General features: G+C 39.2%; 1 protein-coding gene and 1 pseudogene across 1 annotated transcript; both read right to left on the bottom strand.

Moving 5' to 3' along the window:
• Nucleotides 1–16,473: 16,473 nt before the first annotated feature.
• On the bottom strand, nucleotides 16,474–105,141 carry ELOVL2 (ELOVL fatty acid elongase 2). The gene is made up of 8 exons (XM_066268396.1): nucleotides 104,868–105,141; nucleotides 58,141–58,204; nucleotides 52,283–52,470; nucleotides 48,661–48,738; nucleotides 22,717–22,888; nucleotides 20,079–20,203; nucleotides 18,577–18,711; nucleotides 16,474–16,721 (listed from the first exon to the last, which is right to left on the bottom strand). The coding sequence occupies exons 1-8, from the start codon at nucleotides 104,868–104,870 to the stop codon at nucleotides 16,596–16,598; spliced, it is 891 nt and encodes a 296-aa protein (XP_066124493.1). The 5' UTR covers nucleotides 104,871–105,141; the 3' UTR covers nucleotides 16,474–16,595.
• LOC136328686 (small ribosomal subunit protein eS6-like) lies at nucleotides 27,996–29,064 on the bottom strand (annotated as a pseudogene).
• Nucleotides 105,142–129,914: the final 24,773 nt, after the last annotated feature.

Below are 129,914 nucleotides of genomic sequence, written 5' to 3'. Positions count from 1 at the left end.
GCAGTCACAGGAAACTTCTGCGACCCAGCTGCACAAAGGGATTCCCGTGGGTTTGCATTTCCCCTCTGCCTTCCAGCTGTGTTCAGCTTAATGCATCCTGCTTTCAAGCAGGCTGTTGGGGGAGGGCTATTGAGGGTTGACCAGTTGCTTTTCTTCTTTCAAGGGGTAATGTTCAGTCTGTACAAGAATCTGGCTGCTTGCTTTGCAGCTAAGGATTCAGTTAATTACTATCTACATTTCAATACTAATTCATGGGCTTTCTCATTACCCACATTCCGCAGGGGATCTTCTCCCCAGCTGTTCAGCCTCGGGGAAAGCAACTTCCTGAGGGCCTAGGCCCCCTTGGACTGTCCCCACCAGCGCCCACAGCTGGCTCACCAGACTCAGCTTTCATTCAAGAGGCTTCACCGTTTCCAATCAGTGCATAGTGGGGTCTCCTCTAAAGCAGGAGTCAGATGTTTGGATATTTTTCTTCTAAAGCACATCAGAGCATTATCTGGCTTCCACTTTTCTCTGGGAAAATTGTGATCTTCTAGGCCGATTCTTCACATTCTTACATTTGAAAGAACCAGAAGCACAGATAAATGTTTCTTTCAGTGCAATAGTCTTGAATTGGAACAGCAAGATACACGTTTTGCCACACAATTAAGTAGCCAACTGAAAGAGTCTTTATTTTAAAGCCGGCGACCTAAGTCAGTCAAATCATGTGGCCCCAAACACAGTTTGGGGCTAGCTTTTTTTAAAAGACAAAATTATATACCATTTGAGGTATGGGAAGTAGGAGGAGCTCAGCGAAGCATGGTACAAAAGCAATAAAACATTCATTAATCTCGTTAATAAGCTCATTAAATCTTACTGTCTTGTTGCAATATTTATCCATAGGATCAATTTAAAGAGAAAATATTTCTATACACTAAAACTATAAACTTTGAAGATGATAACACAGTAGTGATAAATGTTTCACATGCCTAACAAAAACATCTCTAAACATTCTAGGATTCATGACCCACCCCCTGACACCTCTGCAGTTTGGCGAAGCTAACTTCAAGGCTGGGGGTAGGGAGCTTTAGACCTAAGTAAGTTCTGGGGTTACTTAGAGTTTAAGATAAAAGAGAAGCTAAATGAAGTTACTTATGCTAAGAGCTATTGCTAAAGCCTTTTTTTCTATATTTCCTAGTAAGTGACTACTTGCACTCAGCCTCACTGTGTTCAGGTAGACGTGGAGTGGCAGGTACTCAGGCGCAGAGTTCACACGCTGTGGGGACGCAGCAGTGACTGCAACACTGGTACTGTGGGTGTGGGTCCAGGGTGGCCAATTCTCCCAGTTTTTCAATAAAAGCTGGAAATCTGATTTTTTTTAAATGTGAAATATCCCAATTTAGTAGTGTTATATAAAAACAACAGTAACAAAAATTTAACCAAGTAAAAGAATCAGGAATTTTCAACCTTTAAAACTCATTTCAGAGAACCAATACCCGAGCAGTTCAGGTTCGTGTATGAAGCTGCAGTCTTGCCCATACATTTCTCCAGAGACTGCTTTAGAACAGCCTGTTTATGTCTTTATTTGCTCTGTGACTTATCCCTCATGTCATGGTACACAGGAGACCCCTTGGCAGTGGTGGCCCGGGCACTCCCCTTATCACTGCCAATTATGAGGGCTACTGTCCTGAAACTTAATTATTGCATTAGATTGGCTATTGCAGAGTAGTATACAATTAAAAAAAAAATTTTTTGGCAAATCAAATCATTTAAAGTCACCTGAGTTTACTATTTGAAAGGAAAGTCAACAAGTTCTACTTATCGTCAGAGGACTCCTGCCCTCTTTGTTTTGTAAATAAATGCTGGACTTCACGGATGAGACTTGCTTGACAGGAAAGACACGATGTGGCCGTGATCTAGGTCTGCCCTCTAGCGGTGCCTGCAGAAGTGACATGCTAGGCAGTAGTTGTCCTTGTGGGACAGCAGACAAGCACAAGCTACCTGGTAATTGAGCAGATGGGGCTTATTAATAAGAACACAGTTCTCATGGATATAATATTCGTTAATAGAAATATATGCGGGGGTGTTGGCAACCAAACTGCCCTGAGCAACATCAATCTTTGTCAATTTCTCTCCCTGGTGACAGACTTGGTTTTCATTTAGGAGGGCATTCTCTCAAATTACAAGTTTAATTTTTGCTTTTGGGTTTTTTTTGTTGTTGTTTTAAGAGAGAGAAAAAGGAAGGGAGAGAGATGAGAAGCATCAAGTTGTAGTTTCTTGTTTTGTTTTGTTTTTTAAAGTAGAAACTTTAGCCTGACCAAGTGGTGGCGTAGTGGATAGAATGTCAACCTGAGACACTGAGGACCCAGGTTTGAAACCCCAAGGTTGCTGGCTTGGGGCTCATCTGGCTTGAGCACGGGATCATAGACATGACCCCATGGTCGCTGGCTTAAGCCCAGAGATTTCTGGCTTGAAGCCCAAGTTCACTGGCTTGAGCCCAAGGTCACTGACTTGAGCAAGGTGTCACTGGCTTTGTTGGAGCCCCCGGTCAAGGCAAGTATGAAAAGCAATCAGTGAACAACTAAAGTGCCACAACTGTGAATTGATGCTTCTCTTCTCTCTCCCTTCCTATCTGTCTGTCTCTCTCTCACAGAAAAAAAAAAATGAGAAACTTTAGAGGCTTTATTTAGATGCAAAGTTTTATTGTAAAAGCCTAAAAGTGGTATAACAATGTCTGAGCTGCACTTCTCCTTTGAACTGTTACAGGCACAGGAGCAGCTAGAAACTGGGGTAATCAGATCAGTGCAGGGCAGGGGGGAAATGTTCCTTCTTGTCCCAGTTACTGCTCCTTCAGGCAGTGTTTCATCTAGATCAAGAGAATATCTCTTCCCTGAATGGGCCTGAACCAGAGGCCAAAGCAGCCAGTGGTTGGTCTGCCAGGAAAGAGGGGAAGGGGAGGAGGCCTGAGCATGATCACATCTCTCCTTCACCCAGGGGAAGGGCTGGCTGACCTTCATGAAGGCTACTCAATGCGAACAGTGGCCACACCCTCAGCTCCTGACCTTAGCTGTGAAGAACAGTTTTACTGGCACATGGCATTGTGTTGCTTTTTCTTTTCCCACACAGTTCATCACTTTAGTTGTTCACTGGTTGCTTCTCATATGTGCCTTGACTGGGAATGGGAGGGGGCTCCAGCAGAGCTGGTGACCTCTTGCTCGAGCCAGCAACCTTTGGGCTCAAGCAGTTGACCCTGTGCTTAAGCTAGTGAGCCTGTGCTCAAGCCAGTGACCTCCGGGTTTTATCCACTGTGCCACCACCGGTCAGGCACAAGTATACTGCTCACAAAAATTAGGGGATATTTCAAAAATGAATATTAAGTGATAAAATATTTCCTAAATTTTGTGAGCAGTATATTTTTATTGCAAGTGAAATTTCTGTCCCATCTTATCTGTGCTAATGTACCTCCTGCAGACCAGTATTCTATTCTAGGCACATACTATTTTAAAATGTAGATTTTACGATTATAAAGGTATGACAGGGCTAACAGATCAGAGGATTGCCATTGAAAAGCTAGTTGCTACTCACAGATTCCAAGAAAAGGAAGAGCAAGCCACACAGCGCAGGGCCATATAGGGAAGCACCAGGATTGGTTGGGAGGCAAAGGGGGATGAATAGGTTTTAGGCAACAGCCTTTGTTGTGGCTTCCACAGGGAGGAACAGGCAAGGCAGGGTGAGCAGTTTTAGGTCTGGTCTGAATAATTTCAGTGGGCTCTGGGGCACAGGGGGTGTCCCCAGTTGTTTGGTACCTGGCCTTGGAGTGATTAGAGTAGGTAGACAGTGGCCCATAGTGTGAGAGCCCCACAGAGGAAGTTAGGGGGTATGTGGGCTCTGGATCGGTTTGTTTGCATATAAAAGGCATGCTTGAAGGCAGTTGTTTACTTTACTATCTCTAGGAACTGATAACCTTAGGAGGAGTGATCCCTCCAAAGTCAGCAAGGTCCCAGCATCACTTACAGAAACTAGAAGATATAATTATGACACATACGATCCCTGTGAATCCTTGCTCTGATATTATCCTTTGCTGAAGACACAGAGAATACCAAATGCCTCATACAAAAAACCTTCCAACAGAAACAAGGCTCCATCCACATACATAGATATGTTACTTTTTCTTGACTTGAATGTGTAATAGGTTCCTATGGTCCAAAAATCAAAATGATTTAAAAGGTTTTGCATAGTATTGCTCCTGTTCCTGTCCGCATCCTATCTTTTCCAATGCTAATTAGTTTCTAGTGTATCCTTCTAGTATTTTTTTTATGTAATACCAAACATGCATACACTTTTTAGACAATAACTGAAAGAATTCCTTTATATAATTTAGCATTCAGGTCAATAATAATGTGTCTTGAAGCATTTCAGAAATAGGTGATGTACTCAAACTTGGTAAGTTTTGCTTCTAATGAAAAGTATCAATGACTAAAGGGCTTGGCTGATATGCAGTGTAGAAAATCTTAAGACACACTTAATTTTTTTAGGTTTCTGGGAAGTGTTAGAATTTCTATTATTTGCTCCAGTCTGCCTTGCGGTGGGGTGAGGACAAGGGTAGCGGGAGCTGTCAGAGTTGTGAATTTGCCACAAGCTGGGAATTTACTACCAGTTAGTAAATTCTGAGAGCACATCTTTCTTCTGCGGGCATATTTACATTAAACAACCTTGAGTAAAATGCCTAAACACGTTGTTGTAAATGATACTATGTCATCATTTCTTACGGCTGAGTAGTATTCCATAGTATATATGTACCACATCTTCTTTATCCAATCCTCTATTGAAGGGCATTTTGGCTGTTTCCATGTCTTGGCCACCGTGAACAATGCTGCGATGAACATGGGGGTGCATGTGTCTTTAAGTACCCATGTTTTCAAGTTTTGTGGTTATATACCCAGTAGAGGGATTGCTGGGTCTAATGGTAGTTCTATTCTTAATTTTTTGAGGAACCACCATACTTTCTTCCATAATGGTTGTACTACTTTACATTCCCACCAACAGTGAATGACTGTTTCTTTTTCTCCACAGCCTCTCCAACACTTGTTATTACCTGCCTTGTTGATAATTGCTAATCTAACCGGTGTGAGGTGGTATCTCATGGTAGTTTTGATTTGTATTTCTCGAATAGTTAGTGATGATGAGCATTTTTTCATGTATCTGTTGGTAATTTGTATTTCTTTTTGGGAGAAGTGTCTGTTCATGTCCTCTTCCCATTTTTTTATTGGATTGTTTGTTGTTGAGTTTTGTGAGTTCTTTATATATTTTGGATTATTAGTCCCTTATCTGAGCTCTTGTTTGAGAATATCATCTCCCATTTAGTTGGTTGCCTATTTGTTTTGTGGTCAGTTTCTTTTGCTGTGCAGAAGCTTCTTAGTCTGATGTAGTCCCATTCATTTATTTTGCCTTCACTTCTCTTGCCTTTGGAGTCAAATTCATAAAATGCTCTTTATGGTGAAGGTCCATGAGTTTAGTACCTATGTTTTCTTCTATGTAATTTACTGTTTCAGATTTTATGTTTAGTTCTTTGATCCATTTTGAATTAATTTTTGTACAAGGAGATAAACTATAGTCAAGTTTCATTCTTTTGCATGTGGCTTTTCAATTTTCCCAGCACCATTTATTAAAGAGGCTTTCCTTTCTCCATTGTGTGTTTTGGGCTCCTTTATCAAAGATGATTTGACCATATGTATGTGGTTTTATTTCTGGGTTCTCTATTCTGTTCCATTGGTCTGTGTGTCTATTTTTCTGCCAGTACCATGCTGTTTTGATTATTGTGGCTCTGTAGTATAGTTTGAAGTCAGGTATTGTAATGGATGGACCTTGATAACATTATACTGAGTAAAATAAGTAAATCAGAAAAAGCTAAGGACTCTATGATTCCATACACAGGTGGGGCACAAAGTTGAGACTCATGGACATAGGGGTGCAGTGGTTACCAGGGGGAAGGGAGGGTTGGAGAAGGAGGGTGATAGGGGAAGGGGAGGGGCTTAAAGAGAAACAAAATATAGGGTGACAGAAGGACACCTTATGATTTTTTTTTTCTGAAGCTGGATCCACCCGACATGCCCACCAGGGGCGAAGCTCTACCCACGGGGGGTGGGAGGGGGGGCGATGCTCTTCCCCTCCGGGGCGTCGCTCTGCCATGACCAGAGCCACTCTAGCGCCTGAGGCAGAGGCCAAGGAGCCATCCCCAGCGCCTGGGCCATCTTTGCTCCAATGGAGCCTTGGCTGCAGGAGGGGAAGAGAGAGAGACAGAGAGGAAGGAGGGGGGGTGGAGAAGCAAATGGGAGCTTCTCCTATGTGCCCTGGCCGGGAATTGAACCTGGGTCCCCCGGGAATCGAACCTGGGTCCCCCGCACGCCAGGCCAACGCTCTACCGCTGAGCCAACTGGCCAGGGCCAGGACACCCTATGATTTGACTATGGGTGATGGGTATACAACATAGTCGACTATCCAAACAATATGGAGATGTTTTTTCTAAATCTATGTACTCTGATTGACCAATTTCACCCTGTTAAAGTTAATTGTCTAAATAAAAAAAAAAAATTTTAAATGGGGTGAAGACCTGAACAGACACTTCTCCCAAGAAGATATACAAACCAACAGATACATGAAAAGATGCTCATCTTAGCTAGTTTTCTTTTTAGGCAAAATAGTATATACAGTGATGTGTAGAACACCACTCTGTGTATGAGAGACCATCTGTTTCTTTCTAATATTTCCGTACCTTTTTATGATGTTTCTGGGGGCTTCCTTATTTGGAAAATAAGAATGTCACTTTTTTTTGGTTTTCTTTTGAAAGTACTTATATCATAAGAATATAGTATCATGATTGGGGTGGCCAGGGAGACAGGAGAAGCATCAATGGGCTGATGGATTATAAAGTACCCCAGTGATTTGAAATTTTGACTCACTGAGAATAGTTTTCTTAAACCTTATCCCCTACCTAATTTATTTCATGAGTGGAGTTGAATTCATGGAGTCTGTCCAGGAGCCTGCTATATTATGCAGAGAAGCTTGCAGTGAAATCATGCCATTTTACTCTGAGTTTAGACAGAGAGCTGACGACTTCCCAGTGCCCAGGCCTGTGTGTTGCTATGCTATGACTGTCGTGACCCCCACTGAGGGCTGAGAAATGATGGAGGGCCCTTAGCAAGGAGTAGGAAGAGGAGGAAGAGGAGAAGTAATGTTTATGCAGCATCTACTATGTCCCAGGCATTGAGCAAGACACTGCATGTAGAGAGGTAGGTGTCTCTGTCCTGAGTGACATCAGCTAGTATGTGGAAAACCAAAACAAAACATGAAGAAGAAAAAAGGGATGAAGGAGGAGGCAGGTAAGAAGGAAATGCAGGAGAAGAAAGAGAAGTCTGTTTGAGGTTTTTCTTAACCGTTGTAGAAAGAACTGACAATTTCAGTCTCTGGTTAGCTTCTTCAAGATAGCGGTCAGCTCACAGAACAGTGTGAACTTTAAACCCAGTAGTGGGCAGGATCCACAGGACCTCACAGTCTTTATCCACTAGCCTGTCTGCTCTCCTGCTCAGTGGGAGAGGTAGAATTTGGGAGGCCAGGAGCTTCTTTCTTTAGAGCTAGTATGTGACTGGCATCCAGGCGAGAGCTGAGCAGCTTTGCAGTCCCAGGAGCTCCTCTGCGGCCCTTGGATTTGATTGAATGAGGTTGGAGACCTAGTGTGTCCTACTCACCAACATCATTCAGCCCTAGAAAGATGCCTTGCATGTGCAAGGTGCTAACGGGGGTGTGCCGAGAGAGCATGTTATTGTGGCCTGAACAGGTAAATACCTTTTCCCCAAACATGCCTAGTGCCCCCAGGGAGTATTTAATTTCTCTGAGAATCTGGCTCCACTTGACCTTCAGTAGTCCCAGATGGGTGGTGGTGTGGTGTGGTCTGTACCTGCCCTCACCAAAAAGACTTTCTTCTCTCTAACCAGAAAGAAAATAAGAAAAAAGAGTGAGAATGTGTAAATGATATTTTCTCTGTGACTGGCTTATCTGCTAGAGGAAAACAAGAAGGAAGTGAAATTGTGTAACTTAGCCAACTGGTAGGTAGCAGGTGGTTGTTGCCTCACCTGGCTCCCTGTGGGACTGGCCACCTGGATGGCATTGCCTACCCTGTCGCAGTAGCTTTGTCAAAGAATTCTTGGTTCCTCTGTCACACTGTATAAAGAAGCTAAATGACTGTGGGATTTCTCAGCAATAGTTCTCAACTGAGCCTTAATTATTCATATGTGCTGGATTAATTATTCAAGATGACGAATGGGTGATTAGCGTGGTTTACTAGTAGACAAGAGACTGTGAATAGCGTTTGGCAGGAGAGACAAGGCCTTGCTTCTATTTTTGAGGGGTAGCGGGGCTCATGCAGTGACGGTCATGCTGATTTCAGGACGCAGCACAGCTTGTGTATGGAGTGACTTTGCCAGTACTTTTTGGGGACAGGGAGAAGTGTAGCTAGAGCCTGTACCCAGACCATGGCTCCTGAACCCAGATCATGTTTGATACCAAACTGGTGGTAGTTCTGCCAAGATTCTTTCTGTGTTTGTATTCTTGTTTGCTGTGAAATGTGATCATTTAATAGTCACAGAAACAGATCTTTGGCACAGCTGTTCATCCCAGTGCAGAGTGTGTGGAACTGAAAATTTACAGCACCGTGGATTGGAGCTCCGTTCCAAGACAAGCGTGGAAACATCTGCTGACAAGGTGGGTGGGATTTCCTGGGCCTCTCCAGGCCCCTGAGCCTGTGCCCTACCAGACTTTACCCTCACCCTAACCAAACCCTGGTCCTGTCCCAGGACTCCACTCTCCTTGCACTCCTTTCCGTGGAGGCCATGTACTCCAAGTCTGCATGTTACCTTGGGCAGACCACCCCCTCTCCCCTGGCAAATGAGGCTGGCACTGTTCTACCTCATGGTCATCTTTGTCCTCTCCTCTCCTCAGTCACAGGGGTGTTAACAGTATAACCTTAGCCCCTTGATCTCGTGCCCTCCAATAACACTTTATTCTGCTTCCCCTCAGACATCCACTCCCATGGCCACACCCTGGACTCTAATTATCTGAAACTGTACCAGCTTCAAATGATAAAACCAAAGATGCCATCCTCTGGCTGCAACCTCCTGTTTATTCTAGCTTATTGATTCTAACTGTAAGTAAATAAGTAAATAAATAAAGTGGTGAAACATATACAATATAAAAGTTATCATTTTAATCATTTTTACATGTGCAGTTCAGTGGCATTAAGTACATCCACATTGTTGTGCAACCATCACCACCACCCCTTTCCAGAACTTTTTAACTTCCCAAACTGAAACTCTATCCATTAAATACTAAAGCCTTATTTCCCTCCCTCAACCCCTGGTAACCACTATTCTATTCTGTCTCGATGAGTTTGAATACTCTAGCAACCTCATGGAAGGAGAATCACACATTATTTGTCCTTTTGTGACTGGCTTAGTTCCCTTAGCATACTGCCCTCAAGGTTCATCCCTCTTGTAGCACAGGACAAGATTCCTTTCTTGTTAAAGGAATACTATCCCATTGTACGGTTACATTTTGCCTATCTACTTATCAGTTGATGGACACTTGGGTCGTTTCCACTCTTTAGCTATTGTGAATAATGCTGCTATGAACATGAGTGTACACATATCTTGCTTTCAATTCTTTTGGGTATATACTTAGGAGTAGAATTGCTGGGTCATATAATCATTCTATGTTTAACACTCTGAGGAAACACCAAAATGTTTTCCATAGCTGCTGCGCCATTTTACATTCCCACCAATAACACACAAGGTTTCCAATTTCTCCATATCTTCTCCAACACTTATTTTCTTCCTTTTTCCTTCATTTCCTTTTTTATATATTTATAATAACCATCCTAATGGGTTTGAAGTGGCCTCTCATTATGGTTTTGATATGCATTTCCCTAATGGCTAATGATATTGAGCATCTTTTCATGTGCTCACCAACCATTTATTTCTGTATCTTCTTGGGAGAAGTTTCTGTTCAAGTCCTTTGCCCATTTTTCATTGTATTTTGTTGTTGGGTTGTAGGGTATGTGTGTGTGTGTCTATATATAATTTATATGAGTATCTGTATGGTCTAGAACAGGGGTCTCAAACTCGCGGCTTTTGTGCAGCCCACAGACTAATCCACGAAGTTCAAAATATTTTGGATAAAATTAAGTAAGCCCGTGGATTAGTCTGCGGGCTGCACAAAATTGTTCGGCAGGCCGCGAGTTTGAGACCCCTGGTCTAGAACCTAATCTCTGATCAGATATATGACTTGCAAGTATTTTCTCACATTCTGTGAGTTGCCTTTTCACTCTGTTGATATGTACTTTGAGATACAAAAATTTTTAATTTTGATCAAGTTCAAGTTATTATTTTCTTTAGTTGTCTGTGCTTATATCCAAGTTGGTGTCAGAGCCAAATCACTGCTAAATCCAGTGTCATAAAGTTTTTCAACGTTTTCTTCTAAGAGTTTTATATCATAGTTTAGTTCCTATATGTAGGACACTGATCCATTTTGAGTTGATTTTTGTGTATAGTTGAAGGTATGGGCTCAGCTTCATACACAGCATTTTCTTACAGATATGATGACAATCTGTTTTCCTGCTAGGAGGTATAAATTAGACACAGGCTCCTTAAGAGCAGAGACCTTGTTTTCTTCAATACTTTACTCCAAACCCGGAGGCAATACTGGCACATGGGGAGGGATCACTCAAGAAATGCTTGTTGAAGGAATGGTCACTCCCATTAGAATCGTGTTTACTGCTGGAATTTCCTTGAACAAAGTTCTTGCCTTGTCTATTTGGAGACTTTCTCACTCATCAAAACTAAGCTCAGGCATTCCTTCTTTTAGGAGAGTTTTCTTGGTAAGCTGCTTTCAATATTTCTATTATTTTATAACTAAAGGTTTCTCCATCTACTTTACCAGACTATGAGCTCAAGGGCAGACAGCTCATCTGGATCACTTCTGTTCTCTGGTGTAATACACAGCACTGGAAAAGGTAAATTTGATGAATTTTTCAATTGAACATTACTATTCCCAGAGTTTATCAAAGCCCAGCAGACTAAACTAGTTTTAAAGAAATAAATGCTAGTTGTACACAAAATATGTTAGGTAGAGCGGGTAAGTCTTCCAGAGAGATTTGCAACTTCTAATATTTGTTACTAGGGTCACAGCCAACAGGAATGTTCACTTCCCTCTTAGTATATGACACTAACCTGGGTAAAACTATGCAGAATTTTTCCTTTTGTTGTTCAGTGACCAGGAGTCACAGTTTCAAATGCCTTTAGGGGTCAGCTAGGTTAATAGGCTGAAGGCAAAAAGCTTAGTGGTTAACTGTGGCAAACACAAGAGCAGAGGGACCATGTCAAAATTCCCGACTGTGGTGCTCGAAGGTGCAGGCGTGTGCCAAGGGCTGGGAAGGCACCCAGCATGACTTGGCCCCCAACGCTATCATACAGGCTCCCAGGGGGTTGCTCCTAAGAGCCGTAATGACTGCATTTACAAATTGCTCCACGAGGGCATGAATTTCAGATTGGCTTATCCTCCTAGTGTCACTTCAACATTTCCTCAGTGCTGTTTCTTATGACAGGAAAAAAAACCCTACAAATCTTTTCCTTCCATGACTGAAAGTCATGTTTACTGAAGGTCAAGAGGTATTTCAGGTGATTGTAGTTAGCCTTGTAAGCGTGCTGACTTGTGCCCTGGAGTGGAAATATTTCTTAAGTACATGCATGTAATTTAATTTGATTTTGAAGAAAGCCTGCTGTAATAGAAACACACACTGACTTTTTCTTTAAAAAATTCTTGAAAATATCCACTACCTTCCCCCAACTCTATCCCCCATTCACATGTTAACACGAAGTTCCTCTCTTCAGTATCACATCCATTACCTTTTCTTCTTTTCCCATTCCCTCCTCCCCTCCTGTCCTTCTTTGTTATACCCTGCCCCCTCCCCATTACTGTCCAGGAATTTCAGCAACTTCATAAGGAGACTTCGAGCACATCTTTTGTAGCTATATTTTTAGACTCGTGCGCCTTGTTTTTCTTAACATCACATTTGAAACTCTACTGTGCACACTGACACATGTCAACCTGTGATCCTGTCCTACAACCTTAACCAGGCTTCGTTATAGTCAAGGATCAGCTCAGATACCCACTCCTGAACCACCTAAGCACTCTGCACCTGCACCTCACAGCACCAGTGTTGCCATATAGGGTTGTTCATGCCTAATGTAGTCTCCTAAACCAACCCAGGCCTCCTCCCAGGGTATTCTGTACAGCAATGTTTGTTATGCATTTATATCCTCTATTTAGTTAGTCTTAAATTTTTCTTGTGAATGACCCTTTTCTGAAATTGTTTAATGTGGTAGATGAATACTAAGTAAAGGCAGTAACATCACATTTTTTTTTTAATAAATTTTAATGTTAATGGGATGACATTAATAATTCAGGGTACATATATTCAAAGAAAACATGTCTAGGTTATCTTGTCATTAAATTATGTTGCATACCCCTCGCCCAGAGTCAAATTGTCCTCCGTCACCCTCTGTCTAGTTTTCTCTGTGCCCCTCCCCCTCCCCCTAACTCTCTCCCTCCCTCCCTCCTGCGTCCTCCCTCCCCCCACCCCTGGTAACCACCACTCTTGTCCATGTCTCTTAGTCTCGTTTTTATGTTCCACCAATGTATGGAATCATGTAGTTCTTGTTTTTTTCTGATTTACTTATTTCACTCCGTATAATGTTATCAAGATCCCACCATTTTGCTGTAAATGATCTGATGTCATCATTTCTTATGGCTGAGTAGTATTCCATAGTGTATATGTGCCACCTCTTCTTTATCCAGTCTTCTATTGAAGGGCTTTTTGGTTGTTTCCATGTCTTGGCCACTGTGAACAGTGCTGCAATGAACATGGGGCTACATGTGTCTTTACGTATCAATGATTTTGAGGTTTTGGGGTATATACCCAGTAGAGGGATTGCTGGGTCATAAGGTAGTTCTATTTGCAGTTTTTTGAGGAACCACCATACTTTCCTCCATAATGGTTGTACTACTTTACATTCCCACCAACAGTGTATGAGGGTTCCTTTTTCTCCACAGCCTCTCCAACACTTGCTATTACCCGTCTTATTGATAATAGCTAATCTAACAGGGGTGAGGTGGTATCTCATTGTAGTTTTGATTTGCATTTCTCTAATAACTAATGAAGCTGAGCATCTTTTCATATATCTGTTGGCCATTTGTATTTCTTCCTGGGAGAAGTGTCTGTTCATGTCCTCTTCCCATTTTTTTATTGGATTGTTCGTTTGTTTGTTGTTGAGTTTTATGAGTTCTTTGTAAATTTTGGATATTAGGCCCTTATCTGAGCTATTAGTAACATCACATTTTAACAAAGCTCATTGCCGATTGAAATAAAAAAAAATTAAGCATCTAAAATTAATTGCTAAAATAGCACTTTATTGTAAAAAAAAAAAAAATCCTGAGTAAATAGGTCATTTGTTATCCCGTGTGGACATACATTTTCACTTCTTTAAACTAGATAAGAAAAATCACAATATGCTTTACTTTAGTGTAAAAATCAATTTATTATACAACAATCATACAGAATGCTTTTTTATCTACAAAGAAAAATGGCTTCTCCTGTCCCCCTGGCCACCCCAATCATGATACTATGTTCTTATGATATAGTACTTTAAAAGGAAAACCAAAAAAGTGACATTCTTATTTTCCAAATAAGGAAGCCCCCAGAAACATCATAAAAAGATATGGAAATATTAGAAAGAACCGGATGGTCTCTCACACACAGAGTGGTGTTCTACACATCACTGTATATGCTATTTTGCCTAAAAAGAAAAACTAAGAACTACCTTTCTCACAGGAGTGGGGAGGACTTTACCCCCCAATATGCCTAAGTAGTTCAACATAAAACTTGGAAGGGTTGAAAATTTGTTTAATTTCATTATGGGAACATTCTGTTAGTTTAAAAAGTTGGGGCAATTATTCATCAATATGTTTATGGTATTCATTTAAACACTTTTGTTCCTACAAGTAAGAGAAAATTTGGGAAAAAATAATTTTCCAGTATTTTTAACAGAGTTTTGAAAATAGTTTTGTTTCAGAAAAATCACATTAAAAGTAAACACTTTTTTTTTAAGTTGTAACATGAAATGGCAGGTTAAAATATTTACCTGATTCAATTTTTGTGGCTAAGATTTTGTAGCATGGTATAATTTAACTGGCCCTTGAATGGTTTAAGGCTACGAGTGTTCATTAAGCATTCCTAGCATTAAAGACCAATGGGAAATAAGCAGCCTGAAACCTCTAACTAAACTATCTTGACAGTGTAAACTACCCAAGTTTTCCCTTTGATCTAAGGTTCCCCGCTGCCCTGCCCTCTGAGCTCCTGGCTTCTCTTTCTGTTGCACAGTGGCTGCACCCCTTGCTCTGTAGGTAGGAAGCCCAGAGCGCCCAGAACTGCAAGTGTGACGCAGAGCGGAGAGGCTTCAGGCCTCACTGACAATTAGGAAAAAGCTGAATACAGTGAATGACCAGTCACATCTGTTTTCTCTCTGAATCTCCTTTTCACCTGGCATGTGCTTTGAGAAGAACAGATTTTAGCCATGTCTGAGACCTAAAACTAAACTGAGTGCAGCTGCTCCAGGGCCTCTCCTTAGTCCAAGTGTGTTTGTCATAGAGGAGCAGTCAGTCATACGCGAAGCTAGCCCTTGTTTCAGAATGAGTTTCTGGGAGAACAAATCTTGTAACGACACAGATATAATGTGATGGAAGCGGGGATTCAGCACCCTAGAGCAAGTCAGTTTCAGAAAACGATTTAGAGAAAGAATTCATAGGTTAAGTGGGCATCAGATAGACATCTGTTCAACAGAAATGGATCAACAAGCAGAGAGTGGAATGTGGTGGGCACAACACTGTCACCATGAAGACTAGTCTAAGATCAGGCACCTTTGAAAAAGCAGGCCAGAATCCTGAGTGGGGAGTTTACATGAAAGAGAAGACAGAAAAGGCGGCACAATGTCAACATACAATCTCAGCACAAAAGTCAGCACTTCTATTTTTTAAACAGAAAAAATAATTTAAAAATTATAGAGGTCAGGGAGAAGAAATCGGAAGAAGACAGAAAGGCACTCCCAAACGCACTGGAATGTGGTGGGGCAGTGGTGACAATGCCTTCCTGGTGCTTAAGCATTTGATGTCAACCTTATGACTTAAAATGTTATTTTTAAAAGAAGGTAGAGAGGATAAATAATACTTTTATAAGTATAAATCATCATCAAATCTTCAGAAAAGATTGTTTCCATTCTTGGTACAATGGAACAGTAGCAGTCCCACACTTAGAGGAGGAAGGAGACACCATCAATAACTTCCTGCGCTGCTGTGCTAGTTTCTCCGCACAGACTGCATTACCTGAGCTGGGGAAAGATGTGCTGAGTTTGCCAAATCGGCACTGCAGCGTGCTTCACTACCCGCCCATGGTTCAGCGTTAAAATCTCTCTCTAATCTTCTGATCTGTAGCTCCTATTTTCAAAAACTTAACCTGCAAAGAGTGGTATTTGGGAATACTAGTCATAAAAAATAGTTGACAAATTCAACATGCCTTTCCCCCATTGTTCTGTTCATTCTGATTTATACATGTCCCAGGGGCATAGCATCCTAAGGAAAGGGCAGACTGGACTTGGGTCCTTGTTCAGAAAGATATGGCCAGCCAGGTTTAGATCCTGCTTTTAAATACTGAACATGTGTCTGTCTAGATTAGAATATCCTAACCTAGGGCAATTTAACATAAGAGGTAGACATGAATAATTAAGAAAACCAAATTAAAACTGAGGAACAACTATTCAAAGCCCCTGAGCTGTGAGGTTTTGGCAGAAGACTTTTTTTTCTTCTTAGAAAAACTAATCTTCAAAATTAAAAAAAGATACAAGGTTCACTACCATATCACTATGCTGAAAATCAGGAGTGGTTGTGGAAACCTGACAGACAACACAGCTTGAGAGAGAGAAAGGTTTTGCCAGGCTTTCCATTTGTCATCCCATCTTACTATCTTCTGGGGTTGATTCCTGAAGGAACAGAGACTACCCACTGACAATTATTGCTTCATGTAGATTACAACATACCCTGTATTTAGGAGATAATTAACAGTTTCTTTTGAATATTTTCATGTGAACAAAACTCTTAACTTTTTATTTGAAGACTTGCTGTGTAAAACAATGCTCCATGTTTCCTGGCTTTGTCTGGGTATAAGGCATCATGAAGACAGTTTCCGGAGAGGGGTTAAGTCTGGGGGGAGGGGTGGGAGCAACGAGACAAGTTGCACCAGTTCTGAGGTTATGAATTCAGCCTCACCTCAATGCTGACAGGACTCAGTTAACAGATTAACCTACTAGCAAGACAGTAATACATTCTGGGTACAAATGATTTTTAAACTCAAAAGAAATTAGTTTATTCTAAAACGTACATAACTTTCAATTCAGTCCTTGCCTGGAAAACAAGCGGATCTCTTAGGCTATTACGTATGCTTTGTCTGTTGCTTGAGTTTACTGTGTTTTCTTGTTGCTTGCTCCATTAGCTGCAGTGAAGTAAGCTTTGGAAAAACCATTCTTAACTTCTTTCCCTGCCGGTGACTCTTCCATCTCTTTCTTCTTTGGCTTTTTTTGATATGTCTGTTGGATGTGTACATTTGGAAGAGAAAAAGAAAGAAAAAGAATGCTTTGATAAGATCTTGTCTCTAAAGTGGCAGATAGTCTAAAACAGTGCATTATTTTCTTGGTTCCTGCACTTTCTAATAAGAATTCTTGTTTTTAATATGACAATTTTTAAGCTTCTGGTTAAAAGTAAAAACAGGGTGAAAACAGGACACATGTATTAATTCTAATGAAAGGCTGTTTCTTCCACCTCATCAGCATCAAATTTATGCATTGAGGTTAGCATTCAATTTATGCTGCATTAATTGCTTACTTGGAAAAGTTTTTAGTTTCTTTTCAATTGACATATAGTTAACATACATTATAGCTGTTTCAGGTGTACAATAGAATGATTCAATATTTGTATATACTGTGAAACTATCACCACAAGTATAGTGACCATTCATCACCACACAAACTTTTTTCTTCTGATGAGAACTTTTAAGATCTCTCTTAGCAACTTGCAAATATGCAACACAGTATTATTAACTATAGTCATCATGCTGTACACTACATCCCAGGACTTATTTAAGGCCACAATTTAAAAAAATATAATTCAAGTGAAGAAGTGCTGTTATTTTAAAAGTACTAAGTGCTTGGGACTTTGACTTGATTTGGCTTTTGGCATATTTTCGCTATTCTGACAAAAACATGATCTCATCTCATTTTTATCTTTTTATTTTTTGAAGCAATGATATTAAGGGTTAAGACTAAATGAACATACTCAACTTTAAAAGACTAAGATTTAATTGAACCAACAGGCTGAGTTAAAGCTTTAAGTGCCACTGTCTACCCTTGCTGGGCTACCTGCTTCTCCTCTGGTTTCCACCCCAAAATGACTCCCTTAGCCTCCCTTTAACATTCTTTAGCTTTTTTCTTCTTTTTATGGCTTTATTTGGTCCTAACAATGGTTATTTCTTTAGAAATTCTCAAAGGAAACTTTGATCTCTTATAACAGACAAAGCCTAGCCAGTCCAATTGCAGAAACGCCACAGCTGAAAAACTGTCAAAAGTTCAGTTCCCACAATTGTACTTTGTATAAAACCACTATGGGCTGACTTCCCACAAATGCAAACTAAAATCAGAAAGCACTGTTTGTCTGGAGAAGAAGAAAATACAGTGACTACAATTTCAAAAGTACTGTATTGAATATAAATATATGTTCTCATTTTTTTCATGAAGTTTTCTGTTTCTCTAGCCTACAAAGGAGACCAATTTAAATCTACAACCACCTGAGGCTGTGCTGTTCCCACTTTCATCAGTTCTTGCTGAACAGAGTTGCTTTAAATTTGCATTTTGACGCTTTCCTCCCTTTAAATTGTTAACTAAAAAGAAAATGACACTCAAGGAAAAGTCACTGTGACCTTTGCACACTGGTTTGCTTTAAAATAATTTTTTCCCAAATAAACAGTGAATCTGTAACATTAAAGTAACTGATATGGAAACAATTTTTTAATATTAAATTCATGTAGCCCATGTTTTACTACATTTATATAAATTTCTTGGATCCGCCTTACTGTGCAGTGTTTAACTTTCAGATTCAGACTTCAGTAGTGCAGTGCAAATTATAATATAAATGCATATTTTTGATAAAACTTTATATGTATACATTGAAAAATGTCTAATAGAATGCCCACTATGGTTATCCTTCGAGGAGGACCTCCTTTGTTGGAAAAGGAGTTAGGAAAGCAGGTTTCATTGTTTACTTTGTGCATCTCTGTTATCTGAATTTATCTACAAGCATTTACTACTATAATATTTGATCAGTAAAATTAAATATATAATGCAAAAGTGCACAGTCTGTTTTACCACTGAACATTTACATTTAACTTACATGGAAATAAAAATTTAAGAACAGGATGACCAAGGTAAGCATGTAAGAAGACTGGAAGATGAGACACCCGAAGGGGAAGCCACATGGCTTCACGACAGCGCTCATGGTGTGGGTGATGGTGAGCACGAACTGCACCTGGGAGGAGGCAGGAAGGGCATCATGGTGAGGGAGCCAGGATGAGCCATGTAACTAACACTGTGAAGTTCTATGCACTTAGAAATCAACTGCTCTTACTCCCTCAGTTTTTCAGAAATAAAACAAGAAAATGCTAAAGCAGCCCATATATTATCCAGAAATTTTATTTAAAGTTATATTAATAAGTAATTATAATTGCTCATTAATTTTCTCATAAAAAATAGCAATTGAAATGATTTAGATAAAGATGATTTAACATCAACATTGATTTAAAAAGTATTCACCTACATTTCAAAGCAAGCAATAAGCAATTTGCATACACAAAGAACATTTTAACAAACTAGGCTACATTCTTAAAATGCCATTTGTAGAGAAAATAGGCAGCTTTTCACACATAGAGAAGCCTCTGACTTCTAAGACTGGGATTCCTATTATCGTATTTGCCCATGTATAAGACGCACCTTAATTTTGGGGTCCAAAATTTGAAGGAAAAAAAAGGATTACATAAAGTTACTGAACTTGTTTTACAAATACTGATCGACTTACGACCTATGCAACTTACGACCATTCGACTTTACGACCATAATCGCTAGCCATGACTGCTCTGCTTCTGGCAGCGCAAGCGTTGACCAGCTGGGCGTACGACAGTGCGGACCAGCTTCCGGCAGCACTACCATCTCTGCGTGCACCATTTCAACTGTTATCCCAGACTTGGTACAGCAATTTGTGTTTTGTGTCTTGGATATTTTTCATCAAACCCCTCTCAAGATGTCTACCAAGAGGAAATTGTCTTTGCAAATATTAAACCAGTTGTACTGGTAATGCAGTGTTTTACTTAAACCTGATGAATGTAAAAATAAGAAACAAAATGGTGTAGAGATGATATAAATGGCATAAAATGAACAAAGAAAATTATGATATATAACAATAATGAAAGAAAATTATGATAAAATATGACTTAAAGATTTTTATAACATCATTTCACAGTACTGTACATATAGCCTACTCAACTTATGACCAAATCATGTTACGACCAGTCTGTCGAACCAATCGTGGTCGTTAAGTCGAGCACTAGCTGTATTAATCATAAAATTCATACAACTCCTCATCACTATTAGCTTGTCCTCATCTCTGTCTGATGACGAATCATTGTCTTCAACAATGAGCACAAAAGCAAGTGCGAAAAAGTGGGAAATGCAATTTAAAAAAACCCTAAAACCACTGTATAAGACGCACCCAGTCTTAGACCCCAATCTTTTTTTGAAAAAGCGTGTGTCTTATACATGGGGAGATATGGCATCTTCCCCCACCCATGACAGTGTCTAGAAGCTGCCCATGGAGAAGAGCAGAAAGGAGAGCGGACATACCAGCTGAGCCTGTGTGAGGTATTTCTTCCACCACAGATACTTGTGCATCGATGGAAACACAGACAATCCATAGTAGGAATACATAAGAATGTGGATAAAACTGTTCAGAGTGGGTCCAAAGAAACCTACAAAAGTACCACATAGAAATGATTGCTCTTCTAGAAAGTAAGACTGTTTATTCTGTCCAGTGAGATCCTTCCTGCTCATCATAAAGATGAATAACACATATGGCATAATAATTCACATGGGTAAACTCAACCTGACTACTGTGCATTTCTCCAGGAATCAGCAAAAGTCACCCAGGTAGAAGGACTAAACTAAATAGTGCTTCAGAGTATAACCAAACAGGTAATCCCTGATTTGCAAAGGTTTTACTGTCCCTTTATTCATAACTCTTGGCTAATCAGGGAGAAAAAAAATATTAGCTTACAACTAACAGCAGAATTTCTTTGAGAGAGAAGTGTCTTAGCTTTAGCTAAACCTTTGATGAGTCATTTTGATTGTAGGAGAGCCTTCAATACACCGCTGAAGAAGGCACTCAAGAGTCAAGGAAAAAGTGATGCTCTTCCGAAGGAAGTGAATAGTCTACATGAAAGGACCTAGGAAGCAGGGGATGCTGGGGAAGGTGAGAGGACAGGGAGAGAGACAAGCCAGCAGGGTCAGAAAAGGCTGCAACTGAGGGGAGACTGGTCAGTGAGACCTTCCCAGTAGCTGGGCCACCTCATCAACTTTTAGGACAAGGAATATCTAAAATCCAATTTTAGGAAACTTGCTGTGCTACCATATGCTAAAGCATTCCTCCAACCCCTGTGATTGTCTTCACAAATTCTTCCTGAACTGCCATCAGTGTGGGTGAGTGGTGAGTCAGCACACCAAGGAGGAAGGACTGAGTTCTGTATTGGTCAAAAAGATAGAGCTGCTAGAGGGAAGATGGGGAGATGGGTTACTTGTTGAAAACAGGGAGCTCACTACTGTGAGGATTAAATCAATATGTGTAAAGTGATTCTCGGTGTTCACTTTGTGCTGGGTCCTGTTCTGTGTGTTAGCTTGGGATCCAGAGGGCTGATCTATGAGCCACGGATCCTGTGATAAAAGAGCGCATGGAGCTAAAGGACCACACTTGGATATGTTACTTTGACTTTGTAATAAATTTTTATTTTCTCACCTAAAAAATGGGTGTAATAATAATTACCTCTTATGGTTGTGGTAGGATTAATAGGTATATAACTCTATATAAACTAAAAGGCATTGCATGTGTTAATCAATTTAAATTCTCTAGCATGGTTTCCCAACTGGATTAGAGGTCCAGGTGGATAAATGCAAATGAATGAATAACAAACAAAAGGAGTAACACCACACATCTAGTGAGCTCTTAAGAAACACTGGCTAGAGTGACTTGCCACTTCAATTTATATGAAACCACAAATGAGTTTTCATTTCCATCAACTAATTAAAAATAAGTATCAATAGTTGCTGCTATAATTTGTATAGTATTCCAGATTGAATAGAATTTGTCACACACAAGGTATTTTATTCATAGGAATTCTATGCTTTTACACAGTGATTATTTGAGACAGACTTTTAGATGCTTAGTGATTTGTAATCAAATGTTGACAATCATAAAAACACTTAACCTTGATAATTGTCCTTAAGTGATGATTATAGTCTATATGTTGATTACAATTTAAGTCTATTATAGTCTTTGAAACTAAATTCAAGAAACTAGATTCTGCCAGGCTTGGAGAGGTGTGCAGTTTCTCTTTCTGCCCTCCGTAGCCCAGCAACTTCCTTCTTCACACTATGTTCAAGTTTGCAACTTCACAGTCACTGATACACTCCAAGTATCCTCGGTATTTTAAGAACTCTCATCTTTATAAGATCCTAAATCCTAGAACAAAATCATTTTGACTTAAGTTCTAGCTATTCTGACTTCAGAGAATATTTTTAATTCTTGAGTAGAACAGCATCGGATAGGAGCACCGTTTTCGCTAGCTCAGGTTTTCTCTCACTGAGGTCACATTGGCCCCACTAGGAAGTTGATGCAGTGAGAACCATCATCGCTGCAGCTTGCTGAAAAAGTAAAATAGACTTTGAAAAGAAATACAGAGCCAGGCTAAATATTGTCTCATGAAATTTGTCTTTCATTTAAAATATATACATATGAACAAATAGGTTATAATGTGAAACATATTATTATAATTCTTGGTTTTTAAAAAAGCCAATAGTCTGGTGGGTCAGCAATGAGGCTTTAATTTTTTAGAATAGAAGAACAAGCCTTAAAAGTTTAAATGACTCAACTGATACTACAGCCAACTGGTGACTGTGGGAGGTGCTACATTTATGTCTTCAGTCCCAGGTACTGGAGTAAAATGACTCCAATTAGGATATGTATTTCTGACCACTGGACATTTGGTGCATGGAAAAGAAAATATTATTAAATTTTAAGGTAATGCTCAGCCTTTGCCAGTATCAAAGACCAGAAACAAATGGCCACTGCAAACATGTGCTTCCATGCATGACAGAGCAGGCTGTGCCTACTCCCCTTCCCGTCTGATCTGCAAGCCATGCGCACTACAGCAAACGCACAAGTCTTGCAAGAGCCATTACATAGAACTGAAAAATTAATAAGATAACTTACTTTGCCCACAAGGTATCCAGTTCAAAACACACCACCAGATGTTAAACATAGAGGCATGATGATATACATGAAGAAAAGTTATCTGACTGGTTTTTTTCCTCAAAACGAAGAAAATTGTGTCCAGGAACTCTATTAATTTGGAGAAGTAATACCACCATAACACCTTGGCTACCTGTAAAAATTTTAAAAGGGGAAAAATAACGTGAGCAATGCAAACACCCCTCATGCTGTGCCCCGCCCCCAGCATTGTGCCCTGTCCTTCGCTAGTGTGCATCTCTCAGACTGTTGGAAAAGCATCTGCCTGGTGTCTTCACCTGTTTTTTTTTGTTGTTTTTTTTTGTTTGTTTTTTTCATTTTTCTGAAGCTGGAAACAGGGAGAGACAGTCAGACAGACTCCCGCATGCGCCCGACCGGGATCCACCCGGCATGCCCACCATGGGGCGATGCTCTGCCCACCAGGGGGCGATGCTCTGCCCATCCTGGGCGTCGCCATATTGCGACCAGAGCCACTCTAGCGCCTGAGGCAGAGGCCACAGAGCCATCCCCAGCGCCCGGGCCATCTTTGCTCCAATGGAGCCTTGGCTGCGGGAGGGGAAGAGAGAGACAGAGAGGAAAGCGTGGCGGAGGGGTGGAGAAGCAAATGGGCGCTTCTCCTGTGTGCCCTGGCCGGGAATCGAACCCGGGTCCTCCGCACACTAGGCCGACGCTCTACCGCTGAGCCAACCGGCCAAGGCCACCTGTTTTTCCTTATTCCCAGCAACTAACCTATTCTCGAGTTTTCTCTCCCAAAGTTACGCCCCTGCACCTACAGAAGCAACTCACATTCCTCTTAAAAAACACCTTTTCTCTGGAAATTCACCCTCTCTTTCCTCAGGCTGAATCAACTGCTTCTTCATTTATATTCCTAAATTACTTTATGCTTCTATTTTAATAACCATAATAAAGCAGTTAGTATTAGCAATTCTTCTTTTCTAACAGACTCACTCACTTGAAGGCAGAGTCTGTCTCACCTTTTCTCAGGGCCTAGCACTCAGCAGATCACTACTGTTTGTTACACTAGGTTCAACCTTATATCTAGTCTTACAATGTATATGTTTTGCTCTTAAAATTATACTACCCAAGAGCAGTCTACCACTACTTCTTTTATGTCTCTTTCTTAGAAGATTAAAAATCAAGATATTCTTCTTCCTCAGTGACAGTGGTAGGTCATGATTACCACTTCCTTTCCTTCCCGACTCCCTTGGTACTATATAATAGAAACTTTGAAATTAGGATACAAGCTCTAGTCTACTCCTCAAGATGACAAGGTGTGGTGGCTTTCCTCTTAATGTCTGAGGTAACAATAAATCTTCAGAAATATTAAGTCAAAAACATACTAGACCATAAGTACATGCAATCATGCAATGCATACCTGTGACAATGACCTCTGGAGATCTGTATGGTATCCCAAAATGTACTGGTCTATGATAATATACTAGAAATAAAATGGGTGTAGAGAAACTACTTATCTTACTTTTTTGTATTACAGCTTTGAAGGTGGTCTTTTTACTTTTTGAATTTTAATTAATCAATTAATTTAGTGAGAAGAGGGGAGGCAGAGACAGAATCCCGCATGTGCCCTGACCGGGATCTATCAGGCAAGCCCACTTGGGGATGATGCTCTGCCTATCTGGGGCCCTTACTTCGTTGCAACAGGAGCCATATTTTAGCACCTGAGGCGGAGGCCATGGAGCCATCCTCAGTGCCTGGGGCCAACTCACTCCAATTGAGCCATGGCTGTAAGAGGAAAGGAGAAGAGAGAGAAAGAGAAAGAGAGAAATGAGAGGGAGAGAGGTGGAGAAGCAGATGGGCACTTTTGCTGTGTGCCCTGACTGGGAATCAAACACAGGACATCCACATGCTGGGCCAAAGCTCTACCACTGAGCCATCCAGCCAGGGCTATTTTTTTTTTCTTAAGTGAGAAGTGGGGAGGCAGAGAGACAGACTCCCGCACATGCCCCAACCAGGATCCACATGGCAAATCCCCTACTGAACGATGCTCTGCCCATTTGGGGCCGTTGCTTAGCAATCAAGCTATTTTAGCACCTGAGGCAAGGCCATGGAGCCATCCTCAGCACCTGGGGCCAATCTGTTCCAGCTGAGCCATGGCTGCAGGAGGGGAATAGAGAGATAGAAAGAGAGAAGGGAAAGGGGGACAGCTGGAGCAGATGGTGTGTGCCCTTCTCCTGTGTGCCCTGACTGGGAATCAAACCTGGGACATCCACATGCCAGACCAACACTCTACAACTGAGCCAACTGGCCAGGGCTATAGGTAGTTTTAAAATGTACATCTTAACAATTTTAATTAAAACGTTTCCTACCATCTATCTCCCTTATTAATAAACCATGTTTTTTATTCTGAAAATTTTCAAACATTCACAAATGCAGGGAGAACAAGTATAATGAACCTTCAAGTACTGATCACTGAATTTAAAAATTTTCAATATGATTACAAATTTGTTGAATCAATTTTATTTCAAAACACTTTTTTTGGGGGGGGCAGCATAGCATATAAGCAAATCCAAAGTATTAAATTATTTTATCTATAAAAACTACTGATATGGAGATTTTTGTTTTGACATACCACTATGACATTATCTAATAAAACTAACAATTCATTAATATCTTCTAATAGCTTAGTCCATTGTCAAATCTCCCTAGCTTAGCCCATTGTCAAATCTCTCTAACTCAAAAATGTCTCTTTATAAATAATTTGTTTACATCAGGATCCAAACAAGGTCCAACTTGAATTTTTTTGACATGGTTCTTAGTTCCTTCCAATCAATAACTCTCCCTCTCCTTGCTTCTCCCCCTCTTTTTCATGTATTTCATTCTTTAAAAAGCTAGATCAGTTGTATAGAATTCTAATATTATTCATATTATGGATATGGATGACTGTTTTTCCTTCCTGTTATTTAACTTGTTTCTCTATCCCTCACATTTCCTGTAAGTAGCACTGAGTTTTAGAGGCTTGACTGGATTCAGGTTTAAGGTTTTGGGTAAGAATACTTCAGCCCTGGCCGGTTGGCTCAGCGGTAGAGCGTCGGCCTGGCGTGCGGGGGGGCCCGGGTTCTATTCCCGGCCAGGGCACATGGGAGAAGCGCCCATTTGCTTCTCTACCCCCACCCCCTCCTTCCTCTCTGTCTCTCTCTTCCCCTCCCGCAGCCAAGGCTCCACTGGAGCAAGGATGGCCCGGGCGCTGGGGATGGCTCCTTGGCCTCTGCCCCAGGCGCTAGAGTGGCTCTGGTCACGGCAGAGCGACGCCCCGGAGGGGCAGAGCATCGCCCCCTGGTGGGCAGAGCGTAGCCCCTGTTGGGCGTGCCAGGTGGATCCCGGTCGGGCGCATGCGGGAGTCTGTCTGACTGTCTCTCCCCGTTTCCAGCTTCAGAAAAATACAAAAAAAAAAAAAAAAAGAATACTTCATAGGTAGTTCTGTGTACTTCCTATCAAATCAAAAGGGACATAATTATTTTTCCATTTTAAAATAATTTTTATTTTTCAATTACAGTTGACATACATGATTATATGATATCAGTTTCTGATATACACCCTTGTGGTTTAGATAACTTACTAAGTGATCATCTCAATAAAGCTTACACCCTTCTGACATCATACATAGTTACTAGAATATTATTGATTATATTCCCATTACTATGATTATTGACTATATCCCCATGACTATTCTGTAACAATCAATTTATACTTCTTAATCCCTTCACCTTTTTCACCCATCCCCCCAAATTCCTTCCTATCTGGCACCTGTCAGAATGTTCTTTGTATCTAGGAATACGTTTCAGTTCTGAGTCTAATTTTTTACTCAATTGGTTTTGTTTTGTTTTTGCGAGAGAGAGAGAGAGACAGAGAGAGAGATAGAGAGAGAGAGACAGAGAGAGAGACAGACACAGATAGGAAGGGAGAGAGATGAGAAGCATCAACTCATAGTTGTAGCACTTTAGTTGTTCATTGATTGCTTCTTATATGTGCCTTGACTAGGGGGCCCCAGCCAAGCCAGTGAAACCTTGCTCAAGCCAGTGAACATGGGATCATGTCTATGATCCCTCACTCAAGCCAGGGACCCTGCATTCAGGCTGGTGAGCCTGCGCTCAAGCCAGATGAGCCCATGCTCAAGCCAGCGACCTCAGGGTTTTGAACCTGGAAAACCAGCAGGTCAATGCTCTATCCACTGCACCAGCATTGGTCAGGCTAGACTCAATTGTTGATAGATATATATTTATTGCCATTTTATTGTTCATATTTTTATTTTTTATTATTTTTTCTTAAAGAAGGCTGTTTAATATTTCATATAATACTGGTTTGAAGCTGATAAACTCCTTTTGCTTTTTTTTTTTTTTTTTTTTTTGTCTGGGAAGCTGCTTATCTGTCCCTCAATTCTAAATAATAGCTTTGCTGAATAATCTTGGTTGTAGGTCCTTGCTTTTCATCCGTTTGAATATTTTTTGCCACTCCCTTCTGGCCTGCAAAGTCTGTTGCGACATATAGTAGAAACTAACAGTCTTCTGGGAGCTCTCTCATGGGTAACTAACTGCTTTTCTCTGGCTGGTTTTAAGATTCTTTGCCTTTAACCTTTTGCGTTTTAATTATGATGTGTCTTGATGTGGGCCTCTTTGTGTTCATCTTGTCTGGGACTCTGTGCTTCCTGTACTTGTATGTCTACTTCCTTCACCAAGTTAGAGAAGATTTCTTTCATTATATTTTCAACTATGTTTTCAATTATTTGCTCTCTCTTCTCCTTACGGCACTCCCCATGATGTGATGTTGGTACACCTGAAGTTGTCCCAGAAGCTCCTTCTACTATCCTCATTATTTTGGATTCTTTTTTCTTATTGCTATTCTGATTTTTTTCTTCCTTACATTCCAGATCACTGATTTGATTCTTGGCTTCACCTACTCTTACTGTTGATTCCCTATAAATCATTCTTCATTTCAGTTAGTGTATCCTTCATTTCTGACTGGTCCTTTTTTATACTGCTGAGGTTCACTGAGCATCCTTATAACCAGTGTTTTGAACTCTGAATCTAGTAGATTGCTTGTCTCCATTTTGTTCAGTTCTTTTTTCTGGAGTTTTGTTCTGTTCTTTTAATTGAGACCTATTTCTTTGTCTCCTCATTTTGGCAGCCTACCTGTGTTTGTCTCTATGTATGAGGTAGAACTGCTGTCTCCTAGATTTGCCTAATGTAGCAGGGTTCTGTAGGGTCCAGTGGCACCGCCAGTCTCCCCAATCACCCAAGCTGGGTCCACAGGTGTGCACATCCCCCACCCCACATGGGCTGTATGTGTTGTTTCCTCAGAGCAATATGCTGACATTTGTGTTGCAGGACACATGGAGTAACAAGATGCTAAATCTTGGGTGCTTTGGTCGAGGTTTTTTACCTTCTTTGTTTAGGGGCTTTCTCACAACATTTTGGTGGATGTCATCTACTTTAGAGAGACTGAAAAGTCTGCAAATTCTGATAGCTCTTTTGGACCCCAGATGATAAGGCACAGCAGTATCAGTGAAACCAGGAATATGTTTCTCCAGGAATATCTTGCTTAGTCATTTTTTTACAATGACTACATTCAAAACACTAAGACTGGTATCTACAATGCAATTCGAAACAGATTGGCACTTTCTTTCTCTAGTCCTCCTTGGTCTACGACAGGAATGCCCCTTACTCAGTAGCCAGCAGATACAGCCAAGGGTCAAGACACCTGGCTTAGTGAGGAAATATTGTTTGTTGTTCCCACCACTAAACTGAAGCACATAACCCTTCTATTCTCCCAGACCAGAGGTCAACAAACTCATCAGTCAACAGAGCCAAATATCAACAGTACAACAAAGGAAATTTCTTTTGAGAGTCAAATTTTTTAAACTTAAACTATATAGGTAGGTACATTCCGTATTGAGGTAGCTCCCGCATGTGGTATTTTGTGGAAGAGCCACACTCAAGGGGCCAAAGAGCTGCATGTGGCTCAACAGCCGCGGTTTGCCGACCACTGTGCCAGACTGTCAGCAGCAACTTCTGTGGACATACAATTCTTTTGTATTTATTTTTGTTTTTTAGATGACGTGGGGGAGAGAGAGAGAGAGATAAACATTGATTTATTGTTTTACTTATTTATGCAATCAATGGTTGATTCTTGTATGTGGCCTGACTGGAGATCAAATTGAAGTATGGGGACAATGCTCTAACAACTGAGCTACTTGGCCAGGGCCCCATGAGCTTCTCATAAAAGGCGCAGAGAGTGCATTCACTGCCCACTTCAATGAGTTTCTGGCAGCAGTGGAGGGAAAGAGATGTTCAGCTTCATGCTAAAGCAGCAGACCACCTGAGGTGGCAGGAGAAAGAGGGGAATGACTTCTTATACTCGTACATAGTGAGTTTAGCCTGATCCAATCATTATGAAGTTTCCATTCAGCTCTCACCCAATAGTTTTATCATTTATAGATCAATGCTACCTAGATCCATGGCTTCACTAGGAGTTGAGAAATGGTCTTTTTACTTATGCCTTTTTTTTTTATTCTATAGAGAACTCTTCCTCTTTGTTTGGAGAGTCACATAGGAAAGGCAAGAAAATGTTCATTTCCCTTTAACTTTATTTTCTACAATGAATTGTTGTTTTAGCAACCTTCAGAACAATGAAGGTTCTTTAGTATCATTTTAAACTCATGCTTTTTAAAATAAATTTAGTATGTTCCAATCTACTCCAGTTAGCATTTTAAAAAAATTTTATCGTGGTGACATTGATCAACTAGAGTACATAAGATTCAGAGAAAACATCTCCAGATCATTTTGACATTTGATTATGTTGTATACCCATCACCAAATTATTCTCCATCACCTTCTATTTGGTTTTCTTTATGCCCCTCCGCTCTTCCCACCCCTTCCCTCTCCTTTCATCCCCTCCCCAGGGTAACCACCACATTCTTATCCATGTTCATGAGTCTCAATTTTGTGTCCCACCTATGTATGGAATCATACAGTTCTTAGTTTTTTCTGATTTACTTATTTCACTCAGTATAATGTTATCAAGTTCCATCCATGTTGTTGTAAATGATCCTATGTCATCATTTCTTATGGTAGATTAGTCCATAGTATATATGTACCACATCATCTTTATCCAGTCATCTATTGAAGGGCTTTTTGGTTTTACCCAGTAGAGGGATTGCTGGATCATATGGTAGTTCTATTCTTAATTTTTTGAGGAACCATCATACTTTCTTCCATAATGGCTGTACTACTTTACATTCCCAACAACAGTGGATGAGGGTTCCTTTTTCTCCACAGTCTCTCCAACACTAGTTATTGCCTGTCTTGTTGATAATAGCTAATCTAACAGGTGTGAGGTGGTATCTCATTGCGGTTTTGATGTGCGCTTCTCTAATAACTAATGAAGATGAACATCTTTTCATATATCTCTTGGCCATTTGTATTTCTTCTTGGGAGAAGTGTCTGTTCATGTCCTCTTCCCATTTTTTAATTGGATTGTTTGCTTGTTTGTTGTTGAGTTTTGTGAGTTCTTTGTATATTTTAGATATTAGGAACTTATCTGTGTTGTTGTTTTAAAATATCATCTCCCATTTAGTTGGCTGTTTGTTTTGTTGTCAGTTTCTTTTGCTGTGCAAAAGCTTCTTAGTCTAATATAGTCCCATTCATTTACCTTTGCCTTCACTTCCCTTGCCTTTGGAGTCAAATTCATAAAATGCTCTTTATGGCCAAGGTCTATGGGTTTAGTACCTATGTTTTCTTCTATGTAATTGTTTCAGGTCTTATATTTAGGTCTTTGATCCATTTTGAATTAATTTTGGTACAAGGGGACAAACTGTAGTCGAGTTTCATTCTTTTGCATGTGGCTCTCCAGTTTTCCCATCATCATTTATTGAAGAGGCTTTCTTTTCTCCATTGTGTGTTTTTGGCTCCTTTATCAAAGAAGATTTGACCACATATATGTGGTTTTATTTCTGGGCTCTCTATTCTGTTCCATTGGTCTGAGTGTCTGTTTTTCTGCCAATACCATGCTGTTTTGATTACCGTGGCTCTATAATATAATTTGAAGCCAGGTATTGTAATTGTAAAAAGCTTTGTTCTTTTTTCTTAGGATTATTTTGGCTATTTGGGGTTTTTTATAGTTCCATATAAACATGATGATTTTTTGTTCCATTTCTTTAAAAAACGACATTGGAATTTTGATGGGAATTGCATTAAATTTGTATATTGCTTTGGGTAATATGGTCATTTTGACTATATTTATTCTTCCTATCCAAGAACAAGAAATATTTTTTCCATTTCATTGAATCTTTTTCGATTTCTCTTAACAATGCTTTGTAGTTTTCATTATATAGCTCCTTTACATTCTTTGTTATGTTTATTCCTAGGCATATTATTTTTTTTGTTGCAAGCTTAAAAGGGACTATTTTTTTTAAATTTGTTTTCTGATGTTTCATTGTTTGCATATAGGAAGGCAACAGACTTTTGTAAATTAATTTTGTATCCTGCGACCTTACTGTATTGGATTATTGTTTCTAATAGTTTTTTTGTGAAGTCTTTGGGGTTTTCGATGTACAGGATTATATCATCTGCAACAAGTGAAACCTTTACTTCTCTTTCCCAATAAGAATGCCTTTTATTTCTTTCTCTTGTCTGATTGCTCTGGTTAGAATTTCTAGCACATGTTGAATAAGAGTGGAGAGAGAGTGGGCAATCTTGTCTTGTTCCTGATTTTAGAGAAAAAGTCCTCAGTTTTTTGCCATTTAATATGTTAGCTGATGGTTTGTCATAAATGGCCTTTATTATGTTGAGATATTTTCCTTCTATATCCATTTTGTTGAGTGTTTCAAACATAAAATGATGTATTTTATAGAACGCTTTTTCTGCATCTATTGATAGAATCATATGGTTTTTGTTCTTTGTTTTGTTGATATGGTGTATTACATTAACTGTTTTACGTAAGTTGAATCATTCTTGTGATTCCAGGATGAATCCCACTTGATCGTGATGAATTATATTTTTAATGTGTTGCTGTATTCCATTTGCTAGTACTTTGTTTAGGATTTTAGCACTTGTATTCATTAGAGATACTGGTCTGTAGTTTTTTGTTTTTTTTTTCATTAGAGATATTGGTCTGTAGTTTTGTCCTTGCCACATTTTGGTATAAGGGTTATGTTGGCCTCATAAAATGTGTTTGGAAGTATTGCTTCTTCTTCAATTTTTTGGAAGACTTTGAGTAGAATAGGAACCAAGTGTTCTTTGAATGTTTGATAGAATTCATGAGTATAGCCATCTGACCCTGGACTTTATTTTTTGGGGAGGTTTTTGATACTTGTTTCTATTTCCTTCCTGCTTATGGGTTTGTTTAGGCTTTCTACTTCTTCATGACTCAGTCTAGGAAGATTGTATTGTTCTAAAAATTTATCCATTTCTAGATTGATGAATTTGGTGGCATATAGTTTTTCATAGTATTCTATGATAATTCTTTGTATATCTATGATATCTGTGGTGGTTTCTCCTCTTTCATTTTGGATTTTGTTTATATGAGTCCTTTCTCTTTTTTCATTAGTAAGTCTTGGCAAGGGTTTGTCAATTTTGCTGATCTTTTCAAAGAACTGGCTCCTTTTTACTGATTTTTTTCTATTTCATTTATTTCTTCAAACTGCCTGGCAGTATCTCCCATCCAAGTACTAACCAGGCCCGACCCTGCTTAGCTTCCGAGATCAGACGAGATCGGGCGCGTTCAGGGTGGTATGGCCGTAGACTTATTTCATTTATTTCTGCTCTAATTTTTATTATTTCCTTTCTTCTGCTGGTTTTGGGTTGCCTTTGTTCTTCTTTTTCTAGTTCCTTAAGATGCGATGTTAAGTTGTTTCCTTGGGCTCTCTCTTGTTTGTTCATATAGGCCTATAGTGATATGAACTTCCCCTTATTACTGCTTTTGCTGCATTCCAGAGATTCTGATATGTCGTATTGTAATTTTTGTTTGTCTATATGTATCTTTTGATCTCTGCTTTTATTTCTTCTTTGATTCACTCATTATTTAGAAGCACCTGTATATTGTTTAATATCCATATTTTTGTGCATTTATTTACTTCTTTTTTGCAGTTTAATTCTAGTTTCAAAGCTTTACATTCAGAGAATATGCTTGGTATAATTTCAATCTTTCTGAATTTGCTGATGTTAGTTTTGTGGCCCAACATATGGTCAATTCTTAAGAATGTTCCATGTACACTGGAGAAAAATGTATACTCTGGCATTTTGCGATGAAATGTGCTGTAGATGTCTATCATATCCAATTGTTCTAGTGTTTCGTTCAAGGCCCATATTTCTTTATTGATTTTCTGTTTGGATGAACAATCTAGAGCAGTGGTTCTCAACCTTTCTAATGCTGTGACCCCGCAATACAGTTCCTCATGTTGCGGTGACCCCAAACCAAAAAATAATTTTGGTGGCTACTTCATAACTGTAATTTTGCTACAGTTATGATTCGGAATGTAAATACCTGATATGTATATGTATTTTCCAATGGCTTTAGGCGACCCCGCCGGGGTTGGGACCCACAGGTTGAGAACCACTGATCTAGAGCCATTAGCGGTGTATTGAAATCTCCAAGTATGATTGTATTTTTGTCGGTTTTTATTTTCAGATCAGTTAATAGATGTCTTATATACTTTGGTCTCATTGGTTTGTTGCATGTATATTTAGAAGTGTTATGTCTTCTCGATTCAATGTCCCCTTTATCATTATAAAATGACTGTTTTTGTCTCTGATTACCTTTGCTGTCTAGTAGTCAGCATTTTTAGATATGAGTATGGCTACATCTGCTTTTCTTTTGATGTTATTTGCTTGGAGAATCCTTGTAGCTTAGATGTGTTTCTTGAAGATAGCATACAGTTAGATTTTATTTTTTGATCCACTCTGCTACTTCGTGACTTTTTTATTTTCTACAGAGACAGAGAGAGAGTCAGAGAGAGGGATAGACAGGGACAGACAGACAGGAATGAAGAGAGATGAGAAGCATCAATCAGTAGTTTTTCGTTGCGCATTGCAACACCTTAATTGTTCATTGATTGCCTTCTCATAACGTGCCTTGACCGCAGGCCTTCAGCAGATCGAGTAACCCCTTGCTCGAGCCAGCGACCTTGGGCTCAAGCTGGTGAGCTTTTGCTCAAAACAGATGAGCCCTCACTCAAGCTGGCAACCTTGGGGTCTCGAACCTGAGTGTTCCGCATCCCAGTCTGATGCTCTATCCACTGCGCCACCGCCCAGTTAGGCACTTCGTGGCTTTTTATTGGTGAGTTCAATTCATTTACATTTAATGTAATTATTGACACTTGAGGGTTTCCTACTGCTATTTTATATATTGCTTTCTGATAACTCCGCATCTTGTTTGGTTATTCTCTTTTGTTTTTCTGTCATTTGTTTTTTGTTTGGTTATAATCGATACTTCTTTCCTCATTTCTCCTTTTTTTAAGCCATGTATTTCTGTAGTGGTTTTTTCAGTGGTTGAAACCATTAGGTAATTAAAGGATATATATCATATTCATTGTAGTACATTATCTCATGAGTGCTTTTGCACTCCATCCTCCTTTGCTACTGTTAATCTTTGACCTCTTCCCTTTTTTGTTTTTGTCACGGATTAATCTTGTTTTTATTGTGATTTTGTTGGAGCTTTTACTAGTAATTTCATTTTGTTTTGTTCTTTGTATCTGGTCAGAAACTCTCCTTTAGTATTTCCTGAAGTGGGGGTTTTCTGGTGACAAATTCCCTCATCTTTTCTATACCTGTGAATGTTTTCATTTCCCCTTTGTATCTGAAGGATCGCTTTGATGGATATAGTATTCTTGGATGAAAGTTCCTCTCAGTACTTTAAATATTGGGATCCACTCTCTTCTGGCTTATAGAGTTTCTGCTGAGAAATCTGAGGATAGCCTAATGGGCCTTCCTTTATGTTTTATTCTTCTTTTCCCTTGCTGCCTTGAGGATTTTTTTTATTAATTTTAATGGGGTGACATTAATCAACCAGGGTACATAAGTACAGAGAAAACATCTCCAGGTTATTTTGACATTTGATTATATTGCATACCCATCACCTGAAGTCATATAGTCTTCCGTCACCTTCTATATGGTTTCTTTGCACCTCTCTTCTCCCCTAGCCACCTCCTTCCCCCTCCCCACTCCCAGTAACCACCACACTCTTGACAATGTGCCTGACTCTCATTTTTACGTCTCACCTATGTATGGAATTATATAGTTCTTAGTTTTTTCTGATTTACTTATTTCACTCAGTATAATGTTATCAAGGTCCATCTATGTTGTTGTAAATGATCCGATGTCATCATTTCTTATGGCTGAGAGGTATTCCATAGTACATATGTACCACATCTCTTTTTTTTTTCATTTTTCTGAAGCTGGAAACAGGGAGAGACAGTCAGACAGACTCCCGCATGCGCCCGACCGGGATCCACCCGGCACGCCCACCAGGGGCGATGCTCTGCCCACCAGGGGGTGATGCTCTGCCCCTCCTGGGCATCGCCATGTTGCGACCAGAGCCACTCTAGCGCCTGAGGCAGAGGCCACAGAGCTATCCCCAGCGCCCGGGCCATCTTTGCTCCAATGGAGCCTCGGCTGCGGGAGGGGAAGAGAGAGACAGAGAGAAAAGCGCAGCGGAGGGGTGGAGAAGCAAATGGGCGCTTCTCCTGTGTGCCCTGGCCGGGAATCGAACCCGGGTCCTCCGCATGCTAGGCCGACGCTCTACCGCTGAGCCAACCGGCCAGGGCCCGTACCACATCTTCTTTATCCAATCTTCTATTGAAAGGCTTTCTGGTTGTTTCCATGTCTTGGCCACTGTGAACAATGCTGCAATGAACATGGGGCTGCATATGTCTTTACGTACTAGTGTTTTTGAGTTATGGGGGTATATACCCAGTAGAGGGATTGCTGGGTCATATGGTAGTTCTATTTTTAACTTTTTGAGGAACCACCATACTTTCTTCAATAATGGTTGTACTACTTTACATTCCCACCAACAGTGGGAGAGGGTTCGTTTTTCTCCACAGTCTCTCCAACACTTGTTATTGCCTGTCTTGTTGATAATAGCTCATCTAACAGGTGTGAGGTGGTATCTCACTGTTGTTTTGATTTGCATTTCTCTAATAGCTAATGAAGATGAGTATCTTTTCATATATCTGTTGGTCGTTTGTATTTCTTCCTGGGAGAAGTGTCTGTTCATGTCCTCTTCCCATTTTTTAATTGGATTGTTTGCTTGTTTGTTGTTGAATTTTATGAGTTCTTTGTATATTTTTGATATTAGGCCCTTACCTGTGCTGTTGTTTGAAAATATGTCCCATTTAGTTGGCTGTCTGTTTGTTTTGTTGTCAGTTTCTTTTTCTGTGCAAAAGCTTCTTAAGTCTGATGTAGTCCCATTCATTTACATTTGCCTTCACTTCCCTTGCCTCTGGAGTCAAATTCATAAAGTGCTTTTTGTAACCAAGGTCCATGAGTTTAGTACCTATGTTTTCTTCTATGTAATTTATTGTTTCAGGTCTTATATTTAGGTCTTTGATCCATTTTGAATTAATTTTAGTACAGGAGGACAAACTGTAGTCAAGTTTCATTCTTTTGCATGTGGTTTTCCAGTTTTCCCAGCACCATTTGTTGAAGAGACTTTCTTTTCTCCATTGTGTGTTGTTGGCCCCTTTATCAAAAATTATTTGACCATATACATGTGGTTTTATTTCTGGGCTTTCTATTCTGTTCCATTGATCTGAGTGTCTGTTTCTTTTTGCTAATACCATGCTGTTTTGATTATCGTGGCTCTATAATATATATAATTTGAAGTCAGATATTGTAATGCCTCCAGCTTCATTCTTTTTCCTTAGGATTGCTCTGGCTAGCTGGGGTTGTTTATAGTTCCATATAAACATGATGATTTTTTGTTCTACTTCTTTAAAAAGTGACATTGGAATTTTGATGGGAATTGCATTAAATTTGTATATTGCTTTGGGTAATATGGTCATTTTGACTATATTTACACTTCCTATGCAAGAATTAGGAATATTTTTCCATCTCATTGTATCTTTTTCAATTTCCCTTAACAATGCTTCATAGTTTTCATTATATAGGTCCTTTACATTCTTTGTTATGTTTATTCCTAGGTATTTTTTTTGATGTTGTTGCAACCATGAAAGCGATTGTTTTCTTAAGCTCGTTTTATGATGTTTCATTGTTGGCATATAGCAAGTGTCGGGAACCTATGGCTCGCGAGCCAGATGTGGATCTTTTGATGGCTGCATCAGGCTTGCAGACAAATCGTTAATAAAACAATGTTAAAAATATAAAACATTCTCATGTATTACAATCTATTTATTTCTTACAGCTCATGTGCATGGTTGTGGGTGGCTAGAGCCAATCACACCTGTCCTCCGGGACAACACCAAATTTTTATTGGATAATTAGTAACATACATGGGTCGTTGTGAGGTCAGGAAGTAGTAAACTTCTCTCCTTTTAATCAAGTAGTCAGCTAGCTAGTTGCAGAAATCCTTTTGATGAAGAAGAGGGCTAAAAGAAAAAAAGATGAGGAGTATCATACTTTTCAGCAGGAATGGACAGAGAAATTCGCCTTTGGGAGAGAGCAGGTCCTGCAGTGTGTCTAATATGCAATGATAAAATTGCATCAATGAAACGGTCAAATATAAAGCGGCACTTCGACCACACTATACTACATTTGCATTGAAATATCCAGCGGGGGACAGCAGGAAGAAAGCATGTGGAAAGCCTCTGTGCAGAGTGCAAGCTACTCAGCAGTAACTCCGTGTTTGGACCCAACAAGGTGACTGGAATTCGGCTAGCTTTGCTGGTGCTTTAGCAATTGTGAGAAACGGAAAGCCATTCACAGATGGGGAGTATGCCAAAACATTCATGCTTGATGTTGCCAATGAACTTTTTGATGACTTTTCGGATAAAGACAAGATAATCAAATGAATAAAAGACATGCCTCTGTCGGCAAGAACTGTTCACGATGGTACCATCATGATGGCAAATCAAATTGAGGCAACATAAGTGAAGGATATAAATGCAGCACCATTCTTTTCTCTCGCTTTGGATGAGTCAACAGATGTAAGCCATTTATCCCAGTTCAGCGTGACTGCAAGTTATGCTGTCGGTGACACACTACATGAGGAAAATCTTGCTGTTTTGCCTATGAAAGATACAATAAGAGGGGAGGATTTATTCAAGTCTTTCACTGAGTTTGATAAAGAAAAAAAGTCTACCGATGGATAAACTTATCTCGGTGTGTAATGATGGTGCTCTGTGCATGGTGGGATAAAACATAGGATTCGTAGCGCTTCTTCGTGAACATGAAAAGAGACTCATCCTAAGTTTTCACTGCATCCTACAATAGGAGGCGCTTTGTGCTCAGATGTGTGGCGAGCAGCTTGGTGAGGTGATGTCACTGGTCATTCGGGTGGTCAACTTCATTGTTGCCCGAGCTTTAAATGATAGCCAGTTTAAAACATTGCTGGATGAAGTTGGGAATAATTATCCTGGTTGGCTTATATACAGCAATGTGCGTTGGTTGTCAAGAGAGAAGGTGCTCAGCTGTTTCGCAGCTTGTATGAGCAAAATCCGGACTTTTCTTGAAATGAAAAACGTTGAGCATCCTGAGTTAGCTAACACTGACTGGCTCCTGAAATTCTCCTATCTCATGGACATGACTGAACATCTGAACCAGCTCAATATGAAAATGCAAGGCGTTGGAAATACAGTCTTATCCCTTCAACAAGCAGTGTTTGCATTTGAAAAGCTGGAACTCTTCATTGCTGACATTGAAACAGGTCATTTACTACACTTTGAAAAACTGGGAGAGTTTAAAGATGCATGTACAGCAAGTGACCCAACATCTTGATCTCCAGCAGCTAGCAGGCTTCACATGTAATCTCCTGCAGCCATTCAAAGCGCGCTTTGGAGAATTTCGTGAGCACACTCATCTTTTTAAGTTCATCACCCATCCACATGAATGTGCAGTGGACAGTGCCAACCGGAGTTACATCCCCAGTGTCTCCAACAGAAAATGTGAGCTATAAGCTGCTGACCTGAAGGCCTCAGGCATGTGGGTGAATAAGTTCAAGTCACTGAATGAAGATTTGGAAAGACTTGCACAACAGCAAGCAGAGTTGGCGAGCAAACAAAAATGGGGAGAAATGAAAAAACTTCAAGCCACAGACCAGCTGATTGTCAAAACTTGGAATGTGCTTCCCGTCACATACCACACACTGCAGCATGTGAGTATTGCTGCACTGACAATGTATGGCTCTATGTATGCATGTGAGCAGTCTTTCTCACATCTAAAGAACGTTAAGACCAACCTACGATCACATTTAACGGATGGAAGTCTCAACGCCTGCATGAAGCTTAACCTCACCACATATTAACCTGACTACAAAGCCATCAGCAAAACCATGCAGCACCAGAAGTCGCATTAATGGTAAGAAGTACTTTATTCATCATTGGTTAGCAACAGTGTAACAACATTATTAAAAAAATTCAGAGACTTATTGTACTTTAAAAGTGTTGGTCTTAAAATGCACACATTTACTTGTATTTAATGTTAAACATATTGTATGACTCTCACGGAATTACATTTTAAAATATATGGTGTTCTTGGCTCTATCAGCCAAAAAGGTTCCCGACCCCTGGCATATAGGAAGTCAATAAGACTTTTGTATATTAATTTTGTATCCTGCAAACTTACTGTATTGATTTATTGTTTCTAGTAGTCTTTTTGTGAAGTCTTTGGGGTTTTCGATGTACAAGATCATATCATCTGCAAAAAGTGAAACCTTTGTCACTTCTTTCCCAATATGAATGCCTTTTCTTTCTTTTTCTTGTCTGATTGCTATGGCTAGAACTTCCAGCACTACATTGAATAAGAGTGGAGAGAGTGGACAATCTTTTTTTTTTTTAATTTTTTTTTATTTTATTTATTCATTTTTAGAGAGGAGAGAGAGAGAGAGAGACAGAGAGGGAGAAGGGGGGAGGAGCTGGAAGCATCAACTCCCATATATGCCTTGACCAGGCAAGCCCAGGGTTTTGAACCGGCGACCACAGCATTTCCAGGTCAACGCTTTATCCACTGCACCACCACAGGTCAGGCTCGAGAGTGAACAATCTTATCTTGATCCTGATTTTAGGGAAAAAGTCCTCAGTTTTATGCCATTTAATATGATGTTAGCTGATGGTTTATCATAGATGGCCTTTATTATGTTGAGATATTTTCCTTCTATACCCATTTTGTTGAGTGTTTTAGACATAAAATGATGTTGTATTTTGTCGAATGCCTTTTCTGCATCTATTTATAAGATCATATGGTTTCTGTTCTTTGTTTTGTTGATATCGTGTATTACGTTAACCGATTTACATATGTTGAACCATCCTTGTGATTCTGGGATGAATCCCACTTGATCATGGTGAATTATTTTTTTAATGTGTTGTTGTATTCGATTTGCTAGTATTTTGTTTAGTATTTTAGCATCTGTATTCATTAGAGATATTGGTCTGTAGTTTTCTTTTTTTTGTGCCATCCTTGCCAGGTTTTGGTATGAGTGTTATGTTGGCCTCATAAAATGTGTTTGGAAGTATTGCTTCTTCAATTTTTTGGAAGACTTTGAATAGAATAGGAACCAAGTCTTCTTTGAATGTTTGATGGAATTCGCTAGTATAGCTGTCTGGCCCTGGATTTTTATTTTGGGGGAGGTTTTTGATACTTGTTTTTATTTTCTCCCTGCCTATGGGTCTGTTTAGGCTTTCTGCTTCTTCATGACTCAGTCTAGGAAGATTGTATTGTTCTAGGAATTTATCCATTTCTTCTATATTGTTAAATTTAGTGTCATATAGTTTTTCATAGTATTCTACAATAATTCTTTGTATCTCTATGGTATCTGTGGTGATTTCTCCTCTTTCATTTTGGATTTTGTTTCCATGAGTTGTTTCTCTTTTTTCCTTTGTGAGTCTTGCCAAGGGTTTGTCAATTTAACCAGCTCCATGTTTTAATAATTTTTCTATAGTTTACTGTTCTCTATTTTATTTATTTCTGCTCTGATTTTTATTATTTCCTTTCTTCTGCTGGTTTTGGGTTGCTTTGTTCTTCTTTTTCTACTTCCTTAAAATGTGACCTTAAGTGGTTTACTTGGGCTCTCTCTTGTTTGTTCATATAGGCCTATAGTGATATGAACTTCCCTCTTATTACTGCTTTTGATGCATTCCAGAGAGTCTGATATGTTGTATTGTTATTTTCGTTTGCCTGTATGTATCTTTTGATCTCTGCGCTTATTTCTTCTTTGACCCACTCATTTTTTAAAAGTATATTGTTTAGTTTCCACATTTTTGTGGGTTTGTTTACCTCATTTTTTTGCTGTTGAATTCTAGTTTCAAGGCTTTATGATCAGAAAATATGCTTGGTATAATTTCAATCTTTCTGAATTTGTTGATGATATTTTTGTGGCCCAACATTTGGTTGATTCTTGAGAATATTCCATGTACACTAGAGAAAAATGTATACTCTGGCACTTTGGGATGAAATGTCCTGTAGATGTCTATCATATCCAATTGTTCTAGTGTTTCATTTAAGGCCAATATTTCTTTATTGATTTTCTGTTTGGATGAACGATCTAGAGCCGTTAGCGATGTATTGAGGTTTGTAAGTAGGACTGTATTTTTGTCGGTTTTTGTTTTCAGGTCAATCAGTATCTGTCTTACATATTTTGGTGCTCCTTGATTTGGTGCATATATATTTAGAAGTGTTATGTCTTCTTGATTCAGTGTCTCCTTTATCATTATGAAATGACCATTTTTGTCTCTGATTACCTTTGCTGTCTTGTAGTCAGCATTGTTAGATATGAGTATTGCAACACCTGCTTTTTTTTGGATGTTATTTGCTTGGAGTATTCTTTTCCAACCTTTCACTTTGAATTTGTTTTTATCTTGTAGCTTACATCTGTTTCTTATAGGCAGCATACAGTTGGATTTTCTTTTTTAATCCATTCTGTTACTCTGCGTCTTTTTATTGGTGAGTTCAATCCACTTATATTTAGTTTAATTATTGACACTTGAGGGTTTCCTATTGCCATTTTATATATTGCTTTCTGATAGTTTTATATCTTGTTTGGTTCTTCTCTTTTATTTTTCTATCATTTGTTTTTGTTTGGTTGTAATCCATGCATTTTTTTGTTACTTCTTTTTTCAAGCCATGTACTTCTGAGTTAGTTTTTTTCAGGGTGGTTGCCATTAAGTAATGGAAAGCATACATATGTTCATTGTAGTACATTATCTCATGAGTGCTTCTGCACTCCATCCTCCTTTGCTACTGTTAATTTTTGTCCTCTCCCCTCCTTTGTTTCTTTGTCACAAATTAATCTTGTTTTTATTGCAATCTTGATGGAGTTTTTACTTGTAGTTTTGTTTTTTTATGTCTGGTCGGAAAACCCCCTTTATTATTTCCTGAATAAATGTATAAATCTTTTCTGTATCTGTGAATGTTTTTATTTCTCCTTTGTATTTGAAGGATAGCTTTGACGGGTATAGTATCCTTGGCTGGAAGTTCCTCTTTTTTAGAACTTTAAATATTGGGGTCCACTCTCTTCTAGCTTGTAGAGTTTCTGCTTAGAAATCTGTTGATAATGTAATGGGCCTTCATTTATATGTTTTATTCTTCTTTTCCCTAGCAGCCTTGAGAATTTTTTCTTTGTCATTGGTTTGTGCCAATTTCATTATGATATTCCTTGCAGTAGGTCAGGGTTAAGATAACTCAGTGTTCTGTTTGTTTCTTGAATTTGAAGCTTTAGTTCTTTCCACAGGCTTCAGAAGTTCTCATCTATTATTTGTTTGAAATTGGTCTCCATTCCATTTTCCTTTTGATATACCCATTATTCTTATGTTGCTCTTTCTGATGGAGTCAGACAACTCTTGTAGGGTTATCTCATTTTTAAAAAAATTTTGAGTCTCTCTCCTCTTCTCTCTGTAGTACCTCTGGTTGCCTGTCTTCTATGTCACTAATTCTCTCCTCTATCTGACCTGTTCTATTGGCTAAGCTTGTTACCTCGTTTTTCAGTTCATGAATCGAGTTTTTCATCCGTTTGATTTGTTTACATAGTTTCAATTTCCTTGGTGAAGTATTCTTTCTGTTCATTGAATTGTCTTTTTGAGCTCCCTAAATTGCCTTTCTGTGCTTTCTTGTATATCCCTGAGTATTTTTAGGACTTCAATTTTAAATTCTCTGTCATTTAACTCCAAGGTTTCTAAGCTATTGAAATTTTTTTCTATAGATTTTTCTTTATCTATCTGAACTACATCACTGTCTTTTGTATCCATGATATTTGATTTCTTTTTCTTTAATGGCATTTGATAGTGGTATTGTTAATAACACTAATTAGAGTTGATAAAATTTTTTTTTTTTGGATAAAATGCAATGAAGAACTAAAAATTCTATTGTGCTAAGTGGAACCAAAATACGTAGAATGGAGGGTCTGGTTTCAAGGGGAGTAACAAAGAGGCCAAAAATGAGGTAAGAATCCACAAAATGCCACAAGGAAAAAATTTAGGTCTAGAATAAGATAATTTGTTTGTAAATGATGGTCATATGAGAGAAATAGTGTAAGAGAAAAGAAAAAAGGATAAAAGAAAAAAAATACAGTGAAAAATGAAAATTCTATTGTATTAAGTGGCTCAAAAAGTATAGAATGGAGAGCCAGAGTTGGGGGAAATGCTAAAGAGATAAATAGTGAAATAAAAAGCACACAAAATGCCACAAAGAAAAAATTTGAATCCAGAATAAAATAATTTGTTTGTGGGTAAGATTCAAATGAGAGAAAAGTGAAAGAAAAAAGAAGAAACAAAAAGAGAGAGAGAGAAAAAATTGAGTTCAGGTTTTTGGAATGTAACACTAATAGAAAAAAAAATGGAAAATGTAATACCTATGGGTAATAACATTCAAAATGAAAAGAAAAGAATAAAATAGAAAGGAGACAAAATGACCAAGATGGAAGGGAAAAAAAAAGGATAAAAAATACAAGAAAAAAAATGTTATAAAGACTGTGGATTTTTCCTGGTTTTGAGAAGTTATCTTTTTCCTTTTTCTTCTCTCTCTTTTTGGCCAATGGTGCTGTACCCCAGGTTCTGCCCCTTGGCACTCTTAGGCAGAAATTTGCTGTTGTGGCACTATGGTGATGACATAAACCAGGCCTCAGTCCCGTTGGTAGGCGGGGCTTATTAGCTTTTGCAGGCTCTGACAATGGAAGAGTCTGTTTTCCTGGAGCCTCTCTCCAAATCTCTCCTTCCTGAACCAGAAGCCTGGGGACCCAGCTATGAAGTTTCCCCAGCCACTGCCTGGAGAGCAAGAGGCTCTAAGAGCTGTCAACTCCCCCCTCTAGCTGCACTCAACGCAGGGTTCTGGGTAAGGCTTTGCCAGCTAGAGTTGCCAGAGTTATCAGGCAGGGCTGGGAGCCAATTGCCTTTCAGGTGTCTTTCTGAGCCCCCGGGCATGTCTAGTATTCCTCAGCACTCCGCAGGTCTGCTCTCCAGAGACTGTCTGCAAGCTGCCTACGCGCCCTTCCTCCCACCACTTCCGCAGTTCTTTTCCCTAGGAGTGTGCTTTGTCAGCCTGTATGGCTGGTGGAGGTGCCGTGCTGAGACAGGTCCAGGTGTAGGGAAGCTGGCTTTTGTGCACTTCCTGCGCGCTGTTGTTTGGGAAGCCGGGGTTATTCAGAAACTCTGGTCACAGCCCACACAGAGGGTCACTACTGACAGTCTCCAACCCATCTGGGAACGTGGACACCCACGCCCGAAGCGCCAGGTGGATCCACTCAAATACTGCCTGCACTGGCCAACCGGGATACCAGGAGTAAACACGGTAACTGTTTGCCCTCCTCTGCCGAAGTCTGCCGCTGGCGTTAGCTCCATGTGGGCTGAGCCACGAGCACACTCTCTCCTCGGCTTGAACGTCTCTGCCCTAGCCCAGCTTTTTCAGTGCCCCCAGACCTCGCTTTCTCTCAGTTCTAAGTGAAAGGAGGCCTTGCTCAGGTCAGTGAGGAAAGCTGAATACTCCATTCTCCATCTTATTTCTTTTAGAGTGGAATATATATTCAGCCACCTTTTCACCCAATTGTATCTGATATATGTGTATTTCTGATGCTCCTGAGATTGTTTTTCTGTCTCTAGTTGTTGAACTTGTTGAAGTTTCAGGGAGAGGTATCGAGAGCTCTCCTCACAGCACCATTTCTCTGACATCACTGGGGATTTTTTGTCATTGGTTTGTAATAATTTCATTACAATGTGTCTTCGAGTAGATCTGTTTGGGTTATGGTAACTCAGTGTTCTGTTTGCTTCTTGAATTCGATGCTCTTAATTCTTTCCACAGGCTTGGGAAGTTCTCGTCTATTATTTTTTTGAATATGTTCTCCATTCCATTTTTTCTCTCTTCTCCTTCTGATATTCTTATGTTGCTCTTTCTGATGGAGTCAGACAATTCCTGTAGGGCTTTCTCATTTTCTCACATTATTCTTATGTTGCTCTTTCTGATGGAGTCAGACAATTCCTGTAGGGCTTTCTAATTTTTTTAAATTTGTGAGTCTCTCTCCTCTCTGTAGTGTTTCTAGTTGCCTGTCTTCTATTTCACTAATTCTCTCTTCTGTCTGGGCTGTTCTATTAGCTAAGTTTTCACCTCATTTTTCATTTCATGTATTGAGTTTTTCATCTTTGGTTCCTTTTTATAGTTTGTTTCCTTGATGAAGTATTCATTTTGTTCATTAAATTGTTTTTTTTGAGCTCACTAAATTGCCTTTCTGTGCTTTCTTGTATTTCCCTGAATATTTTTAGGATTTCAATTTTTAGTTCTGTCATTTAACTCCAAGGTTTCCAAACAAAGTTTTTTTCTAGAGATTTTTCATCATCTATCCAAGCTACATCTCTGTCTTTTCTATCCATGACATTTAATTTCTTTTTCCTTAATGGCATTTGAGAGTGGTATTGTTAATAACACTAATAAGAAATAATTAAAAAAATAAAATAAAAATTGAAATATACAGTGAAAAAATGAAAATTCTATTATTATAAGTGGCACAAAAACTACATAGAACAGGAACCAGAAACGAGGGAAGATGACAAAGAGGTAAAAAATGAAGTAAAAAATATGCAAAATGCCATAAAGAAAAATATGAATCCAGATTAAAATAATTTGTTGATAAATAATGATCAAATGAGGAAAAGAAAAAGAAAAAAAAGGTAAGGTTTTTGAAATGTAACCCTCATTAAAAAAAAAAAAAAGAATGAAAAATGTAAGACTTATGGATAATGAAGTTCAAAGGGAAAAGGAAAGAATAAAATGGAAAGAAGATAAAATGACCAAAGTGGAAAAAAAAAAGAATAAGAATTTACATAAAATGTAATTTTTTCCTGGTTTTGAGAGGTAGCTGCTTCTTTTGTTTTTCAGCAGGTGGCGCTATACTACAGGTTTTGCCCCTGTGGGGCTCTTGAGTAGAGATTTGCTGTTGTGTCGCTATGGCAATGATGTAGGCTGGGCCTCAGTCCCGTTGGTAGGCAGGGCTTGTTAGGGCTTGCAGGCTCCGACAATGGGAGAGTCAGTTTTCTAGGTGCCTCTTCCCATGTCTCCCAACTTAGCTGTGAGGTTGCCCTAGCCACTGCTTGCAGAGCAGGGGGCTCTAAGAGCAGCCAGGTTCTTCCTCCAGCACCGCTAAAAGCATAGATCTGGGTAAGGCTGTGCCAACCAGAGCCACCAGCGAAAACAGGCAGGGCTGGGAGTTGAATGCTTCTCAGGTGCCTTTCTAAGGGTGCCCAGGCATGTCTAGTATGCCTCAGCACTCCAAGGGTCTACTCTCCACAGGCTTCTCCCTTGTGCACTGTTTGCTAGCCCACAGCCCAGCCCCCACAACTCCCACAGTGCACTCGGAGATCTGATCCCGCCCACTTAGGCGCACAATTCCTGTGATCTCAGTCAGTGTTGGAAATACAGGAATGTGCTTTGTGATCTGTATCTGCTCGCAGAGGCACCCCGCCCCAACTCCAGGCCTAGGGATCCCAGCCCTTGTGCACTTTCCGTGCTGTTGGTTGGGGAGCTGAGACCACACAGAAATGCTGGCTAGAGCCCATGCAGAAGTCCACTGTTGATAATTTCGGGCCTAGCCCATCTGCCCACGAATGCGCATGTCCACGCCAGAGGTGCCAGGTGAAGCCACTTGCACACTGCCTGCGATCGCAGACCGGGAGCACACAAAGCCTAAAGCCCCTCCGGCGCTGGCCTCCATGGGCAACCCACTCTGGTAAGCTCCGTTGGAGCCTGCCACCCACACTAGCCCTGCATCCGCGACCTCAGGCCGAACTGGTGCGCTTTCTCCTCTGCTTGATCATCCACCCTAGCCCAGCTTCTTCCCTCTGCCCCAGACCCTCTGCTTCTCTTGGTTCCAGGAGAAAGTGGCCCTACCTCAGATCAGTGAGGAAAGCAGAATATTCTGTTCTCTGTCTTATTTCCTTCAGAGTAGATTATATATATATATTCAGCCACCTTTTCACCCAATCATATCTTTGTGTGGTGTGTATATATTTCAGATGCTCCTGAGATTTTTTTTCTGTCTTTAGTTGTTGAATTTGTTGAAATTTCAGGGGGAGATATCGGGAGCACCCCTCACGGCACAGTTTCTCTGATTCAGCATTCTTTTTGATACTAAAACTGTCCCATATTTAGCAGTGGGAGTCTTCTGAAGGTGGCTTCTATATCTTTTTGTCAAAACTGTGGCAGTCTTGGATATTTCCCTTGCTTTCTATCACAAGAGGTTCTCGATTTTTCCTAAGCACATCACCCACCCAAACCAAAAACTGGCCAATACTGTAAGTGCCCTATCCCTTCTGGTGGGAAATTATGCTATTTAGAGAGCACAATGTAGTGACTTATTGCACACTGTACTGGGTTGTCACAGACTAACTCAGCCATTTCTGTAGAGAGTGCTAAAAACACATTTGTTTTAGAAAGAATAAAGTTAGTTCTGATATTTCCAACTTGAATCTATGATTACTGGGTTTCATTTAACTTTTTTAGTGATATCTTCTTTCTTTTATGTTTAAATATTACTTGTAATGATAGTAATATTACTAGACACTTACTTTATCCTAAAATGCAACTATAAAAATCTCAGAAAAGCAATACCAATATTTTTATTAGTAGCAACCAAAAAAATTATTGAGTTCTGTTAAGCTATATCTTGGTAGGGATGTCCAGTCAAAAAGCTGTGTTTTACTATTATTCAAATAATTCTTCTTTGGTTGGTTATGTTACCAACATAATATTTGGATATATTCATTTATTTTTGTTTATTTCCAAGTTTTTTGGGGGAAGCTGCCTTCCATTTTAGAGTTAATTTTGTTTTATAATTATGTAAAATACTTCATTCCAAAATCACACATAATACAATGCACATACAGAAAAATCTAGCTCTGTTCTGTCCCCTACCCCAAAAGGAAACCACCGTGTTAGCTTTGGATTTATTCTGCCATTGTTTTTTCTTAAAAATATAAGTAATACATACATATATTCATATCACTTCTTTTACAAAAGGTACTAGACTACAAACATGGGTTACACGGGTGGCTTTTTTCACTTAGATATATTTTGGAGATGAGAACATCTCTTTCTACTTTGTAAAGGGTCCACAGCATGGATGTACCATGTTTCATGCAGCCACTCTCCCAGTGGGACATTTGGGAAACAATTGTGCTTTCAAACATTTCTATTAGAACCGGAGTTCCTGTCTTATCTAATCCCAGCCCGCATCCTCATATTTATGGGACGAAAGCCTTCTCTCCTTTTCAAGTTAGAAACGGTTACAGGTGGTTGGTTTGCTTCTCCTTACCCGGATGTCGGCTTCCCCGGCACTGGCGAGGTCCTGACACTGTAAGTTGTAGTCTCCTTCCCAACTGGAGAGGATAAGCTGCCAAAGAAACAAGAAAGGCAGAGGGATCAACGCAAGAATTTGGATAAAAACAATTTCCCATTTATGTTTTTGACTGGCATCTATTCAAGGTTGGAGAAGAAACTCCCCAGAATTTGACTTTGATTTGACCCTGTCCTCAAACACATATTATCAAAGGATTTAATTCTTGCTGTGAAGTGGTATCAATGTTATATTCCTTAGTTAATGTAATTTACTTCTTATATATATTTTTTACTTAAATCTAAAAAAGAAACAGAATTTATCGTTTGAGTAACAAATACTTTGTGTAAGGAATTACCTAGTCATATGGTTCCACAAGGAAATTGTAGAATAAAATGAAAACAAATGTGAGGAAACTCAGACTAAAATTTTAATAGTACTCTATATTGACTTATACATAAATATTTACCTTATTTTCTCATCTCAATTTTATATGTACATATTTATTATTATTTTACAGATATGAAAATCAGGGCTCAGAAAGGTTATGCCATTTATTCATTAACCTATACTGTTAGTCATTTGTGGGATTATAGTTGATTGATGTCTATATTCCCCTTGCTCAATAAACAAAAAGCTCCATAATATCTATGCCTTTTTTGATCATCTTTCTATCTACAGTTCCCTGCTCAATGTCTAGCACACAAGAGGTACTCAATAAACATTTAAGTAAATGATGTTCTTCAAGGTTACATGGCCAGAAAGTAGAACAATGGTTGGAATTCAGACTTTTTAATTCTTTATCTAATGTTCTTTTTACAAAATGAGCTTTTTTATTCTCAAAAGTTCAAAAATTCTACCAAAGAGGTTTCTTCTCTTCTTTCTTACTATTACTAAAGTAACTTTAAGTTCTAGAATATAAGGCATTTGGCTTTGATTTACATAAGGTATTATATGCAAAAGCCTACTATTTTCTGCGGCTTATCAGAACTATGTAAAGGTATAGAACTACTGAACCACACACATACAGAAGAGGGAGGAATGGGTGTTAATGAACTGAACATTAAAAAAAGAGGAACCACTAAAAACATGTAGAACATTTTAGAACCCTTGTTTTTACTCCATGACCCTGACTTACCCCTTTCCTTCTAAACAAAGCACCTTTTTAGCTAACATCATGATAATTATAGATTATTAGGATAAATGAATCCAGCGAAGTAAAAAAAGACTGAATTTTCCTGATGGGATCTATATATTACAGTCAAGTCACCCTCCAACACCCAGGGATTTATGGGGTTGGTTCTCAAGTTGGAACCAGTGACAGACTACAGGGGATCTAAGGACACCTAAAGGTGTATGTAAATTTTTATGTGTAGGTACATTTCTCAAAAAAGAAAACTGTTTAACACTGTGCAGAAAGATTATCTAAAAACTCTATGGTCTTAAAAATGAGACTCATGGACATAGATAAAAGTGAAGTGGTTACCAGGGGAAGGGGTGGAGGGAGAGGAGTAAAAGGGCAAATATATGGTGATAGAAAATGATTTGACTTTGGGTGATGGGCACCCAACACAATCAACAGTTCAAATGCTATAGAAATGTTTACCTGAGACCTATGTATTCTTACTGATCAATGTCACCCCATTAAATTTAATTTTCTAAAAAAGAAAAAAGAAAAGCTCCATGGTCAGGCTGTAGTTTTGTAGTACGGGGCTTTAGTCTCTTCATTTTATACTAATAATATAGAAGTGAGAGAGGACAGGACATGTTCTGTTATCCCATGCCATTTTCTACTTCAGGTTTATCCAGAATACATTCCTCACCCCCTGCTACCCATACAGAACTACCCGACAATCTCACAACTAAACAGAAGAAATAGCAGCCGAGCTATAGAGGCTCTCTATCTATCTGCCTCACTGGACCATTCCTAATTCCTTGGCTTGGCTGGTGTGCAGGAACCATCCACCTATGTGTAGAAGAAAATCAGGCTGTCAAGCAGGCTTAGCCATAAAGACGCGTGGGCTACTCCAAAGGACATCTAGACTCCACTGGCTTCTCCCCATCTCTACTACCTTAATCCAAGCTGCTAGCATCTGCTGACTGTTGTACTGCAATCATATTTTAACTAGACTCTGTTTCTATTTGTGCCCTGCGACTCATTCTCATAGTCCATTGTCCATGTAGCACCTAGAACTATTTTTAAAAGAGAGATTATATTGATTGCTCCCCTCCTTAAAACCCTCCAGTGTCTTTCCATTGTACTTAGAATGAAAGCCAAATGCCTTCCAAGGCCCTATATAATCTGACACATCCCCACCTCATCTTGAATCTCTTTCTCTCCTGTCTACTGTGTCCTTGCTACACTGTTTCCTTTTACAGTCCTTGAACACCCTAAACTGCCTAAAGAACTTTCCCGGGGATGCTCCTTGTGCATGAACACACTCTCCCCAGACCCTGACATGCCTGGCTATTTTCATCATTCAGGCTCAGCTCAAAGCCCACCTCCCTCAGGAGGCATTCCTGCCCCACCACCAGCCCATCACTCTTTGATGCATTAGGGAAGTGATTTCAACCTTTTCCATCTTGTGGCACACATAAACCAATCCTAAAATTATATGGCACATTAAAAATGTATTTTTTTGCCAACCTGACCAAAAAATAGATTTAATTTTGACTCATTCACACAGGATATCTACTGTGTTGGCTGTTGTCATTTTTTAATTTGACAATCTAAGGGAAAAGAGGTCAATGTCCCTGACTAAATAGGTGCTGCATGTTTTAGAAATTTTGGCGGCACACTGCTTGAAAATCACTGCACTAGGGCAAAGGCTGTCTTCTAGAATCTAGAATAGACTCTAACAAAGTAAAGGCACTCAATACGTATTTGTTGAAAGAATAATTTTAGCAATAATTTTCTGGCATGTTCCCTAAAAAAGATTTTTTTATTTATTTCCCTCCTTTCCACCCACTCCCTCTCCTCTTCCCTCTTTTTGTCAGGCCTTAGGGTTTATAGGCAAGACAATTATTTTTTTTCTTGTGTCACTTTACAAAGGAATGCAGAGGATCTGACATAATGAGGGCAGCTAGAGCTGTGCTGGAATGTCAGCTCAAGCCTCCAGAGGCAGTCCTGAGAAACAGCTACCCATTATCTCAGTGGCCCCCAAATGTGGGAAGTATTCTTTAGGGGACAGTATATTTGTCAAACTAACTGCATTTGGTGTTTAATTTAGAAAATACTGTTACTCAATAGCTGTCTATTCTCTGGCAAATCTTGCAGCTTTTCTAAGCCTCTATCATAATCTGTAAAAGAAAAACATTATAACATGTTATTTCAATGCCTATTCAGGTCTAAATTATGATTTTAAATAACAATGAAAGACAAGAACTAAAGAAATAGGCTTAAATTTCAATAAGAAAAATTCAAGTTAGAGACAAAGACTTCTAGGGCTTCAGAAGGAATAATATCAAATGCTGGAACAAGTTCTTGAGACCTTATAAAACAGCACTGATAGCTACCTTGGATAGTTCTGGTCTGCTATACTTAATTGCTTCTAAAAATCTCTCAATCATGGAACCCAGACTCAGCTACATCAACACTTACCTCTACCAGCATGTACATGGAGAGAAGCGTGATGCCGAGATTATACAAGGTGAGGATACTCCTGAGGGAAAGAGCAGGTCTGTTCTTCATATATTTGTTACCCAGCCATATTGAAAGCAGATATGCGACAGTAAGAAAAAAGGTAGGAAGGTAAGAGTCCAACATAAACCATCCTCTGACTCGAGAATCTGAAAAGAAATACACATAGTGAATCCTTAGAGTGAGACTTCTGTTTAGGTATAAAATGTTGGCACACACATTTTAGTTGTATACATCAAATACAACAGGGAGCAGCATGACAACTCATGAAGGAAGCTGGATTTGGATTATTCATTCAGAAGAATCTAGAGGGGCTGGAATGGTTTAGGTAGTTGTCACGGAGTAAACAAGGCTTAACCTGAACATTGAATGACAGGAAAAGTTAATGAGGTGGGAAGTATCAGTTCTTGAATGTCTACTTTGGAATAATTACTATGTTTATTTATTCTACCTCAGCAAATGTAAAGTATGTTATGCTATTTTACAGATTAAAAAACAGCTCAGAAAGTTTTGGTAACTTGCAAACAGCCATACAGTAGTCACCAGCAGAGTCAAGACTTCACATCTGACTCCCTGCCCAGCACACATGGTGATACTGTATCCTGTTTCCTAAAACCCACGCTGGTCAGAGCTTGCCTAGCATCACTGCAGTAAACCAAGGTAAAACAGAGCAGAGAATTTCAGAACAGCAGCATGAGAGCGGAAGTAGTGAAGGCAAAGCCTTGGGCTGGTGATTCAGAACTGAGAACAAGAAATAAAGTCAATGAACTGAATCTTGACTGGGGACTGGGTATGACAGCAAGGAGGCAGGGACCCAACACATCAGGTGTGTCCCTTCCTCTGGAGAGTGAAAGTATAAAAACCTCAATAAAACATACTTACAAATATTGATTGACTTACGACCTATGCAACTTATGACCATTCGACTTTACGACCACAATCGCTAGCCACGACTGCTCCGCTTCTGGCAGCGCAAGCGTTGCCCAGCTGGGCGTACGACAGTGCGGACCAGCTTCCAGCAGCACTACCATCTCCGCGTGCACCATTTCAACTGCTATCCCAGACTCGGTACAGCAATTTGTGTTTTGTGTCTTGGATATTTTTCATGAAATCCCTCCCAAGATGTCTACCAAGAGGAAATTGTCTTTGCAAATATTAAACCAGTTGTACTGGTAATGCAGTGTTTTACTTAAACCTGACAAATGTAAAAATAAGAAACAAAATGGTGTAGAGATGATACAAATGGCATAAAATGAACAAAGAAAATTATGATATATAACAATAATGAAAGAAAATTATGATAAAATATGACTTAAAGATTTTTATAACATCATTTCACATTACTGTACATATAGCCTACTCAACTTACGACCAAATCGTGTTACGACCAGTCTGTCAGAACCAATTGTGGTTGTAAGTCGAGCACTAGCTGTACTAGATTTAGAACATAATTAGTAACACCTGAAAATAATTATAAGCACAAAACGGTTGTTCTCTATTTTGTTCTTTTTTGGTTGTTGCTTAAAGAAACTGATTTGGCCCAGAATTATAAAGTGCCTGTGGTGAGGAGCTAGCTGTAAGGAGTGGTTTCTCCAGAAGATAATGCCCTTCTCCTTCTCCTGTGGCTCTCCCGGCCTCCGCTCCTCTCTGCTGCCCCCACCCCATCCCCTTGGCCTCTCTTTAAACCACCATGTTCCAGAGTGCCATTTCTAAGGAAAGTGCTTTCTCAAGCTCTGTCCCATCACTTACTCTGTAAACTTTTCCCATTTGTGATAAAGACAAAACAGGTAAGAAAGAAACATTTAGGTGACTAACAGATAATTACTATATCATGATTTTCTATTTTTTTTTCTTAAGTGAGAATTGGGGAGGCAGAGAGACAAACTCTCACATGCACCCCAACAGGGACCCACCAGCAAGCCCCCTCTGTGGCTGATGCTCTGCCCATTGGGACCATTGCTCCGTTGCTCAGCAACCAAGCTATTTTAGTGCCTCAGGTGAGGTCATGGAGCCATTTTCAGTGCCCAGGGCCAACTTGCTCCAACTGAGCCATGGCTGCAGGAGGAGAAGAGAGAGAGAGAGGAAGAGAAAGGAAAGGGGGAGGGGTGGAAAAGCAGATGGTTGCTTCTCCTGTGTACCCTGACCAGGAATCATACCTGGGACATCCACATGCTGGGCCAATGCTCTACCGCTGAGCCAACCAGCCAGGGCAGATCATGATTATCTGTCATAAAAGTCTGTGCTGTGTGCTACTCCCTAATACTCATCTCTGCATCTAAATCCCATTCATGCTTTAAAGCCCTGCCTTCTGAAGGGAGCATTTCCTACTACTTTTTCCTAGCAACAGCTTCTTATCAGCATAAAATAACTGTCATTATATAATGTATGTTATGGCTATAATACTGTTATTATAACTAACATTTACTGAGCACTGATTCTGTCTTTTACATGTATTCACTTATTTAACTCTCAAAGCAATCTTATACTAGAGGTGCTTTTTAAAGCATCTTTATTGAGATCTAATTGATACACAAAATCCTGTACATAGTTAATGTGTATAATATGATGAGTTTGAACATATGCACATGCTGTGAGACCATCATCACAGTCAGGGAAACAGACATATAGGTGATATCATTATTCCTAGTTTTATATTTCAGAAAAAATTGAGCTGCAGAGGGTAAAAAGTAACTTGCACTAGACTGCTATCCTACCTCCTGTTGTGATGTTATAGATTGAACTGTATCCCCCAAAATGATATGTTCGAGTACTAAATCCTGGTATCTGTGATTGTGACTTTATTAGGGTCTTTTCAGATGTAATCAAGTTAAGATGAGGTCATACCAGATCAGGGTGGGTCTTGACCAGGTGACTGATGTCTTCACAAGAGGAGATTTGAATTCAGGGACACAAAGAGAACACTATGTGAAGATGGGGGCAGAGGGTAGAGTGATGCATCTACAAGCCAGAGAATGCTAAGGACTGCTGCCCAGACCACACATTAGCAGAAGGGCACGGAGCAGATTCTTTCCTAGAGCTCAGAAGGAACATGGCTTTGCCAACACCTTGATTCCAAACTTGTAGCCTCCAGAGTTGTGAGAGAAGAAGCTGCTGTGCTTTAAGCCATGCAGTTTATGATGCTTTGTTACTGCAGCCTGAAAAAGCTAATATGGTTTACCTGGTAGCTTCCCAGTCATTTCAGACTCCTACTTTTACCTATAGCTACAGCATATGTCTCATGAGACAAAGACTAGGTCTTACACTTCTACTGTCTCACTTATAACTTACGTCCATGTACTGCTGAGTTGAGAGGAAACAGTCATTAAATATATATTAATTGGCATGTTGAGTCAAGCACATATTGCAAAACTAATACAGCACCTAAAATTTTTGCTTTCCTATGTCATGGTCCTTTAAATATTTGCCATGATTGTTATGGAGGATCGTAACTGATCCAACCAAAAGATGGGAACAAATACTTGTAAAACCTTGATTGTCTTTGGGACTTGAGATATGTTAGCTGTGGTAGGTATGTACTCAGAACAATATCCCTCGATGGTACTAATATGGTACAGGTAAAATCAGAGAAAACTAGAGGACATCTAGCTTAAACTTAAGCTTGTGCCACCTTTAGGAAGGGGAAAAGGATTCGTGATGACCTAGACACCATTGTGCAGGCCAACTGATCCAGCTGTCAAATGCCAATCTTACAGTCTCTTGCTACAAAGGAAACTCCACAAACATGACCAAAGCTGAGAAAACAACTGTGACCCTATCCTTAACTGATCCCATATCCACATAATTCCAAATCATGATGATCTTACTGATGGCAAAATTCAGTGTGAAGTTGGCTGAGAGAGACTGTTATTTAACTCTCTAGTGAAAAGTGTTAAATAGAAAGCCACAGTCACAAGAAGCCCTGCATGTCTAAGTCAGAGAGCCATGCCCCTACACTGCCCACTAGGATTGCAAGGCAGAGAACAGAGAACATAGTAACTAAAGTACGTTACAAGATACAGGAGCTGCACCCTGCCTATCCCACAGAGTCATCACAAGGATAACATGGAAGAAATAAAACAAAACCAAAGATTATGTGAAAGTATTTTTTCAAAGTTCTATACAATCACAGGGTGTCATTTTATTAAAACTATATAAATATTCAGGTAGAACAGAAACTGGAGAGTAGTCTAAATAATCTCTAAGTAATTCTATTTGAAGATTTTGAGAAACAGAAAAACCTTCTCATTCTTCCCCCACCCCTACCAATGGTGTCAAGAAAATCATTTGTAGATTTTTCAGTTCTGTAATCCAGCAATGCTCAAGTCAACAAAATTTTGCTCAGAATTTATTCATTTATTTGTAAAATACAGTGCCTAATATGTCCTGGAACTATAATAAGCACTTGAAAGAACAGTCATGGTTCCTGTCCTCACAGGAGAAAGAGCTATCAATGACAATAAAGAACAGGAAGGAAATGAACAGAGATTGAAAGAGTATAATAAGGGGTCTACTTTACAGGGTCAGATTCCCTGACATCTCTGTTAGGCTGATACCAGGGGTATGACAAGGGGCTCACTATATTGCAGGATGGAGTAGGAGATAGTGGGGAGGAAGTCTAGGCTCAAGGAACAGCATATAGAAGGATTTTATGTATTTGAGCAAATAAAAGATGTCAGATGTCAAAGTGAGTGGAAAAGGGGGCGCTGGCAGTTGGAGCAGTAGCTGGGGCTATATAATACAGGGTAGGTAATTCATGATAAGAACTTGGTTTTTATCCAAAGGGCACCGAATATTAAGCTAGAGTAATACATACTATGGTTTAGGCTTTTAAAGTATTATTCCAGCTGATACTTAATAAATGATTGGAAGAGGGGAGATTAGTTATGATACTTATAAGCACGTAGTGCTGAGCTGAGAAGAAAGAGTTGTTAAAAACACGAGACCTGGCACATGAGTCAGTGGCACCCTGCATCATTAAGTGACTGGTGACAGAGGAATGACTGGGACTCAGAATAACTGAGTTTAGAAGCATAACTTAACAGACTTGGACAAAGAAAGCTCACACTTTTTTTTTTTTTTTTTTTTTTTACAGAGACAGAGAGAGAGGTAGAGAGAGGGACAGATAGGGACAGACAGACAGGAATGGAGAGAGATGAGAAGCATCAATCATCAATTCTTCGTTGCAGTTCTTTAGTTGTTCATTGATTGATTTCTCATATGTGCCTTGACCGCGGGCCTTCAGCAGACTGAGTAACCCCTTGCTCAAGCCAGCGACCTTGGGTCCAAGCTGGTGAGCTTTGCTCAAAGCAGATGAGCCCGCGCTCAAGCTGGTGACCTTGGGGTCTTGAACCTGGGTCCTCTGCATCCCAGACTGACGCTCTATCCACTGTGCCACCACCTGGTCAGGCAAGCTCACATATCTTTAAAGAGAACTTATCAAGACATGCAAGGGCAGAAAGACTCTATATGATTGTGCACGGGTGGAAGGGAAGGTGAGTGGGTGGTGGGGAGAGGAGGAAAGGAATCCATGTTTAGAAGGAAAGCTGCAATGTACTTTGGTAGCCAGAGAGAAACCAAAGAAGCTAGCGCACTGCACTCTACTCTTGTTTCCTAATCCCAGAACTTGAATCCCAGGAGAGACTGAGCAGGAGAAACAAGGCCTCCTGGATGTGCTGGGAGAAGGATAGCAAAAGTGAAGGAAGTTGAATCTCTAAATGTAAAGTACCATAGTATTTTCAAGACACCAGAAATGACATAATCCTCTTCTATAACAAAATACTGTGTTCTTTCCAAATTAAGTTCTTGAGCAATTCACTCACCTCGAGGTCCAAACATATTGTCCAAAAAAGCATTGATTTCATCATCAAAGGCCTTTAGATGCTCCTGAAAAGATATGGGAAGAAAATGATTAAAGTAGGTTTTTCCAGACACTGTCAACACAAAGCACTCTCAGCAATGTGCAGTTGATAGACTCTCCAAGGGTCCTAGGCTTATGGACTTCTGACTACAAAAATGTAAGGAAAGTGACCCGATAAGTGTAGCCACATTTCTCACGAGCTTCTCAAGATTCAGAAGCAGACAATTCCCTCTTTCATTGGTTTAGGTAAGAGGAGTTCTGAAAAATAGGCTTTGTACATTTAAACACGGAAGGGTTACTAACCTTAATTCCATTTCCCTCTAAAATGCTTGGAGATATAAGCATTTCTTTCTTTTTTTAATTTTTTTTTTTTTTTTTTTTTTTTTTTTTTTTGCATTTTTCTGAAGCTGGAAACAGGGAGAGACAGTCAGACAGACTCCCGCATGCGCCCGACCAGGATCCACCCGGCACGCCCACCAGGGGCGATGCTCTGCCCACCAGGGGGCGATGCTCTGCCCATCCTGGGCGTCGCCATGTTGCGACCAGAGCCACTCTAGCGCCTGAGGCAGAGGCCACAGAGCCATCCCCAGCGCCCGGGCCATCTTTGCTCCAATGGAGCCTTGGCTGCGGGAGGGGAAGAGAGAGACAGAGAGGAAAGCATGGCGGAGGGGTGGAGAAGCAAATGGGCGCCTCTCCTGTGTGCCCTGGCTGGGAATCGAACCCGGGTCCTCCGCACGCTAGGCCGACGCTCCACCACTGAGCCAACCAGCCAGGGCCATTTTTTTTTTAATTTTTATTTATTTATTCAGTTTAGAGAGGGGACAGAGGAAGCAGCAGGAAGCATCAACTCCCATACGTGCCTTGGCCAGGCAAGCCCGGGGTTTCAAAGCAGCGATCTCAGCATTCCAGGTCCACACTTTATCCACTGTGCCACAAGAGATCAGGCATTTCTATAAGTAACTTCTATTGTTGCAGTTAACAGAAGTTGTGTGCAAGAAATAAGAAAGCCTATATGTACAGAATATAATGTAATTATTAAATGCAAATCCAGCTGAATTGTATTTCACATAGCTGAATCAAAAGCTATAAGGGGACTTGTTTCTCAAATTAGGAAACTAAGCAATACCGCTGGGGTTTTTTTTTGTTTGTTTGTTTGTTTGTTTTTTGTATTTTTCTGAAGCTGGAAATGGGGAGAGACAGTCAGACAGACTCCCGCATGCGCCTGACCGGTACACCCACCAGGGGGCGATGCTCTGCCCGTCCGGGGCGTCGCTCTGCCGCAACCAGAGCCACTCTAGCGCCTGGGGCAGAGGCCAAGGAGCCATCCCCAGCACCCGGGCCATCTTTGCTCCAATGGAGCCTTGGCTGCAGGAGGGGAAGAGAGAGACAGAGAGGAAGGAGGGGGGGGGTGAAGAAGCAAATGGGCGCTTCTCCTATGTGCCCTGGCCGGGAATCACCACTGTTTTTCCATTACTTTTACATGTCATTTTCAAAACTTTTTTATACGTTAGTTACTATCTATTTAATATTAGAGTAAATAGTGTCAGTAGGGTACATCAGATTAATTACTGCCACTTCAACTGGATGCAGATTGGGATTGGAGAATTGCCAGCGGTATTGTTTAGTTTCCTAATTTGAGAAACTAAGATTCTGTCTGCTAAATTAGATTTAGCAGAAATTAGATTCTGCTAAAAATCTTAAGGTTGATAAACTGGTTTCTGGCTCTTGATTTAGCTCCTATTCATGCTGGTCTATTATACTGTTCAAACACCTGCTAAGGTGTTCCCTACCTCTCCAAAAAGGTACCCTCTCTCAAACAAAGTGAAGATAAGACAAAGCACTCCCCTTGGCCCTGGCCAGTTGGCTCAGTGGTAGAGCATTGGCCCAGTGTGTGGAAGTCCCAGGTTTGAATCCTGGCCAGGGCACACAGGAGAAGCACCCATCTACTTCTCCACCCTTCCTCCTTCTCCTTTCTCTCTGTCTCTCTCTTCCCCTCTCACAGCCAAAGCTCCATTGGAGCAAAGTTGGCCCGGGCACTGAGGATGGCTCCATGGCCTCCGCCTCAGGCCCTAGAATGGCTCCGGTTGCAGTGGAGTGATGGCCCAGATGGGCAGACCACCATCCCCTAGTGGGCATGCCAGGTGGATCCAGGTTGGGCTCATGCAGGAGTCTGTCTCTCTGTCTCCCCACTTCTCACTTCAGAAAAATACAAAAATAATAATAATAATAAATAAAAAATAAAAGACAGAGCACTCCCTAATGTTCCTAGAAAAAAAGATCTTTGATGAGGATTTTGGGCCCACAGATTGGTCCCCAACTATATGTGAGTTGAATATGAAGGCCCTCAGAAGTTTATATAGAACATTCTCTATAATCAATAGCTGAAGTACAGTCAAAAGCACCTTATTCTCAAAGAAAATGTAAGTGCCAAAGAGGAGAATTAATTTAAGTCTACATGTTTGGTGACTAGCACACACCATCTGGACCTATTCCTTACTGACGACTTTGATTCTAAGAGAAATTTCAAGGAAACAGGTCTTTGGGAAGTTTAGAAAGAAGAATGAGGATTAAAAACTAGCATTTACTAGTACTTACTACTGCTGGCCAGTGTATTAGGAATTTTATTATTTCATAATATCACTATGAAAAGTATCTGGGATAAACAAAGGTTAGAAGTTTTTAAACAGTGTTTTTATTTTTGGTTCCTATGAAGGGCATCTCAAGGGACCTCCAGACTTGGGAAAGACCAGTTACCTAACATGTCAACATGACAGATGCGATTTTTGTTGCCATTAGAATAGTGGAGATCTGTCTCAATCTCCTATTCTTTTTTTTTTTTTACTCTTGCAAATTTAACAAAAATTCATGTAACTATAAAACTGGGTCAATCTCCTATTCTTGAGCAAAATACTCTCACTGCTGTACCCAACCTCATAACAAATGCCAATGAAATCTCTCTTTCATTGCCACACCCACCCACAAAGGTTTAAACTTTTTCAGTTTGTTTGCTAAGGTTCAAAATCCATTTTCCATCATTTGTACAGCAAAGAACACTCTAAAGGTCACAAAGATTGTATTCTTTCCATAATCTTGCAAAAAAGTAGTCACAGTGGAAGAAGGGCAGAAAAAAAAAGAAAAGTAGATTAGGGAAAGACATGAAGAGACAGCAAAGAATGAAAGAAGAAACATTCCATTCTTTCAGTCATTAATTTACTGACTCATTGACAAATTATTTAAACATCACTATGTGCCAGTGCTAATGTTTGATGCTGAAATACAAGGTCAAATGAGACAGGTTATAACCTTCACATAGGATAATAGAGAAATAAATCAATAATTACCTAGTGTCTTAAATGAGAGAGGTTTACAGGGCTATTGCTATAACAACACATGAAGGAAATATTCAGCCATAAAAAAGAAGGAAATCTTGCTATTTTTGATAACATAAGTAGTATTATGAAAAGTGAATAAATAAATCAGAGAAATACAAATACCACATGATCTTAATTACATATGAAAACCAAACCAAAACAAAACAAAACAAAACAAAACAAAACCCCAAAACCAGAATCAGCTGCTGAGAATAGGCTGGTGGTTGCCAGAGGTAGAAGGTGAGGATAGGTATAATGAGTGAAGAAGTTGGCCTAAAGGTACAAGCTTCCAGTTGTAAAATAAATAAGCCATGAAGATGTACAGTAGGTTGTCTATGAGTGATACAGTATGGTAGATTTTAAAAGTTGCTAGGAATAGATCTTAAAAGTTCTCATCACAAGAAAAAAGTATTTGTAATGATGTATATAGATTTATTGTGGTGGTGATTTTACAATATATTAAAATATCAAACCATTATGTTGCACACATGAAACAAACAAAAAGAACACAGAGGAAGAAAATTTGACTTAAATCTCTTAAACAGAGAGGCCTTCCCGGAAGAACTGCTGTTGCTGAGTTTTGAAAGACTCAAGGGCATCATCTAGGGAGAGAGGAAAAGAGCACTTGTGGGTGAAGGATCAGCATATACAAATATAGTGAGACATGACTTTAGAAATGTTTATGGTTAAGATCTCTAACGACCTATCCGACAGAAATAAAGCCAGTGACAGGAAAACCAGAAACCTGAAAAAAAAGACTTCTCTATTTCTGCGTTATTTAATACAGTCAGTAAGGATATAAAAAGACAATGAGATGAGTTCAAAATTTGCCCTGAATTAGTAACATGTTAATTATCATACAACATCGTGGTGGTTAACTCTTTCACAGACTGGCATGAAATTCCTGGTGGATTGGCACTTGTCTGGCAGTTTAAAAACACTGCTTTGGAGGACTCCACTTTGGTCAGACCTTGGCCATACCATTCCATACAGGGGAAAACGCTTTGGGCCAAGGGAAATGCATGCCTATGGCCAGTGTCTTTACTCCAAACTATGTTCCAAGTACCCCAGGACAAAGAATTCTCTGCCAAACAACAATTCTCCAAGTCCACATCTAGAACAACTTTAGTGATTCCTCCTTGCCCACTTAGTGAAGTCCTTGTTCCATGACTGATTTCAGTCTGTGACGGTGTATAGCAATAGCTGTAGGATGGAGAGACTGGAAGCAAGCTGAACCTTATTTAGTTGTGTAACCGATTGTCTACATCTGGTGATAAAGTAAAATGGTACCACCACACTGGAAAATAGTTGAGCAGTTTAGTAGAAACAAATATTCAACTATGATCTAGCATGTTGCTTCTGGGTATTTACTCAAAAGAAAATAAAGCATCTACCTCTGCAAAGATTGTATACAAATATTCATGGCATTATTTGTAATAGGGAAGCATGGAAACCTCCCAACTGGTGAATGGAAAAGCAAATTGTGGTACAGTCATACAATGAAGTACTACTCAGCAACAGAAAGGAATGGACTACTGATGCACATGAATGGTATGAATGGATCTCAACATTATTATGCTGCAGTAAAGAAGCTAGGCAAAAAAAAATGGGGTTTGTTTTCATTTACAAAAAATTCTAGAAAATATAAACTCACCTATGTGATGGAAAGAAAATCATGGTTGCTTGGGGTCTTCAACAAAGGAGAGCAGACTATTCTTCAAAAATGAGGGTGAAATAAGAATGTTCTTACATATATGTAAGTGAAAGGATGTGAAGCTAGCAGAACTGCACTACAAAGCATGCTAAAGATGTTCTTCACACCGAAGGGAAAGGATTCCACATGAAAAAGAGTGTTTATAGAAAAGAAATGGCTCTAATTAGTCATAACTCAGAGCAATATGGCCTAACCCACCTCATCACATCAGCTGTAACTATGACATCACCTTTTGCACCATGCTCACCCTCATCACATCAGCTGTAACTGTGACATCACCTCTCACACATGCTCTCCCTCACCCAGCAACAGTGTTTAAAAAAGAACACCCAGGGAATGTCCTGCACCTGCTCCTTCTTTTCTCTGGCCAAGTATATGCAACTCCCAACACTGGCAGAGTGGATCACCATGCACTTCTGCCACAGAGAATACTTGGAAAACAGGACAGCCATGAAGGGCACACCTAGGTTTTTGCCACCATGATGGTGACTGGGACTTCCACCCAGCTCTAACTGCATTAGTTGGAGCTCAACATAAAGCAGGGGCATCTAACGGAAGGTCATTTCTTGGTCTGTTTTGGAAGGTACAGGCTCTGTGATCACCATGGGGATGGCCTCATCCTGAACACCTTGACAACTCACGATTTTCTTTAGCAAAGGCAGTCTCACAATCATAATCCTTAGCACCATGATTAAATAAACCCTGCCACGAAAACTCTGCCTATGCTTTCCCTGGTGTTTAAATGACAAGACTCCAGATTCCGTTTCCCCCTTTCCTCCTTCCCTTCCTCTCCTTTCTCTGTTGTTACTGTCCTTGTTCCCTTTTTTACCTTTTTCCTTCCTCCCTTTTCTCCCTTCATTCTACTTTTCCCTTCCTCTTTTCACTTTCCTTGCTTTCTTCCTTTCCTCCCTCCTTCACTCATTCCTCCTATGTTTTAAGCATTTTGTTGTTTTAAGTATTTATTTACCATGGGCATTAAAAAAATCCAGTGACTCAGTATCTTGCTGTTTCTCCTATTTTGTTGATATAGTTTTATAGAACATTTTAAAAACACTTATTCAATTGGAATAGTTATTTCCCACCACTGACTCTCTTCACTGCTTTTTAAAATGAGCAAAATCCATGAAGATGACAAAACTGTAATGTTTAAAAGAAGACATAGTATCCCAAATCCTCAACTTTCTTTTTAAAAAATATATTTCAGAGAAAACTAAATCTGAAGTCCTCAATGATAGCAGGTCAGGAAATGGGATCTAACCAGCTCTGGAATATAACATATTACAGACTAACCAGACACAACTCTTCAAGGCTCAGTTATATAGACTAAAAGACAAGAACATGGACTCTCCCCACAGGGACATGTGACAGAGTGAATCTTCCATGCTCTTCCCAAGGCTCAGGATGGATGCCCACGGCTGACAACTCTTTGGCAGACTCCCAAGGGGCAATTCTCAGCCAGTCCCCCATGTATATATTTGAAGAGTCTAATGTGTTCACATTTGTGAATGCAACTAGACATAAAATGTTCTGTGGTTTTCTTGCAGCTGACTTCACACAATGTGTATTTACTCATATTTTACACTGACACTCCTGAACTGCCTTTGAAACACTCAACATCTTGACCTCCCACTACTGTACTCTGGAGGGAGCACTGGAGTAAGTTAGGCAGAAGGCGGGCAATAGGTAGGGAACCCTTACTCATTTATGGAAACTCTAAACTGTTATATGTCTTATGGAGTAATTTTAATAAGACTGAAACTAAAGGTATTGAAGAATCTGTGGGAACAGTTATACTTGGTTTTCACATTTAAGACAGATATAAATCTAAGAACAAAACGTGCTAAACTAAAAATGCCACTTTTTGAATTAAAGTTACTCCAGAAATAGCCGGTACACAAAGGACACTCTGACCCTCCTTTTTCCCTCTGAAAGCACAAATAAATCTCTCTTTGTACTAGGAGGGTAGAAGGCATCCTTATCACCAGAGATAAGGAATTTAGGGCCAAGAAGGCTATAGAAACAAACCTTTTTACTTCATCTATTTAATATAGCAAGTCCAAACCCCTTTGTCTTGGCAATTCTTCACAAATTAATTAATTAATTTAGGTGAGAGGAGGGGAGATAGACTCCCTCATGCACTCCAACTTGGATCCACCCAGCAACTTCTGTCTGGGGCTGATGCTTGAATAAACCAAACTTTTTTTAGTGCCTGAGGCTGACGTGCTCAGACCAACCAAGCTATCCTCAGTGCCTGGGGCTGACACTCAAACCAATCAAGCCACTGGCTGCGGGAGGGAAGATGGAGAGAAGGGGAGGGGGCGAGAAGCAGATGGTCACTTCTCTTGTATGCCCTGACCAGGAATTAAATCTGGGATGTCCATACATCAGGCCGACGCTCTATCTCCTGAGCCAATGGCCAGGGCCAGTTCTTCACAATTATCATTTCCTTGCCTAAAGGTATAAAGGCTGCCAACTTTGGACACTTCTTTAAATCTCACATTTTTTCGGCACTCCCATAAAAAATTAAATGTTTTTCTCCTGTTAATATGTCTTATGTCAACTTAATTATTAGGACAACCAAGGAACCTAGAAGGAAAGAAGGGAAAAGTTTTCTGCCCCTACAGAACGAACTAACCTTAATAGTGGGTAATAACTGTTCGGTTGCCAAAGGAGGGATGCACAAGGCCTGATGAGTTTTATAAGTTTATTTAACCATCTGCGGGGGGGAGGGGACTTCTGTTACCTGTGGCAATTGAACAATGGAAAGGTTTAAACAATGGAGAAGGCGCTGATTAATGGCTAAGCAATAGAACATTCAGTAAGTGAAGGGGGGTAACTCGGTGGGAGAAAGTCCCAGGGTCAGGCGGAAGTAAGACATCAATCAGGATTGTTCAGATGGAGAGCTATGGGAACTGTCCTGGCATCAGGTCACTTAAAGTTCAACCTGGCTAGTTCAGGCTTTTGGTAAGGGGGCTCTGGACCCAAACCTAACAATAATGTTTATCTAAGTAATACGCATCAGGCATTTGGTATATATTTGCTATGATTTTTACAGTAGCTTTGCCAGTTGGGTATTGTTCCCAGTTTACAGACATGAAAACTGAGACATAGCTCCAGTGGTACTGTTGTGTGAAATTCGAACTAAGTTTAGCAACAATTAGTGCTTTTTACACCTTCAGACTGAAAGGTTTCAGAGCTGAAATAGCAGAGAAAGGCTTTCACTGAGCTTAAGCTCGTTATCTCCTGTGCTGTGGTACATCTCAGGACACTAGATGAAGAAGGAAACACGGACTGATTTTGTTTGCATTCTGGGTATGCTGACACTGCAGGGCAGTTTCACCGGAGGAGATGAAAGGTCTGTTTTCAGAAAAGAAAATATTGCTACAGTTGTGTTTGTTACCTTGCACTTCTCCCACATGGCTCTCTATCTCATTTCATTTGATGTCTGGTCAAATGGCAACTGCTTACCTGGTTCCCTGACCCCTTTCACGGGCTCAAAGCAGAAACAAGCATCTGTTCTATGCCATCTTGGCCTGTAGTGCAGAATCACTCTCCATTTCCTCACCTACTCTGTTTTCCTTATAGCACATGCCACTATACAAACTTCAATGGTTTATTTCTTTATTATCTGGGTCCTCTACTAAAACAAAAGTCCTATTAGGACATTTTATCCTCAATTCTGGAAACAATGCCTGGCACCTAATGGGGCTGTTTATGGCATGGATTGATAAAAGTCATTCTTCTAAATCTTCACAGTACTCACCTGATATTTCATATTTATTGCATTCCAAACTATAGTTTAATATATGTGATTTGGCTTCCAATATATTTTGAAAGATCCTTAAACACTCAACACTCAGTAAGTATATCATCAGTGTCTACTGGACCCAATTTTATTTTTTGAGTTTCTTTTTTTAGAAGTTTCGTCCTTTCAAAGAACAAAGAAAGTATTTGTTTATATATTTTTAAAGTAGAATAAAACATTCTGTCTTCAAGTTAACACATGAGTCCAGCAGATCCTTCTATACATCTTAGATATATTATGGGATCTTAGTGATCTTATTCTTTTCTGTATCTTAAATATTCTGCTATTGAACCAACCCAGGAATTACATCATCAATACTCATCAATCATTTTGAGCTATGTTAATAAAAGAAAAATACAAGAATGATGGAATTGCCTAGAAGGACAATGCAATAGTGAAATAAGCCACCATAACTGCATCATCCTTCAGTTTTCCTACTTTACCCAAAGTATTGCATTGTGCTTGATATGAAAATTTGAAGACATCTTTATAACTTTTTAAAGCTTTCACTGAACAAACTTAAAGGTCAGAATATTTCATGTTCTTAAACTTTAATGATCATATCAATACCTAGGGATGCTGCTAAAGTACAGATTTTTATTCCACTGGTCTAGGGTGAGACCTGAAGTCTTTCAGTGATGTCGGTGCTACTGCTCTACAGACCACACTTTGAGTAGCAATGATTTAGACCAGGTTCTCTTGAAAGCTGTTTGGATTATCATCAAGCTATTTGTTTTTTGAGGTACTTTTATCATAAAATTACTACATCCTTGTTTACTTTTTACAAAGCTACCAAATATTTTATTGCCTATTCTTCTATATAAAATTCAAACTTGCCTTATGCTATAAATTACATGACTATTCATTTCCCAGGCATTTTAGTGATTAAATGTCAACAAACCCACTTACATACTATCTATATTGCTCTAAACAGAAATGGAATCAGTTTTTTGGTTGAAATTTTCCTTGCATTTTCTGTCTCTGAGTACAGTTTCCTGAAAGTGGCCTACTCAAGGTATTTGGTACTTTTCATGTTTGTTTTTTAAATTAATTTATAGTGTTTAAATAGATTCTAATGTCACCCAGGCTCCCCAGTACCTCCTCCCTGTCTCCCTCCCCGTAATGCTCTCCCCCCTTCCCTCCAGGATTTGCTTTTCTGCTCTCATCCTATCCTATCGCTCTATCATCCCCTTTCCCTCTGTCCGCTTTCCTTCTGGATCCTTTGATCCTGCCTCTGTCTCTATTCCGCTCCTCAGTTCATACTGTTTGTCAGATTCCTCATATGAGTGAGGTTATATGTTATTTTTCTTTCTCTGCCTGGCTTACTTCACTTAACATAATAGTTTCCAGTTCCATCCATGTTGTCACAAAAAATATTTCCTTCTTTTTCACGGCCCCATAGTATTCCATTGTGTATATGTACCACTGCTTTTTAATCCACTTGTCCACTGATATACACGTGGGCTGTTTCCAGATCTTGGCTATTGTAAACAATGCTGCCATTAACATGGGGGTACATTTCTTCTTTTGAATCAGTGAATGGTGTTCTTAGGATATATTCCTAAAAGTGGGTTGGCTGGGTCAAAAGGCAGTTACATTTTTAATTTTTTGTTTTCCACAGTGGTTATACCAGTCTGCATTCCCACCAGCAGTGCAGGAGGGTTCCCTTTTCTCCACATGATCCTCAGAACTTATTATGTGTTGTTTTGTTAATGAGGACCATTCTGACTGGTGCGAAGTGATATCTCATTGTGGTTTTAATTAGCATTTCTCTAACGATAAGTGATGTTGAACATTTTTTTCACCTGCCTATTGGCCATCTGTATGTCCTCTTTGGAGAAATGTCTACTCATTTCTTTTGCCCATTTTTTGATTGTATTGTTTACTTCCTGGTGATGAGTTTTAAAAGTTCTTTATAAATTTTCGTTCATAACCCCTTATCAGTCGTATTGTCGAATATGTTCTCCCATTGTATGGTTTGTCTTTTTATTCTGTTCATATTGTCTTTAGCTGTGCAAAAGATTCTTAGTTTGATATAGTCCCATTTGTTTATCCTGTCTTTTATTTCACTTCCTGTGGAGATAAATCAGCAAATATATTGCTGCGAGAGATGTTGGAGAGCTTACTGCCTATGTTTTCTTCTAAGATGCTTATGGTTTCACGGCTTACATTTAAGTCTTTTATCTATTTTGAGCTTATTTTTGTGAATGGTGTAAGTTGGTGGTCTAGTTTCATGTTTTTGCAGGTAGATGTCCAATTTTCCCAACACCTTTTGTTAAAGAGGCTGTCTTTAATCCACTGTATGCTCTTACCTCCTCTGTCAAATATCAGTTGTCCATAAAGGTGTGGGTTTATTTCTGGGTTCTCTGTTCTGTTCCATTGATCAATATGCCTGTTCTTATGCCAGTACCAGGCTGCTTTGAGTACAAAGGCCTTGTATTATAACTTGATATCAGGAAGTCTGATACCTGCCACTTTATTCTTCCTTTCAAGATTGCTATGGCTATTCGTGTTCTTTTTTTGGTTCCATATAAATTTTTGGAATATTTGTTCTATATCTTTGAAGTATATTCATTGGTATTTTAATAGGAATGGCATTGAATTTATAAATTGCTTTGAGTAATATAGACATTTTAAAGATGTTTATTCTTCCTAGCCATGAACACGGTATATGCTTCCACTTGTTTGTATCTTTCTTGATTTCTTTTATCAATGCTTTATAATTTTTCAAGTACAAGTCTTTAACCTCCTTGGTTAAATTTACTGCTAGTTTTTGTTTTGTTGTTGTTGCAATAGTGAAGTGGATTGTTTTCTTAATTTCTCTTTCAGACAGATCATTGTTGGTGTATAAAAATGCCTCTGATTTCTGAGTATTAATTTTATATCCTGCCACCTTGCTGAATTCATTTATCAGGTCCAGTAGTTTTTGACTGAGACTTTATTGTTTTCTATATAAAATAGCAGATCATCTGCAAATAACCATAGTTTTACTTCTTCTTTTACAATTTGGATGCCTTTTATTTCTTCTTCTTGTCTGATTGCTGTGGCTAGGACTTCCAGGACCATGTTAAATAAGAGTGGGGAAAGGGGGCACCCCTGCCTTGTTCCTGATCTTAAGGGGATTGCTTTTAATTTTTGCCCATTGAGTATGATGTTGGCTGTGGGTTTCTCATAGATGGGTTTTATCATGTTGAGGTATGTTCCCTGTATTCCCACTTTGCTGGGAGTTTTGATCATGAATGGGTGCTGGATTTTATCAAATGCTTTTTCTGCATTGAAATTATCATATGGTTTTTCTCCTTTTTGTTTATGTGATGAATCACATTAATTGATTTACGAATATTGTACCAGCCTTGCCTCTCCAAAATAAATCCCACTTGATCATGGCATATGATTTTTTTCATGGATCCAGTTTGCTACTATTTTGTTGAGAATTTTAGCATCTAAATTCATCAGGAATATTGGCCTGTAGTTACCTTTCTTTGTGTTGTCTTTGCCTGGTTTTGGAATCAAAATTATGCTTGCCTCATAAAAGGAGCTTGGAAGTTTTCCCTCCTCTTGAATTTTTTGAAATAGCTTGAGGATAAGAGTTAGTTCTTCTTTGAATGTTTGGTAGAATTCGCCTGTGAAGCCATCTGGCCCAGGGCTTTTATTTGTTGGGAGTTTATTGATAACTGTTTTGATCTCATTTGTTGTAATCAGTCTATTTAGGTTTTCTGATTCTTCCAGATTGATTTTTGAAAGATTCCTTTTTTCAAGGAATTTGTCCATTTCATCTAGGTTATCTAATTTTTTGGCATACAGTTCTTCATAGTATTTTCTTACAATCCTTTGTATTTCTGCTGTGTCCGTTGTTACTTCTCCACCCTCATTTCTAATTTTATATATTTGAGTCCTCTCTCTTATTTTCTTGGTGAGTCTGGCTAAGGGTTCATTGATCTTGTTCACTTTTCTTAAAGAACCAGCTCTTGGTTTCATTGATCTTCTGTATTGTTTTTTAGTCTCTATGTCATTTATTTCTGCTCTGATCTTTATTATTTTCTTTCTTCTACTTCCTTTAAGCTTTACTTACTGTTCTTTTTCTAGTTCTTTTAGTTGTAGGAGTAAGTTGTTTTTTTGAGGTTTTTCTAGCTTCTTAAGGTATGCCTGTAATGCTATGAACTTCCATCTCAGGACTACTTTTGCTGTGTTCTACAAATTATGAGTTGTGTATGCTAATTTTCATTTGTTAGCATACAAATGAAATTATTTGTATATTATTTTTTAAATTTAATTAATTATGTTTACATAGATTCTAGGGTCACCCTGAATGCATCTCCCCTCATCCCTATTCCCCTAAACATCTCCCTTGTCCACCTCTCTACAGCACCCTCCCCCCTTCCCTTCAGGTTTATCCCATCCTATCATCCCCTTTCCCTCTGTCCTCTTTTCCTCTGGTCTCTTTGATCCCTCCTCTGTCTCAATTCCATTCCTCAGTTCTCATTATTCCTTGGATTCCTCAAATGAGTGAGGTCATATGATATTTTTCTTTCTTAGCCAGACTTATTTCACTCAACATAATAGTTTCCAGGTCCCTCCATATTGTTGCAAAAGGTAGTATTTCCTTCTTTTTCATAGCCCCATAGTATTCCATTGTATATATGTACCACAGGTTTTCAATCTACTCGTCCACTGACAGACACTTGGGCTGTTTCCAGATCTTTCCTATTGTGAACAATGCTGCCATAAACATGGGGGTGCATTTCTTTTTCTTAGTCGGTGATATGATGTCCTTGGGATATATTCCTATAAGTGGGATAGATGGGTCAAAGGGCAGTTCCATTTCTAATTTTTGAGGAATCTCCATACTGTTTTCCACAGTGGTTACACCAGTCTGCATTCCCACCAGCAGTGCAGGAGAGGTCCCCTTTCTTATTTCTTCCTTGATCTCATTGTTGACCCAGTCGTTGTTTAATAACATGCTGTTTAGTTTCCAAGTGTTTGTTTTTCAGTTTTCCTATTGTAGTTGATTTCTAGTTTCATGCCATTGTGGCCAGAGAAGATGCCTGATATGATTTCAATCTTCTTAAATTTGTTGTCGTTTTATGCCCTGATATGTGGTCTATCCTAGAGAATGTACCATGAGCACTTGAAAAGAATGTATATTCTGTTGCTTTAAGGTAGAAGGTTCTAAAGATATCTATTAATTCTGTTGTTTGTTAATTTTCTTTCTTGAGGATCTATCCATTGATGTTAGTGGGGTATTGAAGTCCCCTACTATTATAGTATGTGGCTGATCTCTCCTTTTATGTCCATCAAAATCTGCTTTACATATTTAGGTGCTCCTATATTAGGTGCATAGATATTTATAATGGTTATCTCTTTCTGTTGGATTGTTCCCTTTATCATTATGTAGTGACCTCCCTTACTATAGTCTTTGTTTTAAAGTCTATTTTGTCAGATATAAGTATTGCTACCCCAGATTTTTTTTCATTTCCATTTGCATGAAATATTTTTTTCCATCCTTTTACTTTCAGTCTCTGTGTATCTTTTGTTTTGAGGTGCGTCTCCTGTAGACAGCATATGTATGGGTCCTATTTTCTTATCCATTCAGCTAACCTATGTCTTTTGATTGGAGCATTTAATCCAGTTACATTTAAGGTTATTATTGATATATAGTTGTCTATTGCCATTTTATTCTTTAAAGCTGTATTCCTCTTTTACTATATTCTTTTCCCCCTTTGTTCTGTTTACAACAGGCCCATTAACATTTCTTGCAGCATTGGTTTGTCTGTAATGAATTCTTTGAGTTATTTTTTTGTCTGGGAAGCTTTTTGTTTCTCCTTCAATTTTAAATGATAGCCTTGCTGGATAAAGAAGTCTTGCTTGTAGGTTCTTGTTCTGCATTAGTTTGAATATTTCTTGCCATTCCCTTCTGGCCTCAAGTGTTTCTGTTGAGAAGTCGGATGTCATCCTTATGTGGGTTCCTTTGTAGGTGATAGCTTTTTTTCTGTAGCAGCTTTTAATATTTTCTTTTTATCTCTTAGCTTTGGTATTTTAATTATGATGTGTCTTGGTGTAGATTTTTTTTGGTTTCTCTTTAATGGAATTCTCTGTGCTTCTTGAACTTGTGTGACTTTTTCCTGCATCAATTTAGGAAAGTTTTCAGCTATGATTTCATTGAAAAAGGTCTCTAACTGTTGATCTTTCTCTTCTTCTTCAGGAACCCCTATGATGTGGATGTTGTTTCTCTTTAGGTTCTTACAGAGCTCTCTTAGAGTTTCCTCAGATATTTTCAGTCTCTTTTCTTTTTTCTGCTCTGCTTCTGTGCTTTCACTTATTGTGTCTCCTATGTCGCTGATTCGATCCTCTGCTTTATCCAGCCTGCTTTTAATTCCTTCCAGTGTAGTCTTCATTTCTGATATTGTGTTTGTCATCTCTGTCTGGTTCTTTATGATTTCCATGTGTCCTTTTTGATGCTTTCAATTTCTTTATTGAAGTGTTCATTAAGTCCATCCATTGTAGCTTTGAGATCTTTAAACATCCTAAAAATCATTATTTTTTCTCTGTATCTGGTAATCTGATTACTTCTGATTTGTCCAAGACTTTCTCAGAGAATTTATTTTGCTGAAGCATATGACTTATGCTTCTCTGCATACCCATTATTCTCTATGACTTACAGGCTTCTTCCAGCTGTGATCTCCTTACTTAATAGAGCCTCTTTGAAGTCTTGATTTGTTTTCTCAGTTGTTTTAACTCAGCGGTAGTCTTGTTTACTGATCTCAGCAGGGGGCTTATTTGAAGCTGTATCCAGGAATGCAGTGGATGTAACCTAAGATTCTGAAGGCTGGATCTGCTATCTTCTCTCTGGCGGTGGGGTGCTTCCTCCGTTTCAGTAGGAGGAGGTGTATCTCAGATCTCCACGGAGACCTGAGTTACTGCTCCTCCTCTCCACTTCCTGTTTTCAGCTGTATCTTGTTGCTCTGATTGGAGCTGGAGAGCTTTCTGGAGGTGGGTCACCCAGAATCACTTTAGGCTTGTGTTTTGTTGAGGGTTCAACCCCTCCCCCAGCTATGGCTGCCTCCGCACTGAATGAGCCAGCTTCTCAGGTCATCCCATGCATTCCTTTGCCCGTCTCCATGTCCCTCTCTGTCTCTCTCTCTCCCCATTCCTTTTGGAAGACAAGCCAGCCCTCTCCGCACACCTCGTTCCCAGGTCCCCAGGCAAGTGGCTGTGAGTGACATTTTCTGCTCTTCTCCTTATAATGAGAGCCCTTCTGGGCTCTCAGTCTCACCCCACCTTCACTTCTGGAAGCAGGGGAGCACCTCCACCATGGCTCAGAGCTCCCTACCAGGTTTGGTGTGTCTTTTTTTTTGCTCCTTAGTTTTTAAGACCTGTTATTTTAATCAAAAGTTGGTTTTTCATGCTGATTGTTCCTAAATTAATTTGTAATCCAGTTTGGTGGTGTTACCTGGGAGTTTGTGCATCTGCCTACTCTGCTGCCATACTGGATACCCTAGGAATTGGTACTTGACACATTAATTGCTGTCAAATTCAAGCCCTACCCATCCTACACAACTGATTTTTTAAATGAAATTTTAAACATTTACCACTTTGAGTTTATCTTCTTCATTCAACTCCACCTTCACACTCTAATAAGATTATCCAAATTTCTAAACATATACTTGTTTTCCTTTAGGTTTAGTATATTTAAAACTTTTGTTTCTTACATTCAAATTACTAATTAAAAGAAGTAGCATAATCTGGATATTATGGACTGAATGCTTGTGTCCCTCAAAATTCATACAGTAAAGCCCTAACCCCCGATGTAATGGTATTTGGAGATGGAGCTATGGGAGATATTAAGGTTTACATGAGGTCACGAGGATGGGGCCTTTATGATGGGAACAGTGCCCTTATAAGAACAGACACTAGAGTGATCTCAACATCATGATGGAATGAGAAGATTCCTTTGTATCTACCCTTAAGTTTACATGTCAGACATCTATAACCTGACAAAGTTTCCTTTCCTCAACACACAAAGATGCCTGGGAGATCTACTCATTAGTACATCGGAAGGTGGACATATTGGAATGTGTAGGGGAGGTACAACTGGGGGAAGAACAGGGATGATATCTTCAGACGCAGCTGGGTTGCTGCCATAGTAGTGGTGAATGAATCAGGGTGTGGTCCCTACATTACAGCCCAGTGAAGGATAAGAGGGGTAGAAACAGTGATTGTGTCTGAGAAGCTGGCTCCCCTGACTAACCCCACTGTGGAAAAACCCAGTAGCATCAGCATAAATGACTCTAACAGCACAGCAGAGATGGTGGCCATTAGAAACGAGAGAGCAGTGCTGCAGAATTGTGAACCCAGCTCCCTCACTTGCTTCATCCCCCTCCATGGTAGTAGTGCCCCGAGGCTGAAATGACCTGGACACAGTGGGGATATCCAGCACCCCAATCACCCAGGAGTCAGTTTCCACAATAGCTATTTCCCCTTTCTCCCACTGTAACCCTGGAGGTACAAGTAGTGCAGGTAAGAGAAAACAAAATCTTGTGCAATAGCACCATCTACTGAAAATAAAAAAAACCCTAATTATCAACCTGCTAAATTGTTAAATCAAACAGTATCCAAACAAGAGTTCACTATCTCAAATGCACAGGCAGAAGAATAATTGACTAAATACCATGAATGAACAATCAAGATAACATGGTAATAAAGAAAGAAATGACAACTATCCACACACCAATCTCAAAGTCATGGAAGACTATAATTTAAATGATAGAGAATTCAAGCATGCAGTTATGAAGAAATTTGAGATACAAGAAAACTCAGAAAGGTTGTTCCATAAGCTTAGGAATAAAATTAATGAACAAAAGAAGCACTTTACAAAGAGACTGAAACGATAAAAAATAACCAAACAAATTATTTCTCAATAAATGAGATAAAGAATGAATTTGAAAGCACTGGAAAAAGAACAGACCAGGTAGAAGAGAGAATGAGCAAGCCTGATGATAAAAATATAGAAATTCAGGTGAAAGAAGAAAGAGAAGAGTTAAAAAAATAATGACAGAACTCTATGAGAACTATCTGACTCCATTAAAAAGACAACATAAAGATAATGGGTAGCCCAGAGGAGAAAAGAGGAAGAAGGGAACAGACGGCCTAGAAAAGAAATAATTGATGCAAACTTCCCAAATGTAGGGAAGGATTGAATATGCAAGTATAAAACGCTAACAAAATACCTAATAAGCTCACCACAAAAAAGACCTTCTCCAAAACACACTACGTTAAAACTGTCAAAAGTCAATGATGAAGAAAGAATTCTTATAGTAGGGAAAAGGGAAAAAAAGGAAAAACCATCAGATTTCTCAGTAGAAACCCTGTAAGAAAGGGGAGAGTAGAATGATATATTCAAATATCAAAAGAGAGAAATCACCACCAAAAATAACATATCCAACAGTTATTATTTTTTATTTTGTTTTATTTTATTATTATTATTATTATTATTATTATTTTACAGAGACAGAGATTCAGAGAGAGGGATAGATAGGGACAGACAGACAGGAACAGAAAGATGAGAAGCATCAATCATTAGTTTTTCATTGCGCGTTGCGACACCTTAGTTGTTCTCATTGATTGCTTTCTCATATGTGCCTTGACTGTAGGCCTTCAGCAGACCGAATAACCCCTTGCTCAAGCCAGCGACCTTGGGTACAAGCTGGTGAACTTTGCTCAAAGCAGATGAGCCCGCGCTCAGGCTGGTGACCTCGGGGTCTCAAACCTGGGTCCTCCATGTCCCAGTCCGATGCTCTATCCACTGCACCCCTGCCTGGTCAGGCCAGAGTTATTCTTTAGATATAGAGGAGAAATAAAGACTTTCCAAGAGATGAATGAATAAGACCTGTATTATAGGAAATGTTGAAAGGAGCTCTTCCACTTGAAGCAAAAAGACAAAAGTATACAAAACTTTGAGTAAGATGACAGACAAAAGGAAGAAACTGCAATTCTATTTCAGAATAGGGTATTAAACAATTACAACATACAGCTTAAAGGGAAAAATCATATTATAGCTACTGCAATTTGGTGATGAAAGAAAAGCATAAAAAGGAATTATTTGTTACAACAAAAACATAAAATAGGAGGACTTAAAGGCCTTAAATAGTATAGATGAATAAAGATAAGGAATATTTTACCTATGGGACATTTTATACAAACTGTATGATAACCACAAAACAAAAGTCCAGGCCTGAGACATGAAACATAAAAGAGAAAACAGAGAAAAACATCATAGAAAACCCCCAAAGGAAAACAGCAGTTAGAAACACAGGGGAAAAGAAACAATGAAGATACAGAGCAACCAGAAAACAAAAGATAAAATAGCCATAGTAATCATACATCAAGTCAATCACCCTAAATGCATATTGCCTGAACTAACCAATCAAAAGGCACATCCAGAATAGCTAGATAGATTAAAAAAACCAAAACAAAACAAAATTCAGCTATATGCTGCCTTCAGGAGACCCAGCTCTGCTCCAAAGACAAACAAGGCTCAAAGTGAAGGAATAGAAGATGATATTCCAAGCAAATGGTATTCTGAGAAAAGTGGGTATAGCAGTACTTAGACAAAATATGTAAATTTCAAGACAAACATGTTAAAAGACAAATATGGATATTTTATCATGATAATGGGGACAATCCATCAAGAAGATATAACATATATTAATATATAAGCACTCAACCTAAGAGCACCAAAATATATAAAGCAATTATTAACAGACCTAAAGGGGAAAACTGACTGTAATACAGTAATAGTAGAAAACTTTAATAACCCTCTTACACCAATAAGTAATTATCTAGACAGAAAGTCAACAAGAAAATAGCAGTTAAATCAGGTGACTCTAGATCAGATTAACTTACTAGGTATTTGTAGAACTTTCCAATCCAAAAATGACAAAATATACATTCTTATGAAGTATATATGAAATATTCTCAAGGATGGATCGTATAAAACACAAAAGAAGTATCAATTATTTTTTAAAAATTAAAATCATACAAAGCATCTTTTTCGACCATGAAGTTATGAAACTAAAAATAATGGCAAGAAGAAAGCTACAGTCTGACCAGGCAGTGGCGCAGAGGATAGAGCATAGGACTGGGACGCAGAAGACCCAGGTTTGAAACCCTGAGGTCTCCAGCTTGAGCACGGGCTCATCTGGTTTTATCACAGCTCACCAGCTTGAACCCAAAGTTGCTGGCTTGAGCAAGGGGTCACTCGGTCTGCTGTAGCCCCCGATCAAGGCACATATGAGAAAGCAATCAATGAACAACTAAGGTATTGCAACAAAGAACTGATGCTTCTCATCACTCTCTCTTCCTGTCTGTCTGTCCCTATCTGTCCCTCTCTCTGTCACAAAACACATACACACACACACACACATACACACACACAGAAATGAAAACATATTCCATGTTCACCAACTGAAAGAATTAACACAGTTAAAATGGCCATTTTACCCAAAGCAATATACAAGTTTAATGCAATCCCATTAATTTTTTTGAAGAAATGAACAAAATGTCATTTTTTAAAGAAATAGAACAAAAAGATCACCAGATTTGTATGAAACCATAAAAGACCCCAAATAGCCAAAGCAATTCTAAGAAAAAGAAATGGAGCTGGAGGTATCACATTACCTCACTTCAAATTATACTGCAGAGCCATGATAATCAAAACAGCATTGCATTGGCTGAAAAACAGACATACAGACCAATGAACAGAATTAAGAGCCCAGAAATAAAGCCACATATATATGGACAAATGATCTTTGACAAAGGAGCCAAAACACACAACAGAGAGAATAAAACCTCTTCAATAAATGGTTTAGGGAAAAATGGGAAGCCATATGCAAAAGAATGAAACTTGACTACAGTTTGTTCCTATGAACAAAAATTAATTCAAAGTGGATCAAAGACCTAAAAATAAGATCTGAAACAATAAATATAGGTACTAAACTTATAGACCTTGGCCATAGAGAACATTTTATGAATTTCACCCCAAAGGCAACAATATGACTGGGACTATATCAAACTAAAAAACTTCTGCACAGCAAAAAAAACCAACAACAAAACAAAAAGGCAGCCAATCAAATGAGAGTTGATATTCACAAACAACTGCCCCAATGAGGGGTTAATATCTAAAATACATAACTCACAAAGCTCAATAACAAACAAGCAAATAATGCAATCAAGAATGGGGAGTAGACCTGAATACACAAATTACCAACAGACATGAAAAGATGCTCTAGATGCTCTTCATTAGCTATTAGAGAAATTCAGACCAAAACTATAATTAGATACCACCTCATATCTGTTATACTAGCTATTATCAACAAGACAGGTAATAACAAGTGTTGGAGAGGCTGTGGAGAAAAAGGAACCCTCATTCACTGCTGGTGGGAATATAAACTAGTACAGCCATTACGGAAGAAAGTGTGGTGGTTCCTAAAAAATAAATAAATTAAGAATAGAATTACCATATGACCCAGCAATCCTTTGCTGGTTACCCAAAAAACTTGAAAACACTGGTACATAGACAGATGCACCCTCATGTTCATCACAGCATTATTCACAATGGCCAAGACAAGGAAACAACCAAAGTGTCTTTCAATAGAGGACTGAATAAAAAAAGATGTGGTACCTGTATACAATGGAATACTAGTCAGCCATAAGAAATGATGGGATATTGCTATTTACAATAGTCTGGATGGACCTTGAGATCATTATACTACGTGAAATAAGTAAATCAGAAAAAGCTAAGAACTGTATAATTTCACACATAGATGGGATATAAAACCAAGACTCATGGACATAGACAAAAGTGGTTACCAGGGACAGTGAGGGAGGGGGGAGGGAAGTACAGCGGGTCAAATATATATCCCACATAGGTGGGATATAAAACTGAGATTCATGAACATAGATAAAAGTGAAATGGTTACCTGGGAGAGGAGAATCAAGTGGGACCAATATACAGTGACAGGAAATGGTTTGACTTTGGGTGATGGGCACACAATGCAATCAACAGTTTAAATGGTATAGAGATGTTCACCTGAAACCTATGTACTCTTATTGGTCAATGTCACCCCATTAAATTTAACTTCAAAATAAATTTTAAAAAAAGAAAAACAGAATGTGTCAATTTCACAATTAGAAAATAAGGTCATTCAGTGACTCAATACTAAATCTGAGGAACAAAAAAAGCTAATGATGCTGCTAAAGTTGCAATTCAAGATATTTGTAATGATCATTACAACTTCTTCCACAGGAAGGAGTGAATACAAAACTCCTTGGAGACTTAATCCAAAGCCAGATAGCTCTATTCAGGACACTCTGGAACCGTCCCAGTTTCTGAATTCAAGGACATGGAGAAGAATAAAGCTCTTTCACAATTAATAACAGTGATGAAAGGAGATTCTGTCTGTATGTGCTTTGGTTATCAAGTACTGACCAGAGGGGAAGCAGGTTGGCTACTCTGCATGTACAAGTGGTATCCTTTTGAATTGGATAACAAAGGAAAGCTTTTAATGATTTCTTGGAAAAAACATGGGCCAGGTTTTATTTCTAACTCTTTAAGCAATAATCATACCTATCTATTCTAACTGTTTCTGTATATTTCAGTCTACTTAATTCTAAAATACCTACAGTATTTTAGTATATTTATGGTAGAGTCAAAAGATGTAATCTTTTACTACTAATATAGAGCAAGAAACAATCTGTGAGTCATATGGGTACCCTTTATATTTTCCTTCTTTCAAACTAATAAACCAATACTGAGCAGTCCAGATTACTTCCCTGATGAATTATCACATACTTTTTTGTTTGACAGTGAATTATCATGAAGTGACAGCTGATCTACAGTTTACTGCATAAACTCTTTTCTAAGAGGTAAAGGAAAATCATACCTTTTCCCTCATAACCCAGATAATGTCAAATCAAATTGAACATCATTAGCAGACTCTAAGAGGAACATAAATCATCGAATGTCAAAATGCAGCATGAGCTGTATGTGAATAAAGGCCTTTTGTGATGGTTTAAGTTTTACAAACCAATTTTTGATATTTGAGTCTCATGTTATTTTGAACATCTTCTGGGATATCACCTTAATTCACATTAACTCATCAATATTCAATCATCAGCCTCACATGGTCTCCCAAAACAATGGACTAATGGATAAAGATGACTTTATGGAAGGGGGAATGAGGAAAGAAAAAGGTGACAAGTACTATCTATCTTATAGATGATAAGAGGCTGAAGACAAAATGATTTATTACCATTATACACCATAGGGAATAACCAAGCCCATTGCCTTTGCCAAGGCACTGCATTAAAATAAAAAGAATTTGTAATTGAAGATCTGTGATCTCTATTTTTTTTATTAGCACTGCATGTCACAATCTACTCTCTGGGTTCTCCTGGAGATACTGTTTTGAATTCTGTTAAAGCCTTTTTACAAAATATTACTATCCTTCTTCTTATTGATAAATCATTTCTATTCAATGGAGAGTAGAAAGCATTTTGTTGTGTATTCTCAATTTTCGTTCAAGGGCTAAATGATAAGAGCCTTCAAGCCCTCCCCCTTCATCCCTGCTTCCAACCAGACAGCTGTACCATCTTTGCCTATATAAAAAATATGAAGCTACTATTGGAAATAAGTATAAAACACATGATAAAGTAAATGATAACTGAATTAATATACCTATATTTTAGCTTCATATATAGTGCCAATTATCTGAAGTATGTACAAATGATGCATAATTTGGAAGTGAACTGAGCAGACAGAACTGAAATCAGTGAAACTGAAATCTGTAGCCTTTTAAATTAACACTTGGCAAGTTAGGTTACTTCAGTGATTTCATTCATTCAACAATTTTCTAGTTCAACTACATGCAAGCAAGTTCTTTTGATTGCTTACCTTCAGTGTAATTCTTAACAGGGTATAAGAAATATTTTAAAGTGAGTAAATGTCTATTTGAAACAATTATAAAAGTAGCATAAAAATTAAAATGGAGTTAAAGCACAACCATTTTGTTATATAAGTAATTTAAGAGAATATTACCAAATTTTCTTTAGAAAATATGTCCTACCTAGTCTTCTCTTAGAAATTAGTGCTTCTATGAAAGAACAAACCATACACAGGCGCACTGTTATTTTCATGATCTCATGATTGTAAAAATATTTTCTTGGCAGGAGTCTTCACCTAGTTTTAGCTTTTCAGCACTCAAAGATTATTTGTTTTTCTTTTAAATATAGCTTTTTAGAATTGTATCATTCTAGAGAATGCTAACTACTATATCTATATGCATCTACAGCTGTTTATATGCATCTATAAACAGTTTATAATGTTTTCTCTCCCAGCCTCTGAAAGAGAAAGGATAAATTCAGCACACTAATGGATAGTTACTCTGGGCAGGGGAAGGAGTGAGTGAGAAACACTCCTAAGTTTTTTTTTAAGAAGATAATTTGAAACGGATGCTTTCAGCAAGATAGGGAAGAGCAATTACAACAGTTACAAGAGCATGGCTTCCACATTGTTAATGATTGCACTTGATTAGTGGTTTTAGTTGTTTCTCAAATTGTGGCCAAATTAGTCTCCAGAGAAGTAAAGACTTAAAGAGTTTACTGGTCTGATTATGTGAAAATAAATATGTGTTGGATTTAAATATATTAGAAAAGTTAAAGGAAGAGATGTTAGACTATGAGTTTTTTGTTTGTTTTTTTAAAGAAAAGATCTGGCCAACTTATTTGCATAATTTTAAAATAACCCTAAGGTTGAAAATGTAAGTGACCCCTGAGGCCAGCAGGAAGCTAGGCAAAAAGGTCAGATCAGGGGCACAGGGCTGCCAGGGCACAACTGGCAGCAAGTGGCAGGAAATCCTCCATGATCCTTCTTGGCTGTAACAGGAGGGACAAGGCAACTAATATATTAATCTTGAACTTGGGGATAAAATATATTATAGATCTCTGGGACAGCCCCCAAGAAGCTGATTCTTAAATATAGAGCCTCCTTTGTTTTACTAAACTAGGAATTGCAGGGAAATAGAAGCTCTTTACTAATATTTATGTCCACTGTCTCGTTAGTATAGAACCCTTAATTCCACCAAGGGACTTATTAGATAGCAGCTGGTAAAAATCAGAAGGGAAAACCTTCCAATGATATATATATGTTATATATATATATATACAAATATTCATTCATTACTTTCTCTAACCCTTCCATCTGAAGGCCTGGCTTGAGAGGCAGTCTGGTTTTCCCCTTGTGCATTCCAGCTTGCTACTCCCTCAATCTCTAAAATACTCCAGTATAGGAGTCACTAGGTGATATTCACAGAGAAAGCTATATAACGCAATAATAGCAATTATTTTAGTTTATGATAGTCTTCCACAATAAATCATACTTCATATCATACCCATAAGGGTAGCTTGCATGCACTTAGCAGGATGGCAGAAACTAGGATGAACTCAATGTTATATGGGGGACAAAAGTAGGTTAATAGTTATGAGTATGCAAAACACAGAGTTTATTATTGTATTATTCAGTATTGCATTACTTTCCATATGAACTTTAAATCTACTTTTGCTGCACCCTGTATATTAAAAACCCTACTTAACAAAAACAGGCTTTCCCAATTCCCTGGAACCTCTTAAAGGAAGTGACCATACAGTTAGCCACAGTAAAGGTTACTGCTTCACTCTAAAATCACTAATCATAATAGGCTAAAAGCACCAGAATATAAATTAAGAGACTCAGGTTCTTGCCTTGACACTGAAAGTTCTGTAGCCTTGAACTTCATTTATGTATTACAGGTGGGAAAAAACCTCTCTTCTAATGATGATTGAATGATTTTATAAGTCAAGTACTCATGGAACATTAAAATGCTCAAGATGTATAACTATGTTTTAGAATAAGAAAAATAAGAATACCTTTGTGCTTATTCATGTGTGATTCCAGCAGGATCACTGGGTTAATATGAAATTCTGTCTTTGGCCATACTTTTAACTCATACAAGAACCTCTAGTTTCATATGTATCCAGTATATGGAAAATTGAGGAAGTCACAAGATTTATTGACAGTTTACATATTGTAGCCTTGTGGACAAAAGAAAAGGTCCACATACTAACCCTGACAAGCTCAGGGGAAGCCTTACAAACCCAGAGACTTCAGTAATCACACAGGGTGGCCTGAATGTAAAAATTCCCAACTAAAAAAGGGTCATGGTGAGTATTCATGTCCTAGGCCTGTAGCTTCCTTGACAAAGGTCAATCTTTAACTTTGAAACTTATTGTCTTTGTGCATCTAAGATAACACACCTTTGAAATGTCAGAGTAATTTTCTTTTCCAAACCTCTTGACACAACAGGCACCAGTGCATGAGATCATACTGTTATCCTGTTCCCCGCATACCATCTATATGTGCTGCAAATGTTAACTGCCCCGTGCCCGCCAACGTTTGAGTGTGTGTCTCTCTACTTTACTTTGTATCCAGTCTCAGAGATTCCCTCCTTTTTCTTTTCCCACCTCCCTAATCTATCGCCCATGGAGTTCGTGTAACCTCCTTACATCTCCTTCTTTGATTCTAGTATGTAAAATAAGTGGTAAATCTGCCCTTCTCTGGAGCATTTTCTCAGTCTGTTGAGATTTTACTTCCTGGCAATTGCCACAAATAAACTCTTATAAGACTTTTTCTTAGGCTGGACATTCATTCATTGACAGCTTGATTTCAGATGAATTTAACATAGCTATATGGAGTATTAATATTATTATAGCTAACAAGGTAACTATTTTGCTCAATAGTATTTTTTCTTACATAAGGATTTAATATCCTTAGGTAAAATAGTATCTGAAAATATCTAAAGAATTTTGATGGGATAACATTTCCATTTCTTAAACTTACCCTTCTATGATTTATGAAAAATGACTTTTAAAATGTAGTAAAAACTAACATACTTATTTACAAAGATTTATTTCCCAATATATAGCATTATGAAGGCATAAAAATTAGCTTTATATGGCCCAGAGTTTTTGTTATGAATAGAAACATAGAAAGAAAAAACAGAGAATGATTTTTTAGACCTCAGATGAACCAAGGAGTACTTTATTGGCTCTCATAATATCAGAGAATCACAGACCCTGGTCATTTGGCTCAGTGGTAAAGTGTTGGCTAGCGTGTGGATATCCCCAGTTCTATTCCCAGTCAGGGCACATAGGAGAAGCAACCATGTTTCTCCACCCCTCCCCCTTCTCTCTCTTCTTCTCCTCCTCCTGCAGCTATGGCTAGTTTGTTTCCCTTCGAAGGCATCAGCCCCAGGTGAATTCATCAGCCCCAGGCGCTGAGGATGGCACCATGGAGTCTCTGCCTCAGGTGCTTGGTTGTAGGCATAGCCCAGACGGGATTGCCAGGTTGGGGCGCACGTGGGATCTATCTTCCCTCCTCTCACTTGGAAAAAGAAGGAAAAAATATATCTGAGGATCACAGACATCTAATTCAATTTTCCGCTCAAGTGTGGAAATAATTGCTTTCTACAACAATTTTGATAGAAATTCACCCACCTTATTGGAAAAACTTCAGAGAAAGACTTTTACTACTTTGCAGGATAGCACATTCTATTTTTAAAATGTTTCTTGTTTTTAGAAAGCCCTTCCATATTCTGAGCTAAACTGTCTCCATAAACTGTTACCCATAAATCCTAGTTCTTTTCTCTGAAGTCATTCACAATATTACTTTTCTTCCACATGAGAGCCCTTCAGATATTTTATGTTAGGCATCGTGTGATGCAGCCTTCACTTTCCTAAGATAAACAGCCTCAGTAAATTCAATGTCCCCCATTCCTTTCACTTCCTCCCTGTCTTCCTTACATTGACCTTTCCTGCCTCCCTTTCCTCCTCCTTCCACAAGCACTAATGGAATACACATAGTATTAGACATACATCCAAATATATGAAATGAGCTCTAGACCCTCACCTTCAGAATTCGTTTCTGGATATTCCAGTTTGTCAACACTTAAAAAAAAAGCCTTCAGAAAGCGAATGTTTTCAGATTGTGGAGGAACTATTACCCCACTCCTTTTTCTATTGATATAACCAGTTCCTTTTGCCTGTGCTTTCTCCTGATATCATTCCTCCAAATGGGACTAATTTGGACTTTGGGTGGTAAAATCTACAGACACATGTATTTCTTCCCACCAATAAAATGACTGTAAAGTTTCTTCATAACCATGTAAGTTGTTTTGGTTACAGGCTATCTTTTCCTCTTCTTGGATTTGGTTTTGCTTTCAATTTGGATGTAGCATTTTAACTCAATAGATTAAAACAGGTCCTTGCCCTAAAATACTGTATGCCTACCTTGTTGCTGCCTTGATAAGCTATTGCTTGATTTAACTTTCTAATTACCTGAATCTTTGGTTTGGCAACTTTTTAATTTATTTTTATTTTTATTTTTTTGACAGAGACAGAGATAGAGTCAGAGAGAGAGAGAGAGATAGGAACAGACAGGAAGGGAGATGAGAAGCATCAATTTTCATTGCAGCACTTTAGTTATTCACTGATTGCTTTCTCATATGTGCCTTGACTGAGGGGTTACAGCAGAGTGAAAGTAACCTCTTGCTCAAGCAGTGACCTTGGGCCCAAGCTGGTGAGCTTTGCTCAAACCATATAAGCCCACGCTCAAGCTGGTAACTTCGGGGTCTCAACCCGGGGTCCTCTGCGTCCCAGCTATCCACTGCACCACCGCCTGGTCAGGCAACTTTTTATAAAGAGGTTTCACTGTTGGCTAGGAGCAGTTATGGATAAACATGCTGATCAGCAATTGGACAGTTTCATCCAGAAAAACTATATTGCTCACAAAAATTAGGGGATATTTCAAAATGAATACGAAGCTATAAAATACCCCTAATTTTTGTGAGCTGTGTATCTCCACCAGAAGAGTAAGTTGCCTCCAAGTTGCAATCATGATTGCAGGCTTTATTTTCCTTTTTTCATTTATTGGTTTGTAAAAAAGAGAAATGAATTCTCCCCCATTAGTTACCTGTAGCTTCCATGAAGCTTGCTTTAGTTTTTAATGTTTTATTTTAAAATTAAGAAGGTCCTAATTTCAGAATTACCCCCAATGACACTGATTTCATTACAGAAACTACAGATGATAATAAAAATAACTATAACTGCAAACAGGTCAATGTATTTATTGGGCATGTTACACACTATTATCTCAATTCTGTCAACTACAAGTGTTTTCATCTCTCTTGACAAATCAGAAAAATGAGACTTAGAGAAGTAAAGCAACTTGCCTAATTTCATAGAGCTAGTGACTAACAACCATTGCTTAGAGCAGGGGTCTCCAAACTTTTTACACAGGGGGCCAGTTCACTGTCCCTCAGACCGTTGGAGGGCCGGACTATAAAAAAAAACAAAACTATGAACAAATCCCTATGCACACTGCACATATCTTATTTTAAAGTAAAAAAACAAACAGGAACAAATACAATATTTAAAATAAAGAACAAGTAAATTTAAATCAACAAACTGACCAGTATTTCAATGGGAACTATGCTCCTCTCACTGACCAATGAAAGAGGTGCCCCTTCCGGAAGTGTGGTGGGGGGGCTGGATAAGTGGCCTCAGGGGGCCGCATGCGCCCGTGGGCCATAGTTTGGGGACCGCTGGTTTAGAGGAAGGTTGTGTTTCCTGACACTTACTCAGGTGGTGATTATTTTTACCCAATCCTTGTCTTGTATGGGGGGAGTTGGTCACTTAAGGCTATAGTTAAAATAGGTAGCATGGCATTTAGTGTGGTTCCTTGCAAAAAATAGGAGTTTCACAAGGTCTAGCCTTGGTTCTGACACCAAGCAGCTGTATAGTCTTGGGCAAAACATTATCTCTGAGTAGCATTTCCATTATCTATAAAATATGAAAAATAATCCTAACTTCACAATTGTGATGATTAAGTGACTTCATGTTTATAAAAGCATCTATGACAGGCCTTTCTACTAAGTAGAAGCTTAACAGATATTCATTCAGCATCCTCCATTTTCACATCCATATTCAGTGGCATATCATCATATCTATCCCACGGCCTCCTTTAATTAGTGCTTGTCTGAACAGTGATATCTTTTTGAAAATTTAGAAGAGAAAATGCAGTGGTGTAGAAAGGAGAGTAACACGATTCCAGTTTGAGTTTTAACACTGAGAACAGATCCAAGGGATATCCAACATAAATATTTTCAAAGACAACACTGGCTAATGGAATTAGCGAAGAGGAGTAGCGAAGGGGACATGAGAGGGTACAACATGCAGTGGGTTCGAAAGCCCTTCATTTGATTTACAACTAGGAAACACAAATATTATGGTCTATAATCTGAGTAAAAATGCTTTCCTTATTCTTTCATGCTTCTTTCCCCAACTTGCCTCAGTTTCCTTACCAGTAAAAAAAGGAAATGATGGTACCAACTTCAGAGACTGCTGTGAGGGTAAGTGAACATAGGAAAGGCTCTTAGAACAGTTTCTGGGACTCTTCCTGAAAGTTTAATTAATGTTATAAATTGGTGTTACTGTTACTATTTGGCTATTCTCTTGTTTTTAAATTTTTATTTGTTGAGTTTTTTAGAGAGACAGACAAATGACAGACAGACAAAAACATCACTCTGCTCCTGTATGTGCCCTGACTGGGGATTGAACCAGCAACCTTTGCCTATTGGAAGAATACTCCAACCAACCACATCATCTGGCCAGGGCTAATCTGTCTCTTTTAGAATATGGGAAAATATTCTTATTCCTTTAACTGACGTTGAGAATGACAAACAAGCCCTCTACATTGTCCTTTAGCTCTTTAAAACTGCTGGATGCTCAATCTAACCTTGTAAAACCTGTCAGATGTTGATTAAATCAGCCAAGAAGAAAGGATTAGGGATTAAGAGAATAAAAGGCCCTCCTGCCCTGTGCTGCATCTGTCCTACACATGCTATAACCACCAGATCTCTGCCCTGGGACTAACGCAGATCCCAAATCCAAACCTACTTTAACTTGGGAAAAATGAAAAGGCATACAAATGTAGAGAATAGTAAAATAAATATATCACACATGTTAAAGTTGTATCATGTTTGTTTCAAATCTTTTTTAATTAATTCAATAAATATTTTTAAATATACCTACTAGGTCTTGGAATTGAGGAAACAAATATAAATAAAGCTGTCACTCCCTTTGTATATATCCCTAACCCTGTGGCCCTTGTTTCCTCCTCAAATATAACTATTGTAATAAATTTGATGTCAAGATTTCCTGTTCAGGCCTGACCAGGTGGTGGTGCAGTGGATAGAGTGTCAGACTGGGATGCAGAGGACCCAAGTTCGAGACCCTGAGATCGCCAGCTTGAGCGCGGGCTCATACAGTTTGAGCAAAAAGCCCACTAGCTTGAACCCAAGGTTGGTGACTCGAGCAAGGGGTTACTCAGTCTGCTGAAAGCCCGCAGTCGAGGCACATATGAGAAAGCAATCAATGAACAACTAAGGTGTTGCAACACACAATGAAAAACTAATGATTGATGCTTTTCATCTCTCTCCATTCCTGTCTGTCTGTCCCTGTCTATCCCTCTCTCTGACTCACTCTCTGTCTCTGTAAAAAATAAATAAATAAATAAATTAAAAAAAAAAAAAAAAGACTCCCTGTTCAGGTTTACTTTTTTTTTCTTCTTCTTTTTTTTATTAAAATTTTTTTCCGAAGTTGGAAACGGGGAGGCAGTCAGACAGAGTCCCGCATGCGCCCGACCAGGATCCACCCGGCATGCCCACCAGGGGGCGATGCCCTGCCCCTCTGGGGCGTCGCTCCGCCTAGTCCAGAGCCACTCCAGTGCCTGAGGCAGAGGCCACAGAGCCATCCCCAGTGCCTGGGCCATCCCCTGCTCCAATAGAGCCTTGGCTGCGGGAGGGGAAGAGAGAGACAGAGAGGAAGGAGAGGGGGAGGGGCGGAGAAGCAAACGGGCGCCTCTCCTGTGTGCCCTGGCCGGGAATCGAACACGGGACTCCCGCACGCCAGGCCGACGCTCCACTGCTGAGCCAACCGGCCAGGGCCCTGTTCAGGTTTTTATAGTTATTTACCAACAAAAAAATGCATTGTTTTATACATGAGTATATGTATACAACATCATACTTATATTTCTGCAACTTGATCTATCATGTTGATACCAGTTCATTCACTATAACTGCTGTAGAGTACTCCATCATGTGAATACTGTATATTGTTACATATCCATTTTCTTAGTGATGGATATTTTAGGTTGTCCCAGTTTTATGCTATTACAAAAAATGTTGCTTTATACCAATCTCATTTTTGTAAATGAGAATTTATCTGGGAATAAATCTAGTTGTTGGAACTGCTATTTGTTTGAGGATTGCATTTTTAATTTTAGTAAAAACTATCATACTGCTCTAAAAAAATCATGAGATTGTCTATGTTCAGCATTTTACATTTTTGCCAAGTTCACAGGTATGGAATGTTTTTAATTTGCATTTCCTTATTTCCACAGCAGTTCTCATGTCTTTAAAATGTTTACTGGATGTGCAGATTTCCTCTGCAGTGAGCTTCCATTTAATAACTCTTATGCATGTTTCTAATGCAGCAATTTTCATCCGGTGTGACACAGCACACTGCTGTACCACTAGGACTTTTAAAACATCCCATACCTGACTAATTGAGTCAGGGCACTGACCTCTTTTCCCTTAGGTTGTCAAATCAAGAAATGACAACTACCAACACAACAACAGCCTCCAGTGTAAATGAAATCAAAATTATGCCTAATTTTTTGTCAGATTGGCAAAAAATGTAGTTTTTGGTGTGCTGCAGAATTTTAGTAATTAGTTTATTAGTGCTGTGAGATGAAAGATTGAAAATCGCTGTTCTAATGGATTGCTTGTCTTGTTAGTTGATTTATAAAAGTCATTTGTATTTATATCAATCAATATTGCAAATATACAGATTTACAAATACCTCTTCTTAGTTGCTACTATCTTTTACATCTTAGCCTATAGAGCAGGGGTCCCCAAACTACGGCCCGCGGGCTGCATGCGGCCCCCTGAGGCCATTTATCCGGCCCCCGCCACACTTTTGGAAGGGGCACCTCTTTCATTGGTGGTCAGTGAGAGGAGCATATCGAACATGTCATTAGCCAAAAGCAGGCCCATAGTTCCCATTGAAATACAGGTCAGTTTGTTGATTTAAATTTACTTGTTCTTTATTTTAAATATTGTATTTGTTCCCGTTTTGTTTTTTTACTTTAAAATAAGATATGTGCAGTGTGCATAGGGATTTGTTCATAGTTTTTTTTATAGTCTGGCCCTCCAATGGTCTGAGGGACAGTGAACTGGTCCCCTGTGTAAATAGTTTGGGGACCCCTGCTTTAGAGTCTTCTGTCATCTCAAAAATTTTAATTCTGTTATGGTCAAACCTGTCACTTTTTATGGTTTTTCAGTCTTGCTGAAAATACCATGGATATCAGGAAAGCTACTTGGCATAATGAAGCAAGCAATGGGGTAGAAGACGAGACATAGGTATAAGTGGGTCTGAATCCCCAATCCACCATTTAATAGTTGCATGACTAACACAATCTCTGAGCATCAGTTTCCTCAAACATGAGAAAGCTACTTTACCTGTCCATTTATCCAACAAGTATTCTTTAGGCATGCGTTCTAGAAATGAAATTACAGTGCTAAATAAAACAAAGTTCTTGCTCTTACAGAGCTTATATTGCAGTGGCAGAGATAGATAATAACTAAGTAAACTAAAATAATTTTAAAAAAGCAACAAATTAAATAACATGCACTTGAGAGGATACTGTGAAAAGTGTTCTCTAAGTTAAGAAGTATTATACAAATATATGATATGGTATTATGATTACCATTATTAGTGACATTGTGGAAAGTTCCTATAAGGTTACTCACAAATTGAAGGTATAATTATTCTATTTTATGTGAAAATGAACTGACAAGGAGTCAAGCCATACAAGACAAAAGTCTACTAGGTAGGAAAGAGCTTTATGCTGGAGGGCATCTTGAACTTTCACCAGAAACCCAGAGACTTCATACCATTTGGTTCAAAGCCCTGCTCCTGCCTTGTTTGGACCAGTATTCCAGGCAGCAACTTGACAGTCAGGCTGGTCTATTCACTGCCCTCAACATGTCTGTGTCTTCTACTTTTCTCACCTCATCATAGCTTCTTTCAACACTGCCCCCTCCTAAATCATGTGCAGTAAATTCCACATTGTCTATTTATTTCAGTTTTACCCATACACTTAAATTTCTAATCAATTTTCACTACTTCCAAACTGAACAGGGAAAAAGTGAGAAAAGAAGCAATGTACATAAATGTATTCTCTCTCTCCTCATTATCTTCAATACAATACACAAATCCAATAATCTGCTCTCTTTAGGGTTTTAATAACTGAAATAATGCTGGTCCAGTGGGAAAGGCAGAGAGTGAAAAAATTGTTTTCTTGTAGGGAAAATTTTTACAGTTAAGGCATCAGATTAACCATTAAGAAGCTTAAGACAGGCAACTTAATGCAGGCAGTTGGGCAAACAGCTAAAACTTAATCTGATTATGTGGAGCTCTTGGGATTTTCTAAAGTTGTGGTTCAAATCCATGAAACAATTTTTAAAATGTACTGTTTTATAATATGAGTGTACCTATAAGTGAGAACTACTCAATAAAAAAGTTTTAAACAAGCACACAGTTTAGTTTTTTTTATCTATTAACAGAACTCATGCAGCTTAAAGAAAACAAAAAATCAAAATAAAATCTTTATCACTTTTCATTCTCTCCAGAAAAAATCCTGATTTTTTTTTTTTTTTTTTACAGAGACAGAGAGAGGGATAGACAGGGACAGACAGACAGGAATGGAGAGAGATGAGAAGCATCAATCATTAGTTTTTCGTTGCGCATTGCGACACCTTAGTTGTTCATTGATTGCTTTCTCATATGTGCCTTGACTGCGGGCCTTCAGCAGACCTAGTAACCCCTTGCTCGAGCCAGCAACCTTGGGTGCAAGCTGGTGAGCTTTTGCTCAAACCAGATGAGCCCGTGCTCAAACTGGCGACCTTGAGGTCTTGAACCTGAGTCCTCTGCATCCCAATCCGATGCTCTATCCACTGTGCCACCGCCTGGTCAGCAAAAAAAATCCTGAATGTTAAACCTAATATTTGTATCACAAGATTATGAGAATTAAAAAAATTTAAATATATGCAGATTAGTCGTTAAATTTTCTTCCAGGCATAAAAAAAAAGTTAGGGTTACAAAGATTAACATGATTTTTTGTGGGTTATAGCCACCAGGTTTGAGTACCTAATACCAGCTAGCTTGTATCAAGGGACTTTATATCAATATATTAACTTTATATATTATCTATAATATACTATTATATTATCTTTATATATTATATATTATCTTTTTTAAAATACTTTATTCATTTTAGAGAGGAGAAAGGGAGAGAAGAAGGGAGGAGCAGGAAGCATCAATTTCCGTATGTGCCTTGACCAGGCAAGTCCAGGGTTTCGAACCAGCGACCTCAGCATTCCAAGTTGATGCTTTATCCACTGCACCATGACAGGTCAGGCTAACACAATCTTTACTAGTGTTATATATACTTTATAAATGAGATCATTGAAGTAGAGAATTAAACCCAGGAATGTGTGGTTCAGAAGTTGACAACATGAAAGCAGGCGAGAATAACTGATATTAGTTCATCACCTCTAAAACCACCTAGTCCATCCAGGCACTACCAGCCCCAGATATCCTGAAACCGGATGCTGTCATCTTTTGACTCTATTTCAAAAATCTAGTTTACAAAATCTGGAAGAAATTTCTTAGGCCTCAGATTCTAGACTCTTCAAAATTTAATTCAAAACAAATTTATTGAGTACCTAATCTATGCTAGGCTCTGTGAAATTTTAGGACTGTGTCCATAAATTACTCAGTAGTATAGTGTTTCTCAAATACATCTGTTATTGCTTCTGGGTCCTTATCTACTTATTCCCATAAATGGAATGTTGAGTTCAATTCTACATTCCTTCCTTTCTCTACATATCAAAATCCACCCTATTCAAGATTTGGTGATGATCCCAACTCCTTCATGAAGCATACACTAAACATTTTTTTACTAGAAAGTAGTACCTCTTTCCTTTGAGCCCCTTGAGCACTAGATTCCAATATGTGTGAACATGATTCTGGGCATGCAGATACCAAGGCCCCTCACTCAGAGATACTGAGTCAGTAAGTCTGGCTTCACCCAGTCTGGGAATGTGTATTTAAACATCCCAACTCCTAAATTCATGTTCCTTCTACCCATGCTGCCTCTCAGATAGCTGGTTTGATTTTTTTTTCTCTCACTGAATTGACTCATCCTCTGAATACTCTGATGTCACAACAGACACAATCTTGATTTCAGCTTTATCAATCCTGATGATTTTGGCTCTTCAATTACTAAGCACCTCCTGGCCTTAAGCACATTCTTGGCATGATAAAGAAGTAAAAGACTACATCCTTGGCATGACAGAGAGATGAAAGAGTTTAGTTTTAGCTTTTTTTTTTTTTTTTTTAAATAACATACCATAATTAGTTTCCTTAATTAGACTGAGTCTCTCTGTTGGATAAAATAGTATACACATGAAAACACATTTACTGGCCTGTGTCCCGAAGGCTCAGCTACTGAGCTTGTTTGCTAGAGGACACACTCCCACTGAACTACAAACCTGAAGCAGGGACTGTCTTTATAGACTGAGAGTGCCTAGCGCACTGCCTGTTATTGAGCATGTGTTGAATGAATGAATCAATGAGTATATTTAATCACAAGTTTACTGAGGTAATATATTTTTATGTCTCCTTGCTATTAATTTTAAGTATCATAATATGGTATTCAATGTAGAGAGTGTAGCTCTTTCCTTCAAAAGGACTAATGCAAACTATTAATTCCAGAGTTTGCACTAAGGATTTAAGCCTATTACGTATCTTATACAAAACAAGCACTGATAAGATTAGTGTTTGCAGAAATATATTACAACAGGGACATTTACACTTTTTAAATTGTAAAAAGAAAAGAATGGTGTAGTAAACCTAAGTAACAAAACGGATAGGGCAGCCTTTATATAGCAGTAGCAGGACCTTTAAGGGGTTGATATAATAAGTATACTATTGTTCAATGGAGAAACAGGGCTTATACAATAGTGAAACCAGTGTGGCTGCTTTGTGCTGGTGAGTTGGAAGCAGACTTCAGGCAGTAAATCTCAAAAAAGCTGACACGTGCCATTTCTTTTTAGGAGTCTGAATAGAAGAAGGCCAAGGGGAAGCTGATAATGCCTTCCTTGAAAATACAAAGGAAGGACAATTTTCCAGCCTATGGGTCCGGGAAGGATGTGAAATAGTCTCCAGGTGCCACTCTGACTCGGGAAAGTTCAACCAACTGAATATTTTTCTGACAGCCCAAAACACCTTTCTCCTTACATATAACTTCACCACTAATATTAAAAGTCAAGAAATCTGCTTTCCAAAAATCAAGGGAGCCGCCACCTTCAAGAGTGTCAATCTTCCCTGTAACAATGAAAGAAAAGGCTCTAGAATGGGGACCGAGAAGGTCAAAGCGTAGGCTTCCTCTTTCTTCCCAAGCCTTGGACAACACGCACAGACCTCCCAAAGGCAGAGAACAGTCAGTTAATCAGAACTGTATTTTCAGGAAAATAAAAAATGGTCTATTTTTTTTTTTTGTATTATGGATACCTTCTGATTTCTTCTTCAAAGGTTTGAGTTAATTTTTAATCTAACCCCTCAGTGTAACAGTCAATAAACTTTGACCCTGCCAAAAAATTAAGTCCTCCCTCCAGTAGTCATCATATCTGTTAAACTCGAAGATTCTATCAAACAAATTCTGTTTAACCATATAGAAAAATAAATTTAAGGTTTAGAAATAAACCCAAATGATGAAACAAAAATCTATGCACAAAGCTACCACTGGTCTCTCTGGTCAATGTCTTACTACTGCAGTCATTCCATTCAAAAACAGTGAAGTGACTACTTCACTTCCCTTGTAAATTACTTAATTGTCTACTTATGGGCATTCCTCTATTTATTATATTAGTTATATATATATATATATGTTCATGATCATCTCCATTTAAAATAATACTTTCCCTTGCATGCTCCATTTTCTGAATATATGAAATGACTTAAGTGTTATATATTTAATGCTTAAATGTATATATATATTTATTCACCTATCTATTCTTAAAATCCATAAGAAAAACACTACATGGGAGGTAATTCTGATTTTTCCATTCTCATTTATAACACTATGGAAAATGCTATTGTTTTCATTAAATTTACAAGAGAAGAGAACATTTATCCAGGCTCATGGATAAGGTTATATGAAATAGTAGAAGAGAAGATATTTTTGGAATCAGAAGATTTATACCTAGTTTTGCTAACTCTAGTATGTGACCTTGGGTAAATTATCTTCTTTGAAACTCAATTTTCTCACCTGTAAAGTAGGTATATTGATACAAGACTTGCCTCTCTGAAAAGTATTCTGTGAGGCGGGCTTGAGGGGAGGTCAGAGAAGGTATTCAGAATAAACAGTGACAGCAGGAGATCTGATGTGGGGTGTGAATGCACAGTGCAGCGTACAGATGATATGTTATAGAACGATACACCTGAAACCTATGAAACTTTATTAATCAATGTCACCCCAATCAATTTGATTTAAAAAATAAAGTTTTTTTGTGAGGTGTCAAAAGATAATGAGTATAAAAATGTACAGAAGAACATTTATCTGATTAATAAATATAAAATATTACTATACTAGTATATTTAAGTGATAACACTGAAAGCCAAAAATCACAACAAACAATGCAAAAAGAAATAATTATTCAGTAAATTCATGAATCATAGTTTTGTTTAAATTACTATTAAGATAAAAATTCATTATTTCAGTAACAACTTAATGCTATAATCACAAATTTCACTATAAAAAACAACAACATAGCCCTGGCCAGATAGCTCAGTTGATTAAAGTGTCATCCTGAAATGCAAGGCTGAGGGTGGATTTGATCCCTGGTCAAGGCACACACAGAAACAGATTTATGTTTCCGTCTCTCTTTCCTCTCTCTCTAAAATCAATAATTTAAATTTTTTAATTAAAATAAACAATAATGTCATAACCTGGTCCCTTCCACAGATATGATTGTGAAGTGTAAATATGTAAGGTCTACCGGAAAGTTCTGTCCATTTTTGGAATAAAACAAAATACAGATTTTTCTTACCATCAATAAACTTTATTAAATAATATAATTGCCACTATTATCAATGATTTCTTGCCAGCGTGAGGGCAATTTGTATATCCATTTTTGAAAAACGTTTTATCTTTTGATGCGAAAAATTGAACCAGTGCTTGTTTGATATCTTCTTCATTTTTGAATTTTTTGCCCTTCAAAAAATTCTGTAAGGACAAAAGCAAGTGATAGTCGGAGGGTGCTAAGCTAAGTCCGGGGAATATGGTGGATGAGACAGAATTTCCCAGCCTAGTTCTGCAATTTTTTGACGAGTCCGCAAAGCAGCATGTGGCCTGGCATTATCATGATGCAGTATGATGTTCTTCCTATTGAACATCGCCAGCCTCTTTTCTTGCACTGCTGTCTTTAAATTATGCAGTTGCTGACAATACTTCTCTGAATTGAGCTTTTCATTCTGTTTTTTTGTTTTTGTTTTTTTTTTTTCCTTTTTTTTTTTTTTTTTCATTTTTCTGAAGCTGGAAACAGGGAGAGACAGTCAGACAGACTCCCGCATGCGCCCGACCGGGATCCACCTGGCACGCCCACCAGGGGCGATGCTCTGCCCACCAGGGGGCGATGCTCTGCCCATCCTGGGCGTCGCCATGTTGCGACCAGAGCCACTCTAGCGCCTGGGGCAGAGGCCACAGAGCCATCCCCAGCGCCTGGGCCATCTTTGCTCCAATGGAGCCTTGGCTGCGGAAGGGGAAGAGAGAGACAGAGAGGAAAGCGCGGCGGAGGGGTGGAGAAGCAAATGGGCGCTTCTCCTGTGTGCCCTGGCCGGAATCGAACCCGGGTCCTCCGCACGCTAGGCCGACGCTCTACCGCTGAGCCAACCGGCCAGGGCCTTCATTCCGTTTTAAAAGCTCATAATGTATTGGTCCTCGAATGTCCCACCATATACACAACATTTTCTTATTCAGAGTCAAATTTGGTTTAGAGGTGGAAGGGCTAGGTTTTCTGAGTTCACAATATGTCCTTTTCCTTATGATGTTTTCGTACCATCTTCTGCATGTCCTATCAGACACTGTACCTTCACCAAACACTTTCAATAAATTTCTACATGCTTCTGTAGCATTTCTTCCTTGTTGAAATTCGTAAAAATTACAGTGGCGTAAATGAACTTTATCAGTAGCCATGGGTACACTATCGCTTCCCACATAAGACCAACGTGAATCAACTTTGTTTTAGTTAATTTGCTATGTCAGTATGTATACATTAAGTGATAAAAATAGAGAGGCACACATGCGCCAAATAAACATGTTTACGTGTTGAAACTTGTTGTGATAGAAACGGACAGAACTTTCCGGTAGACCTTATAATTATAGGATTACATACACGTTATCACTAATTTTCAGGTTACACAGCCCTATATGCCTTGATGAAGCAGCTACAGTATTGAAATGTGCATAAACTGAATTGTGATCATTTTAGATGCATCAAAAAGATATTGTTCTTTGAAGGAACTATACTGTGGATACGTTTGCAAAGCAGATATTCACTTTCCAATCCATCCTTTCTGAATGGTAAATGGGATGTGAAGAAAAAAAACACTGCCCTGGGAACCAGCCTTTACTTTATCAACAATCCTTTAACATTTACTGTATGTCAGGCATTTGCCTACAGATACATCATTCAGCAACGCAAACAAAAATCTCTGTCCTCATGAAGTTGGCATTCCAGTAAGAAGGGACAAACAAAATCACCTAATGTAAATTATTAGAAGATTCCAAGTACTTTGTAAATGAGTAAATATTTAGATTATGAGTATTATTGGAAAAAAAAGAACGGTTTAAGATTTGGTATGTATGAATATGTAAGGACAAGTTCCAGTTTTAAGTAGAGTGGCTACTTAAGTAGCCACTTTAAGTAGAACTAATTAAAGACATCCATAGAGCTCTCTGAGAGAAATACCAATCAGAAGGAACAGCCAGAGTGATGGTTAATCCTGTTTGATTCTGACAAAATGATCTTGTGAAAACTACCCCATTTTGCAGGTGAGTAAAGAGTGTCTCAGAGTGACTTCGGGGAATGGAGCTAGTCAATAATAAAGCCAGCACCAGGAACCAGATTTTCTTCTTGATCCAGTGCTACACTTTTGTTTTATGCTTCTGTTTACCAGGCATGGAGAAAGTGCTCTGCTTCCCATAAGGCACCCAGCAAATGTAAAATGTCATCATTGTTGTGGCTGTTGCTATTATTATTCTCAATTAGGTCCTCTGTTGTTTCTTGAAAGGTAGATAAAGGTCAAGTAATAATCTCATTTCCCCTTCCTATGGCTTATTTTTCTCCTTCTGTTAGGCTTCTTTTTTTGGTGGATCATTTTATATATCAGATTATCAGTCAGAGTAATTATAAGGTCTACCGGAAAGTTCTGTCCGTTTCTATCACTACAAGTTTCGACATGTAAGCCCATGTTTATTTGGCACATGTGTGCCTCTCTATTTTTATCACTTAATGTATACATACTGATGTAACAAATTAACTAAAATAAAGTTGATTCACGTTAGTCTTATGTGTGAAGCAATAGTGTACCCATGGCTACTTATAAAGTTCATTTACGCCACTGTAATTTTTACGAATTTCAACAAGGAAGAAATGCTACAGAAGCATGTCTGTGGCATCCACCATATTCCCCAGACTTAGCACCCTCCGACTATCACTTGTTTTTGTCCTTACAAAATTTTTTTTTTTTTTTTGCATTTTTCTGAAGCTGGAAACAGGGAGAGACAGTCAGACAGACTCCCGCATGCGCCCGACCAGGATCCACCCGGCACGCCCACCAGGGGGCGACGCTCTGCCCACCAGGGGGCGATGCTCTGCCCATCCTGGGTGTCGCCATGTTGCGACCCTCCTGGGTGTCGCCATGTTGCGACCAGAGCCACTCTAGCGTCTGGGGCAGAGGCCACAGAGCCATCCCCAGCGCCCGGGCCATCTTTGCTCCAATGGAGCCTTGGCTGCGGGAGGGGAAGAGAGAGACAGAGAGGAAGGCGCGGCGGAGGGGTGGAGAAGCAAATGGGCGCTACTCCTATGTGCCCTGGCCGGGAATCGAACCCGGGTCCTCAGCACGCTAGGCCGACGCTCTACCGCTGAGCCAACCGGCCAGGGCCTACAAAATTTTTTGAAGGGCAAAAAATTCAAAAATGAAGAAGATATCAAGCAAGTACTAGTTCAATTTTTCACATCAAAAGATAAAACATTTTTCAAAAATGGATATACAAATTGCCCTCACACTGGCAAGAAATCATTAATAATCATGGCAATTATATTACTTAATAAAGTTTATTGACGGTAAGAAAAATTTGTATTTTGTTTTATTCCAAAAACGGACAGAACTTTCCGGTAGACCTTATATATTTCCTTGGCTATCTGGTAAAGAAAAGGTGTTCAGCATAGAAATTAGCTATAAAATAGAAAGCACTCATGACAACATGAGAAAGATCTGAAGAAAGAACGGAGAGAACACAGAACCCAGTAATTCAGAGGGAGAGATCTACAGGTCTCAAGAAGGGAAGGGGAACAATCTTTGAACAGATTAGGTCTACAGCCCAACAGTGTTAAATTACTACCTGAAGACAATGAATCTGGCCTGGAAGAAATAACGAACTTAAAAGTAAAAAAGTTAAAAACAGACAGACCGCAAAAGATGAAACCTGTAGAAAAGGTGAAAATTGTAGAAAGAGAGCTGGAGAGGAGAAGAGATTTAAAGATATTTTCAAGTAAAAATATAATAATATTATAAACAATATAGATGAAAAAAAGAATCAGATTTCAGACACCGTAGACTTGAGAGCTGGTGGAATTACTAACAGCAAAAGGAACAGAGAGGAGACTGTGAAAGATGAGCTTTTCGTAGGTTTAAGGTGGCAGTGAGTTCTCACAAGTGGAACAGGTCTAACAGAGAAGAGGTAAATTTGAATGATGTGTATTATCTAGAGCTGTTTTGTGGAGTACAGTAGCCCCTCACCACATGCAGCTATCGAGCATTTGAAATTGTGGCTTGCTTGAACTGAATGTGCTGTAAGTATAAATAGCCACCAGATATTGAAGATTTCATATAAAAAATAACCATAAAATATCTCACTAACATTTCTACATTGGTTACATGTCAAAATAATATTTGTATGGTTTGAGTTAAATAAATTGTTAAAATTAATTTTACTTGTCTCTTTTTATTTTTTAATGTGACTACTAAAAAATTAAAAATCACTATGTGGCTTGGATTATGTTTCTACTGGACACTGCTGATACAGATACGGTATTAGGATCACATGAGGGGAAGAGAACGATGAAGGGAATCACAGTTATCATTCTGAGGTGTCGCAACTGAAAACAGACATGGGAGAAAAAGAGCACGTCATCATCATGGTTAATATTCACTTAGCACTCTAATAACTACGGTTATTTTAAGTGTTATCACCTTATTTGTTTCTCCAACAACCTCAGGAAATATCAGTCTTCTTTTACAAAAGAAAAAACTAAGGCCTAAAGAAGTTAATCTACCCAAGGTCACAATTAAACGTTGGCATTGGGATTCAAACCCATGTATGACCGCAAATCTCAAGCTCTAAAGTGCCACATCATCAATTCTGGACAATTTATACTCTGTAATTATTAAATTGTTAGATTTTGAAATGGTTATACAATTTATTAGAATGGTTCATTGTCAGAGTCAGTCCTAATTCGATTAATGAAAAATACAAAAGAGTAAATATGTAACTTTAGTATTAGATGAGATACCAATGTAAGCATATTTTCACCATGCCTGGCCTAACTAAGAGTTAACAGGGCAACTTCTTGACCTTTATCAATGTCTACTCCTAAAAATCCAAACCCGTCAAGTTAGATGGTACAACCCTGAACAACAGGGCACTTTTTTCTGAATATAACTAGATATATGTCATGGAGGCACTTACATTTTAAACAGCCTCTTTCAAACTATAAAAGCACTTGAGCCTTCCAAACTGTTACTTAAATATTTTGGAGAGAATTGGATTAAATTACAATCTATTGTTGAAGAACTAAAAATTAAGATCACCCAACCAGATAATTTGAAAATGAATTTCATACTCCTTGAAAATGCAACTGTTTCAAGGAATAGAAAGAAAAAAATGGCTTGCTATTTTGACTAGAATCATAACATAGCAAAATCTCCTACAAATATAAATTGGGATAAAAAAATAAGGTGTTTTTTATTTATGTTTGTTTGGTTGGCTTTCATTTCAAATACAAACTTATTTCCTTTCCTTTTTACCTTTAATTTCCCCCTACCTGAACTAGACAGTAATCATAGAACTGCTGAACTTGTACAGTGATGACTATTACATTATTTTAAGAAACTTGCCCACATAAATTTTATCAAGCATTGGCTCAAATGATATAAAAACTACTTCCTCAGGACTGGCATTAATTATGGAAATGATAAAATAAAAGGGAATTTTGAGGGAAGAATTGTTTTAGAATTAGACTAATTAGTAGAGACATCATGAGACTGTTTATGTTGGATGTAAATCCAAAGAGGTGTGTCTCTCTCAACTGACACATTAATGTATTAATTTAACCCCAGACCTGCCCTGCCTTTTTAAAAATAGTGAGATGGCTTGGATTTGCTTATATTTATAAAAATAGCTCCTCTGGCCTGATCTGTGGTGGCTCAGTGGATAAAGTGACAAACTGTAATGCTGACGTTGTGGGTTCAAAACTCCGGGCTTGCCTGATCAAAGAATATGTGAGAAGCAACATACTAAAAGTTGGTGCTTTAGAATCTTTTTTAAAAATAGCTCCTCTGAAGACCCAAAGTTACTGAGAAATGTTTACCTAATGGGGAAGTATCACAATTATATGGGGTAGAGCTTGCCCTTTATTTTGGTTCTTTCAGGTTAATTCCCACAACTCTTCAATCCAAGGCATTATCCTTGGACTTGTTCCCTTACTCACTGAAATTCATAATTTGACACAAAGGTTTAGACCTAGGAGAGAGTAGTTAGCCCTAAAAATGCTTTGTTCACTCATGAGTCAAGGTGTCAAGAGCATGAAGTTGATAGACCCAGACAAAATAGATGGCCCAATGCTCTTATCATTGAGGGCCACTAAGTTGACTCCCTTCTTTCCAACTTCTCAAATTTCACTAGTGATTCTCATTATTACAATTGTCAGTTGGGTAGATAATCCTTATAGCTCCATTGCTGCTTCCCATTTGCACATTAATATAACATATGCTGCTTTACTGGGTTAATTTTTTAAAAATATTAAGCACTTACTATGTGCAAGGCACTACTGATACAGTAGTGGACAAAATGACAAAAATCTCAGCCCATTCCAGTGGGGAACTCATTCAAGTAAACAAGATAAACAAAATCAATAGTAGGTTAAATATTAGATGTTGAAGAAAAAAATTAAGCAGGCACGGGGAACTGTGGTGAGTGGGGGGGGAAAGACTGGAATTTTAGATCAAGTGACCAGAAAAAGGCTTCGCATTTAATCAGATAGTGTGCACCTGAAAGGGTAGCACGGACAAATTCTCGGATTGATTAGTGTCAACTGGAGAGGGGAAAGGGCAGGAGATTAGTATATTTTAACCAGCCTTGAAGTGGAGAGGAAACCAGATGGGAGGGAGGAAAGGAGCAAAGATAAAATATGGACCACTGAAGCCAAATGTGGGCTCCACATTTTGCCAACGACTGGCTGGTCCTTTGAGCATGGCGCAACACACTCTGCTGCCTAAACCTTGAGGCAGGTCATGGGACAAGGTGAGGCACAACCCTCCACTACCTCTCTACTATTCCTACCTTGTTCCCCAGGAACAGGACGAGTCCAGTACTGGACTAGGAAACTGGGAGCGTAGCTGTTGAAGGAACACACCAGCGGCCCCTCCAGCCCGGTACACAAATGGAAAGCTAGCCCCCGACACCACTCTGCAGACCCAGAGAGGTGCAGACCGGCACACAGACACACCCCCAGGACTGCAGGCACGGAGCCGAGACGAGACTTGAATTCAACAGTTTAGAGCCCAAACCCCAGAATTTCCCGAAAGCAGGGTCGGTCCCGCGCGAGGGAAACGCCGTTCCCCACGCCAGGCGGGGGTTGGGGAACGGGTGCTGGGGAAGGAGCGGTGGGCGGCGGGCCGGCATGGCTGCCGCGGGGGAGCGGGCGGTTTCGTCGGGCATCCCCGGCGCCGTGCATCCACCAGGGGGTTGGACGCGAGTGGGCGCCTCGAGGGACCGGGCCGGGACTGCGGACCCGGACAAACTGCCCGAGACCCGGCGTCCCCAGCCCGGCCCGCGCGTCCCCGATCCAAACGTTCACCACCCCCGCCCCAAGCCCGCGCGGGCCGGGCCCCCGACAGAGACGGGTTCCAGCGGTCGAACCCGCAGCTCCGCACCGCCGCCCGCTCGGCCCCTTCCCGCCAGCGCGTCCGTCCAGCAGAGAAAGAAAGAGAGAGCGGCAGTCGCGGCGCGCAGCCCCACTCACCATGATCCACCGCGGCTGCGGCGCAGCGACCCCCGCAGCCGGCGATGCGCTGTCCAGGGTAGCTAGCGTCCCTCTGCCCGCGCTCCCGGGCGCCCGCGCTACTTACCCCCACCCACACCCACGTCCAGCGCACGCACGCCGCCCGCCCGACCGCGCCACCGCCCCCTCGGGCTCGCGCCACTTCAGCTCGGCGCTCGGATTCTCAGGGCCGTTTCGGGCGCCCGCCGCTCTCCGCCCCCTCCCCTAGCGGGGGCCTCATCCACGGCGTCGCGAGGAGGGCTGATGAGGAGGGACGAGGCAGGCGAGGTGGCGCTCGGTGCGGCCTCGCACGCCCCCTCTCGGTCATCTGGCTTCTCCCGTGCGATCGCCGCGCCCCCTGCCGGGAGGGCGGTGATTTGCAGGCCCAGAGGTTGCCAGCTGCGTGTGAGGACTCAAAGTTCGCAGTTTAGGCGAGGACCACCCCCTTACCACCTACTTTTGTCCCCGACCACCTGGGAGGCTGCGATGGCTGTGGGAGCAGTAGGAAGGATGGAGATGTAGATGACCAGGGTACTGGTCCTTCTGTTAGTTGGACTCCCTGGCTTTCAAGCACACATTAGAGAAAGAATGGCTCTTGCTCCTTCACGCAGGTTTGCGGGATATAGGTGGTTTAGAAATACAAATCAGGCTGATTCCTTTAGGGACGAGGTCAGGAGTGAATCAGTCTGAGCAGATCCCATTTCTTTCTTTTTTTTTTTAATTCATTTTTAAAGAGGAGAGAGAGAGAGAGAAAAACAGAGAGAGAGAAGGGGGTAGGAGCTGGAAGCATCAACTCCCATATGTGCCTTGACCAGGCAAGCCCAGGGTTTTGAACCGGCAACCTCAGCATTTCCAGGTCAACGCTTTATCCATTGCACCACCACAGGTCAGGCCAGATCCCATTTCTTGCAACTACGCTACCTCCAGAGGATCTTATTCCAGGAACTAATCCCACCAAATGGTTATTTTAACACTTACTTGTGAACAGAAAGTATGAGACCTTAAATCCTGGGCTTTAAATTAATGTATTAGTATTTATTAGTATTAGTATCAGTATTAGTGTTATGTTGCCCAAGGTAAAAGATTTCGGGAAAGCAGTGTTACATAACCTTTCCTCTCTTTTACCATTAAGAATGTGTACTTGCTTTTTTGTGTGGCCAATATGGTAAACTGAAATACAAGCAAAGTAAAAACATTTATCGGCTGTGGTAACATCACAGCTCACAGGGGAACCTGCAGTATAAACTGAGTATTCCACCCTTGAAGTGCATACGTATTTGTAGTTTTGTAAAGCAGCAGAGTGAATAAACAAAGTTGCCAGATCTAAGTCTTGTCATATAATCACCTAATATTTCGAGTTTTTGTAGTTAACAATGCTAAACATCAGGTACAAAGGCATTTGCTTATAAAGAGTGGCTAATGTTAGACCATAGTTAGGTATTTGTTAACCAAGTTCATAAAATATCACTATTAGTGGGCTCAGGAGTAAGTCCTTCCTCCCACTGGCTATGTAATATTGGAATAGTTATATAACCTCTCTGTACTCTAGTTACCTGATCTATATAACATGGGAATAAAAATGGCAATTATAGCCTGACCAGGCGGTGGCGCAGTGGCTAGAGCGTTGGACTGGAATGCAGAAGGACCCAGGTTCGAGACCCTGAGGTTGCCAGCTTGAGCGCGGGCTCATCTGGTTTGAGCAAAAAAGCTCACCAGCCTTGACCCAAGGTCACTGGCTCGAGCAAGGAGTTACTTGGTCTGCTGAATGCCTACCGTCAAGACACATATGAGAAAGTAATCAAGAAACTACTAAGGTGTCGCAAGGAAAAACTGATGATTGATGCTTCTCATCTCTCTCCATTCCTGTCTGTCTATCCCTCTCTCTGACTCTCTCTGTCCCTGTAAAAAAAAAAAAAAAAAAGGCAATTGTTAGGATTAAAATAATATTCATAAAACACTAGAAAAATGGTACAAAAGTACTAGTTATTGATGTTGTTGTCCTGATACCTGTGGAAATCAGAAAATGATATTCTGTTTAATGCTGGCATGTTTTTATAAAAGTATCAATATGGCCAAAACTAAATATACAATTTGATGCCATTTCATTAACTTTTTTCACCCAACAATATTCGAATGTGTCCTGTGCCAGGTATTGTTATAAGACCTGGGGATACAATGATAAATGTACAAACATGGCCCCTGTCATCAGAATCTATGATGATCTGTTTTATGACATCTAGAGATTGGAAGGAAATTTACACAAATATTCACCAAATATTAACTGTTTTTCTTCCCCAATGGCAGTGTTTCGGAATGATATTTTCCTTTTATTTTTCTCATATTCCAGATTTTTTTAAACTTTTTTTTTTAATGTGAGAGACAGGAAAGCAGAAACAGATTCCTGGCTGCACTCCAACCGGGATCCACCCAGCAATGCCCCTACCAGGTGATGCTCTGCTGATCTGGCCTCTGTTCAGTTGCTCAGCCACTGAGCTATTTTAGTACCTGAGGCGAGGCCATGGAGCCATCCTTGGCATCCAGGACCAACTTTAGTCAAACCATTCAAGCCATGGCTTCAGGAGAAGAGAGAGACCGAGGGGGGGGGGAGAATGGAGAAGCAGATGGGCACTTCTCCTGTGTACCCTGACTGGAATCAAACTCAGGACTTCCACACCCCGGGTTGACACTCTACTGCTGAACCAATAGGCCAGGGCCCCAAATTCTCTAGATATTGAGCTAGAAAAATACAAGAGCTAAATTTCACTGCATTGTTACTCTGATGTAGTACAATGTGAATTCTTAATCTAGATCAGTATTTTTCAACAGCAGGTCCGCAGACTGGTCAGCCAGGAATTTTGTGCCAGTGGGCGAAAGAGTTAACTACTCTGATGTTGTATGAAGATTATAGACCTACTTAGTTGAATTCACTTATGCTGATGATGATCTCTGCCTTAGCAGTCCTTGAAATAATTTTCCTATTTTCACCGGTCCCCTAGTATAAAAAGGTTGAAAACCACTAATCTAGATAGAGATCCTCATGCATTGTTGTATATAAATTGCCCTGTGACACCTAAGACCCATCCAGGCAGTCTCAGGTGCAGACCAGGAATACAAATTTTTAGCACATATCACAAATGATGCTGATAAAGGCACATAAGCCCCTAGACCACATTTTGAGAAACCAAGTATATCATCTACTTAGGGAAAGCTTTAGTCTCTTTTATAACAACATTGGGGCGGGGTGGGGATGAAAGTATGACAATCAGCCTCTAAGCATTCTGCTGTTTTCTTGCAGGAACTGTAGCTTTGATGTCATCTATATATGGCAAAGCATACCAGGTTAACATGTGGAAGGAACTCTTGAGCTTTGAATTGTCCCTGTATTTCCCCCTATAGTTTACCGTTCTAATCGTTATTTTACATTTATCTAAAAACACATATCAACCCACAGGGCCAGAGGAAGTCTAAAATGTCACCTATATCTTTATATGTTTCTTAAAGCATGGCTTTTCTTGTCACTACAATAAAAAATAAAAGAGACGGAAAAAGGAAGTGGTTCTACCTCTATAAACACAGAACTGGGATGGTACCTTGACATTCTAAACAGATACAACATGAATTCCCATTCATCCATAAAAATATTTTAATATGCCATCAACATTATTTTATAATATTTTCTTTATTATTTGTTCTCTGGCATGGGTTACACAAAAGCTGGACTTTGCCTGTGTTTCTTAGTTGTATGGCAAACCGGCACTGAGCATGCATATCAGTTAAAGTGTCACAATAACAGAAGTATAGCTCAATTATGGCTTAGAAATAGAGATCAACCTCCCTTGTTTTTATGTACATATTTAGTATTTTACAGGGGAAGAAAGTTTATCTCAGAGAAGTTAGAGATGACCAACAACTAACAGGTCATAACTCTGAGTTATGATCTCCTGACCCCTGGTTCAGTGTTTTCAATGTCACTACTGCCTCTTTAGCCCTCTAAAAACAGACTCGGGAAGTCAAATCTTTTCCTTGGCCATATACTTTGCCTTTGTGTAAGGAAAGCTCTGTACCTATGAGTTTAGAAATGAAAAATTATAAGATCCTGAATAATAAAGACAGACAAGGTCACACCAACATAACTTAGGTTATCTTCAACAAATTTAGTTCATCTTTTACTCAAAATTATCAGGGCTCAGAATTTCTGCCATATAAGTTATGCCATTTAAGCCTTATATGTATCTGTTTTTTATTTAGCTGGAATGCAGTAACAAGTGGACAATCATTATCTTGAGTTAATCAAGGTAAAAAGAGATTTATGTTCATTTACTTTAAAATGTTTCCTGAGTACTATGTTCCAATGCAATATTCTGGAGCTGCAACAGGCCAAATCTGACCAGCTGCCTATTTTTTGTAAATAAAATTTTATTAGAACTCAGCCATGCCTATACATTGGCGGCAGCTTTCACACCACAGTAGCAGAGGTGAGTAGTTCTGATGGAAACTCTATGGCCTGCAAATCCTCAAATATCTACTGTTTGGCCCTTTATTAGTAAAGTGTGTGGATCTTTGCAGAATCTAGATGTTATGAAGAAGGCCTTGAATGACAGATATATCCTTTTCTTTTATGAAGCTTATATTTTAATGGGAAGGAAGAAAATAATAAAAAATTTTAGACAGAGAAGCATCATGAAAACTAGTATTATGATAGAGAATGATATGGTGGGAAGAGGCACGTAGATAGGAGGGTCAGGAAAGGTCTCTCTAGGCAGATTATAGCCGACTATAGAATTCAATGGCAGAACAAGCCAGCTATAAAGCCATCAGAAAATCTAGGGATAATAGTTCTAGATGGAAAAAACAGCAAATAGAATTTAATTGAGACAGAATAATGGGCTTGTTTAAGGTACAGGAAAGTGGATAGTATGTCTAGACATGTGAGTTAGGGGTTATAGTTGCATGCAAGTCCATATTCCCCTCACCCACACTTATAAATAGAGATCCATGTATGTTTTGACATCATTGTCACTAGCCTCTGCCTTGAGGCCCTACCTTTGAGGACCTCAGCCCTAGGGAGCCTAGCACCACATTCTCATGTGATGGCCACTGGTCAGCTACAGCCAGAACAGTTGAAGAAACTCTAGTGGGGCCATTACTTGATACCCTTACAGCCATATGACTTTTTCTCTGTCTTTTTGTTATGCTCTTATTACAGATCTTAATCATTCGAAGCATTTTATCACTTTGTCTTTCATGTGTGCTATTTTAGTTAAATTGCATTTATTTCCTTTTAATATTCTTTTAAAAATTATTATTATTATTATTATTATTATTTTTATTTTATTTATTTATTTTTTTCTTTCTGAAGCTGGAAACAGGGAGAGACAGTCAGACAGACTCCCGCATGCGCCCGACCAGGATCCACCCGGCACGCCCACCAGGGGCGATGCTCTGCCCACCAGGGGGCGATGCTCTGCCCATCCTGGGCGTCGCCATGTTGCGACCAGAGCCACTCTAGCGCCTGAGGCAGAGGCCACAGAGCCATCCCCAGCGCCCGGGCCATCTTTGCTCCAATGGAGCCTTGGCTGCGGGAGGGGAAGAGAGAGACAGAGAGGAAAGCACGGCGGAGGGGTGGAGAAGCAAATGGGCGCTTCTCCTGTGTGCCCTGGCCGGGAATCGAACCCGGGTCCTCCGCACGCTAGGCCGACGCTCTACCGCTGAGCCAACCGGCCAGCGCCTAAAAATTATTTTATAAATGTCAAGCAGCACAGGCATAAAATGGGACAGCTTACTTCACTCAGAAGGTGAGATGTCATAGTCCCTTTGGACAACCTGACATCACAGAGCAGCTGTTCTTTCTCGGGTGTACCCTCGGAGAATAACCCTAGGTAGTAGTCTCCAAGCCTATTTTGGTTGCAGATCTACTCCACACCTAAGTTGAGGCTTAGAAATCAATTGAGAAAAGTGAGAAGTTGCTGATTGAAATTCAACCATTTAGGCCTCAAGGACGGACACATTGCATGGACTCTGGTGGGACTCAAATAATTGAACAACCAGTTCTCTGCCCTAATGACCATTTTAAGTATAAAAAAGATATACCAAAAGGTAGTTTATTATTTTATGCATTTAATACTTAAATAAGAACGGTAAAAGAGGTACACAAAACTAGATTATGTTATAAAAAAGAGTTTTAAAATATTAATGAAAAATATTAAATAATACTTAACAAAAATACAATAAAACTGTTATTTAAGATATTTCCAATGACAGCTTGTCACCCCCTGGTTGTTTGGCACTTCTCTTTACGTTATATGTTTGTTTACTGACGTACACAAACATGAGGGAATTAAAATGTAGTATTTCATCAAAGGTATGATAAGTTTTATGAAATGAATAAATATTACAAGCATAGTTCCATCAAATTTTTTTCACCTATGGATGGAATGAACATTACTACGGGTACTTAGAATACACTGTTGGCCAGATAAACATTAAAAAACAGTAAGGAATGTAAATTTGTAATTTCCACATTAGAGAGAATTTTGATTATAAGTGCCATTTTAACAACTGGTTCACCAAACTCAACAAAAAATTAGGTATTGGTTCTGCCAAACCAGTACAAACAGACTGAATCCCACCACTGCATAGACTCCCCTTGCCCATTTCTCCTTGTAAGTATAGGTGTGTGTGTCAATGGGAGAGAGGTCTGTAGCAACACATCATTCTCTGCTAGAAATGCTCCTGTCTGGAATAAAAGTGATAAGATTAGAGACTAGGGCCTCATAAACATTTTCAAGTTTATGATTTTCTGGTCTACAGTAAAAGTTGGTCAGAAATAGCTAAAATGACCAAATCATTTTTAAAACATCATTGTATTGAGATGTTAACAATGTGAATGTAGGTGACAATTAAATTTGCATGAACACATAAAATCTAATAGATTTCTTCCTGACTTTTGGCTTACTTTAGTCTGATTTCTCCTGCTTTTTCTTCCCAGCTTCATTCAGAAAAAAAGACATTCAATAATAAAACCATATATGTCAACAAAAAACTACTGAAAATTTTTGTTGATTCCACTGAAATGAAAGTGAGGAATTTGAGTATTTTAGGATGACAGGCTAATAAAAAAAACAGCTAGAAGAGTATAGTTTTATTAAAGATTAGCTAATACGTTATTTATATGTGTTCTAATCAGTATTCAGTGAATAACAATCACCAAATAGTTAACATTTTATTTTACCAGTATATTGGTGAATGAGCTTTCTGGAAGAGATAGAGATGAGGAACCTAAATGAGATTTAGGAGTTTGAAAAGCCTTTTACTTGACACAGGTGTCAACCATGTGCGTTGTTGCAATGCAAGAAACTTCTTCAACATCTGGGAAACAGACCAGAGGAATCCTAAAATTAATCTAGAAGTCATAGCGGGCAGCCTCAGTTTATAACCTCATCATCTTTTACCTCATCATTCTTTAAATATAGTATTTGCAGGTAACTGTTGGGTATCAGGCTAAATTACTTAGAATACTAGCTCCTGTAATCCTCACACCAGTCCTACGACCAACCCTACTGTACAGATGAGAAAACTGAGGCTCAATGAGGTTAAGAAATGTACTGTATAAATTACCAATTTTTAAAAAAATTACAATTGGTTGACACATCTTTTTAGTCTCTTTTCATCTCTACCTTGTGGGGAAATGGCTGGGGTTTAGATTGTGGTCCTGAAACAAGTCTTTTGTGTGGACTTTGGAACTCCAGGTCCTCCAGGGCAGAATGCTGCCCTTGTGAGCACTAGAAAAGATTGTTTAAAGAAAAACAGTTGATCCCTATGGCCTTTCCTTATATACCTGAAAGACATTAATTAACTACCCTTCTATGCACCTGAACCCAGGCTGAGTAAAGAGACCAATAAATTCAATAAGGTTGCAGTGATCTGGGCTCTCAGTCCTAGAGGCTAGGAGTCCCCTGTACCCATCTTTCTCTCTATGTTGCATCCTGTGTATGTTTTTTCTTCAGTCCTGCAGCACCTTCCTTTCATGCACACTCATGGCTGAGCTGGTCTCTGCAAGTGGCACTCACCGTGGGGTCTGACGAACAGGGACCTCCAAACAGGAACCTGACCAGAGCAGGAAATCAATTGGAACAGTGATACAATTGGAAGAAGGATCACCGGAGCGATATGTAAAGTAAGGAAATAACTGCTGGAACTCAAGGGGGAAATAGCAGTCTCACTTCAGTCCATCACAGGAAAGCGGTAAGGACATCCTTGGGAAAATACAGGGTAACAATGGAGAATGCGGACAGTGTTATGAAATGCCGTTCCTACGTCTATTTCTTTAAAAGATTGTTAAAGGCTGGTGGGGCTAAAGCCAGTGAAGCAAAACATTTAGAATTATTAGAAGTGATTGAGATTTTGTGTCAAAATGGCGCCGTGAGCAGCGCATCCGACAGCTCTCCCCTAAATCACAACAAATTTATCAACTAGAAACAGAAAAATTTATCCTCGGAGCATTCCGGAGTTCCACACAAACTGATAGCGAAAGGACTGTTATCACTTGAATCTGAGAGACGAGGGTGTGGAGGAATCTACCACAGGGACGTTCTTTCAAACCGCAAGGAAGTGCGCCTGTGGTGACTCAGCCCATATACTTGGGAACCGCGAGCCGCCACAAGCGGCCGACACGAGCCGCCACCGCGAGCCACCGCGAGCAGCCGCGTGCGCGCCCGGTCCGGTTGAGCACCGCTGACGTTCCCAGCGGCCCGCACACTGCGAGTGGGGGTCGCCAAGGCATGCGCCCAGGGCGCCCTGCTGGCCCGCACACCCAGGGGGCTCCATGATCCTGCGCCTGGTGCGGTCCAGCCGCCAGCGGCCGGGCGAGCGGGAGAGGCTTGGGAGATTCTCTCCGAGGGCGGGGCACCTCACCCAGCCATTCAAGCTAACAATCAAGCGTTGGGGGAGGGGCGCGCGCAGGCAGCCTAAAATACCTTCGGAAGCACAGCTGCGACCCAATCACTGAAATTAGCTTAACCCATAAAATCTGCTCACCCTCGGTTCTAATTGATAAGATCTCTCTCAGTTCAGCGATCCAAGACAAGAGGCGTGATATTTTTTAGTGCCTCTCGCTAAAGGGGCGGGGGCAACTTCTGATTGATAGAGCCTCCATATTCAGGGATAAACGCTAACAAGAAGGACTTGGCAGATAATAAGGTCTATACTACACTAGTCGTAAGCAGAGACTAGTGCCTCTTCTTCCCTGCAAAAACAGGCTACAAAGTGTGGAAAGCCTGGGTTGAAAGGTCCAACTAAATGATAGGCGCTGAACAGTCACCTTGACAACAATTGACTCCCACCCCCGCTTGATTACACTGGAGGCCCTGACTGTCAGAGCCTTTCCCAAAGCCTTGCACTGAGTGGGGATAGAGTGGGGATTTCCCAGCTCTTTGAGCCTCTTACTCCCCAGGCAGAAGCAGTTGCAGCCTTATAGCTGGATCACCAGACTGCTAATTCAGAAAGGGGGGACTAGGAGAGAGAATCCAGGAAAGCAAACTCTCTCATCGTTGGACCCTGCAAACGCCAACAAGCCTTTACTTCCAGCAAGACTAAAGCCAATTATATGACATTGCCATAGAATCTCATCAACTGCAAATCCCTACCTAAGAGTGACACAGGGGCAGAGCCTGGGGTACAGAGTCACCGACCAGGAAGAGGGAGAGAAAAGAAAAAGGAAGAAGTTAACCTCTCAAAATCAAGAAAAACCCACAGACTTTACAACTTGATCCACTAATTTTTTGTTGTTGTTGTTGTTGTTTGTTTCTTCTATCTTTTTGCCTTTATTTCCTCCACCTCGGTCCTTCTATTCTCTGCCCATCTTATGCTTCCCCTTTCTTGAACTACACTACCCATGAGTGTTGCATTTTATTTTTCTTCTTCATCCTCACCCTCCTTTAAGGTTATACTCCAAAACATTTAACTCTCACTCTCTCCTCTTTTGTTTTTTTTTGTCTTGCTTTATTTTGTTTTTTTCTCTTCCTATTTTATTTCTTCCTTCGTTTTTCTCTTTTTCTTATTTTTTCCTTTCTATTCGTTTTTTCTTTTCTCATTTTACTTTCCTCCCATATAATCCTCAATCACGAACAAATTAGTTAATTTGGGACTCAAGGCTTTTTTTTGGCTTTATTTCTCTTTTTTGCTTTTGTTTTTTTTTTCCTTGTTTGTTTATTTTTGTGGCATTTTGGGTCCTCCCAACCCAAGGTCTCCATTGTATTTAGTCTTCGCTCCACTTAATACAACAGATTTTTACTTATTATTTTTATTTTTTCTTCTTTATTTTTCTTTTTTGGTCCTTTTTTCTGGTTCCTTCTTATCCCTCTCATTATATCTCTTAGTTGACCATCACGTACAAGCAAATCATCTTATGCTTGTCTAAGATTTTCTTCCTTTTTTTTTTTTTTTTTTTTTTGCATTTAGTAGGTCCCTACTCCCTTTTTTTAGCCCCTTGAACTCTTCACCCCAAATCAGGCCCTCCATTATAGGCACGATATTTCCCTGAGGAGGGGAGAGGAGGGAAAGAGAAGAGAGAAAAAAAAAGGGGGAAATAATAAATTATTACTGTTTTTTTTTTGTGGGGTGTTTTACCTTTTTTTTTTTTTTTTTTTTTTTTACTTTTTACTCTTTATTAATTCTAATTAGTGCTATCAATAAGACCACCCTCAGATGCCGATAAGAAAGAGGAAATCGAATATTATGGATACAAAAGAAAGAGAAGTAACACAAATAGATGTGGAAAAATCTATGGAGAAAAGACTTAACATATTGGAAGCCTTGGAGCTAAATGACAGAGAATTTAAAATAGAAATCTTAAAATTACTCAGAGATATACAAGAAAACACAGAAAGGCAATATAGGGAGATCAGAAAACAACTCAATGAACACAAAGAATATATTACCAAGGAAATTGAAACTATAAAAACAAATCAAACAGAAATGAAAAACTCAATTCACAAGCTGAAAAACGAGGTAACAAGCTTAGCTAACAGAACAGCCCAGATTGAAGATAGGATTAGTGAAATAGAAGACAAACAACTTGAGGCACAACAGAGAGAAGAAGAAAGAGACTCAAAAATAATAAAAAACGAGAAAGCCCTACAGGAATTGTCTGACTCCATCAGAAAGAATAACATAAGAATAATAGGTATATCAGAGGGAGAAGAGAAAGAAAATGGAATGGAGAATATACTCAAACAAATAATAGACGAGAACTTCCCAAGCCTGTGGAAGGAACTAAAGCCTCAAATTCAAGAAGCAAACAGAACACCAAGTTTTCTTAACCCCAACAAACCCACTCCAAGGCACATCATAATAAAGATGACACAAACCAATGACAAAGAAGAAATTATCAAGGCAGCCAGGGAAAAGAAGAGTACAACATATAAAGGAAGGCCTATTAGATTATCATCAGATTTCTCAGCAGAAACTCTACAAGCTAGAAGAGAGTGGACCCCAATATTTAAAGCCCTGAAAGAGAGGAACTTTCAGCCAAGAATACTATACCCATCAAAGCTATCCTTCAAGTATGAAGGAGATATAAAAACATTTACAAATACAGAAAAGATGAGAGAATTTATCAACAGAAAGCCCCCACTCCAGGAAATACTAAAGGGGCTTTTCCAACCAGATTCAAAGAACAAAAGAAAACAACACCACAAGTAACAGCTCCACCAAGAACACAATAAAACCAAACTTAAACTGTGACAACAAAGGAAAAAAAGGGGGGAGAGGATGGAGATTAACAGTAGCAAAGGATGATGAAGTGCAGAAATACTTATAAGATAGGGTACTACAATGAATATGGTAGGTACCCTTTTCATTACTTAATGGTAACCACCCTTAAAAAAACCACCACAAAAACACTTGACTTAAAAAAGGTAGCAACAGAGGAAAGAAGTATGGAACACAAACAAACAAAAACAAATTATAGAAAAACAAAAGAGAAGAATCAAACTAGATAGAAAACTAACAGAAAGCAATTTATAAAATGGCAGTAGGGAACCCACAAGTGTCAATAATTACACTAAATGTAAATGGATTAAACTTACCAATAAAAAGACACAGAGTAGCAGAATGGATTAAAAAAGAAAATCCAACTATATGCTGCCTACAAGAAACACATCTAAGCAACAAGGATAAAAACAAATTCAAAGTGAAAGGCTGGAAAACAATACTCCAAGCAAACAACACCCAAAAAAAAGCAGGTGTAGCAATACTCATATCTAATAATGCTGACTACAAGACAGAAAAAGTACTCAGAGACAAAAATGGTCATTTCATAATGATTAAGGGGAAGTTGAATCAAGAAGACATAACAATCCTTAATATATATGCACCAAACCAAGGAGCACCAAAATATATAAGACAGCTACTTATTCACCTTAAAACAAAAACTAACAAAAATACAATCATACTTGGAGACCTCAATACACCGCTGACGGCTCTAGATCGGTCATCCAAACAGAGAATCAATAAAGATATAGTGGCCTTAAACGAAATACTAGAACACCTGGATATGATAGACATCTATAGGACACTTCATCCCAAAGCGACAGAGTATACATTTTTCTCTAGTGTACATGGAACATTCTCAAGAATTGACCATATGTTGGGCCACAAAGACAATATCAGCAAATTTAGAAAAATTGAAATTGTACCAAGCATATTTTCTGATCATAAAGCCTTGAAACTAGAATTCAACTGCAAAAAAGAGGGGGAAAAACCCACAAAAATGTGGAAACTAAACAACATACTTCTAAAAAATGAATGGGTCAAAGAAGAAATAAGCGCAGAGATCAAAAGATATATACAGACAAATGAAAATGAAAATACGACATATCAGAATCTCTGGGATGCAGGAAAAGCAGTAATAAGAGGAAAGCTCATATCACTTCAGGCCTATATGAACAAACAAGAGAGAGCCGAAGTAAACCACTTAACTTCACACCTTAAGGAACTAGAAAAAGAAGAACAAAGACAACCCAAAACCAGCCGAAGAAAGGAGATAATAAAAATCAGAGCAGAAATAAATGAAATAGAGAACAGAAAAACTATAGAAAAAATCAATAAAACAAGGAGCTGGTTCTTTGAAAAGATCAACAAAATTGACAAACCCTTGGCAAGACTCACCAAGGAAAAAAGACACAGGACTCAAATAAATAAAATCCAAAATGAAAGAGGAGAGATCACCACAGACATCATAGAAATACAAAGAATTACTGTAGAATACTATGAAAAATTATATGCCACCAAATACAACAATCTAGAAGAGATGGATAAATTCCTAGAACAATACAACCTTCCTAGACTGAGTCATGAAGAAGCAGAAAGCCTAAACAGACCAATCAGCAGGGAGGAAATAGAAAAAACTATTAAAAATCTCCCCAAAAATAAAAGTCCAGGCCCAGACGGTTATACTAGTGAATTCTATCAAACATTCAAAGAAGACTTGGTTCCTATTCTACTCAAAGTCTTCCAAAAAATTGAAGAAGAAGCAATACTTCCAAACACATTTTATGAGGCCAACATAACCCTCATACCAAAACCTGGCAAGGATGGCACAAAGAAAGAAAACTACAGACCAATATCTCTAATGAATACAGATGCTAAAATACTAAACAAAATACTGGCAAACCGAATACAACAACATATTAAAAAAATAATACATCATGATCAAGTGGGATTCATCCCAGAATCTCAAGGATGGTTCAACATACGCAAAACGGTTAACGTAATACACCATATCAACAAAACAAAGAACAAAAACCACATGATCTTATCAATAGATGCAGAAAAGGCTTTTGATAAAATACAACACAATTTTATGTTTAAGACTCTCAACAAAATGGGTATAGAAGGAAAATATCTCAACATGATAAAGGCCATATATGATAAACCATCAGCCAACATCCTATTAAACGGCATAAAACTGAGGACTTTCTACCTTAAATCAGGAACAAGACAGGGTTGTCCACTCTCTCCACTCTTATTCAACATGGTGCTAGAAGTTCTGGCCAGAGCAATCAGACAAGACAAAGAAATAAAAGGCATCCATATCGGAAAAGAAGAAGTAAAGCTATCACTTTTTGCTGATGATATGATCCTATACATCGAAAACCCGAAGGACTCCACAAAAAGATTATTAGAAACAATAAACCAATACAGTAAGGTCGCAGGATACAAAATTAACATACAAAAGTCCATAGCCTTTCTATATGCCAACAATGAAATATTAGAAAACGAACTCAAAAAAATAATCCCCTTCACGATTGCAACAAAAAAAATAAAATACCTAGGAATAAACATAACAAAGAACGTAAAGGACCTATATAATGAAAATTACAAAGCATTGTTAAGGGAAATCGAAAAAGATACAATGAGATGGAAAAATATTCCTTGTTCTTGGATAGGAAGAATAAATATAATCAAAATGGCCATATTACCCAAAGCAATATACAAATTTAATGCAATTCCCATCAAAATCCCTATGAGATTTTTTAAAGAAATGGAACAAAAAATCATCAGATTTATATGGAACTATAAAAAACCCCGAATAGCCAAAACAATCCTAAGGAAAAAGAATGAAGCTGGGGGCATTACAATACCTGACTTTAAACTATATTATAGGGCCACGATAATCAAAACAGCATGGTATTGGCAAAGAAATAGACACTCAGACCAATGGAACAGAATAGAAAGCCCAGAAATAAAACCACATATATATGGTCAAATAATCTTTGATAAAGGGGCCAACAACACACAATGGAGAAAAGAAAGCCTCTTCAACAAATGGTGTTGGGAAAACTGGAAAGCCACATGCAAAAGAATGAAACTCGACTACAGCCTGTCCCCGTGTACTAAAATTAATTCAAAATGGATCAAAGACCTAAATATAAGACCTGAAAGAATAAAGTACATAGAAGAAGACATAGGTACTAAACTCATGGACCTGGGTTTTAAAGAACATTTTATGAACTTGACTCCAATGGCAAGAGAAGTGAAGGCAAAGATAAATGAATGGGACTACATCAGAATTAAAAGTTTTTGCTCAGCAAGAGAAACTGATATCAAAATAAACAGACAGCCAACTATATGGGAACTGATATTTTCAAACGACAGCTCAGATAAGGGCCTAATATCCAAAATTTACAAAGAACTCATAAAACTCAACAACAAACAAACAAACAATCCAATAAAAAAATGGGAAGAGGACATGAACAGACACTTCTCCCAGGAAGAAATACAAATGGCCAACAGATATATGAAAAGATGCTCAGCTTCATTAGTTATTAGAGAAATGCAAATCAAAACTACAATGAGATACCACCTCACTCCTGTTAGATTAGCTATTATCAACAAGATGGGTAATAGCAAATGTTGGAGAGGCTGTGGAGAAAAAGGAACCCTCATTCACTGTTGGTGGGACTGTAAAGTAGTACAACCATTATGGAGGAAAGTATGGTGGTTCCTCAAAAAACTGCAAATAGAACTACGTTATGACCCAGCAATCCCTCTACTGGGTATATACCCCAAAACCTCAGAAACATTGATACGTGGAGACACATGTAGCCCCATGTTCATTGCAGCACTGTTCACAGTGGCCAAGACATGGAAACAACCAAAAAGCCCTTCAATAGAAGACTGGATAAAGAAGATGTGGCACATATACACTATGGAATACTACTCAGCCATAAGAAATGATGACATCAGATCATTTACAGCAAAATGGTGGGATCTTGATAACATTATAAGGAGTGAAATAAGTAAATCAGAAAAAAACAAGAACTACATGATTCCATACATTGGTGGAACATAAAAATGAGACTAAGAGACATGGACAAGAGTGTGGTGGTTACCAAGGGTGGGGGGGGAGGGAGGACATGGGAGGGAGGGAGGGAGGGAGAGAGTTAGGGGGAGGGGGAGGGGCACAGAGAACTAGATAGAGGGTGACGGAGGACAATCTGACTTTGGGCGAGGAGTTTGCAACATAATTTGATGACAAAATAACCTAGACATGTTTTCTTTGAATATATGTACCCTGATTTATTAATGTCATCCCATTACCATTAATAAAAATTTATTAAGAAAAAAAAAAAAAGAAGTGATTGAGAAACATTGTACTTGGTTCCCTACTTTAGGAAGTCTAGACTTCAATGACTGGGAAAAGGTAGGAAAACAGTTGAAAAAAATACGTACTCAAGGTGTTCAATTGCTGGCTACTATCTGGCAGACTTGAACCTTGGTAAAATTGGTTTTAGAACCTTTGCAAATGATGATGATGATGATGATGAGGGAGAAGAAGAGTGTAAGGAGGTTAAATACACTGAGCCTGAAAGTGCCCTGAAGGTTGACAAACCTTCTTTGCCATCTGTTTCTTTCGTTGATTTTGCAAAATCTTTGCCACCCCCTCCACTACCTATTTTTGTACCTAGGGAGTTTCCACCACAGTTATCAGCTCTCCAGAAAGGAATATTACAGGCTCGTAGAGAGGAAGATTTAGATGTGTTGCAAATGGCCTTTCTAGTAACAGTAACAGAGAGAGTGGCTCCTGGGGTGGATACCCAAAATCCTAATGGGGTTTTTGAATTCACCCATGAGCCAATTCCTTTTAAAATATTGAAAGAATTGAAATTAGCAATACAGAACTAATTCTCCTTTAACTTACAGCCTAATTCAGGGTCTTGCTGAAGGTTATTTAATTCTGGTTGGCTGGAACACTTTGGCTTGAACTATATTAAGTTCTGAGGAATTTCTACAATTTAAGACTTGGTGGTATGACCATGCCAAAACTCAAGCTGCATATAACAGAGCCTGTAACATTCCCATTTCATTAGAACAACTGGTGGGCTCTGGAACACGGGTAGATGTCCCAAATCAACTACCTATGAATGATCAGGCCATTACCGAAATTAGGAGATGTTGTTTGCGAGCTTGGGAGAAAATTGAATCTAATGGACAAACAACTGTCTCTTTTCAAAAGGTATTATAAGGACCAAAAGAGCCCTATACTGAATTTATTGTCTGGATCCAAGAAGCTATTAAAAAACAAATTACCAGCCTGACCAGGCAGTGGCTCAGTGGGTAGAGAGTCGGACTGGGATGCCGAGGACCCAGGTCTGAGACCACAAGGTCACCAGCTTGAGCGCGGGCTCATCTGGCTTGAGCAAAAACTCACCAGCTTGAACCCAAGGTCCCTGGCTTGAGCAAGGGGTTATTTTGTCTGCTGAAGGCCCGCGGTCAAGGCACATATGAGAAAGCAATCAACGAACTAAGGTGTTGCAACGAAAAACTGATGATTGATGCTTCTCATCTCTCTCCGTTCCTGTCTCTCTGTCCCTGTCTATGCCTCTCTCTGACTCTCTCTCTGTCTCTATAAAAAAAAACAAAAAAAACAACCAATGTTGAAGCTGCTGACACTATACTCCAATTATTAGCATCTGAAAATGCTAACCAAGATTGCCAAAAGGTTATCGGCCCAATGAAAGGAAAATTAAGATTTAACTGGATACATTAAAATTTGTCAAGGAGTAGGTACTGAGGGCTACTATGATGGCTCAAGCTGTGGCAAGATTAAAGTTAAACTCAAAATTTTCAGAAAATGCTATAATTGTGGCAAATTAGGACATACAAAAAAGGAATGTAATAGAAAAGGCAATAGAATAACTCCTCAGCAAAAATGAGGAAATGAAGGAAGAAAGCTGCCCAGGATAAGCCCACGTTGTAGGAAAGGTAACCACTGGTCCAGCCAATGCCATACTCAATATCATAAACATGGGACACCACTTCAGGGAAACCACCAGCAGGGTGTGTTCCCAGCCCCATTCCCAAAGGGAGCATACCCAGTACAGCAGGAACCTTTCGGGCTTCCTCGGGAGTAATGCTCTGCAGTATCTTGGAATTATCTCCAGCCACAGCAGGGAGTGCAGCCATAGATATTACTACCAGAGAGGGTATTATTTTAACCCCCAGACAGGACCCTGTAAAGGTTAAGACTGGATTATGTGGACCACTACTTCCTAATACTGTAAGACTTTTGCTAGGACTTTCCAGTTTAATATCAAAAGGAGTCCGAGTTCATACTGGAGTTATTTACAGTGACTATACTGGGGAAATTATAGTCCTGATGTCTTCCTCAATCCCATGGAAGGCAGATCCTGGAGAATGAATTGCTCAATTTTTATTGTTGCCCTATATTTCAACTAGAACAAGCCAGAAGGTCCACGGTTCACAAGGATTTGGGAGCTCTAGACAAGCACGAGTCTTTTTTTTGTGTGTGTGTGGCAGAGACAGAGTCAGAAAGAGGGACAGATAAGGACAGACAGATAGGAAGGGAGAGAGATGAGAAACATCAATTCTTCGTTGCTGCTCCTTAGTTGTTCACTGATTGCTTTCTCATATGTGCCTTGATGGAAGGGGAGGGCTACACCTGAGTGACCCCTTGCTCGAGCCAGCAACCTTGGGCTCAAGCTGGTGAGCCTTGCTCAAATCAGATGAACCCGTGCTCAAGCTGATGACCTCAGAGTTTCGAACCTGGTTCCTCCACATCCCAGTCCGATGCTCTATCCACTGCGCCACCACCTGATCAGGCAAGCACGGGTCTTTTTAACAGAAAAAATTGTAGATGAACATCCCACCTATAAAATTACTATACAAAATAAAAAATTTAAGGGTCTAATTCAGTGGTAGTCAACCTGGTCCCTACTGCCCACTAGTGGGCATTCCAGCTTTCATGGTGGGCAGTAGTGGAGTAACCAAAGTATAAATAAAAAGATAGATTTAACTATAGTAAGTTGTTTTATAAAGATTTATTCTGCCAAACTTAGTGAAAATTCGACATAAGGAACTTGGTAAGTAATTATTATTATATGCTTTAACTTGATGTAACTCTGCTTTATATATTTTATAAAGTAAAGTTACTTCCCTACTTTATAAATCACCATTACTGTGGAACCGGTGGGCAGTTAGACAATTTTACTACTAACAGAGATACAAAAGTGGGCGGTAGGTATAAAAAGGTTGACTACCCCTGGTCTAATTGATACAGGGGCAGATGTATCCATCATGAGTACCAATTCTTGGCCTCACAAATGTCCCCTTCAAGAGACCAATATCTCTGTAATTGGCTGAGGTACTGCAAGAGGTTTAAAGTAAAGTGTTAACATATACTCTTTCTCTGGACCAGATGGTCAGCCTGCGACATTACAACCGACATTTCAACCCTATGTTGCAGAATTCCCTATCAATCTTTGGGGAAGAGATCATAGACAAAGTAAAAAAGGAGGTCATAGACAAGTAATAAAGTATCCATTGCATTTTTCTTTAGTGGCTACTGTTCACAAAAGCCTTCTCTTTAAACCCCAAGCAGTGCCTTTAAAATGGACAACAAATAAGCCTGTTTGGATTGAACAGTGGCCATTAACTAAAGAAAAATTGGAGGATCTTCAAGAATTAATAGTAGAGCAATTAGAAAAAGGACATGTAGAAGAATCATTTAATAGAGTTCTCCAGTGTTTGTGATTAAGAAGAAATCAGGAAAGTAGAGATTTCTGACAGATTTACATGCAGTAAATGCAGTAAATCGACCTATGGGAGCTTTACAACCAGGGTTACCAAATCCATCTTTAATACCTAAGGAATGTCCATTATAGTAATTGATTTAAATGATTGTTTTTTCACCATACCTTTGGCACAGGAAGATCAAGAAAAGTTTGCCTTTTCTGTACCTTCCCTGAATGCTAAAGAGCCAATGAAAAGATTTCAGTGGAAAGTATTGCCACAAGGGATGCTTAACAGCCCTACTATTTGTCAAAACTTTGTAGCTAAAGCCCTAGAACCTATTCGGTCACAATGCTCTCAATGCTATCTCATCCATTATATGGATGATATTCTTGAAGCGGCAAAACAAACAAACAAACAAACAAAAAACCCAAGAAGAATTAACTAAAGTCTATGCCGCTTTAGAGAAACAGGTGAAAATTGTTGCTTTAAAAATAGCACCTGAAAAGATTCAACAGACTGTCCCAGTCTCTTATTTAGCACTATCATAGACCAGTGTTTTTCAACCAGCGTGCCATGAGACATGGTCAGGTGTGAGTATAAATACATTTAGAAACTATATTATTAACTATATGTATAATATGTACTGTGTTAGAGTGTCATTTTGTGTCATTTTGGTAGGTGGTGTGCCCCAGGATTTTGTAAATGTAAAAAATGTGCCGCAGCTCAAAAAAGGTTGCATAGACCACACTACAATACGACTCCCAAAAGTACAAATATGCAGAGATAGCATTAAGACCTTAAATGATTTACAGAAATTATTAGGAGATATTAATTGGCTTCATCCAAAAGTGGGAATAATGACACATGAGCTCTCTTCTTTATTTTCTCTTTTGCGTGGAGACCCTAGTCTGAATAGCTATAGAATTTTAATCAAGGAAGCAGAAAACGAACTTCAATTAGTGGAAGAAAAAATTTATCAGGCTCAATTGGATCGTGTTCAGGATGGAGAACCACTTCCGTTGTTGATTTTTAATTCACTACATTCTCCTACAAGTGTTATTGTTCAGCATGATAAACTAATTGAATATTCTTACCTAATTCTACCATAAAATCTCTCTCTCCCTATCTTGATCTTATATCTTCACTTATTCTCAAAGGAAGAGGACAGATTCAACAACTTGTGGATTGTGATCCGTCTGCTATCATCCTTCCCTTAACAAGAGCTAACCTTTCTTCTTGTTTTCAGAATCATTTACACTGGCAGATAGCTTTTGCTGATTTCATAGGGATTATTGATAATCATTATCCAAAAAACCCTCTTTTCTGGTTCCTGAAACACACTTTATGGATTCTACCTCATATTACCCGGCTGAAACCTTTATCTAATGCCCCTACTATCTTTACTGATGGCTCTGGTAATGGACATGCTGGCTATACTGGGGCAATACAGAAACATATTTCCACTCCAGGTTTTTCTACTCAACAAGCTGAATTTATGCTGTTCTTTCTGCTTTGCAGGATTTTCCCAATCCAGTTAACATTGTTAGTGATTCTGCTTATGTAGTACAAGTCACAAAGATGATTGAAACAGCTTTGTTAAAACCTTCTTCACCACAACCTCTTACTAATCTGTTTTCTCAATTACAGCAAACTGTTCAAAAATGTCACTTTCTTTTCTATATCACTCATATTCATTCACATACTAATTTACCAGGACCCTTAGCTGCAGGTAATGCTACCACTGACAAACTGGTTATGCCCGCTCTTACAGAGGCAAGTCAGTTCCATGACTTAACTCATGTTAATGCTTCAGGATTCCGTGCTAGATTCCAATTATTTTGGAAACAAGCTAAGGATATTGTATGCACGTGTCCTAAATGTCAAATTATTAACAATCCCAAACAATCACCTCCTGGGATTAATCCCAGAGGCTTGGAACCAAATCACATTTGGCAGATGGATGTGATGCACATTCCATCTTTTGGTAAACAATCTTTTATATATGTTACAATTGATAACATATTCTCATTTTCTATGGGCTACAGCACAAACCAGTGAAACAACTCTTCACATTAAGCCCCATTTGATGCACTGCTTTGCAATAATGGGGCTTCCTGAAACCATCAAAACTGAAAATGCTCCTGCCTATTTTAGCTCGGCTCTTCAAAAGTTTTTTCCAACAATGGTCCATCAGACATGTCACTGGGATTCCTTACAATCCCCAAGGACAAGCTATTGTAGAACGTGCTAATAAATCTCTTAAACAAATGTTACAAAAACAAAAAGGGGGGGGATAAGGATTCCCCAGCAACTCAATTATATAAAGCATTGTTTACTCTTAATTTTTTTAATTATCCACCTTCTTTACCCTCCACAGCTGCGGATCAACATTACTCTGCTTCTTCTTTATCTTGTTACAGAGCATCCACTCATGGTAGCAGGATCTGGTGACCAATCTTTGGGCAACGGGACAATTGCTAACCTGGGGACAGGATTTTGCTTGTATTTCACCCTTACAGGAGAAGCTCTGCTTTGGGTACTCTCTCAATGAGTAATACCTTATCATGAGTGAGAGAAAACAAAGAAGATTCACCTACAACCTGGAGCCCCCAATCATGTAGATGGAGGGACTAACTCTCCAGACCACCCATCTGTTGGGACTGATGCAAGCAATGAAGAAGGCAACTCTTCCAACTTAGAGGCAGATAAAACATCTATGCCAAGAAGCAGAGAAACAATTGAAGCAGCAGAAAACTTTGATGACATCCTCTAATGTGACAATTGTACTTTTTGCTCTGCTTCCAAAGACTTCCTCAGGTGCTTGCAACAAACCATCCAGCAATTGATGCAGAGGAAGGCTGCAAGACTTATGGAAGGCTTATGCAGCCATGCAAAAACAAACAAACAAACAAACAAAAAACACCAAGAAGGAGGACATGTGGGAAAATGCTGGGGTTTAGACTGTCGTCCTGAGACAAGTCTTTTGTGCGGACTTTGGAACTCCGGGTCCTGCAGGGCAGAACGCTGCCCTTGTAAGCACTAGAAAAGATTGTTTAAAGGAAAACAGTTGATCTCTATGGCCTTTCCTTATATACCTGAACGACATTAGTTAACTACCCTTCTATGCACCTGAACCCAGGCTCTGTTAATTTACCTAATGAGCAAAGAGACCAATAAATTTGATGAGGCTGTAGAGATCTGAGGTCTCAGTCCTAGAGTCTGGGAGTCCCCTGTACCCATCTTTCTCTGTATGTTGTGTCTTGTGTATGTTTTTTTCTTCAGTCCTGCAATGCCTTCCTTTCATGCATGCCCACGACTGAACTGGTCTCGGCACTACCTCTCCCCTCTATCTCTTAATTTCTTTTTTGTTTTCTTTCAGTGTATCTGCTTGTACTACAGAATTCCCCACAGTCTGTATTTCTTTGATGGAGTCCGATGGGTACAAGTTAACATGTGATCCTGACCTCAGCGCTTTTGTAAATTTGTAACTTGTTTAGAGGCTTGATCAGATTCAGCTTAGAACTTTTTTGGTAAAGAAAACTTTCATAAATGGTAGCGTATGTTTCCATTGGGGCACATATATCTTATTGTCACTCTTTTTGTGATGTTTAGGCATCAGTTGGAGCTCAGTACCCACATTCAGTGATCAATTAGGGGTTGAAAAAATTGTAAAATTCTATCTTTATCATTCCTTCCTTATTTATTAGCTTATCTGCTTCCAGAAAAGTTCCTTTATATACTACTCTTTAGTTAACTTAAGCACAGTTTGGCTAGGAAAGCCAAAAAAATAACAGATTTAAAGTGAAGAGTTGGTTCAGTAGCAGTGTGAAAATTCAGGAAAACAGTTGAAAATTTAGATATGGAGGTAAGAAGAAAGAGGGTTTGGAAATACTCCGGCTAGCTGCCAATATCAACAATGCCACATTAACTGTTGCTGCCCAGTTTGTTTTATTACATTTATCATGTTCTATCTGAAAATAGGATGACTTTCAAAGATTTTTTTTTTTTAATTTATATAAGCTCTAAAGAGAAAAAAATAGTTGACATGATTAGTCCTTTTTTGAGAGATAGGTTAGAACTCAGGAGAAGAATGAGTCATGAAGAATTTTTTGAGAAAAATATTACATGGTTCTCTCATTAAACTAGTTGGATAGAAAAGTACATATGACAATAATCTTGCTATAGTCAGTCACCATTCTATAACTAATTCTTTTTTTTTTTTTTTTTGTATTTTTCTGAAGCTGGAAACGGGGAGAGACAGTCAGACAGACTCCCGCATGCACCCGACCGGGATCCACCCGGCAGGCCCACCAGGGGGCAACGCTCTGCCCACCAGGGGGCGATGCTCTGCCCCTCCCGGGCATCGCTCTGCGGTGACCAGAGCCACTCTAGCGCCTGGGGCAGAGGCCAAGGAGCCATTCCCAGCGCCTGGGCCATCTTTGCTCCAATGGAGCCTTGGCTGCGGGAGGGGAAGAGAGAGACAGAGAGGAAGGAGGGGGAGAGGGGTGGAGAAACAAATGGGCACTTCTCCTATGTGCCCTGGCCGGGAATTGAACCCGGGTCCCCCGCACGCCAGGCCGACGCTCCACCGCTGAGCCAACCAGCCAGGGCCCTATAACTAATTCTTAAAGGTAATTTATAATTAGTTTGGTTATGTAAATACTTCAATTTACATCAGCATTTTACTTAAAATGTTAATTCCAACTGTCTTTATAGCTCTGTCACATAGTAAGCATTCAATTTATATTTAAGACCCTACCTTTTTCCTGTGCTACCAAAAGTTTTCCTGACATTCTAGTGAGAATCACATTAGATTCAAAAGTCTTTGAAAAGTATATTAATATTATTAACAGGAAAATGTAGTTCCTGAGCAAATGCTAATTTAATTATATAATTTACATAAACTTTATCAAGAAAACAAAAGTGGTCATTACTCTCGCAAGACCTGCACTGTGCCAACACTGAAAGGTTTACAAAAAATATTGGGAGACATAGTTCCAGCTATTTTCCATTAAGCATGATGGCTGCATTAGGATTTGTGTTTCATAGGTTCTAGCGTTATCTCCATATTTCTATGGAGGGCTGAACATGGTATTAATTTCAAAGAAACCTCTCCATGGGGCCTGTTGAATTCTAATAGTAGTTGCAATTCAGAAAACCTAGGAATTTCCTGCTAGGAAATTTACATGTTAGAGCATGCAATAAGGCTTGCTAGCAAGCGTGCAGCCCAGTAACATATCTTACTAACAATGAAAGAAGTAAAATCCAGCTCCTTTGCATTTTATTCTATTTTCAGTTGTTAAAAAGATACTTCGCCCTGGCCGGTTGGCTCAGCGGTAGAGCGTTGGCCTAGCGTGCGGAGGACCCGGGTTCGATTCCCGGCCAGGGCACACAGGAGAAGCGCCCATTTGCTTCTCCACCCCTCAGTCGCGCTTTCCTCTCTGTCTCTCTCTTCCCCTCCCGCAGCCAAGGCTCCATTGGAGCAAAGATGGC

The sequence above is a fragment of the Saccopteryx bilineata genome, chromosome 3 (assembly GCF_036850765.1).
Source record: "Saccopteryx bilineata isolate mSacBil1 chromosome 3, mSacBil1_pri_phased_curated, whole genome shotgun sequence".
Lineage (NCBI taxonomy): Eukaryota > Metazoa > Chordata > Mammalia > Chiroptera > Emballonuridae > Saccopteryx > Saccopteryx bilineata.
This window is presented reverse-complemented; position numbering and strand designations above follow the sequence as displayed.

Bases quoted from the DNA above. Each gene is read 5' to 3' on its own strand.
- ELOVL2 (XM_066268396.1), bottom strand. The intron at 48,739-52,282 runs GTAAGTGTTGAT...TTTCTTTGGCAG, and splicing joins CCATGTACATGCTGGTAGAG to CTTATCCTCTCCAGTTGGGA. The intron at 16,722-18,576 runs GTAAGTTAAATG...CACATCCAACAG, and splicing joins TCTTAAATTTTTATTTCCAT to ACATATCAAAAAAAGCCAAA.